This window comes from Alexandromys fortis, unplaced genomic scaffold (genome assembly GCF_014885135.2).
Source record: "Alexandromys fortis isolate MF-2015 unplaced genomic scaffold, M_Fortis_MF-2015_v1.1 scaffold_263, whole genome shotgun sequence".
Lineage (NCBI taxonomy): Eukaryota > Metazoa > Chordata > Mammalia > Rodentia > Cricetidae > Alexandromys > Alexandromys fortis.
The window spans coordinates 469,978-611,041 of NW_026068165.1; the positions used below are offsets into that span (position 1 = coordinate 469,978).

At 46.8% G+C, this 141,064-nt stretch overlaps 7 protein-coding genes and 2 non-coding genes across 20 annotated transcripts in view; 5 read left to right on the top strand and 4 right to left on the bottom strand.

The window, feature by feature from the left end:
- Positions 1–27,585: 27,585 nt before the first annotated feature.
- On the top strand, positions 27,586–30,235 carry Tmt1b (thiol methyltransferase 1B). The gene is made up of 2 exons (XM_050128093.1): positions 27,586–28,154; positions 29,593–30,235. The coding sequence occupies exons 1-2, from the start codon at positions 27,657–27,659 to the stop codon at positions 29,827–29,829; spliced, it is 735 nt and encodes a 244-aa protein (XP_049984050.1). The 5' UTR covers positions 27,586–27,656; the 3' UTR covers positions 29,830–30,235.
- On the bottom strand, positions 29,989–50,573 carry Itga7 (integrin subunit alpha 7). Of its 4 annotated transcripts, XM_050128092.1 has the most exons (26): positions 50,174–50,573; positions 45,597–45,724; positions 45,418–45,497; positions 43,753–44,008; positions 43,142–43,273; positions 42,765–42,884; positions 41,745–41,952; positions 41,445–41,638; positions 41,130–41,218; positions 40,889–41,016; positions 40,667–40,762; positions 40,453–40,514; positions 40,189–40,358; positions 39,119–39,259; positions 38,475–38,590; positions 37,866–38,058; positions 37,080–37,160; positions 36,911–36,990; positions 36,738–36,812; positions 36,503–36,605; positions 35,860–36,036; positions 35,590–35,721; positions 33,292–33,405; positions 32,975–33,073; positions 32,755–32,880; positions 29,989–30,925 (listed from the first exon to the last, which is right to left on the bottom strand). In XM_050128092.1, the coding sequence occupies exons 1-26, from the start codon at positions 50,377–50,379 to the stop codon at positions 30,704–30,706; spliced, it is 3,528 nt and encodes a 1,175-aa protein (XP_049984049.1). In that variant the 5' UTR covers positions 50,380–50,573; the 3' UTR covers positions 29,989–30,703. The 4 variants fall into 4 exon arrangements, with proteins under 4 accessions (XP_049984049.1, XP_049984047.1, XP_049984046.1 ...); XM_050128090.1 differs by lacking the exon at positions 43,142–43,273; XM_050128089.1 differs by lacking the exon at positions 42,765–42,884 and having other exon boundaries at positions 50,174–50,571.
- On the bottom strand, positions 39,753–39,854 carry LOC126492088 (U6 spliceosomal RNA). Its single transcript, XR_007589512.1, has one exon. It is a non-coding gene; the product is annotated as a U6 spliceosomal RNA (small nuclear RNA).
- A 9,773-nt stretch (positions 50,574–60,346) lies between the features above and the next one.
- On the top strand, positions 60,347–64,259 carry Bloc1s1 (biogenesis of lysosomal organelles complex 1 subunit 1). The gene is made up of 4 exons (XM_050128164.1): positions 60,347–60,638; positions 61,285–61,357; positions 63,455–63,587; positions 64,037–64,259. The coding sequence occupies exons 1-4, from the start codon at positions 60,362–60,364 to the stop codon at positions 64,145–64,147; spliced, it is 594 nt and encodes a 197-aa protein (XP_049984121.1). The 5' UTR covers positions 60,347–60,361; the 3' UTR covers positions 64,148–64,259.
- Positions 64,260–64,855: 596 nt separating this feature from the next.
- Rdh5 (retinol dehydrogenase 5) lies at positions 64,856–70,834 on the top strand. Of its 6 annotated transcripts, none has more exons than XM_050128158.1 (6): positions 64,858–64,989; positions 65,072–65,219; positions 65,486–65,825; positions 65,965–66,223; positions 69,824–69,987; positions 70,171–70,834. In XM_050128158.1, the coding sequence occupies exons 2-6, from the start codon at positions 65,085–65,087 to the stop codon at positions 70,398–70,400; spliced, it is 1,128 nt and encodes a 375-aa protein (XP_049984115.1). In that variant the 5' UTR covers positions 64,858–64,989; positions 65,072–65,084; the 3' UTR covers positions 70,401–70,834. The 6 variants fall into 6 exon arrangements, with proteins under 6 accessions (XP_049984117.1, XP_049984118.1, XP_049984115.1 ...); XM_050128159.1 differs by having other exon boundaries at positions 64,859–64,989; positions 70,177–70,834; XM_050128160.1 differs by lacking the exon at positions 65,072–65,219 and having other exon boundaries at positions 64,856–64,989.
- Positions 70,835–71,791: 957 nt separating this feature from the next.
- On the bottom strand, positions 71,792–75,212 carry Cd63 (CD63 molecule). 2 transcript variants are annotated; one of them, XM_050128179.1, is made up of 8 exons: positions 74,677–74,823; positions 74,056–74,132; positions 72,931–73,119; positions 72,727–72,801; positions 72,542–72,637; positions 72,303–72,443; positions 72,047–72,130; positions 71,792–71,936 (listed from the first exon to the last, which is right to left on the bottom strand). In XM_050128179.1, exons 2-8 carry the CDS (start codon positions 74,119–74,121, stop codon positions 71,871–71,873), a joined length of 717 nt encoding a protein of 238 aa, XP_049984136.1. In that variant the 5' UTR covers positions 74,122–74,132; positions 74,677–74,823; the 3' UTR covers positions 71,792–71,870. The 2 variants fall into 2 exon arrangements, 1 of the variants encoding a protein (XP_049984136.1); XR_007589505.1 differs by lacking the exons at positions 71,792–71,936; positions 72,047–72,130 and having other exon boundaries at positions 74,677–75,212.
- A 13,438-nt stretch (positions 75,213–88,650) lies between these two features.
- Positions 88,651–99,430, top strand: Gdf11 (growth differentiation factor 11). The gene is made up of 3 exons (XM_050128199.1): positions 88,651–89,163; positions 93,843–94,240; positions 94,866–99,430. Exons 1-3 carry the CDS (start codon positions 88,719–88,721, stop codon positions 95,244–95,246), a joined length of 1,224 nt encoding a protein of 407 aa, XP_049984156.1. The 5' UTR covers positions 88,651–88,718; the 3' UTR covers positions 95,247–99,430.
- Positions 99,431–103,254: 3,824 nt separating this feature from the next.
- Sarnp (SAP domain containing ribonucleoprotein) overlaps positions 103,255–141,064 on the bottom strand; it is a 55,326-nt gene continuing 17,516 nt past the window's right edge. The window contains exons 5-11 of one of the 3 annotated variants that reach the window (XM_050128191.1): positions 135,710–135,761; positions 133,643–133,716; positions 133,150–133,178; positions 129,419–129,444; positions 124,436–124,504; positions 105,896–105,985; positions 103,255–103,528 (exon numbers count right to left, since the gene is read on the bottom strand). In XM_050128191.1, the coding sequence (XP_049984148.1) occupies positions 103,487–103,528; positions 105,896–105,985; positions 124,436–124,504; positions 129,419–129,444; positions 133,150–133,178; positions 133,643–133,716; positions 135,710–135,761 (382 nt within the window). In that variant the 3' untranslated portion in view covers positions 103,255–103,486. Of the gene's footprint in view, positions 103,529–105,895; positions 105,986–124,435; positions 124,505–128,829; positions 128,939–129,418; positions 129,445–133,149; positions 133,179–133,642; positions 133,717–135,709; positions 135,762–141,064 lie in introns of those variants that run through there. The other 2 variants (XR_007589506.1, XM_050128192.1) reach the window with 2 other exon arrangements.
- LOC126492092 (U7 small nuclear RNA) lies at positions 119,159–119,215 on the top strand. The gene has a single exon (XR_007589514.1). It is a non-coding gene; the product is annotated as a U7 small nuclear RNA (small nuclear RNA).

A 141,064-nucleotide genomic window follows, 5' to 3' on the forward strand; every position in this document is an offset into this window, starting at 1 on the left:
CAAGTAATGGAATATGTTCTCTTGGGTGGAGTCTTGGATATCAAGTAAGAACTAAAGAAATCTTGGGGGCTTGGAGAGACAGCTCAGTGGTTAAGAGCATTGGCTGCTCTTTCAGAGGACTGGGTTTGATTCCCCAGCACCCACATGGCAGCTCACAGCTGTCTGTAACTTCAGTCCCAGGGGATCTGATGCCCTCGTCTGGCTTCTGAGTGCTCCAGGCACACATGTGTTGCATACATGAAAGCAAAGCACCCATACAAAATAAAACAACAAAATTGTTTAAACTAAGGAAATCTGAATAAAATGCAGACGTTAGTTAGTCATTATGCATTAGTTCATTAATAGTGATAAAATGCCATATTAATTTCAAGTGTTATTAATAAACAAAGGGTTTAGTACATGGGAATTCTAGATGCTATTGGCAACTAACTTCTTTTAATTAAAAACTATTCTAAATTGAAATGTTACTCTTTGAAAGGTTTCTGGGGGGATAGAGGCGCTGTGAGGAATGACAGGGAGGATTCGGAAGGAAGCTCAGCATTTGCTTTGCAAGCTGCATTCAGATCCTCGGTGTCCATATAAACAGGAAAGAGAAAAGAAAAAAGACACAGTGATCTACCCACAATTCCAGCACTGAGGACGGAGAGATAGGTCAATTCCAGGAGCCTGCCGGCCAATCAGTAGAGCAAAATCACCTGCCCCAGGTTCATCGAGAGAACCTGTTTCAAAAAAAAAAAAAAAATTAAAGACAACTGAGAAAAACATCCAGTGCTGACTTCTGAAATCCAAATGCTTGTGTGAAGATACACACGCACACACACACACACACACACACACACACGCGCGCGCGCACGCACACACACGTGCACACACACGCACACGCACACACACACACACTTTGTTAAGGAATTTTATGTTTGAGTTTTTCTCTTTAGGAGAGAACATTTGGGGAGTATTTTGTTTTTTGCTAGAGGTAGCCCAGGCTGGGCTCTAACTCATGATTCTCCTGCCTAAGCGTCTGGAATGCTGACATTATAGTCAAGTCACAAGGCTTAAAAGTTTGTTTGCTGACATGAGAAGAAGCTTGGAATACATTGCTAAAAGAAAAAAAAAACATTAAGTTTTCAATACAAAAGTTCTTCTGGTAGAGGGATACAGACATACCAGAGTATTAACAAGAATGAGTGGGTGAATTTGAATGATTACGTAGGTTTTTGTTGGTCTTTTGTGACTCGGGGATTATGAGCACTGGCTGCTGCTCCAGAGGTCCTGAGTTCAATTCCCAGCAACCGCATGGTGGCTCACAACCATCTGTAATGAGATTCGATGCCCTCTTCTGTAGATGTACATGCAGATAGAGTTCTCATATACATAAAATACATAAACAAATAATTACATATATATGATGCATTGCGCATACAATAGTGAAAACAGTACATAAAATATTAGCACAAAAAGAGGTTTGCACAGCTCTGCAGTCCTGGTCAAGGTGTGATCCCTCCGTCATTATTGCCACAGCTCCAGCCCCTCTCACAAGGTGGCCTATGAAGTGTCAGAGTCAGAGCTGCTCTAAAATTCTGGGAGCCAATCCCCTCCCCCCCCCCCCCCCCCCCCCCCCCCCCCCCCCCCCCCCCCCCCCCCCCCCCCCCGCCCAACACTGGGCCTCCGCTTTTTCCATCTTTCATCTGACGATCCCTGGAAAATGACAGTTTGTGGGGAACGGTTGTTTTAATGATCTGATAGCCTGAAGGAGGAACACAAGTCTCTTCTTCAAACACCTTCGCTCCAGCTAGAACAACGGCACTACAACCAGTTAGGCAGCAACCGCTGATGTCCCCAAGGCAGAGACCCTGAGCACGGAAGAGTGAAGGACAAGGTATGAGGAAGCCCAGGACAAGGCCCTGGGTGCTTGGGAATGCTTGCTCACTCAGAGAATCGGCACTATCACCTCGAGGGTGACGTTTCCACACACATACCCTGTAGGTGGCTGACGCAGCCTCGGAGATATGCACCTGCGGAGGGGCAGGCAGGAGTCATGGAGAGGGAACTGAAGAGCAACAGAAGGAACCAGCAGCTATTAGTCAACACCACAGAAGTTGGGAATGAGTGTGGTGTCAGCCACAGCTCAACCCCGTGCAGCGGGGCTGTGTCTAAGATGCTGGTGAACCTAAGGTTGGTGCCTAGAAACTCCTGGTGCCACTTTGGAGAAAACAGAGTGCACACAGAATCATGGCTTGGGTGTTCCTTATCTTTTCCATGGCAGGAGCAGGGTGGATTTTAAGGCAGCCCCATGGCATATCTAGGAACATCTATGAGCATCCTGTGCCTCTGCCTTGTAGCTGAGTTGGTCCCTTAGAGAAGTTCTGTAGAATTCAGACTCATTGTTTATAGAATTCAGTTCCAGTATTTAAAGTTTTCTGTGGGTCAGCCCTAGCCAGAAACTTGCCTTAGTATCAACACCAAAGACCTTCTTTATTGCCTCATATACTCTACAAATGTGACCAAGATTTAGTTCAAGGTCAGTTTTAGAACAAATCACCCTACCTAAACTAGCTAATTTTTTTTATTTTATGTACATTGGTGTTTTGCCTGCATGTATATCTGTGTGAGGGAGTCAGATCTTGGAGCTATAGGCAGTTGTTAGCTGCCATGTGGGTGCCAGGAAGTGAATCCAGGTCTTCCCGAAGAGCAGTCAATGCTCTTAACCACTGAGCCGTCTCTCCAGGCCCTCAAGTAGCTATTTTGCATCTGTCTTAAGACAACTTTATGAGTAAGCTGCTTCAATTTACAAAGCTCGTTTAAGATTCCATTCTCTCGCCGGGCAGTGGTGGCGCACGCCTTTAATCCCAGCACTCGGGAGGCAGAGGCAGGCGGGTCTCTGTGAGTTCGAGGCCAGCCTGGTCTAGAAGAGCTAGTTCCAGGACAGGCTCCAAAGCCACAGAGAAACCCTGTCTTGAAAAAAACAAACAAAAAAAAAGATTCCATTCTCTCGTTATTCTAGAGCAATGGTTCTCAATCTTCCTAGTGCAGTGACCCTTTAATATGGTTCCTCGTGTTGTGGTGACCCCCAACCATAAAATTATTTCGTTGCTACATCATAACTGTCATTTTTCCACTGTTATAAAATGGAATGCAAATACTTATGGAGACAGGTTTGTGAGAGGGGTCGCGACTCAAAGGTTGAGAAGTGCTGTTCTAGAGGAGTGTATGTATGTATGTATGCATGCATGTAGGTCTATATTTTCCTTTACGGGGTTTATATATTGCCATTGAGGCATCTATAAAATTTAAAGCAGGCTTCATTTCATTGGCGTACTAAGGAAAATTGATTTAAAGGTTTTTCACGTCTACAGCTTGCTTTGCAGTTATTTTATATGCATTCGCATTGTCCAATGAGAGACCATTTAGTGACGGGCCGTGACCCTTTGGAAAGGAAGCAGATCAGAGACTTTAGCAGATCAGGGAAGGGTAGGCTGCTAAGGGTCTCGAGGAGCTCGGAGACTATATACTGACTACGGAGGCGTGACTGCGCATCTGTCAAGCTTATACTTAACAGCACCGCTTTTACGGCACGTAATCTCATACTTCAGTAAACATGATTCAAAAACTGAAACTGTCCTTAAGATGGCCTCAAGAGTCTAACATTGTGCTATCGTGCTGGACTTTTCCTGAGAGATCGTAAAACACACACACACCTGGAAAAGCCTTTGGCCCTGGGTCCCGTCTTGCCTTGCCTGAGCTGAGATTTGTTTGTTTGTTTGTTTGTTTGTTTTTTAAAAAGTGGTGAGTGAGGCCCTCACACGCAACCAGAGAGAGCTCCTGAGAGAACTCAGGCCAAGCACCAGCCTTTCTACCCCCCCACGCCAGCTCAGGTCATAGTTTCTCCTAACAAGCCTCCACCCAGATGCAACTGAATGATTAGCGAATACTTTCTCCCTAAAGCTGTTAAGTTTTAATTAATCCCCTGAGGTCACCCTCAGTTTCCTGTCTCTTTCGGGCCCCAGGGACTCCACAGCTGTAATTACCTGCTATAAATGAGGGCTTCTGCACACAGCACAGCAGTAATTACCGCCCCCGGTAACTTCATAATTATTTTTGTCCCTCGGCACTTAAGAAAAGAGAAAAACTTGCTGTTCAGCAATGAACATAGCATTTGAGTCATATCCGGCTTTGTCCTCCCGTCCGCCCTGGCGTGTTGGGCCTCGAAGGTGTTTCTTGCTGCCTTGTTTCGGTGACAGGAAAGCTAAGAGCCAAATGACTACAAAGTCACGTGGCCGATATAGACGGAACCAAGACTCGAAATCTCAGCTCCCAGTCAGCCTCTTCTCTTCCTGACTAGATCTAGGCCCACGTTTGCTGCCTGTCCTCTGGAGCACCCAGATCCTTCCAGCACCGGGAGAGGCTGTCCTACACAGTCCTAGACACCTCACTCACTCTCTCATCCCTGCCTTGCAGCCAGCAGTCAGGCTCCCGGAGCTGGAGAGAAGGCGGCCTGTGGAGAGGTTATTGATCCCAGGCATGGTCCTCAGTGCCCCGGCTCATCACCCAGAGCTCCGCCAGACTCCTCCCACCTCCATCCTGCAGCTATGATTCCTATGTGCAACACAAGTAGCTTATGAGACCACATAAATGCAGCACTATAACAAAGATTTAAGGCGGGGGACAAAAGAGAAAGAAAATTACTTTTTAAGAGCGGTGATATAAAATGGAGTCAGCAGAAAGCTAAAAAACGCCCAAAGACCTATGCCCTTTGTATGGGCGGGCCCCCAAGTCTGTCTCAAAATTGTTTAATAGCCAACTCCAAAAGGGCAGTCTAGTCCATTGCAGAGTTAACAGTTCCAGGCAAGAGAGAGAACAGCGAACGACTGTCCTTGAAACTAAGGACAGACTGAAATTTCTCCCAAGGACAGTCCTAGAAAGACGGTGTGGTTCAGCCTTGACCGTGAGCTTTCTGGGCCCTCGGCAGAGCGGATGTCACCGCACTGAAGGTCCTCGCTGGCTGTGGGAGGCACCAGATGCACCCTATGCTCCCTGAAGGCACGATTTCTTAACCCTAGCACCATTAACGTTTAGAGACAGGCATTTTAGAACGTTTGTCCTTTCTCCACTAGATGTCAGTAGCAACCTTCCCACCAATCGTGATACCAAGCTGGAGATGCTGTGAGTGCCTCCTGAGGAGACCCAGAATAAAAACTGCTGCCCCTCTTCCTTTCTTCCTTTCTCTCTTTCTTTCTTTCTTCTTTCTTTCTGGAGAGAGGCGACAGAAGAACTCTTACTTTTATTTTTATTGTTTTCTTTACTGTTTTATTGAAGCCTAAGGCCATAAAGTCCACTCCTTTAGCATATTCAACTCGGTGGCTTTTAGATGATGATTCACAGGGTGATATGACCATCACCACTAACCAACTTGGGGACTTTTTCATGACGCCAAAAGGAAATTGTGTAACCATAGCAGCCTTCCCCTTTCCTCTCCCTCTTACCTCGGCTGGCAACCACTAACACTGGTATCTCTCTATAGATTTATATATTCTGGAAACGTTACATAAAAGAATCATTATGATTTGGGGTGTGAGGCTGGAGAGATGACTCTGCAGGCAAGAGCAGTGACCGATCTTCCAGGGGACCTGGGTTCAACTCCCAGCACCCACATGACCATTCATAACCCCAATTCCAGAGACCCCAGTGCCCTGCTCTGGCCCCCACAGCCATCAGTCATGCAAGTGGTGCTGACATACATGCAGGAAAAATATTCATATACATGAAATAATTATTCTTAAATTTTAAAATTTTTACATTTTATTCACTTTTAATGAAGATACAAATACATCGCTTTGTCCTTCCCTTTTCTCCCTCCCAACCCCTCCCATGCCCCCCCTCAAATTGATAGTCTCTTTCTCTTTATTAGTGTTAAATATATATACACATATATGTATATATGTATGCACAATTTTATAACTACAACCTGCTGAGTCCGTTTTTCGAGGCGCTAATTCTCCCTCTCAAACAGTCACTAGTTGCCTTCAGTTCTTTGAGTCGGGGTGGCGCCTCATAAAATCTGCGTTCCGGGTTAACACGTCCACTGATACCACCACTGCGTATGTCTTGTTCACGTAGCCACCATAGACTTCCTGGTATTCCGGCATGATCATCTTTCTGTTCCCCTTCCACAATGTCACCGTGTGTCCTGTACCACAGGCGCAGCAACTATGATGTAGATGTATCTTTCGGGCCTGAAGTCGCCACAGTCTGGTGATCTCTGCACGGGATCCGTTGTGGGGGTTTGTGGCAGTCTCCGTTTGCCGTAGAGAGGTTTTTGATGAAGGGTGGTAACTCATCGAAAGGATACATCCTTTTACTGTGGGTGTAAGAATGAGATTTAGGGTGCAGAAAGGAATTGCGTCGGTCTAGTCAAGCGGCAGTGGTAAATCCTTTTCATGGTCTCGCTTGCTGGGAAAACTGGCTAGGTTGCTAGTACCGCGCATGAGGCTAGGTTGCTAGTACCGTGCATGAGGCTAGGTTGCTAATACCGTGCATGAGGCTAGGTTGCTAGTACCGTGCATGAGGCTAGGTTGCTAGTACCGCGCAAGGCTAGGTTGCTAGTACCGCGCATGATTTCCCTCCTCCGGAGCAGGCCTGAAGCCCAGTGAGAAGCAACATATGAGTGCCCCTTACTGCATCTTCGGGAATGTCTTGCTACGCCAGTCACTGCTGTGGTTCATAGGTGTTGCAGCTGGGTAGCACCATTAATTGCTTCCCTCCCTTGGCAGATCACGTAGTATTTTCCGGTACCATGGAGTTCGTGAAACCACAGGAAGCAGGCTTTCAGGTCAGATCCTGTACGTTATGCGGTTTACTCTTTTTATATAACTTTATTTCTCTATTTAAAGACTTTATTATTTTTAGGCTATTTATTTCTTTCTGTGACTGCCTATACCCATTTTCTTTTCTTTTTTTTTAATATAATTTTTTATTGAAAAAAAATTTTTCCGCCTCCTCCCCGTCTCCCTTTTCCCCCCTCCTCCCTCTCCTCTCCCCCTCCCCCCCCTCCTCTCCCCCTCCCTCTCCAGTCTGAGGGGCAGTCAGGGTTCCCTGCCCTGTGGAAAGTCCAAAGTCCTCCCCGCTCCATCCTGGTCTAGGAAGGTGGACATCCAAACTGGCTAGGCTCCCACAAAGCCAGAACATGAAGTAGGATCAAAACCCAGTGGCATTGTCCTTGGCTTCTCAGCAGCCCTCATTGTCCGCCATATTCAGAGAGTCCGGTTTTATCCCATGCTTTTTCAGTCGCAGTCCAGCTGGCCTTGGTGAGCTCACAATAGATCAGCCCCACTGTCTCCGTGGGTGGGTGCACCCCTCGTGGTCCTGACTTCTTTGCTCATATTTTCCCTCCTTCTGCTCCTCCTTGGGACATTGGGAGCTCAGTCCGGTGCTCCAGTGTGGGTCTCTGTCTCTATCTCCATCCATCTCCAGATGAAGGTTCTATGGTGATATGCAAGATATTCATCAGTATGGCTATAGGATAGGGTCATTTCAGGTTCTCTGTCCTCAGCTGCCCCAGGAACTAACTGGGGACATCGCCCTGGGCACCTGGGAGCACCAAATCTCTTGCCAACCCTAAGATGGCTCCCTTAATTAAGATGTGTGCTTCCCTGCTCCCCTATCCAACCTTCCTTTATCCCAAACATCCCGTTTCCCAAGTTCCCCCCAACCTCCCCTTCTCACTTTTCTCTCCCCATCTCCCCTTACCCCTTCCCACGCCACCACCAAGATCCCATTTTTTGCCCGGCAATCTTGTCTACTTCCCATAATCAGGAGGATAGCTATATGTTTTTCTTTGGGATCACCTTCTTCTTTAGCTTCTTTAGGAGATCAAATTATAAACTCACTGACCTTTATTTATCTCTAGAAACCAATTATGAGTGGGTACATCCCATGTTCATCTTTTTGGGTCTGGGTTACCTCACTCAGGATAGTGTTTTCTATTTCCATCCATTTGCATGCAAAATTCGAGAAGTCATTGTTTTTTACCGCTGAGTAGTATTCTAATGTGTATAAATTCCACCCATTTTCTTTTCTTAAGCCTACGCCACTGATAAACACACCTGGAACCTGTTTAGAGCTATTTTTTTCCGTCTGGATCTGTCTTTTACTGTGTAACTCTAGTCTTTTGGGACCCTGTGAGCAAACTTTAAACTGCTAAACTACAGCTGGCTCCTCCGTGTTGTGAACTGGCTCCTCCCACTTCTCGGGTTGTGAAAGCCAAACCTAAACCACCCACCTCCCAGGCCTGTCGGAGGTGTTTGACCTGGAACTTCATTCAACCCCCCAGCTCTGGAATGCCAGTGCCCTGCGCTGTGACAGGCGTCTTTACTTAGTTTTTTGTTTCTATTTAGCGTGGAAAAGGCTGTTTTTAAATGCTCTGCTGTAAGGCAGTTTCTTAGAGGGGCCGTATCCCTTTTCTTTTTTTTTTTTTTTTTTCAGCTTTCTCTGGGGCCCCTAGAGATATTCAAGGAGTCCAACATTGGGCTCCAAAATGTAGTTTTTGGGTTTTTATTATTATTATTCTTTACTCTTTGATCTTTGGGGGTCAGCTACCCAGCTCCCAAAGAAACACATAGAGACTTACGATTTCTTATGAATGCCTAGCCTTAGCTTGGCTTGTTTCTAGTCAGCTTTTTTTAAATTAAATTATCCTGTCAATCTTTTGCCTTTGGGCTTTTACCTTTTTATATACCAAATAATATTCCACTATATGAATACATTATACTTATTTATGTGTTCATTGGTTCATGGGTATTTGAATTGATTATACATGTATTATAAACAATTACTGTGAACTTCCATGTAAAAGTTTTTGTGCGAACCAATGTTTTCAAATTTCTTGGATGCATGCCTAGGAATAAAATTGTCGAGTCATGCAGTAACTCTAGGCTGTGTCTGAAGAAACCGTCAGACCGTTTCCAGAATGGCTGTGCCAGCTTACAGTCCCACCCACGGCGAATTAGCTTCCAGAGTCTGCGTCCTCATAATAGCTGTCATTCTCTTTAATCATCTTACCTCTCATCTCGGCGCAGTTCTTATCTTCATCCCCAATGTGGATGATGTTGGTCAGCTTCTGTGTGCCTAAGGCTATTTTTGCATCTTCCCTGGAGAAACATCCGCACAATCCTCTCCTCGGTTTTGTTTTTTTAACTTATTTTTATTCTTTTTTAGTCTGGGTGCATAGTGACGGGGTACATGCAAGTGAATACAAGGAGGCCAGAGGTGACAACCCCGGAGCTGATGTCACAGGCAGTCGCGGGAAAGGGGGCTGGGAACCAGCCTGGGAGTTTACTACAAGAGTGGTGGACATTCCTAACCACGAGCAGCTTTTCCAGGGCCCTTCCCCCATGTCTTAATTATTCCTCATTGTATTACTAACTTGTAGCACAACACTGTATTCTGGACACTGATCTCTTCTAAGTTGTAACTTTCAAACACATTCTCCTCCATGGACTGTCTTTTCACTTCATGGAGAATGTCATTAGCAATGTGGAAGTTGCCAGGCAGTGGTGGCGCCTTTAATCCCAGCACTCGGGAGGCAGAGGCAGGAGGATCTCTGTGAGTTTGAGGCCAGCCTGGTCTACAAAGCGAGTTCCAGGACAGCCAGGGCTACACAGCGAAATCCAGTCCCAGAAAGAGAGAGAGAGAGAGAGAGAGAGAGAGAGAGAGAGAGAGAGAGAGAGAGAGAAATTTTTAGTTCTGAAAAAGCTTGATACAGAGATGTTTACAACCATGAACTTTTCCCTGACTCATGATTATTTAGGAATACACCACTTCCCTTCTACACATTGTGAGGGTCTCAACTAGGGATTCTATCGCTTCAGTGAAACACCATGACCAAAAAGCAATTTGGAAGCAATGGGAGTTTTTGTTTTGTTTTTCTTTGTTGTTTGTTTGCTTGTTTTTGTTGGGTTTTGGTTTGGGGGTCTTTTTGCTTATACTTCTACATCACAGTTCATCATCAAAGGAAGTCAGGACAGGAACTCACCCAGGACAGAATCCTAGGCAAAGGATCTGATGCACAGGCCATGGAGGGATTGCTGCTTACTGGCTTACTCCCCATGGCTTGATTAGTCCGCTTTCACATAGAACCCAGGACCACCAGCCCAGAGACGACACCACCCACCATGGGCTGGACCGTCTGCCATCAATCACTAAGTACTTCTGTCTTAGTCCGTGTTCTCTCACTGGGAAGAGACATCATGGTCGTGGCAACTTGTAGCTTGAATTCCAATTGTTCTTAATAATAAAAACCTAGATCAGATGTTAGGGGTGAAAACTGAAAGACAAGAGAAGCAGAGCAGCCAGCTACTAGTTCTTACCCCTACAAAATCCTCAGACCGAATGGGGTATCCTGTCTCTACAAGTCTTCAGACTGAGCGTCTCTCCAGGAAACTTCTCAGACTGAATCCTGAGCCCCTGTCTCCTCCCGCCTTATATTCCTCTCTCCACCCAGCCATACCAATTCCCGTCTCCACCTCCCGAGTGCTGGAAATAAAGGTGTGTGCCACCACTGCTTGAAACTTTTAGGCTGATTCCATCTCATGGAGCCCAGGGTGGCCTAGAACTCACAGAGATCCATCTGCCTCTTTCTCCTGAGTGCTGGGATTAAAGGTGTGCGCCACCACCGCCTGACCTCCATGGCTAACTAAAGTGGTTAGGTCCGCACTCCACTCTTCAGGAAAGCTTTATTTGTTAAAGCACAAACAAAATATCCCGCAGCAACTCTTGGGCATAGACCCAAAGGATGTACATTCATACCGCAAGGACATTTGCTCAACTGTGTTCATAGCAGCGTTATTTGTTATAGTCAGAACCTGGAAACACCTAGATCTCCCTCAACTGATGAACGTATAAAGAAAATGTACATTTACAGAATGGAGTACTACTCAGCAGTAAAAAAAAAATGATATCTTGAAATTTGCATGCAAATGGGTGGAACTAGGAAAAAAAAAAACTTCGGGGCTGGAGAGATAGCCCAGAGGTTAAGAGCATTGCCTACTCTTCCAAAAGTACTGAGTTCAATTACCAGCAACCACATGGTGGCTCACAACCATCATTCTGGCCAGCAGGCATACACACAGACAGAATATTGTATACATAATAAATAAATATTTTAAAATAAATAAATATTAAATAAATAAATACTTCCTGAGTGAGGTAATCCAGACTCAGAAAGACAAACATGGTTATGTACTCACTCATAAGTGGATATTAAATGTGAAGCAAAGGATAACCAGTCCATGATTCCAGAGAAGCTAGGTAACAAGGAGAATCCTAAGAGAAACATACATGGCCCCCCTGGAAAGAGGAAACAGAGAAGATCTCCTGAGAAAATTAGGTGTGGGGGAGGGAGAGAAAGGAGGGTGGAAGGGGATGGAGAGAGGTGTAGGGGAAGGAGGAGGCGACGTGGAGTAGGGGGTTGCTCAAGCAGAAGAAAGGACAGAGAGGGAGAGAAAGGAAAGAGATATCTTGATTGAGGGAGCCATTACGGGGCTAGCAAGAAACCTGGCACTAGGGAAATTCCTAGGAATCCTCAAGGATGACCCCAGCTAAGCCCCGAAGCAACTGGCCTTCCCCTGCAATCAGATTGATGACTACCTTAATTGTCATCACAGAACCTTCATCCAACAACTGATGGAAGCAGATACAGAGGATCCACAGTTAAACACCAGGCTGAGCTACCCGAGAGTCCAAGAGAGGGAGGAGTGATAATATGAGCAAAGAGGTCAAGACCATGATGGGAAAACCCACAGAAACAGCTGACCTGAGCTAGTGAGAGCTCACTGACTCTGGACTGATAGTGAGGGAATCTGCATAGGCTCAAACAAGGACCACTGAATGTGGGGGACAGCTGTGATGCTGTGGGGCCACTGGCAGTGGGACCAGGATTTATCCCTGCTGCTTGGACTGGTACCATGAAGCACATTCTCTTTGAAGGGATACCTTGCTCAGCCTAGATATTGCAGGGAGAGCCTTGGTCTTGCCTAGAAGTGAAGTGTCAGACTCTGTCGACCACCCATGGAAGAAAGCCTTACTCTTTCTGAGGAGTGGATGTGGTGAGTGGAGGGAAGGGTGGGGCAGGAGGAGGGGAGGGAGTGGGAATGGGATAGCTATGTAAAATGAGAAAAGATTGAATTAAAAAATTATCAATAAAAAAGAAGAAAACTTTAAATGATAAGAGGTAGAGGGCTTAGTCTATTCTGAAAGAAAAAATAAAGATTAAAGCTTAAATAAAGAAAACAATAAACACAGAAAATCAACAAAACAAAAAGTGCTTCTTCAAAAGATCAGCAATCTTGTAGCTAAACTGATCAAAAATAAATAAATAAATAAGAACGAGGAAGAGTCGGATTACTAAAATCAAGTAAGATTTACTAACCTTATAACAATGAGAATAATATCTTCCAAATGGCTCTGCCATCTGGTTTTCTGCAGGGAAGCATACTTTTCCCACGCCTCCTGTAGCATCTACGCTATTCTGTTTCTTTGTATCCCTTTAAATTTCTCATTGGAAACTGGGCGTGTTAAATAGTGTACCTTACAGTTCTAGAAACCAGGTTTCATCGCCGCTCTTTGTTTTTGTGGCGGCGGCGGCGGCGGCGGCTGTTGTCTGTGTCTTCCCTCGGCCGATTCGGAAGTCTCTATGACCATGTATGACCACGAAAGTTTCTGGCTGACTTCGCAGTCACAAAAGAAACCAGAGACTTCCTGGGCTCAGGTGCCCCACCCTTCGCTGAGGTTGCCTTCCCTACACCAGCAGGCTGGACCTCTAACCTGGAATTCACTTCCTGGTCGAGCAGCGCCTTATGGTGAGCCAAGAGGTGAGAGATTCTCAACTGTGCACGGATGCTGCCACAAGATCCGGGGACTGAGTAAGAGCTGCTAAAAAGGCCCCTCTGGACATCCCTAGAATTTCATCATAAAGTCTGGCCAGTCCGTCGTCTGCTTCAGTGAGTAGCACCACCGAGGAAATGGAACTTTAAAATTACCACCGACAGCCCTGTGAATGAGGCTGTTCTGGCAGTTTGCAAACAGAGACTTTAGGAGGCGCGAAGCCTGCCGACCGCCGACCGCCTGCAGGAGCTGCTGGTTTTACAGCGGGCCTGAGGTTGCTCAAGGCTGGAAGTGGGAAAGGGTGAAGATGAGACGCCTTCAGCTACTCCTTCCACCACACTGGCTGCTCTCACAAACACTCAGCCATTTCTCTAGGAGACGAGCAGGAGGATCACTTGTGATTGATATATCTTAGGCTCTCTTCTAGGGTTCTGAGAAACTTTTATTTTGACCATTTTTGCTAATGACTCCTGGCTTGACTCCACCATCCAGGAAGTGCTTCCTCCTGCTCTGATGTTTTAATCACATTTTTTTATAGTCCCCTAGGACTTTGGGAGAAAAATAACCCAACACTAGAATGCATATTGGAGCAGCCACTGAAGAAATAGAATGACATCGCCTAAAGAAATTAAAAAGTAAACCGCAAAAGGAGCCATCTAACTTCTGGGTGATAACTGCAGGGAAGGGGATGGTTCCACATAAAGACACTTGCACTCCCCTCTTTTTTTTTTTTTTTTTTTTTTTTTTTTTTTTTTTTTTTTTTTTTGTTTTTCGAGACAGGGTTTCTCTGTGGTTTTGGAGCCTGTCCTGGAACTAGCTCTTGTAGACCAGGCTGGTCTCGAACTCACAAATATCCGCCTGCCTCTCTGCCTCCCAAGTGTTGGGATTAAAGGCGTGCGCCACCACTGCCCGGCTGCACTCCCCTCTTGATGGCGGAACTTTTCGTGGAATGAAAACAATTGTCCAGGGGCTGGAGAGATGGCTCAGAGGTTAAGAGCACTGGCTGCTCTTCTAGAGGTCCTGAGTTCAATTCCCAGCAACCACATGGTGGCTCACAGCCATCTATAATGAGATCTGGTGCCCTCTTCTGGCATGCAAGCAAACATGGAAGGAATGTTGTATACATAATAAATAAATAAATCTTTAAAAAAAGAAAAGAAAAAATGTCCATTAACCAGCCAACGGATAAAGAAACTGCAATACGGATATAAAATATTACAATAAGATGTTACCTACCCCCACTGAACACAGCATGGATAAGATCAGAAGACATCATGCAAGTGAAATATGTCACATAAAGATAAAAATACTAGCTGGGCATGGTGGTGGCACACACCTTTAATCCCAGCACTTGGGAGGTAGAGGTAGACAGATCTCTGTGAGTCTGAGACCAGCCTCGTCTACATGGTGAGTTCCAGGTCAGCCAGAGCTATGTAGAGAGACTCTATCCATGAGGGGTGCACCCACCCACTGAGACAGAGGGACTGATCTATTGGGAGCTCACCAAGGCCAGCTGGACTGGAACTGAAAAAGCATGGGATAAACCCGGACTCTCTGAACAATGAGGACTGATGAGAAGCCAAAGACAATGGCACTGGGGTTTGATCCTACCTCATGTTCTGGCTTTGTGGGAGCCTAGCCAGTGTGGATGCTCACCTTCCTAGACCTAGATGGAGGGAGGAGGACCTTGGACTTTCCACAGTGCAGGGAACCCTGACTGCTCTTCGGACTGGAGAGGGAGGGAGAAAGGAGTGGGGGGAGGGGAGTGGTATGGGAGGAAGGGGAGGGAAATGGGAGGCTGGGAGAAGGCGGAATTTTTTTTATTTTATTTTTCAATAAAAAATAAAAAAAATGCTGCACGGCCTCACTTCTGTGTGGAATCAAAAACTTTTCCCACAGAGTTAGAGAATGAAACTGTGGCTACAAGGACTGGGGAAATGACTCAGTCAGTAAGCTGCCTACTGCTTCAGCTGAAAGCCTGAACGTGGGTCTCCAGCACCCATGCAAAAGCTGGGTGTGTGCACCTGTAACTCGTCACAGGAGAGGGAGAGAACAGGCGAATCCCTGAGATCAATATCCATCCTAACAGTGAGAGAATAACAGGGAAGCGGGTGATGGAGGACAATATCCGGTACCAACCTGTCCTTAGAACAATCATCTGCAGAAACACACACCTGAATCATTCAGGGTCTTGTTTATTTGTTTGTTTGTTGAGACAGGGTCTTCAATGTAGCCCTACCCCACCTAGAGCTTGCTATATAAACCAAGTATGGTAGTTTGAATGTAACTGGCACCCATAATCTTATAGAGAGTGGCACTCTTCGGAGGTGTGGCTTGGTTGGAGGAAAAGTGCCACTGTAGGTGCGGGCTTTGCGGTCTCCTGTGCTCAGGATATCACCCAGTATCCTGACACTGCCACACTCCAGCTCCAGCACCACGTCTGCCTGCACACAGCCATGCACCCCCTCGTAATGATATGGACGGAACCTCTGCAACTGTAAGCAATTCACCCAAATTAAACGTTTTCTCTTTGAGAGTCGCCATGGTCATAATGTCTCTTCCCAGCCATAAAAACCCTAACTAAGACAGAAGTCGGTACACAGGTCTGGAGTATTGCTGTAATAGGCCTGCCCATGAACTTGTTTGGAGGTGTTTGGACTTTGGTTCTTTGGGTTATGAAAGCTGTGGAATGCTTTAAACACTGCTCAATGTGCCATCCTAGTAGAAGCATGGAAGACAGACGTGATAACAGTTGGCTGAACTGTCAGGGACTCACTCGAGAGGTTTCAGAGCAGAAGAATGTTACTATTCTGCCTAAAGATTGTTCTTGTGATATTTTGGTGAAGAAAGTGGCTGCCTTTTGCCCTTGCCTGAAGAGTCTACCTGAGGCTAAAGTAAAGAGTCTTGGATTGATTCCATTAGCAGAAAGAAAAAAATCTCAACCTAGTATGGACTCTGCTGTGTGGATGTTAGTGGTAACTCTAATGACGATGGCTAATGAAAAGGCATGAGCTGAGCAGGGTAAATTGCAAAAGGTAAATTCTGAGGAGAAAAAGAGCATCAGGAAGTGGAGTGCAGCTAAATCCTGTGTTTAGGAGATGAACGATTAAGAAATGGAATACAGGGAGTGGTGACCTCGGTGCAAGATTCCACCCAGCTAAGCTTCCAACTTGTGAGAAGGAACTAAAAAAAATAATCTTAGAGCCAGATGTAGTGGCGCACACCTTTAATCTCAGCACTGGGGAGGCAGAAGCAGGCGGATCTCTGTGAGTCCGAGGCCAGCCTGGTCTACAGAGCAAGTTTTAGGCATTGAAAGACAGAGCTATGGAATTTCCATGCCTAAGGAAAGCTGCTGAGACCAGGCATGTGTCAGGGGTGTCCCTGAATGGAGGCCTAGAGAGGCCATTGCCTGAGGCCGTGAAGGTGAAGTCTGGATTGCCTTGGAGAACTTAAGATGTTGGAGATGCCCGAGTCCTGGGGTACATGCTGAGGAGAGCTGCTAACAGGGAGTGGAACCAGCCCAAGGGGAAGAGGTGTTTTAGTCAACAAAGTAGAACAGAGTTGGAGATGTGGAAAGTGTTTTGACATCGGATATGGAGATGCAGGGTTTGGAGTTTGCCCAGTTGGCTTTCAGTATTGCTTTGGTCCAGTATTTCCTCACTATGCTCCCTGCCCAGGGCAGGGAAGAGCTGTCACCCCCATCAGACCCCAAGCTAAGAAGCCTCCGACTGACCCTGTGTCCCCAGAGCCAGGGTGCCCAGGGAAGGGAGTGCAGCTCTCACATCACAAGGCCAGAGTCAGCTCAGGAGGGAGGGAGGGGGACTCAGAGCCAGAGCCAGGCTAGAATGTAGTTGCTCAGGAACAGAGCGAGGTGAACATCTCTTCTGCTGTTGGTAAACTGTACCTGAGTTTGTCACTCACTGGTTCCAATGCAGCCCAGATCTATCTTGAAAAGAGGAACACAGTTTTCCATTTCAGGACATGCAGAGTCACGAGCCACATTTGCAACTACCACAGCTGATGTCAAGTCCATCTATAAACTGCGTGTCCCACGCAGGTGTTTCAGACTCTGGGGAGACAGAGAACTAAATGTCTTCCTTTTTCATTCTGCAGATATATTTAAAATGAAGAAATGACAGCAAGGAGTCCCTCAGTAATGTTTTACTTTTGATGTTTATTTCCAACCATCCAAAAACAAATATTTTTGTTTAAAAAAAATGTTTTTAAACAGGGTCTCACTATGTAATCCTGGCTGGCCTGGTATTAGCTATGTAAACCAGACTAGCCTCAAACTCACAGAGCTCCACCTGCCTCTTAAATTTTATTTTATGTGTGAATTTCTGTGCGCGCGTATGTGTGTCATGTGTGCACGTGCGTGGGGGTGAATCCCACATGTGTGCAGATGCCCACAGATGCCAGAAAAAAGTGTTGAATCCCATGGGGTTACAGATGGCTGTGGGCCATCCTGTGTGCATGCTGGGAACCAAACTGGAGTCCTCTGCTGAGCCATCTCTCCAGTTACCCAAACAAAATTTGTTTTGTTTGATTTTTGAGATGAGGTCCTCATTCTTTAGCTCTGACTAGCCTAGAACTCTCTATGTAGACGAGGTTGGCCTCTGCAGCCAAAATTTTTAATACAACCAATAAATACATGGTGGTTAATCTTCATTATCAACTTTATTGAATTTAAGATATGTTGAAACACATCTCTAACTTGTCTATGGGAAATGTTCCAGAAAAGTTTAACTAAAGAAGGAAGATTCACCCTGAGTGTGGGTGACATCATCCTATGGGTGGGGGCCCTGACTGAATAAAAAGGAGGAAGAGGACGTTGAACACAGTCTCTGCTTCCTGACTGTGGACACCATGTAACCAACTGCCTTCCCCCTCATATACTGAATCCTTTCTTTCTTAGACCATGAGCCAGAGCCAATCCTTCCTTAAGCTGTTTGTGATGGACATTTTGTCACAATGAGAGAGTAACTATTATGAAATTCCAGGCTAATGTGTCTTTATTAACATTAGCAGAGCTACCTGAGGCCCTTCGTGAGCACAGGCCCTGGAGTCCTTTCTGTCTCTCCTGTTAAGATGACCTCTCCTCCCTTCCTCACTGGGGAGCTCTTTGCTCCCCCATAAGGAGGAAACAGAATTCAGGTAAATTAGCCTCATTCTTTCCTGCCAGGATAGTTTCAGACCAACGGTTCAAGGCTGGATCCTCCTAGCACACTTGTGGGGAGTGGGGAAGTGGGTCCTTACTCTCCCACAACCCTGTCTGTGTGGTGCCCCCTATTGGAGTCCTGCTTCCAATTCCAGGCCTGGAACAAGTCTTCCTCTTACACTACTCCTTTCTTGTCTGGCCCACGGAACGATTACAAAGTACTTTAAAATGAGACCAGAAGTTATTATGCTCTTTGGGGCTGAAGAGATGGCTCAGAGGTTCAGAGCACTGGCTTCTCTTCCAGAGGTCCTGAGTTCAAGTCCCAATAATCACATGGTGGCTCACAACCATTCGTGATGAGATCTGGGTTCCTCTTCTGGCCTTCATGATGGCCTTCATGCATACATGCATAAATCGTAAAACACACACAGTTGCAGCCTTCCACACATAACTCATTCCCTGCTTCACACCAGCAAAGGAACCCTGGCACATCTGGGTGTTTCAAAAGAAGGGAGTTCCACATAGACCTTTTCTTTCTCTCAATCCATGTTCAAGTTCCAGATTTCGACCAAGTCATACCAGAACTTTCTCTGTCTGGATTTCATCAGATCCTAACGGGGGCGGAGCTACCTCCAGTTCCACATTTGACACAGATAGACGTTGTGTGTTGCGGCCAATCCACCTAAGAAGCAAACATACTACATCATAGCATGGATTAATTTTTCATCCAGGTCAATAACAGTTTTATATTAAGAAGGCATGGATCATCCCCTTTTCTGTTTTTGTTTCTCAAGACAGAGTTTCTCTGTGTAGCCTTGGCTATCCTTAATCTTACTTTGAGATCAAGCTGGCCTCACCTGCCTCTGCCTGGAATTACAGGCATGAGCCACCACAGCCCAGTTCTAGAAATCCTGTATCATTGTTAATGTTAAAGAATATCCTAATCCTTGCAGGATACTAACTCTAATGTCATTGCATTGAGGACTCTTTGATCTCTCAGGGGCTTCCAGGCCATAAGTGCAAACTCGCAAACTCCAATCTATTCTCTCTCGAAAAAAAAAAAATGGGTTATAGCATATTTTAACACACATGCATCATATCTGGTGACTTCAATTATTTTTGTGGGGAATAACAAAACATCATCCTAAAACACGAAAGATCAGCAGGCAAGAGTCACACACTGAGCACACAGGTCTCTAACAGGAGAAGCAAGAAGAGTATGAGAGCCATGATCTCTTCACTCTCTTCCCCGTGCTCCCTGGGAGGAAACTTACAAGCTAATGCAGTGCGGTTTAGCATCCACCCTTTTGAAATATGCAAGTATTGCCTTGGATTACAAGAATGATATTTGCTCTAGCTGTTTGCAGACCCTGCCTGACCTTTACCCTGGTCCTAAACCTTGCCCCATTCCTGGTTCTCACTGATCCCTCTGACCCTCCAAGTTGAGAGCCCAGCCCCAGTCCCTGCCCAAGTCCACATTTGCCTTATGAGATTTCTGGCCTGACCTTCGCTCACTGACCGGGCCTCTCCTACCATTCTGTCTAGGAGGTCCAGCTTCTGCAGATCCTAGCCTGCCTAATCTCGGCTAGATTTAACTTGAACCCCAAAGCAAAGGAGAGTGTGAGGCACTGAGGGGCAGTAACAGGAGACATGGGCAGAGGTCATTACCTGCATGGCTCTATGAGCAGCATCAAGGAACTCAGGTATGTGTTAAAGACAGTGGAAGTTCGCTAGACAGTGACCAGAAGAAAGGGTGGAAGTGAAGAAGTCAGTCACGAGGCAATGCCAGCCAAGAGAGGGTCATGGTCCGGCTGTGGGGCCCAGGGCAGCCTGACCACACATAATGTCTGGCCACACATGGGGCCCAGGCTTCCATAGCAGGCAGCACCAGGTTCCAGAAAAAGCCATCAGCTGACACCACGCAGGGACAGCCAGCACTGAAGAGGAGTACCTGACATCCCAAACATTAGATAAGATCACCAGATGTCCCTGAGTCCAGGACTCACCTAGCCCCCTTTTGCCAAAACCCCTTGACAGATGCTACCCAATCAGGGTACTGGACTCCAGAAATCCCCTCACCCCAACCTCTACTGTGATATAAAAAAAAAAAAACCTCAACTGGGGGGCTTGGCACTTTCTGCTCTCAATTGCTGTGTTGGACAGACAGAGAGTCCAAGCTCAAGCTTGAATAAAGGCTTTTACATACAAGACTCAGTCTCCAAGTTGGTTTTTGGGGGGGGACTCCATGATTTGGTCATAACACTGGTAAGGTCATGCCAGCAGAGATAAAAGAAGTGTGTGACATTACCAAATCAGGAAAGAGAGCGGATAGGGCTTAGGGGCCACTAACACATGTGGACCTGGAGGGAAAGGAAAATGTAAGTCCTGTCACCACTTTCTGAGTGTTGGGCCATAATTGTGTGCCATACTATACACAATTTAAGCAGGACTGGGGTTGAAACACAGGGTGTTGCACATTCTAACTTAGCAAACACCACAACTGAGCTACCTCCTCAGACCAATACTGCATGTGAGTTTTATTTAATTTATCTTATTTTATTTAATTACACATCTTTAAGAATACAAACCAGGACACACGCCACCATCCCCTACTGCATCTGTGGTCCCTGGATCCTTGGCCCTGACTGACCCTGGAGGAGCCAGAGCCCTCTCAGTGTCCACTAGAGGCGTGGACCTGCCTGCACCTGGATGAAGAGTGACCCCCTAAGCCACAGGCCCTACCTTCACCCACTGGAAAGAGATGGGCAGACAGCAGTGTAAGATCACAATCAACAACATAAAGAGCAATATGGCAGCACCAGAATCCAGTGGCCCTACAACAGGAGAACCTAAACATCCTAATCCAGAAGCAGCAGAAGAAAATGACATTAAATATTACTTTCTGAAGATGATAGAGACCCTTAGAGAGGAAATGAAAATTTTCCTTAAAGAAATGGAGGAAAAGACAAACAAAAAAAATGGAAGAAATCAACAAATCTCTTAAAGAAAGCCAAGAAAAAGCAATCAAACAGATGATAGAAATATTTCAACACTTGAAAACTGAAATAGAGACAATAAAGAAAACACAAACAAAGGGAATTCTGGAAACAGAAAATATGGGAATACGATCAGGTACCACAAATACAAGTAAAAACAGCAGAATATAAGAGATGGAAGAGAGATTCTCAAGCACTGAAGATACAATAGAGGAAATAGACTCACCAGTCAAAAAAAATTAAATCTAACAAAAGCTTAACACAAAGTATCCAGAAAATATAGGATACCATGAAAAGACCAAACCTAAGAATAATAGGGATAGAAGAAGGAGACATCCAATTCAAAGCACAGAAAATATATTCAACAAAATCAAGAAGAAAACTTTCCCAACCTAAAAAAAGATACCCCTATGAAGGTACAAAAAGTTTACAGAGGGGGCTGGAGAGATGGCTCAGAGGTTAAGAGCATTTCCTGCTCTTCTAAAGGTCCTGAGTTCAATTCCCGGCAACCACATGGTGGCTCACAACCATCTGTAAAAGGGTCTGGTGCCCTCTTCTGGCCTGCAGTCATACACACAGACAGAATATTGTATACATAATAAATAAATATTTTAAAAATAAAAAAAAATAGGGGGCTGGAGAGATGGCTCAGTGGTTAAGAGCATTGCCTGCTCTTCCAAAGGTCCTGAGTTCAATTCCCGGCAACCACATGGTGGCTCACAACCATCTGTGACAGGGTCTGGTGCCCTCTTCTGGCCTGCAGTCATACACACAGACAGAATATTGTATACATAATAAATAAATAAATATTTTAAAAAAATAAAAAATAAAAAAATAAATAAAAAGTTTACAGAATACCAAATAGACTGGACAAAAAAAAACTCTTTGCCATATAAAAATCAAAATGCAAAACATATAGAATAAAGAAAGAATGCTAAGAGCTACAAAGGAAAAAAACAAGTAACATATAAAGGCAAACTTACCAGAATTACATCTGACTTCTCAATGGAAACAATGAAAGCCAGAAGGTCATGGTCAAGCATTATCCAGACATTAAGAGACCACGGATGCCAGCCCAGAATACTAAACCCAACAAAACTTTCAATCACCATAGAAGGACAAAAAAGGATATTCCATGAGAGAACCAGATTTAGCCAATACCTAACCCACAAATCCAGACCTACACAAAGTACTAGAAGGAAAACTCCAACCCAAGGAAGTTAGCACAAAAACACAGACAATAGATGATTTCACAGCAGCAAATCCCAAAGAAGGGAAAAACACACTGCCAACAATGAAAATTAAAATAACAGGAACTAACAGTCGCTGGTCACCAATATCCCTTAATATCAATGATCTCAACTCACTTATAAAAGAGGCAAACAGATTGGAGATGAAAACAGAATCTATCCTTCTACTGCATACAAGAAACACATCTCAACCTCAAAGACAGACATCACCTCGGAGTAAAGAGTTGGGAAAAGATTTTCCAATCAAATGAGCCTAGAAACAAACTGATATAAGTATCCTAATATCTAACAAAATAGATTTCAACCTAAAATCAGCCAAAGGACATGAAAAAGGACACTTCATATTAGTCAGAGGAAAAAATCCATTAAGAGCAAATCTCAATACTGAACATTTATGCTCCAAATACAAGGGCGTCCTCATACGTAAAAGAAACACTACTAAAGCTTAAATCACACATTAAACCATACACACTAATAGTGGGAGACTTCAACCCTCCACTCTCATCACTGGACAGATTTGCCAGACAGAAACGTAACAGAGAAATAAGGAACTAACAGATGTTATGACTCAAATGTACTTAACAGACCTCTATAGAACATTCCATCCGAACATAGAAGAATATACCTTCTTCTCAGTACCTTATGGGACATTCTCAAAAATTGACCACATACTAGGTAACAAAGCAAACCTAAACAGATACAAACAATGGAATAATCCCATGTATCTTATCGGATCACCATGGCTTAAAATTAGAATTCAACAGCAACACTAATTTCAGAAAGCCTACACACACATAGAAACCAAACAATGCTCACCTGAATCGCCACAAAGAAATTAAAGACTCCTAGAATTCAATGAAAATGCCCACATAACATACCCAAATTTATGGAACACAATAAAAAAGCAGTGTTAAGAGGAAAGTTCATAGCACTAAATGCCTTCATAAAGAAGCTGGAAAAATTCCACACTAACGAGGTAACAGAACACCTGAAAGCTCTAGAGCAAAAAGAAGCAAACTCACCCAGGAGGACTAGATGGCAGGAAATAATCAAATTGAGAGCTGAAATTAACAAAATAAAAACAATAAAACCATACAAAGAATCAATGAGACAAAAAAATTGGTTCATTGAAAAAATCAACAAACTAGACAAAGCTTTATCCAAACTAACAAAAAGGCAGAGAGAAAATATACAAACTAACAATCAGAAATGAAAAAGGGGACATAACAACAGACAGGGAGGAAATCCAGAGAATCATCAGGTCCTAGTTCAAAAGCCTATACTCCGAAAATTGGAAAATTTAAAGGAAATGGATAATTTTCTGTATAAATATCACTTACCAAAATCAAGACCAGATAAACAAATTAAATAGACCTAAAACTGCTAAAGAAATAGAAACAGTCATCAAAAGTCTCCCAACCAAAAAAAGCCCAGGACCAGATGGTTTCAGCACAAAATTCTACAAGATTTTCAAAGAACTAATACCAATACTCCTCAAATTGTTCCACACAATAGAAACAGAAGGAACATTGCCAAACTCTTTGTATAAGGTTACAATTACCCTGATACCCAAACCACACAAAGACACTATTAAGAAGAGAATTACAGACCAAATCTCATTCATGAACATTGATGCAAAAACACTCAATAAAATACTGGCAAACTGAACCCAAGAACACATCAGAAAAATCATCCACCATAATCAAGTCAGCTTCATCCCAGGGATGCAGGGATAGTTCAACATATGAAAATCTGTCAACATAATCCACCATATAAGCAAAGTGAAAAATAAAAACCACATGATCATCTCATCAGATGTTGAAAAGGCATTTGACAAAATTCAACATCCCTTCATGATAAAGGTCTTGGAGAGATCAGGGTTACAAGGAACATACCTAAACATAATAAAGGCAATATACAGCAAGTCAACAGCCAACATCAAACTAAATGGAGAGAAACTCAAAGAGATTCCACTGAAATCAGGAACAGGAAAAGGTTATCCACTCTCTCTGTATCTTCTCAATATAGTCCTTGAGGTCCTAGCTAGAGCAATAAGACAACAAAAGGAAATCAAGGGAATACAAATCTAAAAAGAAGAAGTCAGACTCTCACTTTCTGCTCATGATATGATAGCTTACATAAGTGACCCCAAAAATTCTACAAAGGAACTTCTACAACTTATAACACCTTCATTAATGTAACAAGATAAAAGATTAACTCAAAAAAAATCACTAGCCCTCCTTTACACAGATGATAAATGGGCTGAGATAGAAATCAGAGAAACATCACCCTTTACAATAGCCACGAATAGCATAAAATATCTAACCAAACAAGTGGAATACCTATGTGACCAGAAATTTAAATCTTTGAAGAAAGAAAGAAATTGAAAAAGACACACACAAAAAAGAAAAATCTCCCATGCTCTTGGGTAGGTATAATTTACATAGTAAAAATGGCAATCTTACCAAAAGCAATCTACAGATTCAATGAAATGCCCACCAAAATCCCAGCAAAATTCTTCACATACCTCAAAAGAAAAATACTCAATTTCATATGGAAAAGCAAAAAAACTCAGGATAGCCAAAAACAATTCTGTACAATAAAAGAACTTCTGGAGGCATCACAATCCCTGACTTCAAACTCTACTACAGAGATATAGTACTGAAAACATCCTGGTATTGGCATAAAAACCTGGTTTCTTCAGTTCTAGGAATGGCGCCTCCCACATGCCAAGTAAGGCCTCTACCCACTGAGCCCCACCCACTCACCTCCAATATTTATATGAACATATTTTAAACCGCTTTCTTTGGGACTGAGGGAATAACTCAGTGGTGGGGCACTTGCCTAACAACCCCCACCAAGTCCAACAGAACATCAACAACAGAAGATAAGGAAAGAAATTGGCCATGGTGCGTTTGCTGTGCAGCCCTTGAGACTGTCCATGAGGAGTAAGGGAAGCTGCAGGAAAAAGGGAAAAGAAGTCAGCACTTTAACAACCCGGGGTTTGTACTAAGATGCCTTGGTCTGAAAGTCCAGCCTCTGAGACTCTGCCGCTTCGCTGTCAGTCCTGACCCGGTCCTGAAGCCCTGCTGGATTGAATCGTCCAGGTTTCCAAGGACTCTTAGGGCAGCCTCCTGCTTCTGAGCCTTCCCTCCATAGACCACACAAATACAAGTGTAACGGCGTAAGCGAATGCAGACAGATTGTCAAAATATAGACAGCTTTAATGGAGGAATAGACTTACAGAACCACGGTTCCCGCGGAGACCAGGAAAGCAGAAGAGAGCGCTGGGAGCACGCTCACCAATTTTATAGGAGAACTTTAGCCTGAGGCGAACACGCCCCCTAAGGGGTGGGACTTATCCCTACATACAAGAGCAGAGCAAAGCACTGGCAGGTGTTCCAGGTTCTCCAGCTCCTTCTCTCTCCTTGTTTGATTCATGACAAGTTGAGGCCCATAAAGAAAAGACCATTTCCAACAGATCTCAGAACTCACAAGCAAACCAGGGCTATGCCTCAGGTCTCCAGGCTCTTCTGCACCTGCCTGCCTTCCTTCATTCCTTCCTTCCTGCCTTCCTTCCTTTCTTCCTTCCTTTCTTGTCTCCTCTTTTTCTTCTATTTCTGGGTCTTGAAGCCTTGAATTTGAAAGCTGTAGTCAGTGTAGTCAGTTCAAAAGAGTGTTTTCTTAGGGCCAGTGAAATGGTTCAACTTGTGAAAAGGCCTTCTGGGTATGTCTAAGGACCTAAGTTTGATTTCCAAAGCCCATGTAAAGGTTCAAGGAAAAAAACTCAGTCCACAGAGTTGTCCTCTGACTTCCACATCCTCCCAGTGGTACATATGCCCACTCACACACATACACACAGACGCGTGCACATACACACACATACACACATATACACACACATACACATGCACATACACACACGCACATACGTACACACGTACACCCACATACATACACATGCACACATACATGCATATACACACACATACATACACACTCATAACATTAAAAAAAAAATCAGAGTCTATTGAGATGAATCAGCAGGTAAAGGCATTTGCTGACAATCCCTGGGACTCAAATACTGAAAAGAGAAAACTCCTTCAAACTGTTATCTGACCTCCACAACTGCACCATAGCACACACACAGTCAAAAGCATACAGACATATATACATACATATGTGCATGCATACATGCAAGAATATATATATATACATTTTTAAATATAATATGTAAAGTTTATTTAAGTGTCCTCTTCCAGGACCAGGCCTCGAGCACAGCAGACTGGCCCTCTACTGCCGAGCCATGGTTCCAATCCCAGAGCCTTTCTTCTGACAAGTAACCTCCCTCCTTCTCATGACCAAACAGGTCTCACCGTGTACACTGTGTACATTCTGAAGAAAAAGGCTTCCACAATGCAAAGTTTACAGCTCTGCTCCAGGCGGAAGGCTGCCCCCAAAGGGTTACAGTTCTACTCCTGCTGGGGTGGGGAGGATGTTTCTTCCCCCAAGGGTTACAGCCCTGAAGGGAAAGGTATCCTGGCAGTCAGGAGCCAAGGAGCACCGCAGTCACACAAGAGATGTGTTGAGAGGGAAGAGTCCAGGAGGGTGGCTGCCTCTGCTCAAGCGAGAAGCAGCAGAGGATTGGGCAGAAGATGGGGTTTATACAGAGTTTCTTGGGGGCAGAGCTTTCCAGGGTGGAACTTTCCAGAGTGGGAATTGGTGGGATGTCAAGTCTTGAGGTTGGGGTGAGCCCAGGGAATGATGAAATTTCACATTCAGGGATTGGTAGGTTTTCAAATCCAGAGCTTGGCTGGGGCCAGCCTTGTTAGCAGGGCCTGGCAGTTGGAAGTCCTCCGGGGAGGGGCCTGGCCACTCACTCAAGTACCTAAAGCGGCTTACGCAAATGTTTCTTGGCCACCATACAGGGCAAAGTCATGCTGCTGAGTATAAAATCCCAGGGGGTGTGGGAGAATTTCTGGTTTGCACAACCCGGCCAGACCTGAAAAGAGTAAGTTGACTCTGCCCGCAACCTTGGATCTTTGTGAGGCTGTGATCTGAAACTTGTCCCCCCAACCCCTTCCTACTCTCCTCTGAGGTAAGATAACATACTCAACCACATCTGTCTGTTCATAACACAATAACACAGGCACTGCCATGATCCTTCACCCACATAAAATTTTGAAGAGCCTGTGAGGCTGTGTGACCCATGCTACTGGAGGAATTTCATACACAGGCTCCACCCAGTAAAGAGAATTACCAGGCAGGAGACAAGGAGCAAAGTCCTGTCACAGGAGGAGGGGAGATTTATATCTACCAGACCGGGCAGTGGCAAACACCAGTGTCCCGGGACACACACCACCTAGAGCTGCTATCATGGACGTCCTGGTCCCATTTCTGCAGCTACTGGTGCTGATCCTGACACTTCCCCTGCACCTGCTGGCTCTGCTGGGCTACTGGCAGCCTCTATGCAAAACCTATTTCCCCTACTTGATGGCCAAGTTAACAGAAAATGCCAACAAAAAAATGGAAGGTGAGAAACGGAAACTCTTTAGCCCGATAAAAGATCTGAAGGAGACCAACGGGAAGGTGACCCTGCTGGAGCTGGGCTGTGGCACTGGCGCCAACTTCCAGTTCTACCCACCTGACTGCAAGGTCACCTGTGTGGACCCGAACCCCAACTTTGAGAAGTTCCTGACGAAGAGCATGGCTGAGAACAGGCACCTCCAGTACGAGCGCTTCATCGTGGCCTATGGAGAGGACATGAAACAGCTCGCTGATAGCTCCATGGATGTGGTGGTCTGCACCCTGGTGCTGTGTTCTGTAAAGAGCCCCAAAAAAGTCCTCCGGGAAATCCAGAGAGTCCTGAAGCCGGTGAGCAAAGGGAGAAGGGTATGGGCCCAGGGCAGGTGAGCATGGCATTGGCAACTCCAGAGTTCAGGACCCTGGATGAGGAAGTTGATGTAACCTACCCTCTGGCAACCAAAAAAAAAAAAAAAAAAAAACCGCCATCAGAACGTCATGGTCCATGGTCGATAACATCAGGCATCTTCTTGTGGATAGGAGATCTGTGGGGGTGCAATGGATGCTCCAGAAACACAGGGGGTGCTGTTCAGTACAGTGGTGAGGAGAGCTGGCATGACGTGAGGGCAGTGAGGTCTCAATTGGTATCTGGAGACTTACGGTGTAGAGGAGGTGGGGGAATCAAAGTGTTCTAGTGGAGAAAGTGGGGGGACAAAGACTTTAAGTGGAAATGTTAGGGGGCAGCAGAGTCTCTGAGAGTTTGAGCTGGGTGTGAAAGAAAGGAATTTGGGATCATTTCCAAAGTTTCTGGCTTGCACAACTGAAGGGAAAGCGGATGAAATAAGTAGTCACTAGGCGGCATGGAAAGCTCTGTTCTGAACGTGTTGGGTCTCGGGATTTGCTGAGACATCCATGCAAAGAAGCCTACACAGGTCATTAGAAGTTCAGGTCTGGAAGTCAGGACAAGATGTGGCCTGGAGAAAGAGCTATGGACAGTATGACCGTCTAGTGGGAATTCAGTATGGGAATGAGCGACTCCTCTGGGAAGAGGACACTGGGGGAGAGCTTGAAGGAGCCCTGCTGAAGTCAGAACCCTGGGGTGTCTCGGAGTCTCCGCAGCGGCTGGTCTCTAGCTGGCAGCTATGTCTAACCCACAGGCCCTGGTTAACTATGAAAGTGGCCCAACCCAAGACTGTAAACTTATTTAAAATACAATGAGACTTTTTCTTTTACTATTTTTAAGGATTTAGTTATTAATTATGTATACAGCATTCTACTTGCATGTGTCCCTGCAGGCCAGAAGAGGGCACCAGATCTCATTACAGATGGTTGTGAGCCACCATGTGGTTGCTGGGAAATGAAATCAGAACCTCTGGAAGAAGAGTCAGTGCTCTTAACCTCTGAGCCATCTCTCCAGCCCTACAATGAGACTTTCTGGGTGACTTTTTATAACTTAATCACAAAGTTCTTGAGTATGAACACGGTAGACAACAGGTGTCATGTCACAATACCGGAAGCTTACACATATGAAAGAACCCTCAATTGTACAAGTCACTTTAGTGAGTCTATAAAGATCTCTTACCAGTCATGGCCGCCCAGTTACCAGAAGCTCCGTTCGTGTCCTGTGAGGAGGGCGGGAGCTAGACATACAATGTCAGGAGCAGTTTGCCCCCCACCAAGTCTCAGGCCAGAAGCTCTTACTCCAGAGAGATGGGTCTGAAGGAAGGAAGGGGGCATGGGGACCAACAGTACGAGATGGACTGGATAAGTGACCTTCACCTCCTCCCAGGGAGGACTACTCTTCTTCTGGGAGCATGTCGCCGAGCCTCGGGGAAGCTGGGCCTTGCTGTGGCAGCAGGTTTTTGAGCCTACCTGGAAACACATCGGGGATGGTTGCCACCTCACCAGAGAGACCTGGAAGGACCTTGAGCAGGCACGGTTCTCCAATATCGAAATGGAATGGCAGGCCCCTCCCTTCTGGTGGTTACCTGTGGGGCCCCACATCATGGGAAAGGCTGTGAAATAACCCTCTGCTCCCTCCCTGCCTGTAGTCAGAAGCCACCCCAGTCAAAGAACGAGAAAACCTCCTGCCGCTGCTGCCAGGGTGACCCTTAGCCTCAGTCCCGCTTGCAGTGAGGCACTTTCTCCAGAGGCACCAAACTATACAGTGCCAAATTTTGCCCAGCCACCTTCTAGGACCTCTACTCTCCCTTTCCCTTAGCCACGTGGTAAAGTTCTCACTGCCGTCCTTCCGACACTACACCCATGTGCCCCTCGGAACTGGTCGCATGTCGATGCGTGTGTTCCCCGCCAGGCCACCTCAACCTCCCTCCCTATCACCCACTTTGTGCCGAGCTTCAGCAGGGCAGAGGGAAGCCAAACCCTCAAGATAAGAGAAAAGCACTCAATAAAGCAACCAGAGGTTTGTTTTTTTTTATTGTCAAATTTCTTTTAATAAATAGAGAAAAACCACTAGGCTGGTACAGCACACTAAGGTCAGAGGACAGGGGGGATTAGGGATGGAAGAGCCCCTGAGACAGCAACAAGAGACAGCGACATGCTCTCCTCCCTGATCCTCTGTCTAAGGCACTTTGGGGAAGACATGCTATCCAGGGTGGATGAGAGAAGGAGACCGGGACCCCTACTCCCCATCCTGCATTCCCATCCTTCCAGGCACGCCCACAGCCCACCCCTGATACGCCCCGCCCCCTCGTCTCACAGCATTCTAAGGGGAAGTTGGAGGGTGGTTCTCACGGTGGGAGAGGTCTGTGCCCCAGAGGAAGTAGAATCTGCCGTATCTCGATGTGACGCCAACAACCCACCCCACTATTTCCATCCCAAGAAGCCCATCTTGGGAAAGGGTGAAAGGGATTCAAAGGCCAGGCCTGGAATAAGGGAAGTTAAGCAGAGGCGGGCACCGGAGTTCCATCAGGAGCTACATCGGCATCCAAGATGGGGCGGGCGTCAGAACCCTCCCACTGGGAGCCACCCCAGTTACTCCTCTGGATGGTGCCTGTCTTCTCCTCCTTGAACTGCTGTCGGTCTTCCCGAAGGATCTTCACTGCGTGGTACTGGGGCACAGTGGCCTCCTCCGGGTGCTTTACGCGCTTGAAGAATCCCAGCTGTAAGGACGGCAGGACAGACCATGAGAAGAAGCCTGCAGGGCTGAGAGCCCTTAGAGCCCCTCACTGCCTCCGCCAGAAAAAAGTGAGGTAGGCTGGCCAAATTCCAGCACAGTGGCAAGTATGCTACCCTCAGTACCAGGGTCCAAGGTTCTCGTTCACAGCCAAAGGAAGACCAGAAGGAAGCCCAAGGTGTAAAACCAAGGAAATACCCTTCGTCCCTGAAAGAGAGGCTTAAAACTGAACACCAGGGCCTTCCATGCTTTCCCCTCCCACCCAGGTTTCTTAAAAACCCTCAGTAATGTCTCCTAGAACACAAGATCCAAGGGATAAAATAGCATTCCAGACCACCCCAAAAACCCTGAATGATGATTCATAGCCATACACCTGTGTGCTTGCGCACTGAATTGCATCCCCTTAGGCCAGGGCCCTTGCATCCATGAATACAGTAGCTTAACCCCTCACCTACCAAGATAGTGCTGGGCCCCTTGCACACTGAAATTCAGAACAGCCAAGACTCCTGCATGCTCATACGATACAGGATCTCCTTGTGCAATTACCTCTGCACATTCGCTCCCACAGAAAAGACATGCATGGAACTCCACGTGCCCACATGCCGGCACTCCCGGCCTACTCGCTCCCTGTGCATGCTGGGCTGTGTGCTCACACTGAAAACTTCACCTTTGCATCGCTCCTTACCTCAAATATTCAGACCCTTGTCTCCCTTGTACACACCCCTCTCTTTACTGAGCCCCTCCCGATGCCGGATCTGTACTTAGACATACACACACACACACATAGATACACACACGTGTTCATACACACATGCACACACAGCAGTTACCCCACAGTCCCTGGACCCCCAACTTCCATGGCCGAGGGCTGCACGGCCAGATGGGCTCGGTGATAGCTGGTTGGAAGTGATGAGCTCGGATTGTTGCGATGGAAGAAGCCACACTGGGATGTTGAGGGAGAAGGGGAAAGAGGCAGACGATGGGAAGGCTGAGGAGGGAGGGGGGACTTCGTATCTGCCTGTCTCCCTTCTATGGGAGTAGTGCATGGGACAGGCATCCCGATCAGAAGGCATCAGTCGTCCCTAAGACCAGGCAAGTTCTCAACAGCATTGATGGCACTCCAGAGCTGGCCCGCTGATGACACACCCTTGCCCAACAGCAGCGGACAGGGCAGCTACAGAGCCTAAGGATGTGCTCGGTTCTGCACAAGTCCCCTATGTGGCATGTGGCTCAGGGATGGGCCCTGAGCATGAGAGCCCCTGAACTAACATGTGCATGTGTGTGCTTTTATGTTGAGCCAGTGTTATGTTACAGCTCTGTCAGAACAAGAACGGTCCCATACGAGGCAGCTCCCATTGAGCTCCAAGCAGTTCCCTGGAGCCAGTGCTCCACGCTGTAGGCCCCCGTCACAGCTTCCTTCCCAACCTTTGCTGCCACACTGTGGCTAAATCGGACCACACTTTCCTACTCCTGAGGCTCTATCCACCATGGTTCTTCCAGAAGCCTCACATGACACTGCCCCATCTCCCCACATCCCTCTCCTGCCACAGGGGATCACCCCCAAAGCCTTCCTTCTTCTGAGTTCCCACCATCTCAACTCGACACTTCTGCCCCGTCCTTAACTACAAGGCTCCCGCACTCCCACTGGATTACACAAGCCTTGAGGACCAGGTCTGCACGGGAGCCAACTCCGAAACATCCTGAGCAGACGGAGTTCTCGCGGTAGGAGCTGCTGGATGAACCTGTGTGAGTGAGTGGCCAGCCACCTTCCTCTAATCCCAGTTCCCACTGGCTCCATCCCTCCCCGGGCCTCACCTTCCACAACAGCAGCACAAGCAGGGCCAGCACCAGCAGCCCGGCCAGCACTGCCAAGAGGATAACCCACCAAGGGACTCCTTCTGCGACCACAGCCACAGGGTCCAAGTACACCATCACGGGGATCTGAGAAACACGGAGTCAACAGGTCAAAAGCTGGAGAGAGTGGGAAGCAGAAGTCCCCCATTGACCCCGTCCTCCAGCCTGGCAGGCAGCTCACCACTGTGGACGCATCTCTGAGCAACAAGTTCTTGATAGAGGACTTCACTGTGATGTTGGCTCGGACGATGACTTCCAGGGACTTCACGGCTATGTACTCCTAAGGGATAGGGAAGGAAGGAGACTTCTAAATGCCCATGCTCTTCCCGATCCTCTCCAGCCACTGACACCACAGATGAAATGGTGCCTACGCAGAGGGGGTTTCTGCCTGGCTTGGCTTTAGAAAGTGCTGCATTAGGACGGGGAAGAGACAGACGTAAACTCCAGGGGACGGGGTTTGCAGAAGCCGTCCAGCCTGGAACCCGGTGATGCCCTCACCTCCAGAAAGGTGCTGTTCCAGAGACGGCCCCAGACGTGTAGCACGGCCGCACGATCAAAACTGTAGAGTGGGCAGCTAAACACCACACACTTGGCCGTGCCCTGGGCACAGTCCTATGGAGAAGGATAGGAAGACACTGAGCCAACAGGCCCATGGGTAGCCATCTTTCCCGTGCTCCTCAATGGACCTCAAATTCCTCTCCTCCAGGAAGTCTGCCTAGGCTAACCCTCTGGCCCAAAATAGCTGCCTACCTCAAACCTGGGCCTTGAAACACATCGGAAGGGGTCTTCCACTCCCAACCAAAAGGCAAAGTGACTTCCTGAGTTGATATCCACTCAGCTTATTGTCTCAATAATCAAGCACCCAGAACCTACCAGGCACTTAGCTCAGTTAAGCTCCAAATCTCCTGCAAGGTACTTTCTTTTTGAGACAGAGTCTCACTGTGCAGCCCAAGTTAGCCTCAACTTTATCTTTCCATCTGGGCCTCTAAGTGCTGAGGCTGCTCTGGTGTGGCCCACTGTGCCTGGCGTCAGTGTTTTTCAAAAGAAGAAGCTGAGTCTTGAGGAAGGTCACCAGCCTACTTCAGGTCACAGAGCTAGCAAATGTGTCCAGTGGTATCAGACATGTTGGCACACACCTTTAATCCCAGCACTCAGGAGGCCGAGGCAGGCAGATCTCTGTGAGTTCAAGGCCAGCCTGGTCTACAAAGTGAGTTCAGGAACAGCCAGAACTACACAGAGAAACCCTGTCTTAAAAAAAAAAAAAAAAACATTTTAAAACATCTGAGATATTACACAGGTGAAACAAGCCAGGTACAGGTGAAAAAATACCACATGGTCACCCAGATGTGACCTCTGAAAGAAGACATGTACATGTGGCTTTCACACCTACATGCAGGCAAAACACGCATGCACATGAAAATTTAAAATAATAAAATCATTTTTAAAAAAAATAAAGCCAGGAAAAAAAGTAAATAATAAATAAGTGCAGGCACGGGGGCATACGCCTATAATTCCGGCATCTGAGAAGAAATAAAAGGATTTCAGTTTGGAGGGACGCCCAGGCTGCATAGCACAGCAGCCCTTCCCCTCTCAAAAGAATGAAGAGCTGGGCCACAGTTCAGCAGCAGAGTGTTTGCCTGGCATAGAAAGGTCCTAGTTTGGTCTCCAACCCTGCTGGGAGGGAACACCCTGTGTTTTATAGAATGATGCGCTGCTTGATTCTGAAATACAAATAAGCACAATTAATAAATAACTAGACATGGTGAGACATACTTCTAATCCTAGCACTGTGAAGGCTGAGGTAGGATTGCCATGAGTTCAAGACCGTTTCTAGACTGGGCATGGTGGCGCATGCCTTTAACCCCAGCACTTGGGAGGCAGAGGCAGGCGGGTCTCTGTGAGTTCAAGGCCAGCCTGGTCTACATAGCAAGTTCTGGGTCAACCAGAGAGACCCTGTCTCCAAATATAAAGAAAAAGGAAAAAAAAATCTGTTTCTAAACAAAGAAATATTAAATAAAGAAACTATTTCAAGGTTCTTGTTAAACAGGGAGTCTCTTGGAGCTGTCAATCCTGTGGGGGAGGCGGGACTAGATGACTACCACAGCAGCAGTGAGTTCCAGATGCAGCACAGCTGCCTGCGTTCTTTAGCCTCGGGTTAGGTATCAAAGGGGCATGGGGAGGTATCAGCCCAGAAAAAGGAGGAGACTCGACAGAGTTCACCATCCGCTTATGGCGACTGGCCAAGGACCTCCGTATTTATCATGCCCCACGCCTAGGCTTAGCTCAAGCCCCAGTGTCCCTAAGTGACATCTGTACCACACTCTCACTGTCTGCACCAACCTAGGAGGAACACAGAGCACTCAACAAATCCAGCTAAATACCAAAACTATGTGGGAGAGTGAGAAGCCAAGCTGTGCAAAGGGGATAGACAGAAAGCTTAGCCAATCTTCTGTATATACTATAATCTTAATTATGAGAACACGAAACACTAAGCCTAGAGGCTCATGCCTGTAATCCCAGCCCTTAGAAACTGGAGGCAAGAGGACGAGTTCACCTCAGCTCCTTACAAAACGCAGTGTTTTCAATACATGAGCAGGGTGGCTACTTCGCTGCCTAGCTGGCCCTGGAGTGCACACCGGGAGTTGCAGGGTCTGAGGTGTCAGGAGCTTCCTCACGGGTACTGTCTCCCTCCAGCTGTCCCTGGTGTCTGAGCGCCACACGCCTCGCCAAGTGACTCCGTGGATGCCCAGCTCCCTGACCCTCACTGTGGCCATGCCGTAGCCGTGTTGCCCTCACCAGGGTGATGTTTCTCTTTCTCTCGGCAGAGGATACTGGCCACCAGGATGTGCTGGGCTCCAGCTTCTCTGGAGGCTCCTCTGGCCTCAGCGGTTCCAGCTCTCGCCGCCTCCTATCCCTGCTGTCCACATCCTAGAAGGCGCAGTGAGAGTTCCTTCAAATACTGCAACCCCCAAGATGGCATCTCCGCTGCAACACCCACACATACCCCAACCCCGCTGTGCGACATCCCTCCCACGCTCCACCCGGCCTGCCCCGCCTAAACCTCACCAGGCGGAGGATGTTGGGTCTTGGAGAGCAGATCCCTTTCTTCCCAGGCCCCTGTCCTCCTTCCAGCTCCACCCGCATGGGGTACAGCAGCCACTTCCCGTTGGCAATCTCGTGGGGCCACATAATGTTGAGGAAGGCCGAACCCAGAGTGTTGAGCGACTGTCCTTGATTGGAGACCTGTGGGCCCAAAGCAGTGGGACGAAATGAAACTCGGATTCTGAGTGGTCCCTACATCACAGGGAGAGAGGCAAGGCTGATGTGGAGGACCCTCGGGAGGCAGAGCAGAGCCGCACAATCTAGACCAGACTGGGCGTTGTTCTCTGCTCATTCTCCAGGAAAAGCTGGCCAAGTGTGAGGGGATCTAGGACGAGCCAGGACAAAGTATTGATGAAAGTTATAGATTCTCCCAAGAACCCATTCCAGCGAAAGCCACAGCAGAGCCGTTCCTCTGAGTTCCCAACACCTCTCAGATCTGCCAGAGAGACGGCCTGTCCAGATGACTCCCTGAAATCCCAGCACCAACGTGTGCTTAGAGCCATGTCTGCCCGACCCCAGGGCCACCACGCTGCCATGTGGGGAAGAGCCCAAAACATTAAGAAATCTCTAAAGCCTCTTCTCTGGGACTGCATGACAGGATGCTTACCGTGACCTCATACTTGACCTTGCTGCCCACATCCCTCTCAGATCGCATGGCGCTCTCTCCCTTCACCTCGCCAGAGAAGAAGAGTTGCTGGGGAGTGGCCACCCTGGTTGTGGGGAGATGAGAAGAGGAGCTGAGGAGGTCTGGGGTGCGGCAAATGGAGCCAAGAGGGTAAGGTCGGGTAAGGCCAAGCCCAAGCTCTGGGGGTGGCAGAGGGACCCACGCAAGCAATACCTACCCTGAAATGGACAGCGGCAACTCAATGAAGACTTGAGCTCGAACAAAGGCTGGGTGCAGCTCCTGCTCACTGATCCTGGCATACAAACATGGGGACATGTGAGCCGCTGGCACAGGAACCTCCACGGGGCACTTGAAGCCTTTCTAAGTCACCCGACCTGTTCCCAGTCTTACGTGGCCAATAGCAACTCCACCTCCAGCTCCGTGGTCTCAATAGTGATTCCAGAGGTGCTAAGGATGAGGTAGAAAGTGACCTGCCAAGTGTGGAACGGCAGGTGAGTCAGACGGGAGCTGGGTCTTAAGAATGGGCCACTCAGACAGAGAAAAGGCTAGACATGCCAACCTGGGCACCTCTCTTCATAGGGTTCCCCAGTTCACACTCGACATGAGAGGCATTCTCATTAGACAGGCAGAGCGGCTTCTCCTGGATCAGGGAGGAAAGGATAGGTCAGTATGGGTTCCCGAAGCCCTCAAGATCTCATCTCTTGTGAATACACAACGGAGTTTTACTCAGTCATAAAGAAGAAGAAAACTACGTCATATGCAGGAAAACAGATGAACCTGAAGTCCCCACATTAAGCAAAACAAGCCCGACTCAGAAAGACAAACATCTCGCTTTCTCTCATGTAAGAAATCTAGCTGGATGGTGCACACCTTTAATACCAGCACTCAGGAGGCAGAGACAGGCGGATCTCTGTGAGTTCAAGGCCAACCTGGTCTACATAGTGAGTGCCAGGACAACCAAAACTGTTACACAGAGTAATCCTGTCTCGAAAAAAAAATAAAGAGATGTGTCATGAAAGTGGAAGGGGGAGCTGGGCGGTGGTGATGAATGGTGCACACCTTTAATCCCAGCATGCCATCATAACGATAGATAACAGACTAAACCTCTGAGCTGTAAGCCAGCCTGATTAAGTGTTTCCTTTACAAGAGTTACCGTGGCCATGGTGTCTCGCCACAGCAATGGAAACCCTGACTATGACAGCAAGGGAGAATATTGGGAGTGACTTTGATGAGCTAAATACAGTGACATGCAGGTTTGAAAACATCATAAGACCTATAACTACTTTTTTAAAAAGTCACAAAAAGAAAATAAAAATTAAAGGAACACACTAGGCCAGATTCTTACCACAGAATCCAGGGCTCGAACGCCTGAGTAGCGTAAGGAGGCCGGTAGGGTGACCAGGAGCTGGGCTTCATGGGCGTCATCCCCATCTGCCTGAGGCTGGGCCGGGTCCGAGGGCAGGTTGGTGACCGTCAGTTCCAGGCCTATGAACGGCTGCCCACTCAGCGCAAACAGGGCCGTTGTCCCATCCACAGCCCTGGAAGATGGAACCCAACTCACCGTAGGATCCGAGCCTCCTACCCCCTGTCTACTTCCAGCCCCCAAACAAGTGCTCACTGCCTCTCCTCTCACTCCAGGTCCCCAACACCACACACCAGCCAGCTGAGTCAGGGGACCTCCATTCTTATGCTAACTCCACCACTTTCTGACCTGGTCTAAACAGCAACCCAGAGAGGTCGCTCTCATTCACAATGTGGAGCCACAGAGGGGTCACAATGTGATGACTGACGTGTCCATAAAATACAGACTAGGAGCATTGTTCTCTGGTCAGGACCCTGCCCCTCGCTCGGTCCTCTGAATCAGAGCCCTGTCTGACCCCTCTGAAGAAGCTTCCTCCATTGGCTGAGGCCTAGCCCTCTCCTCCCCGACACGTGTACTCTGCACCCATCTCACATGGGCAGAGGTTGGAACTCGGTGTCGCTGATCCGGGAACAGAACCGGGCCTGCACCAGCTGCAGGTTGCTCTGACAGATCTTATCGTCACCACAGCCTTGCTTCAGGAAGTGGATCTGAGGAGAGTGTTCAGGAGAAGATCACGTCTAAGGTGGAAATCAAATGTGTCACCAAGGCATTCGGCGCATTCGTGAAACATGGGATGAGAGGACTCCAGGCTGGTCCATAAACAGACCACAGTGCCCCGCCCAGACTGCACAGACTGTGAAAAGCCGTGACAGGTACCACTGGGCTACCATGTGAACCACGCAGTGAGCTGCACGCTGTCCATTCCAGCCGAATGGGGGCAAGGAGATTTAAGAGGCTTGATGTCCATCTCAGAAGACACCAGGCCTGGATCACCCCAGAACCATGAGCAACTACAGGGAGTGAGGGAGCAGGAGCACTGTCCTCTTAGAGTACGAAGGAACACATGGTCATCTGAGCCATTTCCCCTTTGAGGTATTACTGTGCCTACATATAAGGCTTGTACTGGGGCTACGTGTGCGGAAGAGCTTTTTCTGCAAGCTGCAAGCAGGTGTCACCGTGGAGGCACCAGGACCATTGCCCTCCCAGCTCCTTCCCCCCCCCCCCCCCGTGCTCACCTCTGTCCTTTGGGTGCTAGGCTGGTGAGCATTGAGGATGGGAGCCACAGGGGGGAGCCCCTGGTCAGGAGCTTGCTGAGGGCTGTTGAGATTATATTCCAGGGTCACCACAATGGCCCGAAGCTTGTCTTTGACATTTTCCTGAAAGGGAAGTATTGTTACTCACTGGAACCACCCCCAGTCCCAGCCCTGATCAAGGCCCTTACCAGTACACTGAAGACTCTCAAGCTTAGAAAGAAATTGAGTGAGATGGACATACAAGCGGGCAAGCAGTGAGGATGAGAGAGAACATAGCAGAAAAGGCTTTCCCGTCGAGCGAGGAGCAGACACCACCTCTGTGAACTTCCAGACTTCACAGATGTGTGAAGACAGCAAGGAGTACTAGCTGGATGTGGTGGGTCATACCCACAACCCTAGCACCCAAAAAGGTTAAGGAAGTGGGATCTCACAATTAGACCAGCCTGGCCTATATAAAAAGTTCCAGGCCAGCCTGAGCTACATACAGACACTCCATCTCATTTAAAAAAAAAAAAAAAATCAGGCAGAGAGGCAAAAGTGTGTAGAAATGAGCTGAAACCGGGGACTGCTCAGTGCCTAGATCTTTTAATAAATAAATAAATAAATAAATAAATAAATAAATAAGGAATTCTTCACAAATTTATGTGTCATCTTTAAACAGAAGCCATGCTAGCCTTCTCTGTCATTCCAAATTTAGTATATATGCTGCCAAGTACAAAGGCTTTTCTTATTTTTTTTAATTGTGTGTGTGTGTGTGTGTGTGGTGTCTGTATGTAAGTATAAATAAACACATGAATCCAAAGAATCCACAGAGTGCCAGGTCTCCTGGAGCTGGAGTTGCAGGGCACTACTGGACACCCAAGGTGGGCACTGGGACCCAAACCTGGATCACCTATAAGAGCAATACAATCTCTTGACTGCTGAGCATCTTTCTAGTCCCTTGGGGCCCAGAGCTCACAACAAAGTGTGACCACAGTGGCCCGAAGCTTGTCTTTCTAGAGAAGAGGAGACATGTAATACAATGTCACTTGGAGACCAGATGGCGGTGTCACCTGCAGCTGGAACACAGTGTCCCCACACACTCGGTCTTGTTGGTGCTTCAACCACACAGTGCCCGAGGACTGGTGCTTCAGGTCATCCGGGCCTCTGCTCAGGAAAGTCACTCGTGGAACCTGGCCCCGGAGCCTCCGGTCCGTGTCCCCATCTAAGGTGTAATCCAGGGCTGTGGCGTGGAGGGAGAAGAGGGAACCCAGTGAGCTGAGGACCCTGTTCCTGGGGTGCCATCAGAGAGAGCGGTGAGTGAGGATTCCACTTACCCACAGTAGGGTTGTAGCTACTGGGCACAGCAACGTAGCTGAAACAGATCCTTATGTCCACGCTGTGGGGCAAGGGGAAGCTCTTGAGCAAACAAGACCCCAAACCCTACTTCTGCAAGTAGAAAAACCCAGACCCAAGCTAGGGAAGAGGGGCAGGGGAAGGGAAGCCAGCACTGGCCTCCTCCTTGGCACAGTCCCTCTGGCCGCGCCTCACCAGACTGAGAGTCCATCAGCACAGTTGGGTTGTTCTAGGTCGATGGCTCTCGGAGCAATGAAGATCTCTTGGGAGACATGAAGAACGGGTCTAGCCCTATGTGTGGAGAGTTCATTGGGTAGGGAAGACAAGAATGTGGGGTTAGGAACACTCTGCAGGACGAGGCGTGGGACTGGAAAGAGGCCAGACCCACAGGGAGGCTCTGAGAGGCTGGAGGCTCACCTGAACAGCGCGGCAGTATCAGCCAGGGAGCCCACGAGCAGGTCCGGGTAGTAGTTTTCATCCACATCCAGGCCCCCAGACAGGGAGTAACCAAAGCTCTTGATGCCCACAGCTTCGCCCTCCAGCACCTGGAGAGCAGGGGTCACCCCATCCTTGAGCCCCACTTTCCCCAGTCCTCCCTACCCTGCCCTCTGCAGTCCTTACTCCACCCGGAACCATTCCTCCACATCAATCCCTTCACCTGTGAGGGCTTGACAACCACCCCCAGGCTGCTCCCATGGTAGATAAAGACTTTCCCATCTCCATCAAAGGGAGCTCCCACGGCAATATCTGGGGGCATAAGAGAAGCATTGTGAGGCTGCGGAGGACGGTAGACAAGGTCCATACCCAATTCTAATTCATTGAGGAGCTCCACCCATCTTTCTAAATCCTCCTGGCATTCCCTCCAGACATGGCTAGCTCAGCTTGGCTGAGTTATAGAATCCGCTGATTTCGATTCGACTCCCGACTCAGCTCCTCCCCACACTGAGCTTCGCTTTCCCCATCCCAGTCACACCTGGGAAGCCATCTTGGTTGAGGTCCCCCAAGACAGCCAAGCTGATTCCAAACATGGAGTCGGGGGAGCCACAGATCCGCAGAGGGGAGACATGTGCCCAGTGGCCACCCTGGTTCAGGTACACATACACGGCACCTCCCAGCTCTTCTTGGCGCTCAAAGAAGTAAGGGGCCCCCACAATCAGGTCCGGCCAGCTGTAGAAGAGGGAGACAGCATGGGGCCCTCTAGACCAATGGAGTCGGGACAAAGTGTAGAAGCCACTCCTGGACCCCGGGACACACTCCTCTAGTCCCCTCTCACCCGTCGTTGTTGAGATCAGCCACAGCCAGAGAATAGCCAAAGCCAGAGGTCAGCTGCTCCCCAGACAGCACGACCTCAGGTATCAGCCGGCTGGCGCTATCCTTGCGTAGAATGACCACAGCCCCCTTGTGGTTGGCGCGGGGAGCCCCTGCCACAAAACTCAGCTCTTCCTCACGCAAGAGACCCTTCCCAGAGTCGACGGAGAAACCTAGGTGAGGAAATCCCTTACTATGAGTGATTCTCCGAGAGTCGGAAGCTAGGGAATTCCCCTGGCGCCACGAGGGAGTGGCTCCCCAGTCACTACCACTATGTCTGCGCTATTCCTCCGCCGCCGCCAGGGCCTAGAAACCCTTACAGCCCTCCTGGTCAGAGACACAGGACGTGATAGGGAGGTGTCATCGAGCAGAGAGAAGGGCAGTAACAGAGAAGCTTGGTGACTTGGTAAGAGGGACTGGCACCGCAATGGGAGTTGGACCAGAGCCTCCACCATTCATGCCCAACCTGGGGAACTGGAGAAGAGGATTCCCTCCCATTCTGCACACCCAGGAGGTCCACTGGCATCCCAGGCACCTTCTTTACCCCCCCCCCAAATCCTGCAGAGGAGGAAGTCTTTACAGATATGGGAGGAAGACAAGGGAACAAAGCAGAGCTTGCTTCACCCAAATGTTTCCTGGACCTCATTCCATCCTGGATGATGATGTGACCCACAAGGCTGGAGCTCCTCCAATCATAAGCCCACATGCACCCCCAAAGGAAGTTCCCCAGAGCTCAAGATTGTCCTTCCAACCAGGGTAACCCTTGCCCTCTGGCTCCACCTGCGTCTTCCTCCATGAAGACCCTTGCTTGGCTCACAGCCCTCAGGCCTGCCCATGTACCTAATTCTCCTCTGCAGTTTGGGCCCAATAGGTATTTCCCTGGGCATATGTTAGGAGAGGACAAGGAAGGAAAGAATACTCCCTAGGAGGGAAGCAGGAAAGCCAGGGCCAAACCCCAGGACCCAGGACGCAGGAGCTTACAAACCTAAATAGCTATTCAAGGTCAAATCTCCGGCTGGTCCTGTGAGCCGGTCAGCAGGATCCAAAGTTTTATACACCAGCTGGTCAGGGTCTGAGCTATCAATGTTGGTCACAAAAAGCAACCCTGTGGGGGGGCAGGTCGGGAAGAGACACCAGGGAAAGGCCAGCAAGAGAAGGGGGCACAGAGTGAGGAGACAGAGACAGGTAGAAAGGCCAGAAGGAGGTGAAAGGGGACGAAGAGGAGGAAGAAAGTGAGAGAAACCAAGTAGCCAGAGGCAAAACAACAGAAAGACAGAGACAGGAGGATGGGAGTGTGGAGAAAGAGGAAAAGAGAAAGGAGCAGAGGGTTAGAGTGGTTCTGGACCAGGGAGGGGTCCCTACCAAAGTAGCTGTTGGCAGGGACCGGAATGAGGCTGGGGTCTTGGTCCTTCTCGCCCCCTGCCTCGTAGGGCCCGTCGTCCAGGTCTGCCAGGTCGGTCGAGCCCTGGGCACAGAGCTCCACCCTGGCGGTGCCTGCAAGGACAGTCCTGTTAGTATCAAGGCAGGAGAGAGGCTCACCCCTCAGACCAGACACCATTGGATGGGCACACAGGGAAGCCCCGCCCCTCCTCTTCAGCCCCACCTCCACCAACTCCGGAGCCCAAGCTTCTAGGGTCCCCCAGAACATGGCATCACACTCACCGAGTGGCAGCTCAGCCAGTGGCAGCGTGCAGAGACAGGAATGGCAGTGATGAGGTGCGGGCTGCTGTGTTGGAGCATGCAGGCCCCGGCCCCGCCGTGCATGTGGGAACTCATGCCAACATGTAGATAAACATGAGCATGCGATGGAGAGTAGGTACCCCATTTATTTATGTGCTAGCAAGATGGGAGTGGAAGGCATGGCAGTGCCCCGGGTCAATACGCCAATGAACTCGTCTGCTGCCAGCAATCCCATCTCTGAGGTAAGAGGGGGCCTCGGGCCCCTCCTTCATCCTCCCCAATGAATGACTCACCCTTCCAGTTATAGGTTCCTGGAGCCCCAAAGACGAGGTAGTGGCTGTCGGGGGAGAAGGTGGCAGCTGTGCCCTGCTGGCAGAACCCAAACTGTTCATGGCCCTGGGGGCGCCCCTCACAGAACTTCCATTCCCCACCGTCTAGCTCATCACGGATGGCCAGGTCCTGGCTTAGCACAAAGCAGCGGCCAATCACATCCCGAGTCTCCAGGATCTGATCCACTCTCTGTCGAGACTCATAGCGGTGTGCACAGGTCTGTGAGAGAACAGGAGATCAGGTCATTCCCCTGCGTTTACCAGGGACCTACAAGCGGCTCGCATGCATGTAGACTTTTGGCAGACACACACACACACACACACATGCCCGTGCACACACAGACAACCCTGAGTCGGCATCACTTGAACACCATCACCTAGCCAGTGTGAGGTCCTTTTTCCGGTACCTCATCTGTGGCCACTTAAAGAAAAATAGCTTTATCCTACCTTCTACCTGGGTACTCACAGACACATAACAGCACATAGACCACGGGCTTCCCTGATTGTGTAACAATCTCGAAACATGCTGTTGTGTGTGTGTTCATGCAGATGTGTGCAGGGGAACATACACGCAACATCAGTGTGCATACACATGTGTCAGGTGCATGTGAAACTTAGAAGACAACCTTGTGTGCCATTCTTCAAGAGCTATTCGCTTTGTTTTTTTAGACAGGGTCTCTCCCTGGGATCAGGACCCTTCCAATTGGGCTAGACTGGCTGACCAGTAGGTCCCAGGGATCCTCCTGTCTCCGCTCCCTAATGCAAGGGTGAGAAGCACAACCTCCAAATGTTGCTTTACCAATGTTGGTTCTCAGAATCCAGCAACATTGCTTTGTTGTTGTTGATTCTCAGAATCTGACTCAGATGTGCATGCTTACAAAGCTACTGAGTCATCTGTCCCTAGACCTTCGTAACTGTCATCATCTCACAAAAGAAGACATCCTAATATCTGTCCTGAGTATTCCCTCTTCCCAAAAGCATGGCTCGATGCGCCATGCTGGCAGCGGTCCTTTCTCTTACTCTTCCTTCCGACTTACAGACTAGAAACTAGACCACTTAGTGAGCACTGGGGACATTCAGCCTTATGGCGACTCCTGTGTACGTCAGTGAGAGACCCAGACGAGAAAAAGAGTTGTCATAACTAAAAGGCATGATGCCACACGACTTAAGTCAGCACTCAGGAGGCAGAGGCAGGAGGATCTCTTTGAGTCCCAGGACAGCCAGGTCTACATAGTGAGATTCTGTCTTAACAAAGCAAGCATTTCCAGAACTATTTGGCAGCGCCGAGGTCTCCACTGTCTTCATGTGTCCTCTTTCAGAGGTTAGCATAATGTCCGAAACTAAGCAATGTTCGCAGTAGGAATCTGACAAGAGCTTGATGAAGAGGTGGGTGTTTTAAAACGGATAAGGAAAGGGACTGTCTCTTATAATTTCATGTATCAACCAATGGTTCTAGGAATCACCCGGTGTCTAGTTTGTGTTCTGTAGGTGTGCCTCTATGCACGCACGCACGCACACACACACACACACACACACACACATGTGCTCGCGCACACGCACACACACACACACACACACACACACAAACACCGTCAGAGCCTCTGCATTGTCACAGGAAGCAGTACTCACGACAATCTTGCCCCCGGGTCCCTGACTCCGAACACTGACTCCCAGCCACTGGTTCTCCTTGCTTTCCTTTTGCACATCAGCTGAAGCAAGACACTGGGTTTCAGGGGAAGGAACAAGGGACCAAGTCCTGCCCTCCCCTCTTCACGCGCTGCTCCCACTCCACCGTGCCAAGGCCACACCTCCTCTGTCGATGTCCACTCTGTAGCAGTTCCTCTCGTCTAGGCTCAGGGGACAAGCAAAGAGGCCTCCAGTGCGATTTGCTTGCTGCCCAGGAAAAGCCAGGGCCTGGGGAGCACCCACCAGCAGCCTGCGGGGTGGGACAAGGGCTAGATTCAGAGGCCAGGGTACTCCAGCCACTCCAGAGCTTCCCTAACCCCAACTCCTCAATGCCAAGCAGAGTGTCTAGGTACTAAAGAGAAAAAATAAAAGCCATTTTTTTCTTAAATTCTGGCAAGGGTATGTTAAAGACCTGGGCACACAGTCATGTTACATCTGTGCTCCCTCTCTGCATAAAGGACCAACAGAAAGAATGGATATACACATGTCAACACACATGCCAGCCAGAGCAGCCTGCCAGCATCGCCAGCTTAAGAGAACTGCCCGTCCCTAGCACCTGTTCCCGACAAGCTTCTCCACCCCCTGCTTGGCCCCAGCCTCAGACACTACCCTCCTCCCTAACCCTGGTCCAGTTGAAAGCCTGCCAGAGATAGCAAGAATGCCCGGAGCAAGAGCGCCAGGCACACAGACTGGTACCGCAGTGGCTCAGGGACATTCAAGAAGCCAGGCAAGAGGCTAGAAATAGGCCTGTTTCCCCTTCACCATGTGCCCAGCAGAGACCCTACCCACTGGGTAGCTCTGCAAGCCCCAAACTCAGTCATTCCCATTAGCAGGAAAATGGGGAAATGTTTCTGGTGGCCGCTAACACCACCCCAACTCCTTCCCACGTCCAGAATCCCCTTCCCTGTGCTACCTTCGCCTCCCACATCCACAAATTTCTCTTTTCCTCTCCCTCCACCCCTACCCTTCTCTCTCACTATCCCCTCAGCCTCTTTCTTAGTTAAAACTTTCTTGGCAGAACAATTTTCCATGATTACAGCCAAAGCGTCTTCCCCAGAGGGGGACTGTGCTGGGAATGGAGGCTGTCTGGGTCCCTCAGGACTGGGCCCCGAAGCCAGGAGTGATTGGGAAGTGAGGTGCGGTAACTGATACCCAGATGGCAACCGAGACCTTCTCTTCAGGAAAGGCTCAAGAGTAGTAGGCAGCAGGACAAGTCCCAAGTCCTCTCTCCCACACTCTTCCCATCCTGGGGGCAAATCCCGCAACTGTCGGACACTATTACAGACAGGCATCTGTGGGGCACTGAGCCAAACCTTGTAGGGTGGGGGAGAGGTTCCCACAGCTCCTGTTGTCCCTTAACTTAGCAGCTGTCACCTCGTGTCAGAGCCAGTGTCAAGCGGGGTCGGGGAAGCACGCAGCTGGACAGATAGCCCAGCCGTCAATATTACTTGCTGTTCTTGCTGAGGGCCTGGGTTCTGTACCCAGTACCCACACCAGGTGGTTCACAGCTGCCTCTAAGTCCCATTCCCAAGGATCCAGTGACCTCTACGGGCACCCATCCTCACGTGGTACACATAAATTTATATGGGCACAGGGAACACACACAAACACATAAATAAAAAAATTAAAAATAAATCTTTGAAGAGGTAGGAAGGATAGCCTGACAGTCAAGAGCACTTGTTGCTCCTGCAGAGGACCTGGGTTTTGTTCTCAGCACCCACAAGGTAGCTCACAATCATACCTAATCCAGCTCCAGAGAATCTGGCATCCTCTTCCGGCCTTCAGAAACACCAGCCATGCAAGCAGTGCATACACACAGGCAAATATATATATATATATATATATATATATATATATATGTATATGTATATGTATATATATATACACATATGTGTGTACATATACATATGTGTGTGTACATATACATATGTGTGTGTGCATATATATACATATATATATAAAACCAAAAAATCTCTTAAAATGGGGGAAGCGGGAAGAAAGAGGACATATATTCTCATTCATTTCACCACTGTTTGCTGACACCCCGTTATACACCAAGCCCTGGGTCAGGCAGTGATTGGTAAGACAATGTAGCACCTACTATAGGCCAGGCCCCGGGCTGGACAGAGGTTGAAGGAATTAACCTTTACCACTCCCCACTTGGATTCCTAGAAGAGCCACAGGCATCATCCCACTTGATCTCACAGTCCTGTAAGATAAGGATTCTTATCTTACAGGTGAGCAAATGCATTCAAATACTTGGCGCAGCCTGCCCACCCCTAGATCCTCATCTGTCTAATTGCCGGGTCAGTGCACAGGCCTGGCCTGTTTTCAGAAGGTTGAGACCACTCCAGCAGGGGAAGAGGAGGGGGAAATGACACCCTAGGAACTCTAGGTGATGGTGCCCAGGGAAAACAAACTCCAACTTTCGCGGGTCTGCAGTGTGCCAGCTGCAAACACAGCGGGTGTCATCTGTTACAGTCTTTGGGCTCGCCCCAAAGGAAGTGTCGGGACTCATTACTGGGTGCACAGCTGTGGTGGACGCACAGAGACACCCAGGGCCTCCCACTGCTTAGTGTGCAACTGCACAGTCAAAGAAGTATAAGTGTGAGTGTTCAGTGTTCACACCTGCCCTGGAGGTCGAGGGCCGGAAGGAGGGAAAAATGGACCAATGCTAAGTGCCCAGTCCCACTCCTGGAAGTAAGAACCCAGCCAGTTCCTCCTGGAATAAGAGCGTCCATCACCCCACTCCAGCCACACTCTCCTCTCAAACTTCATCCCAGAAATCCAACCGCCCCAGGCCTTCAGACAGAACAGTAGCCAGGGCTCCAGCTACTGCGAGGGTGGGGGCGGTGCTGGCTGCTGGGTACAAAGTGAGCCTGGGGGCCCAATAAGTAGAACACTACTAGAGCATCCTACCAGAGCTTCGGCCCTGGCCTGCCCCTCCCTGGCCCAGAGCAGTCTGAGTGGCCCCAAGCCTCTCTGGATCCGGGCGGCTGTGATGTTGCTGCTCTCAGGCTCTCTGAATCCAGCACAAGAGCTCTATCTAGCACAACGAACACTTCCAAACACTCACCTCAGGTCTTGTGCTAGTCTAAATAGTCTGCGTATATTAAGAACTTTTAATCTCCCCCCCCATAACCCCATGGGATAGTGATGCTGCTGCCTCTGCTTCTCAGTTGATGGGAATAAATGAAGCAATAAAAACAAAGCAAAGCAAGGTTAGGCCTCAGAGTCTCATCTCTAGGCTAGACTGAAAACAAGGTCTAAAGAGGGACTGAGCAAGGCCGCAGCTTCTCCATGCCCCTAGTCAGAGGAATGCCCCCTGCTGGAGCGAAATGGAGCCAGATGGTCAGGCCCCTCTGGGAATACCCCCAACTTGGCTCTAGAGACAGAATCAGGGGCCACCTTCAGACAAGGGGAAAATGACAAGAGACCAAGCTATTAAAAATAACCGAGAATTTGCCTGGAAATAACTCAGAGAGTTCGGCATGTCCTAAAAAGGCCTCCGGGCCTGGAACTCTAGCAGATGGCAGAAGGAAGGAGGGAGGGAGGGAAGGAAGGGGAGAGGGATGGGTAACGGTAAGGCTTGTTGATGGCTTGAGACATCGGTTGGTTCCTATCTTTCCCAAAGGTTTAAAGAGCACAGCCTTCTCCCAGGTGACAGGAATAATGGAAGGGGAAAGATTAAGGCTCCCCCCCCCACCTCCAGTGGGTGTGGAGAAATAAAGTGTTGTCCCTGCCTTCTGCCCCCAGACCAATAGTAAGGGGAGAAGACAGTCCCTGGGGACAGCATTGATCCCGGTAATGGACACTAAATGTGGCTTATACATTGGCTATGAGGGCGGGGGAATGCCCCTTGGCAGGAGGGGGTGGAAAGCTTTCTCCTGTTCTTGCCGCTTTTCCTGTGTGGTAAGAACCAAGGGTATGGAAACGCAATCAGCTGCAAATGTATCTGTCTACCAGGAGTCCTGAAAAGATGACAACTGTCCTCTTCATTACACTCCTGCTTGTCTTTTCCCACTACTGAGGAGATTTCTGGAGCTGGACATTCCCTGAGGAGGACAAGAAGCAACTTGGCATCTTTACTGGATCTTGCTGCTGCTGCTGCTGCTGTTTCTCGCAGCAGTGGTGACAGCTGCCACCATCCCTTGCTACTACTCGGAGTCTCTGTTTTCCTGCCGCTGTTTCTGACCAAACCATCACTGCAGATTGCCAGGCCCCCTCAGTCTTCCTATAGCCTCCCTGCTGTGTTGAGCCGCATCAGTCCTGGCCTCCCAGGGCCCAGCAGCCCTCACTCCATCTCAGGGAGATGCTCTGGCAGTACCTAGTTGTTGTCTCCTCTTTTCCTCCCACAGCACCCTCATCCTCTCTGTCCTGCCCGTTCCTTTCGCCCTATGCAGCTCGCTGCTCTGAGGAAGAAGAGGAGCCAGAGATGCAGGACTGGAGCAAGGATGCACCCTGAAGGGAAAGGCAGAGGAAAGGGAGTCTCTGGCAAGACCATTGCTCTCCAATACATCCCCAAGGCAAGATCCTGGGTCTGGGGATCTGGACAAGACCAGGCAAGCTTTCAGGTTAGAGTGTGAGACACCTGTGGGCAGAGCACTATTGAAAGTCTGAGAGACAGGTAGATTGGGAGTTGGGAGAAGGGTAGCCCAAGGCTTGAGCCTGGGGACTCTGGGCTGGTATGGTGACTCACCAGCTCCGGGGTTGGGGTTGTAATTGTCGGTGCAGGGCTACCGAGAAGCCGAAAAGGCTGCCAGGTTCGCCTTCCTTGCGCAGGGCGTTCATTACATCCAGATTGAAGGCGACTGTCCGTGGTAAGAGCAGTCCGGCGAACAAGGAACTAAGAAGGTAACAAATCCCAGGGGGCCGGAGGGAATCGCAGCTCGGAATCCTGCCCATGGAACCAACCCTGCAAGCGCTCCCTGATAGTGCGAAGAAATCGTCGCGCGCCTAGAGCCCCCGTTTCTCCCCAGGAGCGTTTCTGGTTTCCGAAATCTATTTGGTCTTTCAGAAGTCTTCCAATCACCTCGGCACCCCTCTTGAGACCTCCGCTCCGCTGCCCCAGGACCTGCTAACTACAACTACTGCAGTGGGAGCGCCGGCGTGCGCTCCGGCTCCGCCTCCTCTCCAGGATGCCGCCCAGGCCCCGCCCATGCCCCGCCCCCTGCCTCTGCAGCCGAAGCAGAACCCGCGCACCACCCGGGATGCCCAGAACTTCAGCTCCGGTGGAAACTGGTCTACCACCCACCGTACCCTTGCACAGTGTACTCCTCCCTTTCCTCACCCTTCCCCCCCCCCCCAAAAAAAAGTGGAGGTTGAGGTGAGGCGTGCTGAGAGAAGCGCAGCAGGCGAGAAGGCTGAAAAGAAAGAAGGGTCATAGAGAACTGGGAGGAGACTGAAGGATGGACTACCTGAGAAGACAGTTGCGCTGATTAAAAACAAAGGAAGGGGGTCGCCATGATTCTCCCGCGCCAGACAGACGCAGGTTAAGATCCTCCCTGGAGACACATCTGCTCCTGGCAGCACCAATCTACTTCAAGAGGAAGATGGGCATCGAAGAGGATCCTTATGGAGTTTGATAGACATTTGGGCAAGAAACTGCTCTTGCCTGGACTGTTGCATAAAACTGGACACAGAGAACCCGCAGAGAGAGGACTGCTGAACTTGCCTAAAGGTGGGATGATCTTTCGGGGTTCCTGATTCATGAAAGAGTCTGCAAGACATTCTGCAGGACACAGCAGAAAATGACTGAACTGTCTTTGGAATTTCCTGCTTGATGAAAATGTCTGCTGGAAACTATGGGCCTGTAGGCCAAAGATGGATGCCCCAACGGTACAAAAGAACTTTGGGTGACTGTCCAGGCAGCAAGATGTCTCTGTCGTTTATTTCTTATTTGCTTAGGTAATATTATATCCTTCTGGAGTCTTTGATGGAGTTGAAGAATGAATAGATAGTTATAGTTTTCCTTAGTTATGATAAGAGATAAAATAGATATAAATATTGTAACTGTAATTCTTACTTGATAACTGTTTTGTTATATGTAATTTTACTATGTTAAAGTTAAAGCCTTTCTTTTTTTGTTTAAACAGAAAAAGGGGAAATGATGGAGGTGGGTCTTGTATCTTATCTGTTGATTTCATTGGTTAATAATAAAGAAACTGCCTCGGCCCTCATAGGACAGAAAATTAGGTAGGCGGAGTAGACAGAGGAGAATGCTGGGAAAAAGAAGCTGAGTGAGTGAGTCGCCATGATGCTCCCACTCCAGACAGACGCAGGTTAAGATCCTCTCTGGTAAGCCAGCTCATGGGCTACACAGAATATTAGAAATGGGTTAGAACAATATGTAAGAGCTAGCCAATAAGAAGCTGGAACTAGCCGGGCCAGGCAGTGTTTGAAAGAAAAAAAAAAAACAAAGGAAGGGAAAGCAGAGGGTCCCTGTGCCTCGATCCGGCATGGTCCTTTACAGACTCCCCAGACTAGCAAAGCACGCCTCTTAGGCTCTAGGAATCAAACCGCTCCCTGTGCCCCAGAGCCCACAAACAGCTAGTCACGACGTCGGCGTTCTAGGGACCAGAGAGAAGCAAAGGCTCAGGGAGAAAGATACTCAGCAGGTGTGGAGACTGGAACGAATGGAAAGAAAGAAAAAAAAAAGAAAGGGGCGCAAGAGGAAGCTCAAAGTCTGCGGGGAAGGAAGAAAAAACGAGTAAAATAAGAAATGCAGATTCAACTGTGGCGAGGGAAGAGGGGGTCAAAAGGGAATAAAGATGAAGGACAAAGGCATAGAAAGGAAGTGTCCTACCAGATCTTTCCAGGGACTGGGCATTTCCCGCATAATGATAAGGGATGGCAACCTGGGCAGGGTGGGGCACGTCTATGAATCCCAGCATTCCGCAGGCAGAGGCAGGCAGATCCCTGTCTCTTCGGGGCCAGCTTGGTCTACACGGAGCGTTCCAGGCAGAGCTACAGAGTGACACCCTGTCTCAAAACAAAGAGGGGAAATGGAAGGCAGGCTTTGTGGCCCACACCTGTAAGTATAGGATAGACCCAAGCATAGGATAGACCCAAGGAAGCCAGCCTGGTCTACATAGCCAGGGCTGCAAAGTGAGATGGTGTGTCAATAAATAAATCAAAAGGGGGTACGGGGTTTTGGGCTGGTTCAGGCAGGAGTTGGGCATCAGAAAAGAGATCTCCACAAAAGACCCTGTCTCAAAAACAAGAGTAGTTCTTCACAGAGACCCAAAGGCCTACCCAGCTTCCTTTCCCTTCCCCCACTCTGGGATAGACACAAAGGGAGGGGACTTTTTTCCCATCTCTCTGCTATTTATAACTCTAATCAAGAAATAGTGCCAGGGACTAGATGGGAAATAATTTGGCAAAATGGTAGCCTCACAGCCTTCCACTTCGGCCCCTGGTTTCTCTTTCTTACTAGGCATTGGTCTTGTGTATGGCACTCTGATGCTTACTTTGAAGGCCTATTTTTATCACCCCACCCCTTCTTGGGTACGTCACTCTTGAGACCTTTCTCAAGACCATTTCTCGTTGTCACTATTGTCTCTGCCCTTCGAATACCTCATATTCTTGCGAGCTCTCTTCTTCCCTTTCCCCTGTCCTCACATCTCTCTCCTGTGTTCAGGGTTGTACTTCTTCAGCAAAGAAAATGGAAATATGGGCTTTTTTTTTTTTTTTTTTGGTTTTTCGAGACAGGGTTTCTCTGTAGCTTTGGTGCCTGTCCTGGAACTTGCTCTGTAGACCAGGCTGGTCTCGAACTCCCAGAGATCCACCTGTCTCTGCCTCACAAGTGCTGGGATTAAAGGCGTGCGCCACCATCGCCCGGCGAAATGTGGGCTCTCGCTCTGACCACAGGACAGTGTTTGTTGCCAGGTGAGTTAAATGCAGATGCTAGTTTGGGCATTTTCTTTATGCTCTGCAGGGCTGCAGCACCCCTCTAAACAGCTGCTATGAACAGACACATACGCAAGGCTGGCTCTACCAGGGTTCTCCCTTCAGTGTCCCCCGGCATTTCCTCTCCAGTGTGTTGTGTCTCAGAGCCCCCGTCAGCAGAAAAGAGATGCTATGAACACAGAGAGGAACAAAACTGGAACGGAACCCAGTGTTGATGACTCCTCCCCAGGCCTCTGACTCAGGTCAAAGCCTCGTTAGAGCCCCAGCTGCCTTCCTTTCTGCACCTGCAGCTTTGCTTGCCTCTGGTCTGCACTCCCCTGCGCTCCACCAGCTTCCCATAAATCGGAGGCCGAAATCAGATGCCAAGAATCTGCTTCTGACCTCCTCTGCCCAAATATTTGAGAAGTCACCTCACCCGCCACAGGAGGAAGAAGCAGAAAATAAGAGAGATTGGTCACCCAAAATTAGCCTGGCTATAAATAGTGGGGTAAGGGAGGGAAAGAACACACAAGACTACTGGACCAGCTTAGTAATGAAGACAAATATATTTCCCCAGGGGTAATCCTGAGCAGAGTGTTGCGGTGCTGAGCTGCACCGTAGGTGAACAGACATAAAGAAACTGGAGAAACCCAGAGAGCGAGGGGAGGTCGACACTAAACATCCTGCCAGAAAATGTCTTGTCTTTGAGTCGAGAGTTTAGAAATTAAGCCAGGCGGTGGTGGCGCACACCTTTAGTCCCAACACTTGGGAGGCAGAGGCAGGAGGATCTCTGGGAGTTCGAGGCCAGCCTGGTCTACAAGAGCTAGTTCCAGGACAGGCTCTAAAGCTACAGCAAAACCCTGTCTCAAAAAAAAAGTTTAGAAATTAGTAAAATTAATAAGCAATGTTCAAAGCTGAACATGGTACTGCACTCCTTCAATCCAAGCCCTCATAGGCAAGATCTTTAGTGTGTGGCCAGCCTAAAATCCAGCTGAGCTCAGGGCAGGGGCACAGCTCGGTGGAGGAACCCCTGCCTAGCATACATGATTATGATTCCCAACACTGCATACACAAAAATACTGCATTATAACATTGATATAACATCCTCAAAATGACAAGACTATGCAGCTAAAGATCACACGAGTATCTGCCAGGGTATGAAGACTGGGGGGGGGGGGGAGAGTCCAAGTATTAAGGGGCAGCTCAGGGCAACTCCTTCACAGTTGTAGGCTCTGTACTGTGGTGGGGGTAAAATTGCACAGTCCTCGAGCACAAATGAATACATACATGCATGATGAGTTTGGGGTTTTTTAAAGACTTATTTAAAAATCAATAAGGCTTGCGGATTGTTAATGGCATTGTACCGATGTCAGCTTCAGGGTTTTGATGTCATAGTGCAATTGCATGTTCAGGAAACTGAGCAGAAGGTTCTCAGGCCTTTGCACACTACTTTTGCAATTTTCTGTCAGTCTAAAATTCTTTCCAGAAATATTTTAGTTGAGAAATGTCCATACCCAACAAAGACAGTGACCTTTTCTCCCGTCCCTTCCTGATGCCCTAAATACCTTCTTCACTTGTATATGGAACCCCTATTTGCCAGCTCCCCAATACATACTTTTCCCAGCTGTTGTCTCTAATGTATAAGCAAGCACTTGTAGAGGATACACTCCACGGTTCACTTCACCCTCCACCCCCTCTGGCAACAGAGGCTTGGAGTGTGTGTCAAGGGTCAGGCTTTCTCTCCCCAAGACACACAGCTTGAGGACTTTCTCACTCACCCCACCCACCTCTCAAGCACTGGAAGCCTTTGCAGGCCTCTGCATTCTGCCCTGTAGCCAAAGCTCATGCGGGGAGTGGCTGGGAAAGAAAGAATCTAAATGTGAAGTCCGGAGGGAGATGGCTTGACCACTCTGCTTCTTGAGGACCCAAAAGGAACTCTTGTATGTTGGAAAGAGGACCAAGGGGTCACTTCCCACAGGGAGCCATTTAAACCATCTTAGGGCCCTTTTCTTTGAGCCCTGGCTTTAGACCAACATTTGGAATTTGGCCACACTGCCAAGAGCCCCCTCTCTTGAAGCCCAGCCAAACTTCCTAGTATGTGAAGCCTTCTCCACTCCCTCCATGTCCACCCTCAGTCCTCGCCCAACCCCTAACAACTCAGCAGTTCCCAGCACTAAGGTTTGGCCTGGACATTTAATTTGGAGTTTGTTCAATAAAGCTAACTCTAAGAGAGACCTCAAAGAAACAAGGGAACAGTGAGAAAACGGGAACATGAAGCCGCACGCATTCATTCCAAGGGAAAAGAAGCCGGGTGCAAAATCACACAGAGAAGTGAGCGGGATGCGATTTCAAATTCTTTTTTTTTTAACTTTGTTTACTTGGGGGATTTGGGGTTTTGTTTGGTTGGTCGCTGTGGGTTTCCATGTGTTTGCTTTGTTTAGCCAGAACTGGTGAACCTGGGTTCAGCAAAAGACCCTGCCTCAATAAACTAAGTGAAGAACCATTGAGGAAGGCACTCAGGGTCAACTTCCAGGCTCCACACACACACACACACACACACACACACACACACACACACACACACACACACGTGTGCCTCACACACACTCAAACCCAAGCAAAACAAATAAACATACACAAAAGCATGCTACAGAGAGAGGGGAGGGGAGGAGGAGTGTAGGAGGAGGGATAGGGAAAGGGAAAGGGAAGGGGGAGGGGGAAATTTTTAATAGAGGAGCCATCCTCTGGAGACTTGTGTCCCACTTTTGCCAAAGTCAGCTAAAGCTAATGAGCTTCAACTACAGCGGAAACCAGAGTCACACAGTAAATAAGGGAAACCAGACTAAAGATAACCCTGTAGAGATCAGTTAGAGTTCCCAGATATAGGCACCCCGTGTCCACTTCCCAGCTCTCAGGCAGAGGAACAGCCGGTGTGTGGGAAAGAAGGACAGAGACTGGTGTCTGTGGCCCTGGCAGTCTCTAGTGTGAAAAAAACGTCAGGATGTTGTGCCAAGATAGGTCAGGGGAATACAAGATGACGCTAATCTTTTCTCTGAGTCACTCCTGAAATTCCCAGTACCAACCCCTCTCATTAGCCCACCTTCTATGTCTCTCTTAATTATGTCTCTCTTTTCTGGTACCCAGCCAACCCTAACCCTTCTCTCTCAAGCCCCAAAGCTTTGGGAGTGAAGCACCAGGCATCTTCCATCCTGCCTCTTTTTTGCTTGCTCACTGCTGTTAGAAGCAGGGACCAGAGCGGGAGGGGGGAGGAGCCTGGGCCATGCCGCCCTGTGATGCTCTCACCCTTTCCCATCAACGGGTATATAGAACAGAGCCTCTTCCCAAACGCTCCTCCCCTTCCAGGATTCCCTTTAGTTCACACCCAGCAAGCTCCCCTGAAAAGAGTGTAGGGTCTCCCCTTTCTGAGGTCTCTCCCATGGTTTATGCAATGCAGTCTTGGGCTTTAGAATCAGCCTGAATGTGCATCCTAACTCTGCCTATTCGGATCCGTCTGCGTAATAGAGATGACAGCAATATTACTCAGCGCTGTCCTAGGAATCAAATGAACACACAAAGCGCTTGGCCTATTATGAATGCCCGGAAAGTGTTTATAATAGACACAGATACATAGATATTATCCAACATTTTATTTAGCTCTTGTGTGTAGTGCTAGGGATTAAACTCAGAGTCTTAAACATGCTATGCGAGCACTCCACCACTGAGCTACACCCAATCCAGTCCCTACTTAAAAAGTTTATTGTGGCTACTTGGAGAAGTGGCTTAGCAGTTAAAACCTCTTGCTACTGTCTTAGTCAGGGTGTCTAGTGCTGCGACCAAACACCATCACCAAAGAGCAAGTTGGGGAGGAAAGGGTTTATTTGGCTTACACTTCAACATTGCTGTTCATCACTGAAAGACTTCAGGACAGGAACTCACATGAGGCAGGATCCCAGAAGCTGATGCAGAGGCCATGGAGAGGAACTACTTACTGGCTTGTTTCCCCTGGCTTGCTCAGCCCACCTTCTTATAGAACCCAGGACCAGCAGCCCAGGGATGGCACCATCCACCATGGGCTGGGCCTTCTCCCAATGACCACTAATTGAGAAAATGCCTTACAGTTGGATCTCAAGGAGGCTCCTTCCTCTGATGACTCTAGCTGTGTCAAGTTGACACACAAAACCACCCAGTACACTACTCTTCCAGAGGACCTGAGTTCAGCGCACACCACCCCAACAGGTGACTTATAACCGCCTTGAATTCTAGCTCCAGAGGATCAGGTGCCCTCTTCTGGCACTGTGGGTAATCATCATCATCATCATCATCATCATCATCGAAAGTTCCTAATGTTATTTTGACAGTTAATGAAATTCTGCTTAACTCTGTCATTTAACAATTTCATGTTTCTCCCCCACTCATTTTTGATGGTTCTACACCTTCCAGGATATAGGATACCATTCTTCAGATTGTTGAATGATGGCCAGCAGGCTCTGAATTCCATCCTTAGGACCCATATGTTAAAAGAGAGAACTAAGCCAGGCAGTGGTGTTGCACACCTTTAGTGCCAGCACTCGGGAGGCAGAGGCAGGCAGATCTCTGAGTCTGAAGACAGCCTGGTCTACAGAGCAAGTCCCAGGACAGCCAGAGCTACACAGAGAAAACCCTGTCTCAAAAAGACAAAAGAGAGAGAGAGAGAGAGAGAGAGAGAGAGAGAGAGAGAGAGAGAGAGAGAGAGAGAAAAGAAGGAAGGAAGGAAGGAAGGAAGGAAGGAAGGAAGGAAGGAAGGAAGGAAGGAAGGAAGGAAGGAACTTCAAGAATATTCTGATTTGCTCTGCATCCATTTGTCCTCCCTCTGCTAGTAAATGCAAGCAATCAACTTCACCTGTGCCATAGGTCAGAAAATGAGTAAATGACAAAGCCATAAACAGGACATGTTTACATAAACATGGATTGTTCCCATGTTTCTCAACTTTGGGTGCATTTTGGAATCACCTGAATCGTACATATGTGTGTGGGCGTGGGTGGGTGGGTGTGTATCCTGGAGTCTACCCTTCAGAGAAGGGTAATAAATTTAAAATTTTGGGGTCAAGAGTTGGGTTTGGTTTAGGTTTTTGTTTTGTTTTTCGAAACAGGGTTTCTCTGTATAGCTCTAGCTCTCCTGAAACTCACTCTGTAGACCAGGCTGGCCTCCAACCCGCAGAGATCCACCTGCCTCTGCCTCCAGAGTGCTGGGATTAGAGGTGTGTGCCACCATGCACTGCTGGGATTTTTTTGTTTGGTTTGGTTGGTTTTCGTTTTTTTTTTTTTTTTAGCCCAAGGTGATCTAGAACTCTCTGTTCTTCCACCTCAGCCTCCTGACAGGTTTACATCTACTAAATATTAATCTAATCACCTTATTTCAGTAACAATAAAACATTATTGAATTGGGGGAGGGGGAAAGGGGAGGCGGAGGTGGGGAAGAGACAGAAATCTTTAATAAATTAAAAAAAAGATAAAAAAAAATAAAGTAGCATTTTCCTTAGAAAAAAAAAGAGAAAAAAAATCTCAGGTTTTTTTTTCCACAAGAGTTCAATATTGTTATAAACACAGCAAAAAAGGCAGTTCACATTGCATATTTGTAAATCAGATTTCTCAGGCAGTCCTCATTGAATTTGAAAAACAAATCTTTCTGTGGGTACTTTATAGTTTCTAGAATAAATTACTGTTATCAGAGAACAGCGAGCTTTCCCTCCGTTGCAAATGTGCTTGCTTACAAGCTGTTAATACCCAAGAAAGAGAGGCTCCACAAATAAAGACTTTATCCGACTTATTTGGAGACAAAAAAAAAATTATTGAGTGGGTAAGCAAATTGACCAAAGTTTTCCCAGCATGTCTCCACTTTTTTTTCTTTTTCTTTTTTTTTTTTTTTGTAGTTGGTTTGTTTGTTTGCTTTTCTTTGAGACAGGATCTCTCTATGTAATCCTGACGGCCCTGGAGTTTGCTATACGTGTAAACCAGGCTGTCTTTGAATCTAGGGATCCCCAGCTTCTACCTCCGGAGTACTAGGATCAAAGCCTCCTGCCACCTCCATGAAGTATGTCTGTACACTATTTGTTTTTTGGGGGGGGGGGGGGGGGGGGGATGTTTTTGTTTTTCGAGACAGTATTTCTCTGTAGCTTTGGAGCCTGTCCTGGAACTAGCTCTTGCAGACCAGGCTGGCCTCGAACTCACAGAGATCTGCCTGCCTCTGCCTCCCAAGTGCTGGGATTAAAGGCGTGCACCACGACCACTCGGCATGTCTGCACACTTGTAATGCACCCCACAGCCCCAGTTGCTTGTGGGTCTGAATCAGAAGGTTCCTGAATTTCGGGCCATCCTGAAAAGCACAGGGAGACAACACAGACAGAAAGACAGACAGGTAAGCAGGCAAGCAGAGAGGCAGAGCAAGGGACAGAGACAGACTGTAACAACAGCAATAAATTGATGATGTTTATAATTTTTCTTGCTGGAATTAATCCTGGAAGCATTCCTCCTTCGTCAGAGAGGCCCTGTATAATTTACCTTGCACTTTGGCTGCAGCACTTAAGACTTCTGCCACGGCTAAAAAGGGTTCGCATTCCCTGACCACAAAAGGACAGGGATGGACTTGCACGCTCACCACTCACAGCCCTCAGCCTTAGCAAAGCTCCATAGAAGGCCGCTAGAGGTGCCTTAAAATGCTTCACTACCGTGATCACCCAGAGCTGAGGGAACCTTGGGTGGAGTGGCGAGATGACAAGAGGGCTGGGAAGGAAGAGAACGCCGAGAGGCCCTGGGAACGCACTGAGAACCGGCCAGCGCTGCCAGGAAGGAAAGTGAGGGAAAGAAAAGAATTTCAATGAGTTTGGAGAGCTTCTGCTACCCCAATAACAGAACTGGGACGGGCAGCATGAGGCCTCCAACCCTCTCGGGGCCTGACGGCCAGGGCACGTGAAAACCGACGCTTCAGATTGACCAAACGGGAAAGCGCTTCCAACTCTGAAAAATGAGCCCCATTAAAGATCAGCTCACCCACCAGCCAACCCTCCACTTCCCTCCTTTAGAGACACACTACCAATTACCCAAAGCCAAACGCGGAGGGCGGCTCCGGCGTCACGTGACGCCGCGGCCACGTGACCCCGCCCTGGCGAGCCGAGGCGCGACCCAGCTCCCGCAGCCCGAGGGAGGGGCCCGTTGTGCCCAAACCCAGCCAGATACGACCATGCTGTCCCGCCTGCTCAAAGAACATCAAGCCAAGCAGAATGAACGCAAGGAGCTGCAGGGTGAGCGCAGTCCCTTCGGCCCTCCCGGCCGCGGCCTGGCTTCTGCCGGAAGCCTGGGGTCCGGGCAACCTCCCAAATTAAGGGGAGGGCGCCGGCTAGCGGGCGACCCGAGTGCAGGGCAGGGAACTGGGGCACTTCTGCAAACTCCGTTCCCTTGCCAACCCGCTCGGGTCCCTTCGGCAACTCCCCGATCCCGCCGAGGCGACGTCTGGGCCCCGCCCCTGGCTCTTGACACGCGGTGCCCATTGGCCCAGGCAGCCTCTCACCGGAAGTGGGAGGGAGTTGGGGCCGCCCAGTGGCTGGGTTCCACCCGGTTTGCCACCACAGCTAAGGCTGTGAAGCGCGGATCGTAAGGCCCAGACTGGGAATCCTGGAGTTGCCAATCCATTGCCCAAAGTAATGGAGAAAGGGTGTCTGGGAAGAGGCCTGGGGGTGCTTGAGGGAGCCCCTAACCCCTCGCAGGGTGCCAGTTTCCTCACCTCTAAAATAAAGGGGTTTGATTACATGTTTGTGAGGTTCTTTTGTAAAGGTCTGACGTTAGTTGACCAGAATAGTAAGTTTCCAGAATAGTAAGAAGTGCGTAGGGAACCCCTCGGCACCACCTCTTAAATACGAAGTCTGCTCCAATCCTTTTCCCCTTCCCCAGAGAAGAGGAGGCGAGAGGCCATCACTGCCGCGACCTGCCTGACCGAAGCTTTGGTGGATCACCTCAATGTGGGGTATGAACCTCGTCCCTCAGCTCGTTTCCTCCATCCACCCTGGTTAGACAGAGTCCTCCTAAAGGATCCAGGTGCCCCAGTTACTCCCCTGACCTCCCTCCCTCCCCCTAATGTAACTTCACGGAGACCAGAGTCAGCTTTGACCCCTAAGCAGCTGCAGTGGTCAGGAAAGTTGCCAGAATTCACCCTCCCCATACCAACCTCCCTGGCACAGCTTGTTGCCACCTGGCGAACTCGATTCACCCTTTTAAATCCAGCTGTCACTTGGGTGGGAGGGAAGGACAACCTGGCTCACCACATCCCGCTTTCCTTCCTTCCCTCCTACTCTCTGGCAAGCCTGGGAAACAACTGGCAGGAACAAGAGGGCCCAGATGGTAGAACTGAGGAAGAGCCTATGCCAAGAGCTATGGTCTCTTCCCTTCCTTCTGGGTCTCCAGGGACTCTACCCCCAGCCTCATCCCCGAATGACAATGATAGCCAAAGACTTGAAAAGACTTCCTGGAGCTGCATGACTCAGAGGAGCACAGAGATGGTGCCTTGATAGTTGGCCTACGGGAAGAAAAGAGGCTCACACTATGCCTTCCACTCAGGGCAAGCAGAACGGCTCGGTTGTAAATCCAGAGACTGAGTCACCCAAAGGAGACGTGCAGGGCTTGGGGTCATCTCCATTACTCATCTGAGAGAGTAGGTGGGAAATGGCTGTGGTTGGGGCCTCTGGTCTCCTTGGTCTCCCGACAGCTGTCCTCTCTCAATGCTCCCCCTTTGGCACCTTTGCTACCATTTGTGAGGCTGTTAGATGCCACCCCCCACCCCGCATTCAAGCTTCGAGGGCAGCTAAGCCAAATCCAGATTAGAAGGGGTTTTGTGTTGCTACCCACAGCTCCTGTTCTCCAGAAAACGAAACAAAGGCTTGGTCTGTCTCAGCCCTTGTCAGGTGCCCTGACGGCTTTCCCGGACCCCCACACACACATTCCAGTGGGTGGCGGCACCGGATGTGGAGTCTCCTTTCTGACCTAGAGCATTGGGATCGGGAATGGAAAGGTCAACTGCTAGTAAGAGAGGGAACGGCAGTTACATAAAAAAAGAAGCAAAAAAAAATCAGAGCACCAACCCCTTGGTAGTCATGGCAACCACAGCCAGAACCTTGATTGACCAGAAAAGAAGTGTTGCCCAGGGTGTAAGGACAGGAGTATGTCGTGTGTGTGTGTGTGTGTGTGTGTGTGTGTGTGTGTTCACTTGTCTGTGTGGGTGGGAGAGTTAGATGTGACGGTAAGTGCCCATACACCTGTAATCCCAGCACTTGGACAGTAGAGGCAGGAGGATTGGTTCAAGGCCAGCTTCATCCCCATAGCAAATTTGAGGTCCTCCTGGGCCACATAAGACCCCCGTCTCAGGGCTGGAGAGATGGCTCAGCGGTTAAGAGCATTGCCTGCTCTTCCAAAGGTCCTGAGTTCAATTCCCAGCAACCACATGATGGCTCACAACCATCTGAAATGAGGTCTGGTGCCCTCTTCTGGCCTGCAGGCATACACACAGACAGAACATTGTATACATAATAAATAAATAAATATTAAAAAAAAAAGACCCCGTCTCAAAGGGACTGGTGTGAGAAGGCCAAGAAAATCTCTTGGGATAGGCTTATTTGACCCAGGGTTCCTAAGGAGGGGGCTTACTCTCCCATCTCATCCCAGATTCAGGGAGGGACCTGGTTTCTTTCCCAGCTTCTCGCTGAGAACACGGGCCTTCAAATCACTGCCAGATGTGTCCCTGCTGCTAAATTTTCCCACGCCCCCTTTTCCCTTCCAGCTTCTTCCTCGGGGATATCCCCCAAGTTAACCCTCCCTGCCCCATCTCAGCTACAGAAACTCCTTGAGAGGATAGGAACGGTATGTTTCTCCCAGCTCCCAGATTGGCTTTCTTGGGAACACTAGAGTTGTAAGGAGCCTGCTTCGTTAGGGTCATACCCAGAAAAGGCCAGAATCCCAAGGCTTCCCCAGCCCTACCTCCTGGCTGATCCTCCCAGCACAGTCATAGACCCTGAAGACCACCCCCTATGAACTGGAGGAGCTGACATCCTCCTCCTCCTCCAATCCTTAGTGTGGCCCAGGCCTACATGAACCAGAGAAAGCTGGACCATGAGGTGAAGACCCTACAGGTCCAGGCCGCCCAGTTTGCCAAGCAGACAGGCCAGTGGATTGGAATGGTGGAGAACTTCAACCAGGCACTTAAGGTGGGCCACACTCAACACTTACTTCGTTGCCTTTATTTGAGCCCCCATTGGCTAGCTTCAGTCACATAACTGTCTCAGACCTAGGGTTAATGAGGAAGTGGGGGTGGTCCCAGATATTCCTTCTGGTGTCAGAAAAGTCAGAAAGAAAGAAGGCAGGATTTGGGGATGTGGCTCAGTGACATATTGTTTAGGGCCCTGGGCTCTACAGGAAACCCTCAGTATGGTACATAGTCCAGTCATACAAGGTACTCTGGAGCCTGAGGCAGGAGGATAGCTTGAGCCCAGAGTGGAAGCCAACCGGAGTCATGTTGCAGTAATCCGCCTCAAAGAAAGGCAGACAGACAGACAGACAGACAGACAGACAGACAGAAAAGGAGTTGGTGTATCTGAATGAGCGACCTCCGCCTGGGAGGCATAATCTATCCTCCAATCTCCTCTCCCCTTCCCAGGAAATTGGGGATGTGGAGAACTGGGCGCGGAGCATCGAGCTGGACATGCGCACCATTGCCACCGCACTGGAATACGTCTACAAAGGGCAGCTGCAGTCTGCGCCGTCCTAGCCTCTCGCCTTTCCCCCATCCTAGCCTCTCTCTTCTCCCCAAACCCTCTTCTTACCCTCCCTAACGGGAGGGAGACTGGTAGGCCACAAATAAAACACAAGGTTCCATTCTGTGTGGTGTGTTTGACGGAGTCACTGCTCCTGCATGGTAGTGGGGTTTCCAGGTCGTTTCCCTATGGACCAGTGCCTTTTTGTGGAGGGTGACAATATTCCTCTTACTGCACCTACTCTTCCTTGAGCCTGGTGCAGGTGCCTTCTGGCTGAGCCGGAAGTTTCCTCATGCCTGCCCAGAGGAGGCCTCTGCTCAAAACTTTCTGCTTCCAGACTGGAGTTTCCTGCAGGGAATTAAGGCAGGGAGCAGACCTAGTCCTCAGCTCTGGCTCTCCGCCCCACATGCTCACATGCTCTTCCAGGCTGCCGCTAAGCAGTGTCATGAGTCTGGGCCAGATGGGAGATTAATTCCTGGGGGCACTTTAGGGCTGAGAAGGAAAAAAAAAATAACAGGTCTAGGGCCACCCACAGAGAGGGGCAGCTTGGTAGTTCCTGGCCAGTCAAGAGGCCAGGCTGAGAAAGACAGCCTAAGGGGGGCCTGGGCAGAGCTGCCCTCTGCCAAAATCTAGCTTCAGCCAGGCAGGCTTCAGCCTCTTAGCTCCTCCTCCTCATCGCTGCCCTCACCACCCCCCAAACACGGAGACACTTAACACCCCTGCTCCGCAGCAAGAGTCCACCCCTCCAGACTTTGGCCTTAGCTGTAGGGAGTGTGGGAGCTGGGAAGGCTGGGAGCAAAGTCTGGACGGAAAAAGCTTCACACGTTGTATGCCTGCCTGCCTGCTTTGCCCAGAGGTGAGTGGAGCGGTGGGAACTTGCTAGGGACGGCAGGTGTTGGTCGCTCAGGCTTCCAGCTTCACGCGCTCTCCTCACACAGCAACCCTCCCGCAATGCTGAGATGGCCCTGGTGGGTGTCGCAGTGCAGTTTGCTAAATGAGAAAACAGGTTCCAAGACAGTGGAGCTGTCCAGCTTCGCTGTGAGGCCACCAGGGCTGAAATGCAGAGCTCTCGACTCCAGAAGTAAGGCAAGGATGCACCCAGAGGGTCTTGGTGTTCCTGGATTAGTGGAAGGTACAGTGGTACCCCAGGTCCCTCTGCTCCCACACAACACGTTTGTACACAGGGCCAGCTCAGGTTGATTTCATTAGCTACAAACGTCAGCTTGTTTACTAGTGTGTGCCCACATCTGTTTGGCACAATAAGCCATAACCTGCCAATTTCCAGCGTAGTAGACGGTAGGGGCCAGGGCTGAAGGGGCAGAGGGAATGACAAGCTTTCCCGCCCAGTCTAGGCTGCCATCTGCAGGGCACCGCATCTAACCATGTGGCTGCCTCTGCTCCTGGGTGCCTTGCTGTGGGCAGTGCTGTGGTTGCTCAGAGACCGGCAGAGACTGCCTGCCAGCGATGCTTTCATCTTCATCACTGGCTGTGACTCGGGCTTTGGGCGCCTTCTGGCACTGCAACTTGACCAGAAAGGCTTCCAAGTCCTGGCCAGCTGCCTGACCCCCTCTGGGGCAGAAGACCTACAGCAGATGGCCTCCTCCCGCCTCCACACAACACTGCTGGACGTCACCGATCCCCAGAACGTCCAGCAGGTTGCCAAGTGGGTAAAGACACAAGTTGGAGAGACTGGTGAGTAGTGGAGCCCCTGGAACCTGGTCTCTACAGTAATCCCAGGAGTCACTGGGGCTGTGGGGAGGAATGGGGTTCAAATCCTCCCAGGAAGGAAACCTTCCCAGAACCCCAGCCTGTGTCTGTCATTTCCCTACAGGGCTTTTTGGTCTGGTGAATAACGCTGGCGTGGCTGGTATCATCGGGCCCACACCATGGCTGACAAGGGATGATTTCCAGCGCGTGCTGGATGTGAACACACTGGGTCCCATCGGGGTCACCCTTGCCCTGCTGCCTCTGCTACAGCAGGCCCGGGGCCGGGTGGTCAACATCACCAGCGTCCTAGGTCGTCTAGCAGCCAATGGCGGGGGCTACTGTGTTTCCAAGTTTGGCCTGGAGGCCTTCTCAGACAGCCTGAGGTGAGGGTGCACAGCTCCAGCCCAGCCTGGAGAGGGACGGGGATCTTACTAACGGGTACACTTGATGCTGGCGCAGGCCAGAACAGGAAGAGGAGACAGGGTTATAGAGAGCTGAAACCCCAGGCTTTATCACCTACGGGCTATGTCCTTAAATAGCTTACACTTGTGTGTGTTAATTGAGACAAGTCTCACTGTGCCATCCTGATTGAGCTGGGACTCACAGAAATCAGCCTGCCTCTGCCCCTCTGCCTCCTAGTGCTGTATGCTGAGCTCAAAGGTGTGTGAGCACACCACACCAAGCAGGGACTTAAAGGTGTGTGAGCACACCACACCAAGCAGGGACTTAAAGGTGTGTGAGCACACCACACCAAGCAGGGACTTTTGGTTTTTTTTTTTTTTTCCTGCAGTTTTTCAAGACAGGGTTTGTCTGTACAGCCCTGGTTGTCCTGGAACTCGCTTTGTAGACCAGGCTGGCCCCAAACTCACCAAGATCCGCCTGCCTCTGCCTCCCAAGTGCTGGAATTAAAGGCATGCACCACCACTGCCCGACCTACTTGTTTTTTGAGTCAGGGTTGCACTCTGTACTCCAGGCTGGCCCCAAATTCTTAGCAATCCTCCTACTCAGCCTTTTGAGCACTGGCATTACAGATGTGAGCCGCCACACACCTAACGAGGTTACTTCTTTATGTTTGGTTTTTTTTCTTCCAAATCTGTTAAGTCAGAGTGAGACTTGCCTCATGGGGGTTCAGAGCAAAGTGGGGTATGTACAAGAACCCATCAGTGCCTTAGATGTTGGAAAACCTTTTGTCATTTATTTTTAAATGGCATTTACTTACACACACACACACACATACATATGCACACACAGAAAACAGACACACTTATGTATTTATTGTGTGTACACATGTACACATGAATGTACAGGTGCCATGGCGTGCATTTCAAAGTAAAGCCACGGGAATCTGTTCTCTCTGAGGTGGCGAGGCAGGAGCCCTTCCTCCTTGATGAGACATCCCGCCAGCCCTCACGTCACTATTTTTGTTGTTTGTTTTGTTTTGTTTTTTGAGACAGGGCTTCTCTGTGTACCTCTGGTTCCTGTCCTGGAACTCGCTCTGCAGACCAGGCTGGCCTCAAACTCACAGAGATCCTCCTGCCTCTGCCTCCTGGGTGCTAGGATTAAAGGTGCCACCGTCACCTGGCTCCTCATATCACTATTAACAGAAAAACTCGGATTTTTTCTTTCCATCCTCTCTCCCATTCTGTATGAATAACTATTGTTGTGGGCTAGGTAGGAGTGTTGAGACACACCCCTAGGCCAGGTCTGCCCTTCAGTTTTGAGACAGGGTCTACTATAGACCAGGAGGTTCTTCTTTTTTTTTATTTAAATGTGTATTAGTGTTTGACCTGCATGTATGTCTTATATGAAGGTGTCAGATCCCCTGGAACTGGAGTTGCAGACAGTGGTAAGCTGCCATGTGGTTGCTGGGACTTGAACCTGGGTCCTCTGGAAGAACAGCTAATGCTCTTAACCGCTGAGCCAGTTCTCCTGTCCTTTTTCCTTTTATTCTTGAGATAGGGTATCACTTTGTAGCCTAGACTGGCCTCACTCTGCAGGTGCTGGGCTCACAGACACAGCCTTCAGTTCGGGCCTCCCATAACATCTGAACAACAATGTTCAAAGTCGATGGGACCGTAAGGAGCAAAGACGACCATGGGAGCAGGAGAGTCTGAGTCAGGAAGGCTGCCTTCGTCACCGTTCCCAACAGATAATTTCATTGCTCTGTCCCCTGGCCTGTTCTTCCAGTCAGCATCACTTGAGTCTCAGCCCAGGCCAGAACAGGGCGGCAGGATGCAGCCCTACCTAAACTATCAAGTCACCTGCCAGCTAATACCAGTCTAGAGTCCTCACACCCAGTACTCAGGACTCACTCTTACAAGGCTCTAGATCAAGAACTGACAGCCTGCAGTTATCAACCACATGGGCTCAGCTGCCTTCAGGCTAATAATGGTTTTATATATTTAAATAGTTACATCGCAAATGGTTATATAAGTACATTAATTTTGCCAGATATTGTGGCATATACCTTTTAATCCCAGCACTCAGGGCAGAGGCAAGAGTATCCCTGAGTTTGAGACCAACCTGGTCTACATAATGAGTTCCGGTCCAGCCAGGGCTACATGGTAAAACCCTGTAACAAAATAAATAAAAACACCAATTTTGTCTGGCCTGTAGTATGTCAAAATTTACTATCAAGAAAAAGTAAGGGATGGGGGGATGGGGTGGGGAGAGGCTCCCCAGTTATGATCGCTGGGTGATCATGAGGACCCATACCCACGTAACATGATGCCCTCTCCTGACCTTCATGCATATGTGCATATACACTCACACGTGCACATACATTCACACGTGCACACACTCACACATGTGCACACATGCACACATTTACGTGAATCTTTTTGAAGACAGGAACAGAAGGATCCTGAATTCAGAGTTAATCTGGACTACATTAGCAGCCTGAGGCTTTAGGCTTGATCCCAGGCACCTACCACCACCAAAGAAAAGGAAATACAGCTTGCTAACCATTAATCTAGTTAACAGGAGAAAATACATAATAGAGGTATGCTTCGTGAGACCCACCCATAATTGCAAGACTAGGGAAGCTGAGGCAGGGGACTGAGGCCAGCCTGGGCCACAAAACAATCCCCCCTGCCCCCGCAGAGTGATACAGGCCTGTAATCCTAGCAATTTCCAGGCCAACTTCTACTATGTAGCAAACTCAAGCTACATGAAAACCAATCTCAAAAAAATTTTTTTTTCTTTCAAGCCAGCCAAATGGCTGAGTGCTTCCTTACAAGCCGAACATCCTGAGTGTAGTGGACATCCATGGTAGAAGAAACCAAGCTGTCCTGTGACATCCAGACATGGACAGTGGCATACACACATACACAAAAAGACTAGCCTAGACTACACAGTGAGACCCTGTCTCATAAAATAAATTTTAAAAAATGAGAAATATCCAGCTCACACCTGTAATCCCAATCCATGGAAGGCAGAGACAGAAGTTACCAGTTCAATGCTAGCCTGGGCTACTGTGAGACTCTGTCTCAAAACACAAAAACAAGGGGTCAGGGAGATGACTCGGAAGATAAGAGGGATTAAAATCTGCTCTTGCAGAGGACCACACTGGTCCCCAGCACCTACATGGTGGGTGGTTCACAGCAGCCTGGAACTCCCCCAGCACCCACAAGGTGGCTCACGACAGCCTGTAACTCCAGCTGCAAGGGACCTGACACCTGACCAGTGAAGGCTCGTACATACCCATGAACTCATGCAACGCACATAAATATTCAACAAGCTTTAGAAAGAGACTATAAGGAAAAAGTGAAAGATACCAGCCCTGGGCTGGGTGGTGAGGAGCAGTTTCTGGTCCACCATACACAGGCCCGAGGTTTATCCTCAGTGCCAAGGAGAAAAACAAGAAGCTCCCCATGCTCCCCATCCCAGGCCCACCAGCAACAGCCTTTCCCATCAGGATGTGCGTCCCTACACTGTCACACCTCAGACCCCTCACTCGTGGGACCCCTCTGCCCACCCTCCAGGCGGGACGTGGCTCCATTTGGAGTACAAGTCTCCATCGTGGAACCTGGCTTCTTCCGAACCCCTGTGACCAGCCTGGAGAGTCTGGAAAACACGCTGAAGGCTTGCTGGGCCCGGCTACCTCCGGCGACACGGGCCCACTATGGGGAAACCTTCCTCACTTCTTGTGAGTAGCTGGGCCCATATTGAGTGCACGGTGGGAAAGAGGGCCAGGAAGGTCAGGCCTCGTAGGGAGGGTATCGCTTCCCAAACTGGGCAGCCAGCCCAGGTGATCTATAAGACAGCCTAAGAGGGATGGCGGGGAGGGAAGGAGTGAGTACACGCACACTAACCATGGGCATCTTCCAAGATACAGATCTCCAAGTGCAGCGCCGCGTCATGAACCTGATCTGTGACCCAGACCTGGCGAAGGTGACCAGCTGCCTGGAGCATGCCCTGACTGCTCGTCACCCCCGAACCCGCTACAGCCCGGGCTGGGATGCCAAGCTGCTCTGGCTGCCCATCTCCTACCTTCCGGCCAGCCTGGTGGACGCTGTGCTCACCCGGGTCCTTCCCCAGCCTGCCCAGTCAATCTCCTAATTCCAACTTTCCAGCAAAGGGCTGACTGTGAAGGGCAAAACATGTCAGGAGCCATTTTCCCAAAAAGTATAGTAGGGACCATTGTCCTGGGGATGTTTGCGGAGAGCCCCACACCCCAACTGTATTGAGAACTGTTTGTTGGTAGAGCTCACCCCACACCCAACTATCTTGAGAGCTATCTGTTATCGGAACCCACCCCACATTCCAATTATCTAGGGAATTGTTTGTGGTTGGAATCACAAAAGGAAAGGTTCCGCTTGCATAGAGAACACTAGGTGTGTCTACTTGCGACCAAGTGTAGACTAGTGACCATTGCTGCCCCGGCAAGATCCCTTCCTGCCCTTGCCATGCCCCTGCCCCCATCCCAAGCCAAATTCCTCATTCAAGGGCTATATAAGCCACAACCATTTCACTAATAAAGTGAGGCTTTGACAAGAGAATTTTGCTTGGCCTCGTTCCTCTTTCCCGCCCATGTCTTTTTCAGATCGTGCGTCTTCGGGACCCTGGAATAACTGACCCGCTGGGCAGGTTTACAAAAACATGTATTTCTGTCTCCATTCTGGTGCTTCCTGGTTCCTGGCACAAAGTTGGCTCTCAACAAATATGTATTGTTTTAAAAGGAAAAGTAGGTGGACAGAAGTGAAGGTACTCGTGGGAGCCTGGCAAGATTTAGTGTCTAAAATCCCTCAGCTGCCTAAGGCTGGCACTCTTTCTGCCTGCAAAACTTCCGTTGTCCACTGGAGGGGTTTAAGGAACTACCTTCCACTTAGGCTTTTTGGAGTTGCACTTGGAGAGATGGCCACAAGAGGGCACTTTTGTCCGATTTTTCTGCGTGGAGTAGTGAGCATTCATTTGCACCTGGCAGGGCATTATCTAATGTTTGCTGGATTGGGTGGCTTCCATGGAAGAAGGAAATACTTAAATTCCCCTATTATCTAATGCAAGAATCAAGACACTGGCTGCATAGGTCTCAAGCAACTTAACCATTCAAAAAAGGAGCCAGGCCTCCTCAAGAACTGAGGAGGAGTCTGCTGGCCCTCAAAGCATCAGAAGGCCAAGAGTTGTCCAAAATAGACATGGGCCAGGCTTTACCATGTAGGCCCTGTGTGGAAAAATCCCTTGGTCTTATGCAGGATATGGCCTCGTAAATGCTCTAGGAACACTGAAGACCCAGCAGACAACACAAAACAGGGCTCAGAGAGGGGACACTGGCACCTCCTCCTCTGGTCCCCACTTTTCCCACGGCCAAACCAGCCAACACTAACAAAAGACTCCTTTCCCAAGACCCCCCTAAATATGCCTGCCTATTCCCTGGACCGGGACTGGAAGAAGGAAAAGGAAGGGGCCATCCTTCATTCTAAGATAAACTGAGAACATCTCCTTTTCAGATCTGAAAAAAATAATCCATTTAATTGAAAAACCTGGAGAATCCACTCTCTTAGATGAAAAGACAGAAGAGATCAGACCCCCCTACATTACTTCATAGCCACTTCGGATACTTTTCACCAGACAGCAGGAGAAGATGATTCCCAGGACCTACAGGAAAGATGGAGATGAGGGTGGGGAGGAGGCAGGGCCAGCGTCCCCAAACCCATCCAAGGGCCACTCTGCCCAGGCCCCCCAGATGCCCTGCACGCGTTCCTCACCTCCACAAAAGCAATACCCAGGGCTGCCGCAGCCACCAGCAATATATTCTTCCTCAGGTCAGCCCCCATGCTCTGGACGCAGCCCTGAGGGAAAAGCGAGCATGAATACCAAGAGAAAGAGACGTCCTACCTCCCTGCTATTCCAGCTCCCAGCCCTCTCCTCCCTGGAGCTCAGCCCCAGCCCTGATCCCGTTAGCCTCTCTCCTGCCTCCTGAAACATTTCCCAAGTTTCCCGGGTCTAATGTCTTTTCCCTACCTGAGTATGGATGGTGGGTAATTTGAAGTCGGTCCCACAGCCCACAGTGACGTTGACGCAGCAGGAATCGGGGACTCGGTCCTTGGCCATCCCAGGGACAGTCTCCCAGTCTGTGTAGTTATTAGCCCCACAGCAGTTAAACTAGGAGAATGAGGAAGGGAGGGAGGAAAGCTGCTCAATCAAGCCAGAGACGAGAACCTTCCATCCCCACAGTCCCTCTTCCCGGCCTTCCCACTCACTCGCTGCTGCCACCCGTCCAGAACCGACGCTGTTCTGTTGTCTTTCAGGTAATTCTGCATCTGCTTCTGGAAGCTCTTACTGACCTCTGACTCCACCTACAAGTAGGAAAGCATGTTGGGAGAGAGAATTCAGGCCCTGGAGTCCCAGGGTGACCCGAGCCAGGGCTCCCCTGTTCCCTGCTTACCTTGTCTCTGAACACGTAGCCAGCAATGGCCACAGCCACCTCCACAAGCACGATGAGAGACAGGAAGACGGCAAACTGCAGAAGCACAGGGCAGGCGTCGGGTTTGACCCAGCCAATTCCTGGTGCTCCTCACCCACCCGCCCACCTCACCACAAAAATGCCCTCCGGCCGTCACAGGAGTCACGCTGTCCCCCCATCACTCACTGTAATCATAAGACAGGAGTTCTCCTTGCAGGCCCCACAGCAGCCCACAAAGGCCACCAGGAAGAGGAAGGCGCCCACTGCAATGATGACCACAGGCAACAGGGAGGCTGGCGTGGTCTCCTGGCTGATGGTCTGATTCAAGAAAACCTGAGCTGCTACACCAACTGCAATCAATCCCACGGCACAGGCCTGGGGGGGGAAGGTGGGTTTGGTCAGATCCTCGCCCTCACACCTGATCTCCACCCAGAAAACAGATTTTTGTTTGTTTGTTTTTGTTTTGTTTTAGAAACAGGGTTTCTTTGTGTAACAGTTCTGTTATGCCCTGGAACTCTGTAGACCTTGTTCGCCTCGAAATCAGAGATCCACCTGCCTCTGCGTCCTGGTGGCTGGGATTAAAGGCGTGCACCACCATAGCCTGTCCCAGAAAGCAGATTGTTAACACCTCCAGGGAGCCCTGACTGTAAAGAAGGCAGTCTGCCCATCTGTGCCCCACAGGCTGGGAAGTTGTTCAAGGCACTCGGGGAGGGGGGGGGATCAGGTGTCACGCCTTCCTGTAAAAGGCTCTTCACACGGAGGACTCTCAGGTAGACTCTCTCCAGAACTGCCCCCTCACTCCAGTGACTAAGGTCCTAGGGCCAGCTAGGCCAGGGAGAAAGGGGGGGGGGGCCGGGGGTAAGAGTGGCCCCACTCTGGACAAACACTAGCTTCTCAAGCCAGGAGCAAAAGAAAGTGGGCTGAGCCTTTCCTTCCCCCCACCTCCATGAGAGGGTAGAGAAGAGAGATGAATACACAGGGTGGGGATTGGGGTAGCCCCGTGGCGATACCATCAGACCGTTGGCAGGTTGCCCCACTACCCCATATCACAAATGGTTGGGTCACCAGACAGGAAGGGCCAGGAGGGGGTTGAGCGGGGGTGCTGCCCATCTAGGGTGGCCATTCTCTGTCCAAACTCTCCTCCGAGGTGCCGGAAAGCCAGCGGGAAAGGGGTGCGTTCTGCCCTGGGCCGTTTCTTCGGGCTTTCCTTCCACATCTGGCCTCCAGCTGCCTCCATTCCTGGGTCCCTCACCCCTCCTGGCTCCCGCGCCAAGCCTCCCCGCACCCCGTCCCTCTGCCCCCACTACTCACGCAGAAGGCCAGCAGAAGAACGTAGAGCAAGAACTTGACACACTTCATTCCTCCTTCCACCGCCATGGCTGCTGGGCCTGGGGCCGCGGAAAGCACAGGGATCGGATCAGGCCGAGGGGGCACCGGCTCGGCAGCTCCCCGCCGGCCCTCGCAGCCTTCCCTGCGCGGCCCCCACCACGGCCCTTCCCACCCGGAAACCCGCGCTCAGATCCACGTCTCCCTGTCCCTCCGCGCGGCGGCCGCACAGGGGTGGGGGGCGCGCAGCGAGCGGGACCTCGGGATCCCAGGAGGCACGGAGGGCGCGGCCGGGCACCGTGCAGACCTCGACCCCGGCGGCCGCAGCGCAGCACCGCAGCCGGTCCTTCCTGCGCAGGATCCGGACTGCGACCCCCGCCGGCCGCCGCCCAGCGCCGAAGCCTGCGCTCGGCAGGCCGCGACCCCGGAGCCGCCAGGGCCTCCCCTCCCCGGGGGGCGGCGCGCCAGGCGCCCCGCGGGCGTCGCCAACTTCGAGGCAAAGTTGCTCGAGGGCCCGGGCGAGCAGCCGGCTGCTATCGGGCGTCTGGGCGCGCGTCCCCCCGGGGCGTCCCCGGGGGCCCTCGGCACCCGCGGCCCCGGCCTCACCTGCGCTCCCCGACGTCGCACGATGCTCTCCGGCCGCGGGTCAGCCGCCGTCTCCCCGCCTGCGCCCCCCGCTCGCGCCCCGCCTGCCGCGCGGCCCCGCCCCGGCTCCAGCCAGCCCCCTCCCCCGCGGGGTGGCCGCCAGCCTCCCTCGTGACGCGGGAACAGCTGCGGCCTGAGTCACCGGGGCTGGCGGGCGAGGGGGAGGCGAGCCCCCCGCCCGGGCAGGGCCACGTGGCCCCTACCGGGAAAGCCCGAGCCGGGCGCCGGACCCCAGGCTTCCCGGGGCCCCCAGAGGACGGAGGGACCGCCCAGAGTTGCCCAGAGGCAGAGACGAGGCCAAGTGTCAAAATGGCCTTCGGCCGACTACCACCCCCACCGAGAGTGTCACGAGAGCCACGCACCTCCCGGTTGGAGCCCCTGCCCCCGCCCCCATCCCCGAGCCCGAGCCCGTGGAGAGCAGTGCTTTGGGTGGGGCGAGAGTAAACCCTTCCAGAAAAGCCCCTGGCTTCCCGTCCCAGCATTCTAGGCTAGGGTGTTCTGATCCCAACTTCTCCATTTTCTGGGACTCCTGGGCTGAGGAAACCGGAGGAAGCCCTTGTCTTGAGCCGGTCCACAAGTCAATTACAACACGTCAGAGCCTGGGCCCTCCTTCTGGGAAAAGATTAATAAAGTCTGCGCTCCCTAGCTCCTGAGTCAGCCAGTGGTTGAAGGAGACGTGAGAAAGGGCACCAAGGCTAGCTTCCCCCTCTTGTTCCTCTTCTCATCAGAAAATGGGAAAGCTTTAATCACGCCCTTATCCCAGCACTCGGGAGGCAGAGGCAGGCAGATCTCTGTGAGTTCGAGGCCAGCCTGGTCTACAAGAGCTAGTTCCAGGACAGGAACCAAAAGCTACGGAGAAACCCCGTCTCGGAAAATCCAAAAAAGAAAAAAAAAGAAAAGAAAAACCCTGTCTCGGAAAAACAACAACAACAACCACAAAACAGGCTCTAAAGCTACTGAGAAACCTTATCTTGAAAAACAAAGAAGGGAGGGAGGGAGAAAGGGAGGAAGGGAGGGAGGGGGAAGGGAAAGAAGGTTAAGGAAGGAAGGGAGAAAGAAAGAATTAGAACTTTGGTGCCACATTGGGCACCAAAATGTAGTTTTTTGGTTTTTTTAATTCTTTATATTTTGCACTTTGGAGACCCACAACTCAACTCCCAAATAAATATACAACAATTCATTATTCTTTCTTATGAATGCCTGGCCTTGGCTTGACTTTCTAACTCGTGTGTGTTTCTAGCTCGTGTGTGTGTGTGTGTGTGTATCTCACTAAATTGTTCAGGATGATTTTGAATTTCTTAAATTATTCCATCTCTTTTTTTTTTTTTTTTTTTTTTTGGATTTTCGAGACAGGGTTTCTCCATAGGTTTTTTGTTCCTGTCCTGGCACTAGCTCTTGTAGACCAGGCTGGCCTCGAACTCACAGAGATCCGCCTGCCTCTGCCTCCCAAGTGCTGGGATTAAAGGTGTGCGCCATTCCTGCCCGGCTTCCATCTATCTTTTGTTTTTGGACTTTTATCTTTATCTTGTATACCTTTCTTTTCTTCTTACTCCAAGGCTTGCTGTGTAGCTGGGTGGCTGGCCCCTGGAGTGCTCCCTGCTCCCTGTTCCCGCTCCTCAATCTTCCATCTTCCCCGATTTCCCCTATTCATTCTCTTTCCTTGCCAGCTCCACCTAACTTTCCCCTGCCTTGCTATTGGTCATTCAGCTCTTTATTAAATCAGTCAGGTGTTTTAGGCAGGCAAAGTAACACAGCTTCACAGAGTGAAACAAATACAATCGTAAAAGAGTACAACACATCTTTCCACAGCATAAACAAATGTAACACACCTTAAAATAAGGCGTCCTTTCCTGACCTCACATCGCGCCATACATAGACATACGCTGCGCATACAGAGAAAGGTAACATGCATGAAAAAAGACAGACCTGGAGGTCTTGCAAAGACAGGCATCATGTGTTTTCTTTTAGGTGGAGTCTGTATTTTTAAGAGGAGATGGTAGTAAATGCAGGATTATTGTTAGGGATGTGGAAGGGAAAAGAAAACAGAGGATGACTAAGAGGGAATAACGGGGGGGGGGGGGCAGAGAGATGGTTTGGTGTCTAAGAGCACAGACTGCGCTTCCAGAGGACCCAGGTTCGATTCCCAGCACCCACATGGCAGCTCACAACTGTCTGTAACTCCAGGAGCTCCCACCCTCACATAGACATATATATATACAGGCAAAAACATCAATAAATTTAAGAATAAAAGAGAGGGAATAGCAGGGGTAAACAGTCCTGTATGGGAATGTCATAAAGCCAGGCAGGAGTAGTGGACCCGCACTTGGCAGGCAGAGATAGACGGATCTCTGAGAGTTCGAGGCCAGCCTTGCCTACAGAGTGAGTTCCAAGACAGCCAGAACTACACAGAGAAACCCCGTCTCAAAAAAAAAAAGAGAAAGAAGTGTCATATTGAAGCCCCCAACAATGCTGCCTCATACAGCACAGAGCGAGCCCTGGAGAGCTGACTGGGCTGGTGAGGGATGAAGAAAGTACAGGCACATGGACAGAGAAGCCGGCACCGGGTGGAGCATGTGTGTTTTCTGAAGGAGAAGCACTCCACACATTTACTGTGTTTACTGAACAGTGACATGAGAAGGGGTGGGAGCCTTCTGTAGGGAGCGGCCTGGGGCTGTAAACAACAGGTGGGAGGAAGCTTCTGTCTGATGCTTTCTGTGAACTCAGTCAGCATCCACACAGGAACCCGAGGAGAAGCTTTGCGGATTCCTCTGGGTCTGTGGCACTGGAGTCTTTAATACAGCCATGCTCACATCCCTCGGGACTTCATCTGCCCTGACACATTGACTCAGGGCTCACTTCACTTCCCACACAATGTAAACCCACTGGAAAGGAAAATGCAAAGATAAGGCTGGGCTGGGCTGGCTGGGCCGAGAAGCAGTGGCCAGAGTTACGTCCTCCCAGAAGAGTACACCAAGCACATTAGAGACCTGGCTCTCCCTCATCACCGCAGGATATGGAGGAGAAGTCAAGATGCCTTAGAAAAGAGTATTCATGGGTTTTCTTATTGCGCTTCTACCAGAAGCCAGGCCTGTACTGGGCAGAGGGCAGCAAGGACAGAAAGAGAGTTGGTCTGTCCTCTGCCATGTTCTTTTTTTTTGGGGGGGGGGGGAGGATTTTCAAGACAGGGTTTCTCTGTAGCTTTTGATTCCTGTCCTGGAACTAGCTCTTGTAGACCAGGCTGGCCTCGAACTCACAGAGATCTGCCTGCCTCTGCCTCGAGTGCTGGGATTAAAGGCGTGCGCCACCACTGCCCAGCTCCTCTGCCATGTTCTATGCACACTGCAGGAGGGCAGAAACTCCTGGTGAGCCACAAGAGCTCTAGGGGGAGAGTGGACCCCAAGGTGAGTAGGACTCTCCAAGGTAACCTTGCTGCATAAAAGGGAGACTCTCAGCGTTGGGGATGGGGAGTGAGAATTAGCCAGCAGCAGCTCCTCAGGCTTGGAGTTGGGGGCTCTCAGTGGTGACCACGTGTTTGTCATGTTCAAGGCCCTGGGTTCCATCTCTAGCAATGCAAAAAAAAAATTAAAATAAAATTTTCTAGCTTTGATAGTGATATGATAACGCAGGAAAATTCGTCTAACTCTTTGAAGGTGCATGCTAAAATATGGAAGGAAGGGTGCCACATCACGCCTGAACTGTGCTTGGAATACTGAGAGACAATAAAGGAAGCTGAAAGATGAAGAGTAACAGGATGGTGAGTTCTATTACTAGTTATCACTAGTTCCCTCACCCAAGGCCATCTTGGGTATGTCCCAAAGGAAAACACAATGGGACGGAGGGTAAAGGGAAGCCCTTGAGAAGGTAGCATGAGCCTAGAGATTGGGCTTACGACACTGGGGTGACAGCCACCATCCACAGGGCAGCAGTCAGGAAAGGAGACCTCACCTAACTTAAGAAGCTCCAGACTGGTATCCAGGTGGCCACATCCTACCAGAGGTTGGATGTGAAGCTCGGGAGACAAGGGACAGTCTAGAGACAAAAGCCAATGCGTCCAAGCCACTCCAGAATCTCCTGAGTGCAGCAGCTCAGAGACAGCCTGGATAACATATCAAGAACTATTTCCTAAAGATTAGTTCATCTACAAAGGGGTGGGCAAGAAGGAAAAAAGAGAGCTTAAAAAACACACGGGTGTGGACGGGGAGATAGCTTACTCAATAAAGTGCTTGCTGATCCTCCCCACACGCCTCCACACCTGTGCACACACCTCCACACCCATTCAACACCTCAACACCCATGCAATACCTCCACACCCGTGCAACACCTCCACACCCGTGCACACACCTCCACATCCATTCAACACCTCCACACCCATTCAACACCTCCACACCCATGCACACACTCCACACCTGTGCAACACCTCCACACCCATGCAACACCTCCACACCCATGCAACACCTCCACACCCATGCAACACCTCCACACCCATGCACACACTCCACACCTGTGCAACACCTCCACACCCGTGCAACACCTCCACACCCACATCTTCACACCCGTGCAACACCTCCATACCCGTGCACACATCTTCACACCCGTGCAACACCTCCACACCCGTGCAACACCTCCACACCCGTGCACACACCTCCACACCCGTGCAACACCTCCACACCCATGCACACACCTCCACACCCGTGCATGCACCTCCACACCCGTGCATGCACCTCCACACCCGTGCACACGTGTCCACACCTGTGCACGCACCTCCACACCCATGCACACACCTCCACACCCGTGCATGCACCTCCACACCCATGCACACACACAGAGGAAACAGAAACAGGTCGAAGTGGCCAGTAAAAGGACTAAAAGGGAGAGCTTGAGTCTCTTCACTATGCCAAACTTCGTGCTAAGAGCCTTCCCCAGCTCACTAAGAATTAATCATCACAACAGCCCTTTAGGTCAATATTGTCTTTCCTGTCTTTTTTTTTTGTTGTTTGTTTTTGTTTTTGTTTTTCGAGACAGGGTTTCTCTGTGGCTTTGGAGCCTGTCCTGGAACTAGCTCTGTAGACCAGGCTGGTCTCGAACTCACAGAGATCCGCCTGCCTCTGCCTCCCGAGTGCTGGGATTAAAGGCGTGCGCCACCATCGCCCGGCTGTCTTTCCTGTCTTACAGTTATTTATAGTGTGTGTGTGTGTGTGTGTGTGTGTGTGTGTGTGTGTGTGTGTGGAGGTCAGAGGACGACTTCCAGGAGTCAATTCTCTCCTTCCACTGCGTGGTCTTCCGGCTCTTTTCTGTCTTAGAGACAAGGAAACTGGCGTGACCACATGGACTAACATTCCCAGAGTCAGTTAGGACAGTCTTCGAACTTTTTGTTTGCTTTTTTGTTTCATTTATTTATTTATTTATTTATTTATTCCTTTCTTTTTTCTTTTTCTTTCCTTTTCTTTCTTTCTTCCTTCCTTCCTTTCTTTCTTTTTTAAAGACAGGGTCTCCGGCTGTCCTGGAACTCAGTATGTAGACCATACTGGCCTCGAATTCACAGAGATCCACCCTGCCTCTTGAGTGCAGGGACTAAAGGTGATTGCCACACACACCACCTGTCTTGGAATTTGAACCCAGATCACAAAAGAGAGAATGGGAGCATCGCCCAGGAAAGGAGACGACACCCAGGCAGAACGCTCCAGCCTGTCCCGCCGTAGATGCACCCCACAAAGGTGAGAGCTGTGGAGCTCTAAAGCCTGTGCGTCCCCCCCTCTCACGGGAGACTTTTAAAAGACAACAAGAGAGGAGAGAGAGCAGGAGGAAGCTCACAGACCCGCGGGAGCCACACAGTGCGGGGAGAGAGGTCAACTTAGGTGAGCAGCAAGAGGTGGCCATTAGGCGGTGCAGTGTCCTGAACTGCCTCCGGGACACTTCTGGGACCCAGGAGCAAGAGGACTGGGCACAGATGGATGAGCAGGGGAGATCGGCATGAAGATGAGGAGAATCACCTACCACCACCCGGGGGGATGCCACGGGAAGGGCTCGTGCAAACTGCAGCAAAAACACAGCTGGGGAAAGAGGAGAAAGCTAGGAAGACCCAGAGATGAGCCTGTATGGAACTGGGTGGGGGCGGGGGAGAACCCGGTAGTCATCCTAGCCTCTTCGGGGTCAATGTGATAACACTGTGGGGTGCTGGGTACGAGGGAAGAGGAAGTGTGTTTACGGATGTTCAGTAAAGGAAGATGAAAACTCTGGAGAGATGGCTCGGCGGTTAAGCTCACTGGCTGCCCTTACAGTGAGCCCACGTTTGCTTCCCAGCACCTAGAGAGAAGCTCACAATCGTCTATAACCCCAGTCCCAGAGGATCCGATACCTCTTCTCAACTCCCCGGGCTCTATACACACAGCACAAACACACACACTCAGGCACACAGAATCACAGGCCATTCCCCGCACAGCTCTCCAGTCCGACACAGAACCGCTCTTGCGCCAGTGCCGAGTGCATCCCTGAGGGGAGCATACCCCACAGAGGGTCCGCCGCTCTGCTCTGTGGGTTGGTTAGTCTGGGGACATGGAGGGGGCTATGGTGGCCGACTGTGCCTGTTCCCACTGTTTCACAGGCACAGATGGCTGTGTTACCCAAGAGGACACATTGCCCAATCCCCTGTGTCCTCACTGTGAGCTAGTCGCTCAGAATCAACCTGCTGGTAAAAGTAGGGGTGTCATGCCTGTCCCCAGCAGGATACTCCCCGAGTTGGACGCCCCGACACCCTGTTCTGTCAACTCCAGTCTAGCGGAAGGAGAGCAACTCACCCTCTCAGCTCCCGAGGCAGTTCTGAGGCTCACAGAAGGAATGCAGAGGGCTGACTTTCTTCCCTAAGACAGTGAGGCTAGGGCTCCAGTTCAGTCCAGCAGGAAAGAAAGTGCTTATCTTGCATGCTTGAGGCCCAAGGTTCAATCTCCAGCACTAATGAGAAGAAGCTAAGGGGCAGGGATGTGGCTTGGCTGGTAGAGTGCTTGCCAGTCATGCGTGAAGGCCTAAGTTCAACCCACAGCCCTGCACAAACTAGACACGGTGGCACAAGGCTGTAATCCTGGAATTCAGGAGATGGAGGCAAGGGGACAAGAATTTAGAGGTCCTCCTCATCTACAAGGAGACTCTGTGATCAGTCTGGGCAACTTGAGGCTCTGCCTCAAAAAGAAAATAAAGGTTTTGTCATATTATTATTATTATTATTATTGGGTTTTGTTTGTTTATTTGTTTGTTTTGAGACAGGGTCTCACTCTGTAGCTCAGGCTGTCCTGAAACTCACTATGTAGACCAGGCTGGCCTCCAACTCATAGAAGTCTGACTGCCCCTGCCTTCCAAGTGCTAGGATTTAAAGACATGTACCACTGTACCTGGCATATTATCTTTGGACTTATGGGAATTAAAATAACTTCGCCTACCTGCCAGGTGGTGGTGCCCAGCACCCCAGGAGTCTAAGGCAGGCAGATCTCTGTGATTTCGAGGTCAGTCTGGTCTACAAAGGTAGTTCCAGGGCAGTCAAGGCTACACAGAGAAACCCTGTCTCAAAAAGCCAAAGTAATGATGATAATAACAACAATAATAATATTAAAAGATAACTTAGCTTTGATGGACTAGAGAGGTAACTCAGTGGTCAAGAGACCTTATGGCTCTCCCAGAGGACTTGTGTTCAGCCCCCAGCACACATATCGGGGATCTGACACCTTTTTCTGACTTCTGTGGGCATCTTCATGTTTCTCCTGAGACAGGGCAGAGGTGAGCATGAAATAAATACTGAGACAGAAGCAAAGCTAGGACTTTGCTGGTTACCTCATGAGTCGAATCCTTGGGACTGAAAGCGAAAAAACCCTAGGCAGGGGCCGAGGAAAAACTCATTCACTCGCTCATTCCAAGTATTAAAAACTAAGTTATAGCTGGTCGGTGGTGGCGCACGCCTTTAATCCCAGCACTCAGGAGGCACCAGAGTTCAGTTCCTAGCACCCACATGGTTGCTTAGGACTGTAACTCTAGCTCTAAGGGATCTGGCGCCCTCTTCTGGCCTCCCTGGCACAAGGCACACATGCAGCACACATACATTCAGGAAAGATACTTATACACACAAAATGCAAACAAATCTTTTAAAAAGGGGGGGGGGCTGGAGAGATGGCTCAGCGGTTAAGAGCACTGGCTGCTCTTCCAGAGGTCCTGAGTTCAATTCCCAGCAACCACATGGTGGCTCACAACCGTCTATGAGACCTGGTGCCCTCTTCTGGTGGGCAGGCATACATGCAGACAGAACATTGTATACATAATAAAGAAATAATTTTTAAAAATCTTTAAAAAAAAAAGAAAAACTAAAGATGATTACAGCCTGCTGACACGGATAAAACTACAGCGTGGTGATGTCTATAATGTCAAGAGGCCCGGGATCCTGGGAGCTGCCCAGCACAGTGCTGTGGGTGCAGGAGAGTAGCAAGGTACCTAAGATAGGCTAGGGGTGGTGGGTGGCACATTCCAGGGGACAGAGGTAAAGAGATCTCTGTGTGCAAGGCCAGCCTTATCTACCTAGAGAGTTCCAGGACAGCCAGGGCTACCTAATGAGAGCCTGTTTCAAAAACAAACCAACCTAAGGTGTTTGCCAAAAAACCGAGGGCTTCGTAAAGGGCCCACTGGGTGCTGCTCTCGACCCAGTCACGAATCTTACATGGGGGCAGTACTGCAACAAGCCGGCCAACAACGAAGAGAAGTATCCGGATTAGAATGGGTAAAGAATGCTAGAAATGTCCAGGCCGATTCTCTGATCCTCCTCACACCCTCAATACACACACACACACACACACACACACACACACACACACACGCCATCCTCTTCTGGGCAACCACTTTTGATCTTTGCACCCATGGACTCTCTTGACTTCCCTCTGAGATAGGATTTCCTTGGAATTCTCCTCCTGCCACCCTCTCGCCAGCTTCCCTCATCTGACAGCTCAGGTCGCGCTGCTTTGTCGGTGCCTGATGCCTGTCTCAGCCCATCAGCCAGCTTTTCCACGTCCCCGGAAGTGTAAACATTGAGAACAGAATCCCTCCTTTTCTTAGACCGGGAACATGGCGCCCCCTGCTGGAATGTCCCTTCTGGCCCCTAGGATTTCAAGGCCCCGAAGAGGGAACCACCACGAAAGAAAGACACAGGAAAATAGATAGATAGATAGATAGATAGATAGATAGATAGATAGATAGATAGATAGATAGATAGATAGATAGATAGATAGATAGATAGATAAATGGTGGGGAGGCCTGGAAAAACCAAGAGTGAAAAGCAAAGGGCAGAATTGGAAGGCTGACATTCCCTAAGGTTAGAGAAGATTGGTTGGAATTCGGAGACGGTTCTTCTCTGAGGGGCTGGAGGCAAAGGAAACCATGACACCTAGTGATTCTTACACTCTCCAAAGTGTGCTATGCCTCCCGGCCACTGCTACAGCCCCTAGCACAAACTCTTTGGATCCCTTCTCCCAGCCCCCAGCTTCTCTTAGAGAAACTAAAGTTAGCGGGGCTGCCAAGAGACGCAGGCAAGATAAGTACAGGGTTTGGGGAACATGATATGGAAAGGGGCAATAATTACACAGTAAGGTCCTCTTGGGGACTGCAGGGTTGTGGCCAGCGGCTTTGGAAGGGTCCACTCCTATAGCAAACTACCCCAGCCACAAAGAGCCTCCCTGCATCCCCAGAGGCACATACTAGAAGGGAAAGAGAGTCGACAGTTAGGGACGCCCTCTCCCCTGAACTACAATTCAATCATCCCATCCCTCCTCACCCACCCCCAAAAACGCCAAGGAATAAAGTCGTTAACCCCGAAGGTGAGGCCTTGGGAGCAAAAAGTGAGAGGAGATTGGAGCAGGGAACCCCGTCTATCACCGTGACCTGGCCCTGCCTAACCTCAGAAGCTAAACAGGGTAGGACCTTGGGGAAATTCTCTGCGAGGTGGGATGGCTGGGAAACAGAACGGTCCCCGCCTTCGTGGCAGCACCTTCGAGCACAGGCTCGGCCTCCAACACTGGCCACTGGCGACAGAATCCTTGTTTTTAAGGTTGTTAGCAGACCGCATACCCTAGAAAGCACTTCGGTCCCTCTGCCAGGTCCTGCCCCTTGGTTCAGCGAAGCTGCGGTCCCTTATTCTCACCACCAGCTCACAGTCTTCAAACTTCAACACCAGCCTCATATGAACTAGTCAGAAACTTGAAGGAGGCGAACCTGAAGGACGCCAGGATTGGGCTAGGAGAGCCTGTAGTAGGAAGGCAGTTACCAGGGAGACCAGGACAGTGGGCTGGGACCCGAGCCAGGGTTGGCACTTACCGGGATAAGCAAAGGGTGGTTGGTTGGTTGGTTGGTTGGCTGGTTGGTTGGTTGGTTGGTTGGTAAAAAGATAGACTGGGCTGACCTTGACTTGTAGCGAGCGTCCCGCCTCAGCCTCTAGACTGTTCTAGTCGGGCATGCGCTTTTACCCGAGCAAGCCAAAGTCTTAATGTTCCTCTCTCTTCTAACTCCTTTCCAATACAGCAGCCAGCGCCCCTCCTTGTGACTGGGTCTGGGGGCAGCTGGAGTGCTGAAGCTCCGAAAAGAAACCTTAGAAGAATCATCCTAAGGAACCAGGCCTGAGAGAAGTCAAGGAAAGAGGTGAATCTAGGAAGCGTTGAAGAACGGACACGGCTTACGGTATTTCAAAACTTCGACTGACGGTGCTGTTCACCGGTCCAGCGGTTGCCTACCTGGGTTCGGGATTGGGGAACGTACTTTGGGACTTCAAATCCAAAGGGCAAAATATCAAAAAAACAAAAACAAACAAAAAACCCACACTGGATTGTCATTTCATATTATTCCACCAGAGGGCAGCATTGTCCACTTAATGAATGACCTGCAGTCTAGCGCCGGAGCGGAAATCTGCCTGGTTTCTGCCTCCCGGGTTATTTGGCCACAACAGCCCCTTGTGGACACAAATACACAGTTTTCTTCACACGCCACCACCCCCTGCCCAGCTCTCACCAGGTTCCCTCACTAAGGTTCATTCAACCTTTTAGTCAAAGCAGTGAAAAGGGCCCTGCTCTGTTGGGTGTCACCCAGCGAGGGTTACAAGCAGAGGAAGGGATGATGACCAACTCTATTAGAATGGTGTGTCAGACCTTCAATCCTCATAGTGTTTCATAACAGTTGTGGTAGTGTTATTCCCATCTTACAAAGAACTCTAAGATTGGAAAGATTAAAAAAAAAAAGAACTTTAAGGTGTAAAGGGGTTTAATAACTTGGGCTGGCAAGATGGCTCAGCAGGTAAAGGAGTTTGTCACCAAGCCTGAAGAACTGACTTAGATCCCAGGGACCCACATGGTGGAAAGAGAGAACTCACTCTAGAAAGTTATTGTGACTCTTGTTGCTCCTGTGTGCGCTCGAATCACACACACACACGCGCGCGCGCACACACACACACACACACATATTCAAGTTCACACAGCCAGAAAGGGAGGTTGTGTAGATACAGGCAGCCTAGCTCTAGTAGAAGCTGTTTGAAGGAAAAGCCTGCTGACCGATTTCTCAAAAATTCTCGTCCGTACTGAGACCTAAGAAAAGATTAAATCTGGCCAAGAGATTTGGTCCCTGTGTGCTAGGGACCAAGCCTTGACAGGCTAAGTGCTCACACACCACGCTGAGCTCCTGAGTTCCAGCTGAGAAGTTGTTCTGTGGAGACAGCTCACATGATAGGACTGGAACGCTACACCCGGCTGTGTAGCGGAGGTGTCTCAGGTTCTCCAGACTGGAGCAATAGCTGGTATCGCGTACCTAATGTCTGCTGCTTGGAGAAAGGGGCTGAATCTTAGCATCTCACTTGTCTTTGCCTCTTCCACTAGATGCGCCTTTGATGGGGAAGTGAGAGGTGTGTTCGCTAAAGAAACAGAAAGAGGTGACACCATTTCTGCTGTCAAGGTGTTTGCGGGGTGGTTTTTTTTTGTTGTTGTTGTTGTTGTTGTTGGCTTTTTTTTTCAGACACGGTGTCTCACTATGTTGCCTTGGCTGTCCTGGAACTCACTCTGTAGACCAGGCTGACCTCGAACTCACAGAGATCTGCCTGTCTCTGCCTCCCAAGTGCTAGGATTAAAGGCATGGGGGTCACCATGCCCAGTTTATGATATTTTATTGGGTTTTGATTCTGGAAAGGAAACCAAAAGCTTTCTTCTTGGCCTACAAATCCCAATAGTGAATTTTATACTTTTTATATTTATTTAAGTTTTTTGTGATGGGCCTTCCTACCAGAGTTTATACTTTTTTTTTTATTAGTGAACCATATGTGACATGGCAGAGGAGCAAGCCCCAAGCCCCAAACACTTTCAGTTTGCCAAGGGATCTCCAGAGACACAGGGCAAGGCTTGTCTAAGCAAAGGGCTCTCTGAGGGCTGAGGCAGGAGGATAGCTGAGTTTGAGGACAGCCTGGGATACATTTGAGATGCTGTCTCAAAGAAGAAAACGAGGATAGGGAGTGAGAGGAGTTTAGGGGAGAGGGAGAGAAAGAGAAACTGAGGTCTGGGGAAAGGTACCCAGCACTAGTGACCACCTTGAAACCCTTTTATCACTTGGCATTCTTCCTTCTTCTGTCCTGCTGTCTGGTTATGCTTGGGGTCACACCTGAAGACTAAGGCCGGTCCCTTGCAGCTCGCTGGCTCCACTAACGCATCTGCGTATAGACCTCTGTCCCACCCTGATGCCTTAAACTTCAAGCTCTTTTTCATACATGTAAAACAAAGGCATGACCGGGAATGCAGGGGTCCAGATTCCAAGCACCACTTTCAAGTCCTGTCTCATCTCTTTCCCCCATGGCTCCCACCCGTTCCAGCCCGGTCACTCCCTTTGTTCCATTAAAACCCCACTTTCACGCTCACGGCTCTCCCCGTTAGTTTTCTTCCTATCTCAGGACTTGCCATCACCTCCCCAACTTCTCCGTTTGTCCCTGACCTTTTCCTCTCCTAATTTCCTCGATCGGGATCGCTGTGATAAGTCAGCCTGATGTTTCACTTTATGGCTCCCCTAACCATCCTGGGCTACCTCAAGTAGCTGAGGCTGTTCCTACCTCCACCTCCTCCCCTTGGTGTCTCTCTCTTCGCTCCCACCACGACGGACTTGTCTCTCTTCCTCTTTCTCTCTGCACCTGCCTCAGCGAGGGCTCCCCTCAAGCTATCTCCCGGTCTCTACTTCTCCCCCACGGTAGTGAATCTCTGTCAGTTCCCTTGCCCACCTCTCCTGCCCTGTCCTGCTTGAGTTTGTAGAATTCGGTTAGGCAACCGCCCCGGTCCACCTTTGTCTCCGACTCTCTCTACTCTAACTGTCCCACTAGTTTCCCTGATGGTTTTCCGTCTTTGCTCTGGCTCTCTAAGTCTCTCCCCTCTGTGACTTCTTTTCTCTTTTGTCTCTCCCTCTTCCTTTCCTATCTGGGTCTCTTTGGATCTGCCTCTTCCCCCACCCCCAACCCCTACTCATCGCTCCGTCTGTCCCCGGTCTCTCTGACTCGGTCCCTCCCGGCCTCCCCCCTCCCCCTCATCTCTCGCTCGGTCTCTTCATCTTTCTCTGGGCCCGTGCTCGCTCGCTCTCTCTCTCTCTCTCTCTCTCTCTCTCTCTCTCTCTCTCTCTCTCTCTCTCTCACATATCAGGACTTTTCCTTGGCTCTCTCCGGCTCCCTCTCTCGCCTCGGATGACAGCGCTACCTCTTTTGTTGGCTCCGCAGCCAATCGCGGCCGCTGACGACACGGGGGCCGGGGCTATAAAGGGCCCGGCCCGGGCTTGGGCCCCCCCAGCCGCCCGCCCCGGCCGCCCGCCCGCCCCGCCCGTGCGCCCGCCGCCCCCGGCCCCCGGCCCCCCCTCGGCCGGGCAGCCCCCAATCCCGCGCCGCCCGGACCCCCTCCTCCTCCCTCTTCCCTCCGCCCCCTCCCCGCGGGACTCCGGCGTCCCCGCCCCCCAGTCCTCCTCCCCTCCCCTGCAGCATGGTGCTCGCGGCCCCGCTGCTGCTGGGCTTCCTGCTCCTCGCCCTGGAGCTGCGGCCCCGGGGGGAGGCGGCCGAGGGCCCCGCGGCGGCGGCGGCGGCAGCGGCGGCGGCGGCGGCGGCCGGGGTCGGGGGGGAGCGCTCGAGCCGGCCGGCCCCGTCCGCTGCTCCGGAGCCGGACGGCTGCCCCGTCTGCGTGTGGCGGCAGCACAGCCGCGAGCTGCGCCTGGAGAGCATCAAGTCGCAGATCCTGAGCAAACTGCGGCTCAAGGAGGCGCCCAACATCAGCCGGGAGGTGGTGAAGCAGCTGCTGCCTAAGGCTCCGCCGCTGCAGCAGATCCTGGATCTGCACGACTTTCAAGGCGACGCGCTGCAACCCGAGGACTTCTTGGAAGAGGACGAGTACCACGCTACCACGGAGACGGTCATAAGCATGGCCCAGGAGAGTAAGTGGGCTACGGGGTGCGCGCGGTGCGGTCCGATCTCGGGAAGGACCCGGAAGCCCTTTCTGCAAAAACTTGACGGATTGGGGAGCCGGGCCACTCCACACAACTTTTTCGAACAGTGAAGATGGGCAGCGGAGTTGAGTGCACGCCCCGCTGGGGGTGGGGGGTGGGGGAGTTGGCCAAACCGGGCAGGTTGTGAGATATTGCTTCCCACCCTTGTGCGGAAAAAAGAGTCAAGTTGAAGTTGTCCCAGAAACTGGCACCCAACAGTGATTCTCCTTGAAGCGCTAGGTGGATAGATTCCGTGACCAGTGCAGTCCCAGCTGGGCCGCAGTGCCATTTTCCTGTTGCTCTGGCACCGGCACCGGCACCGGCACCAGCTCCCTGCCTGGTGCTCTGTAAGGCGCCCACCAGGCTGCGGAGAACTGAGGTTCCTCTAACCCCCACAGGCATAGGACCCAAACCTGGTGTCTCTCTGATTGACATCTTTTCTTTCTGCACCTGATCTCGCGCTGGGTAGCCCCTAGGAGCTTGAAGAGCTGTTCCTTCCTGGTACAGAAAGAGTTCGAACAACTCCACTCCACTGCGCTTGCGACTTAACGAGTATCGTTTGGTTACTCTCACCTTAGTATTCTGTCCCTTATTCCCCGTCCTACCCACAGCTGGAGCCAGAGAAGACCCTGGGAGAAAGAACTAGATGAGGGGGATGGGAGAACCCAGGCATCCGAGCCTCTGGCCAAACGGAGGATGAACACTCTAATAGACATGGGCTGCTTTGAAATTTTATGGCCTGGAAAATCCAGGCCAATACTACCGCCTCCACAGCCTGCTCTCCCTAGGGTCAGGTGACTCCCTGTTCCCCTCCCCCACCGATTGTCGTCCCCCCCCCCAACTTCAGGGAACCAGGCTTTCTCTATTCCCTAGTGGTTTGGCAAGCCCCCCTCCTTTGGTTTTATGGCTCTGAACAGAAGGGGTGGGGGAGACTGGTTTATTGGCAGATGGGTCATAAAAAGCTGGGGGCTGCGGGAAATCCTAGTGGTCCACCCCCATGGTAGAGGTACCCAGGTGTACATCTGGACGGTTGAGTGCCTGGCATTGCCACCCAGTTTCTGCAGAATTCAACTCCAACTTGGTCAGGCTTGTAAAGAAAACTCAAAGAACCAGGAAATTTGTGTGTTTGTGTGTGTGTGTGTGTGTGTGTGTGTGTGTGTGTGTGTGAGAGAGAGAGAGAGAGAGAGAGAGAGAGAGAGAGAGAGAGAGAAGAGGGCATGGAGATCTGATTTGGGTTCTCAGTCTCCCATGTTCTTAATGCTTCTACTTTTGGAAACCAGTCTGAGATTGAATAGGGCAGGGATGGGGAAAGGATTCTACCTAGAAAACAGTTGTAGAGAAATTATGAATGATCTAAAATTTTCCTATTCTGGTCTGTGTGATGTAAAGTGTGTGTTTCCAGGGTGAGTGGCCTAGCTGTGGGCTTCCTGTTGCCCTTCACTCCCTTAACCAAAAGGCTTGAGCCCAGAATTAACTCTGGTAGGGGAGAGCAGCAGCAAGTGAAGGGACTCAATACCTAAACTGGGCAGTAGAGGTTAGCCTGGGGGCGGGAGTGCACCAGCAGATGAGGCTGGGGTCTCACCCTAACTTCCATTTTAATGCCACTCCAGGACTTTAGGTAATCCAGGAACTGGGTTTCAAACCAGGTATTGTACTTCCCCTTTAAGAGTGTTGCTGCGACCTTAAGAGAGGGAGGGGGAGTAGAGGGGAGGGGAGGGAGAGAGAGAGGGGAAAAGGAAAAAGAGACTTTTATAGTCTAATCCCCAGGGACCCGCTTTAATAAGAGACTTGTGCTCTGCTAATCGGGGGAGGTGTTTGTCAGCAGAGATGGCCTCTGCTCCCCTCCCCCTCCTCCCCTCCCCCAGCCAACCCCGGACCCCAGCCCCCACCTTTCCGAGGCGGTTCTGCCTGCCCTAGTTCCCTCTACCCTCTCACTCTCCCACCCCAGTCTTCATCCCCGGGAACCCAGCCCCCTGCTCTTCTGGGAGCCAAGCCCAGCCCCTCAGTTTGTCTCTCCTGAGCTCGCTCAGAGGCCCCTGCCCTCTCGCCCAACCTCCTGCCCCTGGGCCATCCAGCCTGAGTTGAGAGAGAGAGTGAGTGGTGGGGTGGAGGCTGTTAGCAGAGAGGGGGCTGGGCTTTTGCTGAAAATAGTGCAATGACCTCTCTCCCCCATCAGCACCGCCTACTAAACCTGACCTGCTGCCTGCCACCAACCAAATCAATCCAACACAGATGTGGCCCCTTCCCCTCCCCACCAGAGCTGGGCCTAAATGGGTGTTGGGGACTCTCAAGTCCTTTCCCTCTGTAGCTTTACCTGCTTCTTTGTTCCTTCTGCACCTTATCATCTCTACCCCTTGAGGTTTGACTCTCTCCTACCTTTGCCCTCTTAACCCCTGCCACTCCAGTCGAGCCCACCCAGTATTCTCCATCTCCCAAACATGTCCTCTCTTTACTGCAGCCCTCTAGCCTGCCTTCAGTCTCTTCATTCTTACTATCTCCAACCTCTCCCTTCCCTACAGCTTGTCTCTTAGAAACATTGACTGTCTGCATGTGCACAGCACATATGTGGAGAGCTAGAGGAACCAGACTTGAGAGGGAAATCGCATCACCCTGTCCCAGCTTTAAGCGGGCTGCTTAGTTTATGAAGTGAACATCTATGGAGGAGCTATTATTATTTGTCACATTCTTTATTTAATGCACAGAATTGTCTGTATCGCACTGGGGAGTATGGTGGGTAAGGTTAGATACGGGGCGGCAAGCCAGGCAATGGTTAAACTGACTTTGGTTGCTGCCAGGGAAGAGTCTAAGAACCTCACATTCAGCATATGGCATTATGGCAGGCGCAGGAACTACAGTGATGGCAAAACAGGCTCAAGACAAGTATAGACCCTCAGAGGAATAAGTCTCTGATGGCAAGAAACAGATAATTCTACCTGGACCTGGTGGTGCCTGCATGGAATCCCAGCTACTCAGGAGACTGAGTCAGGAATTTCTGAAGTTCAAAGTATAGAGCTCAAAGCCAGCCTGGGCAACTCTGTCTCAAAATAGAGACAGGGAATGTAGCCTAGTGGTGGAGTGCTTGCCTGCAGGTGTGAGGCCCTAGGTTTGTTCCCCAGTAACACATATACATGCACACACAAATCTCCATACTGCAAGTAGATGGGATATACATTTGGATGCTTGTCACTCTGACTGCCCTCCAAACCTCTGAACCTTCACTCCTCATCCCTACTCTACTTGACGGGAGCAGATACTGGAAGAACAAAGGGGAAAGACGCTGCAGAAGGACATGGGGTGTCGTGTTCTAAGTATTTAGTCATTAAGTACTTTCTCCCTCACCACATTTGGAGAATCCTCTTACTGGGGTGATGGGGAGCTAACCCGAGACAACAGATGTTACGTTCTCCATGACTGTACAGGTGGTAATTCTTGGGTGTGACAGGTAAGGGCCTAGACAGCACCAAACTTACATGGCCCTGGAAAACCCTCACTGCATTCTTCCTATCTACAGTGAGAATGGGTATGCCTGGCCAAAGGACACATAACTTAGGGCATCTCTAACACACTTAGGTGGTTAGGGAGAGCTGGGCATCACGGTACATACTGTAATCTCTAACACACTTAGGTGGTTAGGGAGAGCTCAGCATCATAGTGCATACTGTAATCTCAGCACTTGGGAAGATGAGATTGGAGGACTGCTGTGAGCTGAGGCTAGTGAGTTCCAGAACAGCCATGGATACATGGCAAAACTGCCTCAAAACAACAAAGACTGAAAGAGTTTAAGGAAAACTGAGGAGGGAGCTGGAACAGAAGCAAAGGGATGAATTGAGAACCATCAGTGAGAAGTTGGGACAAGGAGCCTTCGTAAAGACTTAGAGGCACTGGACTGAGTAACCAGAGGGAGCTCAAGGGTAGAAAGATGACTGCTTATAGTTGCCTTGGTGTGTTAAGTATTATTTCTGGTGCTCTGAACGAGCAGGACACTCCACAGTTTCCTCCCTCCAGCAGCTGAGATGAGGAAGCAGCAGTGGAGAGAGGAATGCCTGGTAGTTCTATTCTGGAAGGTGTGCTACTGCAAATAGGGAGCCTAGATCTGATTTCTGGTTTACTTTATAAATTTAGCCCACACTCCATCTCTCTGAACGCTGGGTTATTTCCTCTGATTCCTCTTTTTGCTTTTTTTGGGGGGTGAAGGGGGCTGCCAGGTTCCACCTGCTGACGAGACAAACCAGGGCAAGGTAACTTGTAGACAGCGGTAGCTTCTATGAAGAACAGTAAAGACTCAGAAAGAGCTAGAGACTAACTGAGAAGCACAGAGGCCAAGAAGCCTTCAGATGGAGGGAGACTAAGCAAGCAAGCACCTTAGCGGGTCATTTGGTAGATAGATCCTCTGTGTTAGGAGAAATGGTAGAGAGGGTGGGTATAGATTGGTAGGGCCTAACAAATTTATTATCCTATAGATGAGACAATTTTAGGCACCAGAGACATACTAGCTAACAAGATAGGAACAGGAGAAGGGTAAAGAAGAATGGAAGACAGGCTGAGAAGAATCTGCTAAAGCCACCACAGCTGCTAAACCCCTCCACAAACACTCTTTGCTGATGCTGTACCCCCTTCTCTCTTATCAGCGGACCCTGCAGTGCAGACAGATGGCAGCCCTCTCTGTTGCCATTTCCACTTCAGCCCCAAGGTGATGTTCACAAAGGTACTGAAGGCCCAGCTGTGGGTGTACCTTCGGCCTGTGCCCCGCCCAGCCACAGTCTACCTGCAGATCTTGCGACTGAAACCCCTAACTGGGGAAGGGACCGCAGGGGGAGGGGGTGGAGGCCGGCGTCACATCCGTATCCGTTCACTAAAGATTGAGCTCCATTCACGGTCCGGCCACTGGCAGAGCATCGACTTCAAGCAAGTGCTACACAGCTGGTTTCGCCAGCCACAGAGCAACTGGGGCATCGAGATCAACGCCTTTGATCCCAGTGGCACAGACCTGGCTGTCACTTCCCTTGGGCCAGGAGCTGAGGGGCTGGTGAGCAGGGGGCCTGAAGTGGTGGTGGATATGTGTAACCTGTCCCCAGGAGATGGGGGTTAGAAAAAGTAGATCAGGAATGTGGGGGTTGGGGCCAGAAACTAATTCCAGAGGAGGTGGAGGTGGGGTGGCAAACTATCACTTTTCGGGGATTTAAGCCAGGTAACAGCTGAAAACTGAAACTGGATTTGGGGTGAGGGTGTCAGTTAGTGGGAGACCCGTGGGAACACAAAACTGACCCTTGTCTGGGTGTGGTGTTGTCTAATCCTGTCACCAGGGAGGCCAGACAGGAGGATCAGGAGTTCTAGACCATTTTCTGCTACATAGAAAATTTGAGGTCAGCCTGAGCTATGTAAGATTCCACCTTGAATCAAAACTAAAGAACCTGGCCATTGATGATGAGGATCTGATGAGGTCACACTGCCAGGAAAGGAAGAATTAAGGAACATGAGCAGAAGAGATAGCTAGATGGCAAGAGAATTGGGTAGGTCTGTCGGTGGGAACAATGAACAAGTCAAGATGTCAGTGGTTTTTGATCTGATGCCCCTGTTGAGATGCAGGTAGGAAAATAAGAGAAACTGTTCAGGGCTATGTCACATCTCTTTCCCCTCTCCCTGACCCTCAGCATCCTTTCATGGAGCTTCGAGTCCTAGAGAACACAAAAAGGTCCCGGCGGAACCTAGGCCTGGACTGCGATGAACACTCGAGTGAGTCCCGCTGCTGCCGATACCCTCTCACGGTGGACTTTGAGGCTTTTGGCTGGGACTGGATCATCGCACCTAAACGCTACAAGGCCAACTACTGCTCCGGCCAGTGCGAGTACATGTTCATGCAAAAATATCCACACACCCACTTGGTGCAACAGGCCAATCCAAGAGGCTCCGCTGGGCCCTGCTGCACCCCTACCAAGATGTCCCCAATCAACATGCTCTACTTCAATGACAAGCAGCAGATTATCTACGGCAAGATCCCTGGCATGGTGGTGGATCGCTGTGGCTGCTCCTAAGGTGTGGGCTACAGTGGATGCCTCCCTCATAGACCCTCCCCCAAGACCCCAGCCCTGGTCCCCATTCCCCCAAGCCCTAGAGTGCCCTCCACCTCTTCCCATGAACATCACACCTTGTTCCCTGACCAAGCAGTGTGCAATACAACAGAGGGAGGCAGGTGGGGATGGAAGGTGAGGGGCTGGGGGAAAGGAAGGGCAGTCAGAGTGGACTGTACCTGAGATTTGCAGGTGAGAAGGCTTGGCAAGAAGACGAGATGTAGAGACAGAGGAGCAAACAGAGCAACACTGAGAAGGCAAAGGAATAGAGGCTAAAGACAGACAAGGAGAAAGAGACTGAAATGGGAGTAAAATGAAAGCCCTGCCCCAAGCCTCCTTTCTTCTACCAGCAAGGTGAGGCTTGATATAGATTGGGGAGTTCCCCTGACAACTCAGTAGGAGTAAATCAGAAGTCCATTCTTAGCTTCTTCCCTCTCTCCTTCCAACAGTAGCCAGAAGTGAAATAAGGATGGGGCAAAGGAAGGACCTGGGAATTTTTTTATTTATTTATTTATTATGACTTTTTTTTTTTTTTTGGTATTTGGCTTTACTGGAATAGGAGGGACCCTGCCCACTGTGCCCCATTGGTCCCTTACTCCCCAAACCCTGCTCTCCCCAACACCAACCTCCTTAAGCACTTGTATTAAGCCTCCAGGGTTGGGAATGGGAGTAAAGGGCAAGAGGGTGGACACATGGAAGCTTTGAACCCATAATCACCCTAACCAACCTTCTTGAGCCAAACGGGTTGAGCTGAGTGGTCATGGAAACAGAAAAAGTTCAGACTTAAGAGCTGGGGGGAGGGGAACCTCAACACCCAGATCTATGAGAGCTACTAAACTACCCCTCAGGCCTACCTTAGTTGTGGTACTATTAGCCAGAGGGCACAGCCTGCTTATCCCCCAATCCCCCTCAGCCAAGAGACCAAAGAGCCTGTGGAATGTCCCTGCTCTCAGCCTCTATCTTCAGGTCAATAAAAATTAGAGATCCCAGAGTCCCCCCAGGTCTGGGAAGGGTTAAGGGTCAAAAAAATAGTAACGAGGCTGAAGGTTATAGGGCATCTGAATCCAAATCACTACTCTAGGCTAGGGAGTACAGCCAGCAGACCAAGTGGATGGGATTCTGAAGGGGACATTTTAGTCCCCAACCCCAAAGCTCAGGGTGGAAGAAGGGAGAACAAGGGAGAAGAGTGTCTATAACTTTATCTTTTATTTTTGGAATATAGCAGTACCTGACAGCAGGGGTGGGGCAGTACAGGCATGTGACAAGGCCAGATACAGCAGAGGATGGGAGGATGGAGAAGCCTTGGTTTGGAAGGCTTAGGAGGCAGGCAAGCGATTAGCTGCCACTTCAAGTCACTACCTGGGCCCATTCATTCCTCCCACAATCCGACCCACCCTCCTCTGGACTCACTGTGCCTCAGTTTCTTCCCCTTGATGGAATGAGAAACAGCAGCACCCGCCACAGCCAAGAGATGAATTCTGAGCACTTACCACGGGCACTTTATGGACATAAAATACCTCTCGCTGTGGGACTAGATAACCAGGGCACCACAATGGTGGTGACGAGACGTGAGGCTCAAAGGAGTCAGGCTTCAGAGCACAAGGACCCTCTGCCTCCCAGCTGGACAATGCCTGAAGCCAAGGAGTTGAAATCTCCACACCCTAACCATACCTCACCTGTGGCCTCTTGGCTCCAGACAAGATCTTGAGAGGATGGGGGAAGAGGGGAAGATTACAGCAACATGATCATGAGTAGAGCCAGACATGACGTAGAAAAGTACTGAACCGAGGTCTGTGCTTCCTGAGATCATGCTTCTCTCACTTGGGCCAGACCATAGGAAGGACAAAGGTGTGTGACTATCCTTGGTACCTAACTCCTATCTCACAGAGAAAAGGAGATGTCTCCTACAAGGAATGGACAAGGCTGTCAAGCCTTTCAACTCACTTCCCATGTAGTAGCTGTTAGTCCCAAGCCTCTCTCTGGTCCTGTTCTTCATCTCTTTTTCTACCCCATCTTAAAGAACAAGATGCATTTGACCATCACCACCAACCACACTTCTTGGTGGAGGAGAGCAATAGAAGGCAGCGAGAAGATTCTTTCCTCCAAGGTCAAATGTCTGTTGATCTTGGGAAAGGTAAGGGTCGGATCATTAGGTTATCAGGTAAACTTCTCTATTATAGTTTAGAGAGCTGGGGCATTAAACTTCAACTACTGCCTCTTTATCACCACCAACTAAATACCTTTCCAGGGGGAAAAGGTTCTCTTATGAATACAAACCTGAGTTAAGCCTCAGTTTCCTGGTCTTTTCTATCCCCTAAGAGGCTTGAGGACATGGCCTAGCAATTCAGCGGGAGCTGGCACTTCCCACACCTTACCTGTGTGGACTAGCCAGTGCTCCTCTGAAAGTGTCATTATTAGTGTAATTCTTAACTTTGTGTATCTGTTACATCATGTGTGTGATTGCCTTTGTTTGTTAAGGGTGTTTGAGGAGTATGGGCTGACAGAGGCACTGGAATGCCAGGAAAGGACTTCTTCACTGACATCAAGGTTTAGGAAGGAACCATTGCAAAAGGCCATCAGGCAGTTTTCAAGTTATGTGACAGAGGGCAAAGATGGCCATAGGGTGCTCTGAGTTTTGGAATGGTCACATGACACAATCCAGCACTTGAACCTGAAAAAAGAAAAATAAAAGCAGTCAAAGAGTTTAGAATTCAGTGGTGAGCTCTTCTCCCTAACTGAGCGTCACGTTTGCACCCGCGAGACTAAGAACAACGGACTCATGAGTTCACTGAGGGCACTGGGAAAGGGAGATGACTTAAGAGTTCTTCAGCCGGGCGATGGTGGCACACGCCTTTAATCCCAGCACTCCGGAGGCAGAGGCAGGCGGATCTCTGTGAGTTCGAGACCAGCCTGGTCTACAGAGCTAGTTCTAGGACAGGCTCCAAAGCCACAGAGAAACCCTGTCTGGGGGGGGGGGGGGAAAGAGTTCTTCAGAGAGCTGGACATAAAATAGTCCCAAAGATCACAAAACACCTACTTGCACAGAATGAAAAGTCTAGGTTCTAAAATAGTCTGACAGAGTCCTCCAATCCTGGCTGCCTTAAGAGTATTCCCAAAATCAAGCTGGCAGCTCCCCACCATAGTTCTGTGTTCCAAACATTGAATCCACTATAAAAACTCCCACGTGCCCACAGCATAATTCCTAAGACATTAATCTTGCTTGAGTCACAGATCCAATGTGCCACCTGGCTTTCCTGCCAATGAGCTAGACTATGGGGGGGGGGTCTCTTGGTCTCACATATATGTGCCCCCTAAAGGAGCCAGACTGCATTTATATACACGAAGGCCCAGATCACGCCACTCACCACCCAACCCCCATTCTCTAGCTGGAACCTGCTTGTCCAGGTGTGTGTGTGGGGGGGGGGGGGGAGATGTCCCCATTTATCCTAGATCTCAATTTTACTTTGGTAGACTTCAGGGCTAATACTATATAAACTCCATCAGGAATGTGTGCTGAGCACACGATAACATCACTGAATTCTCACTGCAGCCCTCAGAATAGTTTGGAAACAGTCACAGAGCAATTAAGTAACTTGCCAAATCAGGATCCAGAAGTAGTAAGGTAGAACAAGGAATCAAAGCCGGGTAGTTAACACGCAATAACAAGTTTTAATCTATTTAATCTGTTGTTAAATTAAGGTGGAAAACTGAATTCAGGGACAACAGAAGTGAGAAAGCTGAGAAACACCTTGGGTCCAAAGGGCTGGATGAGTGTGGAACTTTTTCCAGTGTCTTTCAGCTTACGGATGGGAATGTGCATGGAGTTCCTGCCCAGCACCACACAAAACCAGGCATGCTGGCACAAGCATGTAATCCAAGCCCTTGGGAGGGAGAAGCAGAAAGATCCTGAAATTCAAGGCCACCCTCAGCTTGCTTCATAGCTCATTTGAAGTCACCCTGGGCTATAAGATATAAGAGACTTTGCCTCAAGAAGGGAGGTTAGATTTTGGAGGCATTATAAGTGCCCCTGTCGGAGGCCTTGTACAAGAGAGCAGTTAAGAAAAACTTATCCGTGAGTCTGGGACCAGCCTGGTCTAAAGAGCTAAGTCTAGGATAGCGAAGACTACACAAAGAAACCCTGTCTAACCCTGCCCCCTAGAAAGAAAGAAAGAAAGAAAGAAAGAAAGAAAGAAAGAAAGAAGGGAGGGAGGGAGGGAGGGAGGGAGGGAGGGAGGGAGGGAGGAAGGAGAAAGAAAGAAAGAAAGAAAGAAAGAAAGAAAGAAAGAAAGAAAAAGAAAAAGAAAAGAAAGAAAAGAAAGAAAAGAAAGGAAGGAGAAAAGAAGAAAAGAAAAACTTATCCTAGCTGGAATGGTCCCAGCACTCAGGAGGTAGAGGCAGGTAGATCTCTGAGTTCCTGGCCAGTCTGGTCTACAGAGTGAATTTCAGGACAGGACAGTCAAGGCTACACAAACCCTGTCTCAAAAAAAAAAAAAAAAAAAAAAAAGCCATCCTATGTCAACTATCTGATTTTCCTCCGTTTCTCATGTCAACTAACAAGTCTCAAAGACTAAGAAATTCTGCTTTCATACCTTCCTTCTTCCTAAAGTCTTCACCCCAAAGCTTCCAGCCTTTTTGCTTTCAGCCATTCTCAGGGCGGACAGAACCATAAAAAGGTACAGCGTCACAGCTAAGGGCTCCAGTCCTTACTGTGGCTATAGCACTGACCAAATCCCTTAAGAACTCCAGGGGAATGTTGATGCTGCACCAACTGGGGGATGAAGAGCAGTGCTTGGGCCCCAATCCTAGAGGACTGTCTAGTCAAACAGACGGACTTAGGCTCTAATGAGTAAAAACATAGGCATTGTGATCTATTCATGCTCACTGTGCAGAATGACTAAAAGGACACAACAGGATGCTCAGGCTCAGAAGTTAAGAGAATCCTCTGGCCAATGTATGAACAGCTGGAGAAATGGAACAAAAAGGGTTAATTAAAAGGAAAAAACACCACTACACATTTGGGAAGCACCATAAAAGATTTGGGAAAAGCCAAGAACAGTGGTGCACACCTTTAATTGAGGTGGATGGACCTCTGTGAGTTTGAGGCAGGTCAGGGGTACAAAATCAGACTCTGGGTTTTGGTTTAAGATTTGGGTAAAGCAAACTAAGTAAAGACAATGATTATACCTTAAAAGAAGAGGACCTGGGATTAGTAAGTAAATGCCTGCTGCTCAAGTATAAAGACCCTGAGTTTGGACTCCTAGTTCTCACATTAAAAAAAAAAAAAAAAAAAAACCAGGTCTAGTAGTATTGTCTGTAACTACAGAACTGGAGGTTAGAGACAGGTGGATCATTGGAAATTATTGGCCAGCCAGTGTAGCTAAATCAATGAGCTACAGATTCAGTAAGGGGTCCTGTCTCAATAAATTAATGGTGATCAATCGAGGAAGAAACCTGATTGGACTACTAGCTTCAACAGGCACACATATATACGTCACATGCACATAAAAGTACAACCATAAAAGAATCTTAGCCAGGCATGGTAGAAATCCCACCACTACAAATAATCCTAGCACTCAGGAGGCTGAAGCTGAAGAATGCTGTGAATTTAGAACCAGCCTGGGCTACAAAGTGAGATACTACCTCAAAAATGAGGGGTAGGAGAGATCAGAGAGAATCTGAGGCTAAATTGAGTGTGTCTCTGCAAGGTTATGGAGGATAAACAGATTAAGATCAGAGCCGGGCTGTGGTGGTGCACACCTCTGATCCCAGAGCATAAAGGGTAGCAAATCTCTGAGTTCAAGGCCGGCCTGGTCTACAGAGCGAGTTCCAGGGCAGTCAGGTCAACACAGAGAAACTCTATATCGGAAAATAAATAAACAAACAAACACACCAAAAAACAAGCAAGCAAACAAAAACAAAAGCAAAAACACAGATACCAGGAGTGACTTTAATAGCAACATTGAGGATACAGGGGCAGGTATATTTCTGTGAATTAGAGGCCAGCCTTGTCCATGTAGGGACTTACAGGATAGCCAGAGCTACCTCACAGAGACAATCTATCCCAAAAATAAATAAATAAAGCTGGGCGGTGGTGGTGCACACCTTTAATAGCAGCACTCAGGAGGCAGAGGCAGGCAGGTCTCTTGAGTTTGGTCTACAGAACAGGTTCCAGAACAGCTAGGGCTGTTACACAGAGAAACCCTGTCTTCAAAATAAAAAAACAATAACCAACCCCCCCCCCAAATTAAAAGACCCATATTGCTACATTATATTATTTACATCAACTTTATTTCTTCAATATTTATTTATTTATAATCATTCTGAGATATAAATCCTAATGAACCTATACTCTTAATACAAAACAGCAATTTTCTGGTTTTCAGATGAAGATACTGTGGAGAGGAAAAAATTAACTGGAGATTACAGTCTTGTGTAAAAAAGGGGGTGGGGCCGGCAGAAGAGAATGATGGGAAGAGAACCTCATCCAATTACATCATTTGGCTGAGGAGGTGACAAATTATACTAAATGGGTAACCTTGGCTCTGTTCACCATGGTGCCACTGAAGTTTTCCTCAAGTGTCTAAACTTAGGTTCCCACCTTTCTTAGGAGGCAGACTGATGCAGGAGCCAGCTGGCCTTCAATCTGCAGTGCTCCATGGCACAAGACTGTAATGTTAGCAGGGTGAACTCTCAATTAATCACAAAACCAGCCGGGTTTTGGTGGAAATGAGGACGAGGATTTACATCACAGCAACATAAGGTTTAATTATGTCAGCAAAGTTTTCAAGTAAGGTAACTTTCATGATCTTCCCAAAGAAATCTCCAAAACCAAGCATTTATTGATCTGGAAATATAGAGACTGATATGAGAAACCCATGCAGGTGTGGTGGTGTCTGATTGTAATCACAGTTCTAAGGCTAACTCAAGGCCTCCTGGTCGACACAGCGGGTCTCAGGCCAGGAAGGAAAAAAAAGGATGTAGGGAGGGGACTTCTATTAACTTATCAAAAAGGCTAAGTAGCAGGTTTCAGATCTACATATAACTTAGAGAAACAAGCAGTCTGCTTAGACAACCAAATGATTTCCAGAAAGGAAAGGAAATTTTAGTGATATCTAAGGCATCACTGCTGTGGCTGCAATAGCATTCTGCAACAGAAGAGGACAAACTAACCCAGAAGCCCCACTACAAAGTGCAGGCATGGCTGGGACCACTGTAAAGTGCTTACCCAGCAGATACAAGGCCAAGTTTGATCCCCAGTACTGAGATAGGGGAGCAAAGGAAAACCAGGCATCTTGTTCTGCATATGGCCCAATGACCTAGGTAACAATACATAATATCTCTGACACAGTCATGCTTTGGATTTCTATTCTCCTACCCAAGGACTGGCCAGCCCATTTGCCTTCTTGAGCTCCCATACACTGACTTCTGCTCTAACCAGAGAGTACCATGTCAGACCATTTGGATCCTACTTTATTCAGCCAAGCTTAACTTAAAGCAGAAGACTATCAGTCACTCTTTACATTCCCTAAAATCTCCCGCACTTCCTCCATATCATCTCAAGGGGTTATGTCAACCTCTACTTATTTATTTATTTGCTCTTTCAAGACAGAGTTTCTCTATGTAGCCCTCTAGGTAGCTCTATGTTCTGGAGCTCACTTTGTAGACCAGGCTGGCCTTGAATTCCGAGATCCACCTGCTTATGCCTCCTGAGTGCTGGGATTAGAAACAGGTGCCACCAACACCTGGCTATTTCAAGCTTTGGGGGACTTGGCCTCATCATGAAAAATAAATAAAAGCATATCTCTGAGTATGAAGAAAAGAAAGAAGCTTAAAAGGTAGGCTCCATCTTCTTATCTTCTTTCCTAGGGGATAAAGGCATTGCAGTTAATTCCCCCTAATATTTGCCACTGACATGCCCTGTGTGGTCTAATCTGGCTCTAGGAATTTAAAGGAGCACCTAATAAAACACGTGTTCTTTTCTTTCTCTTTTTATTAATAACCAAAATAATTAAAAACAAAAATATAACAACCTTAATGCAGAGTAGCAGTTAAATCAAACTGCTGCTGGAATTTAAGGATGTACCTATCTAAGGCACACACTTCCTCACTGTGAGGCACATGACTGTGTGTAGGGTGTGTGTATAAAAACCAACAAGAGTTGGAGACATGGAAACCACTATGGGGCAGAAAGCATGGACTTTTCATTATGCAATCCCAAAACGCTCTGCTCTTTTCCTTTTCTTGGCCTGAAATGAAAAAGCAAGAAAAAAATTAGATTGCAAGACAACAGCAAGATTAAGCTTCTGTCAGCTTTAACCCAAACCCACAATAACTGTCAAAAGGCCCAAGAAGAGATAACCACTGACTTCAAGCCAGAGACTTTATTCCTGAATCCCTCCAGCTATCCAGTCAGAAATAGGGAGGTTTTGTGAAAAAGAAAGGTGAGAAATGAAGACAAAACACACCCATACACATAACATAAAAACAAAGGTTGAACAAACAAAATATAACATAAAAATAAAGGTTAAATAAATAGGGTGTGAGGTGGGAAAACAACCAAGGGAAAATGGAGAAGGAAAGAGTGGCAGAAAATGCAAGATTTCAGTGGACAACGGTGAGCAATACTATCCACGGAGCAGCTACAATGAGGCAGTAACTATGTCTTAGGCCTCTAGCTCACAGAGAAGTTGACTCTTCAATGCAGAAAGAGAAAGTTGGAGAAGGAAGGGTGTTTGCAAGAAAGTCCTTCTTATGGATCTCCCTCCCCCCAAATTTGGTTTTTCAAGAACTGGTCTTGAACTCAAGAGATCCTCCTGCCTCTGCCTTCTTAGTGCTAGGATTAAAGATGCGCACAACCATTACCAGTAGCCTCAAACACGTGTTCCTCTTGCCTCGGCCACCAAATCCTACCAGCATGCTCCACTACAACCGGTTTGCTTTTTTTTTTTTTTAATGGAGTCTTTCCCCTCATGTCTGAATATTCTTTAGCAGATTTCATCTTGTAAAGTGGTACTGTGATGCCTCTAAGCATAACCTAACATAACATAACTGGTAGCCTAGTTACTTTCAGGTATCTACTTAACTACCAGTGTCATATGGGGACTACAATGGGGCTCAGAAGTTATGTATATTATGCAACTCTTAAAGAAGGCAGTACAGGGAAGAGGGCACAAAATGAGCCGTGAGTGACATAGAAAAAGTTCTGTGTTCTTTATGTTCATTTCAACTATGCCCCAGAACACAGGGAAGTTTTCTGTAGTTAACTCACACTGCAGGTTTGATACAGCTTTTTTAAAAGCAGAATACACTACAAGCCCATTACACTTGAACTAATGACATAATTCCTTTAAATGAGACAAAACTCCCCTGGCCCATGTAAACTGCAAGTGCCTCAGAACTACTACTCCCTTACAGACAGACAATGACTTCCAACCTAAGCCACTGTTCCTACCACCCTCTTTAACCTGGAGAAGCCAATGTACCTACTCAGTGAAATACCTGACTTATTGACAGCTTCCACGTAAGAAATAATTGTAAGCAGAACTGAAGCAAGCTCATTTCATTATATCAATAAACTTAATATAGTTTTATTTCAGTAGAGCAAAGTCTACAGATTCCTTTAGTTCTTTTTCCCTAGTAAAGAGCAAAAATTGATTTAACTATAATTTTTTTTAGATTTCTTTTACGTGCATGACTGTTTTGCCTACATACATTTATGTGCACCAAGTACATGCTGGGGATCAGGTCCTCTGCAAGAGCAACAAGTGGTCTTAACTGCTAAGCCATCTCTCCAGCTCCTGATTTATACTTTTCATGACATATATACTTCTTTATAAAGAAACTTTAAGGAATAGTAAGATTGTCCAGTTGGTAAAATGCTTATTGTACAAATAACCATGAGGACTGTGCCTGTAAAGCTATCACTGGATAGGGGAAGATAGGTAGATTCCTGGAGCTCACTGACCAGGCAGCCTAACCCATTAGTGACATCCAGGTTCAGTGTGAGAGGCCGTCTCAAAAAACAGAGAGGAGACAGGCAGTGGTGGCGCACGCCTTTAATCCTAGTACTCTGGAGGCAGAGACAGATGGATCTCTGTGAGTTTGAGGTCAGCCTGGTCTACAAATAGTCCCAAGACAGGCGCCAAAGCTACAGAGAAACCCTGTCTCCAAAAATGAAAACAAACACACAAACAAAAACATAAAGGAAAGGTGGGTGTTAGTGGTGCACACCTTTAATCCCAAGGAGGCAGAGACAGGCAGATCTCTGTGATTTTGAGACCTGCCTGGTCTAGAGAGAAAGTTCCAGGACAGCCAGGATGACACAGAGAAATTCCCCCCCCACACACACACACACGAGTCCTAGAAGGACGAAGAAACAAGTGGAAGTGTCAGTCAAGCAAGCCTGACAACTGACAAGTCTCCAGAATGCCCACAAGCCAGCCCACCTGAATAAGCTCACAATCACAGAAACGAAACTCCCAGAGTTGTCCTCTGACCCCCACACAGAAAGCCTTGACACGGGAGGGAATGTGTGTGCACGTGCACACACAATTTTGGTGGGGATTTGTCTAATTGTATTACTAGCTATATGAAGCATTCTAAATTTAGTTCACCTCTGTATCCTCTGTGGTTCCAGTTCCAGCTGAACTTGTCACAATCCCAAATCTCTCCTTCCTTTTTTTCAGCTTCTCATCATCCTCAGACTGTCAAAGGATAAAGGCAACAGTTGAAACAAGTTATTCTCTATTTACAAAGTTTATAGGAATAAAACTAATTTATTAGTTACAACATGCAAGCCAACCTTCTATATCAAGAACCAAGGATCACACAAATAAAATAAACACCCTCCTACTGTGATTTAGCTGCACGTTGGCCCCAAGGATTCATGTACGTTTGGGGAATACCTAGTGTGACAACAGTGGGAAGTGAGGAGACCTCTTCTAGGCTGTGAGCAGTATTTGTTCAGAAAGGATTAAGACAGGTCTTGCGGAAGCCTGAGTGGATTCTTGCGAAAACAAATCACTCTAACAAATCAGGTCTACAGAGTGAGCTTCAGGACAGCCAGGGCTACACAGAGAAACCATGTCCCGAATGAAAATAAATAAAATAAATGAATAAAAAAATTTCAGTTCTACACTAAGAGAGCACCCAAGCAAGCGCAACACACACAATACACTACAGCTGACACAGCCACCACTGGAAGCACAAACAAACCTGAAGGCCATTTACCTTACAAATCCTACTACAAAATGCATGCTTATCTGGGATATGGTGAGCCAGCATTTTTTGTGTATTTTAATTATTATTATATTATTATTATGTGTATATGATGGAGGGCACCTGAGGTTAGAGGTTACCCCTGTAAAGTCATTTCTCTTCCATTTTTTAATTAATATTTATTGAGCTCTACATTTTTCTCCGCTCCCCTTCCCCCTGCAGCCCTCCCCCAAGGTCTCCATGCTCCCAATATACTCAGGAGATCTTGTCTTTTTCTTTTTTCTTTCTTTTTTTTTTTTTTTTTTATTTTTTCGAGACAGGGATTCTCTGTGGCTTTGGAGCCTGTCCTGGAACTAGCTCTGTAGACCAGGCTGGCCTTGAACTCACAGAGATCCCCCTGCCTCTGCCTCCCTAGTGCTGGGATTAAAGGAGTGTGCCACCATCGCCCAGCGATCTTGTATTTTTCTACTTTCTACTTCTCATGTAGATTAGATCTATGTAAGTCTCTCTTAGTATCTTCACTGTTGTCTAAGTTCTCTGGGACTGTGGTTTGTAGAATGGCTTTCTTTGCTTTATGTTTAAAAACCACCTATGAGTGAGTACATGTGATAACTGTTTTTCTGTGTCTGGGTTACGTCACTCAAAATAATGTTTTCTAGCTCCATCCATTTTCCTGCAAAATTCAAGCTGTCATTTTTTTCTGCTGTGTAGTACTCCATTGTGTGAATGTGCCACATTTTTCTTATCCATTCTTTGGTAAAGGGACATTTAGGTTGTTTCCAGGTTCTGGCTATGACAAACAAAGCTGCAATGAACATAGTTGAGCACATGTCCTTGTGGCACGATTGAGCATCCTTTATATATACCCCAAAATGGTATTACTGGGTCTTGAGGAAGGTTGTTTCCTAATTTTCTGAGAAACCATCACACTGACATCCAAAGGGGTTCTAAGTGCTTGCATTCCCACCAGCAATGCAGAAGTGTTCCCTTTTCTCCACAACCTTTCTCTTCCATTTTTTTCATGGGTTCTGGGAGTGGAACTCAGATCATGAGGTTTGTACACCAAGTGAATTTACCCACTGAACCCTCTCTCCAGTTTCATGGGATTTTTGAGAAGGTCTTATGTAGCCTAAGCTGGCCTTAAACTCCCTAAATTCCTTAGGATGACCTTCTCCCATGTGCTTCTATTACAGATATGTGCCACCATGCCTTAAGAGGGGTCAGGGGGCAGTCTAGTTCCTTGTTTCAATTCCAATGGAGAGTCTGAATTCACCTTTTGAGCTGAAAGGTGAGGGAAGAATGAGCCAAGAAAAGGTCCTGATTAATTACCACTGACTCCAGACGAGCTTCTCTTTTATTCAGACCAGGGGACTTAGAGGTTTAGGTAAAGCCTCTGTTCCAAATATATATTCCTCAGTCCAACAAACACCTTGCCAGCCTTTCCCTCCTCAACCCAGTACCCTCAGCTCCTTTCTAGAAACTCTTCCTGTTTGGAAATATATTTTTAAGGTGTGTTGTTTTTGTTTATGCTATATTTGTTTAACTCTGTGAAGCTGTGATTTTTTTGGCTGTCTAAAACACCTGGTGGTCTAATAAAGCACTGAACAGCCAACAGCAAGCCAGGAGCAAGGACAGGCGGAGCTGGCAGGCAGAGAGTATAAACAGAAGAAAAGAGAGAAGAGGAGAGGAGGACCTTAGGGTTCAACTAGTCATGGAGTAAGACTGAAAGCAAGATATACAGAAATAAAGGTAAAAATCCAGAGACAAAAGATAGACTGGATAATTTAAGAAAAGCTGGCAAGAAACAAGCCAAGCTAAGGCTGGACACTCATAAAACTAAGCCACCATGCGTGATTTATTTGGGAGCGGCATGGTGAGCACCTCAAAAGACAACCAAGCAAAACATCACACACTTCCTTCTTGCCCTTCAGGGAAAAGAATGAACAGTGCCAGCTAATCAACACAGTTCTTATGCTCTCCCAACGCGACCCTCCAGCACTGACACTGTCTCATAGAAACAAACATACAATGTCACACCATCCTGACTGACAGATTTTGATTCGTTGGTTAGGAAGACCCATTGGAGGGAAATTACCACAATCAAAAATCATCTCTCTCCCCCCCCCCCATTTACCAGCCCAATATTCCCCAAGGCCATGCTCAAGTACAGAAATGGGCTCATGCACCCAAGGAGCAGAGATCTAGTGTAGTTTGTCCTTGTCAACCTTTGCCTTCACCATGATTCCCTCAACCTTTCAACACCAAACACACTTTTTCTCCTCATGAATACTCCTGTTCAAGAAAAGAAATATTTCTAACTAAAATGCTTTATTTCCCTCCAGCAAATGTAAATTCAAAACATGTAACTTATATCTAGGACTAAATATTAGAGACTTTGTCCCAAATACAAGCAAAACAAACAAAAATCTCATTTATAAAGTAAGAATTGACACCCATATAAGAACAAAAAAGAACAGGGAGTGGCAAGATAACTCAGCAGGTAAAGACCCTTACTTGTCAAGCCTGATGCCGCAAGTTTATCTCTGGTGCCCACTTAGTAGAGGGAGAAGAATAACACACACAAGAGAAATAAACATTGGGGGCTGGAGAGATGGCTCAGTGGTTAAGAGCTTTGCCTGCTCTTCCAAAGGTCCTGAGTTCAATTCCCAGCAACCACATGGTGGCTCACAACCATCTGTAATGGGGTCTGGTGCCCTCTTCTGGCCTGCAGGCATACACACAGACAAAATATTGTATACATAATAAATAAATATTTAAAAAATAGAATGCTCTAAGATAAAAGTCACACAAACAAAAAAGTGTTTACCATATAGGAACTATCATATAAGGTAAATAAAGGTGGTATTATAATGATTATTGTTATTGCTGTTTTGTTTTAATCGGGTAATCCAGGCTACCCTTGAACCCTTGAATTGTCTCACCTCAGCTTCCCATGTTCTGGGATTACAGACATATACCATACAGAATTCAGGTGTGAGTGGGGGGGGGTATGCGAGCTTGTATGTGTGCAGGTACATGTGTGTGTGTAGACCTAAGGTTAATGTGGGTGTCATTAATCATTCTTCACCTAATATATTTAAGCAGGGTCTCTGATAATTGTCAAACTCAGATCATGTTTGGGATAACTGGCTTGCTTGGGGAATTTGCTGCCTCTGCCTCCCATATGCTGATATTACAGGATGGCTACCACTGTTTTTAAATGGGTTCTAGGCATCTGAATTCGGGACCTCAAACCTGAACAGCTAGTGCTTTCTTTATCCAGTGAGTCATCTCCCTACCCTCAGGTATTTTTATTAGCACATTCCTTCTGGTACCTTGAAGTCTGAGACTACCAACAATTTTTGAAGCTCACTATGCTAGTCATTCTTCACACAAGTCAGGATCACAACAGGGGGGCACGAATCAGTTACCAAGGAAACTCCAGACAGTTGAACAGGTGATCAGATGTAGAGTTAAAATTTTATGGGTGAGCCAAGCATGGTGGCGCACGCCTTTAATCCCAGCACTCAGGAGGCAGAGGCAGGCGGATCTGTGAGTTCAAGGCCAGCCTGGTCTACAGAGTGAGTTCCAGGATAGCCAAGGCTGCTACATGGAGAAATCCTGTCTGGAAAAACCACACACACAAATGAGGTGTGGCAGAATACTTAGGACAGCGTATAGTCTTGTCCACTGAGCACCATTAACTTACCATTCTTACTAGGTCTCTGAAAATCTGGCTACCATATTCTGGACTGTCTTTAATCAACTATAATGACTAACAACTGGAATAACAAATACATACAAAAGTGAAGATTCGTACTGAGCAGAGATTCTAATTCTAGACCCTGAAGAAATGCTTTCATGGACTTCTGTGAAATTACTTTGCTATTGACAGGATTTTTCTATGTAGCACAGGACAACCATGAACTCAATAGCCTCTTGTTTCAATATTCAGTGCTGGGATTATATATTCCATATTAGGCACAAATCAACAATTTCAATGGCACCACAATCATAAAATTAGTTCATTCACTTGTCATTCAAATTATCAATAAGAACCCCTTTAGGTCAAACATCACTTGAGGCCCTGGGAATCCAAATACAAATAAAATAAAGATCTTATAAAATTAACCTCATGATGCTGATAAGTTTACCTCAGAGTTACTGTAAAGATGTGTGTTATTCTTCTACATTACTAAATTATCTATCATATCAGGCTGCTGGGAGGGGGACATCAATTTTTCTTTCTAATCCCAGTTTAAAATGTGCTTTTCATAAGCAACCTGTCAGTAAACTTTATACAATGTGAACAGCAATGCAACTATACTTCTCTCTACTGCTACAAAATCTAGAGCCAAGAGTGTCCTTTATCTTTGAGAAGTGATTTTGAAAATATTACTAGAAAAGAGGGGCCCAGATCAAGTCCAGTGTTCAACAGCTTGTAATCCCAGTTACTGAGCAGTTAAGAGAATTATGATTTTTAAAGCCAATCTGTTATAAAATCCAGTCTCAAAACAAAATTTTTATTTATTTTTTTCATACAGTATAAGCTTTATTATATAAATTTGATGTCACTTTATCTTTTGTTAGTTTACATCAGTCTAAATTTTATAATACTAAAAAAACCAAACCATTTCAATACAGGTATAATGTGGAAAATACATATTTGTGGCTTTACACAATCTAAATTAATCCATACTATTCAGTTCTCCAAAATAGAAATGCACTAGAATATACCAGCTGGATGCCTTCATATAACTTAATATATAAGAAAATACCCTTTAGACTGGACAGTTTTACAGCAGAGGTAAAATGGAGAGAAAGATTTTGCTTTAACATAATCTTGGGTATGATTAAGGAAACACAAAAAGTAAATGCAATTTCTACTTCCAATTAAATTATCATTTTTTTCTCCTCCAATGGGTCTTTCTCTTGGCAAGAAGCAAGTGCAAGGAAGTTCATTTGTAATTTGTTCACTTGTCTGTCTTGTGTCTCTGCATTCTGCCCAGATGGGACTTTGAGGTTTTCTGAAGTACAAGCACCTTCAGGTTCTGGAAAGAGCTGGGAATGCTGTTCAGTGATAAGAACACTTGCCTAGCCTCTTCAGGGCCTTGGGCTTATTAATGTTATTAATCCATGGTACTGAAGAAAGGAGAGGAAGGAAGAAAGAAAAAAAAGGAGCCAGAAGTACTGAAATGGAAGAGAGAAATAGAAAGTCCAGAGTGATCCAAATCAGTATCAGAGGCAAATGCTTAGAAAGTAAAATGATACAGTTATAGCGCTGCTGCTAGCTCTTAAGAAAAGAATTGACTTCACCCAAGTCTGGGATAGCCCAGCAGTTAAGAGGCAGAGGTAGGCAAGATCTGTGTGTTCAAGACCAGCCTGGTCTACAGAGTGAGTTCCAGGACAGCCAGGGCTACCCAGTGAGACTCTGCCTCAACAACAACAACAACAACAAAAAGAATTTACTCCACCCTATGTAATATTAATGTTTAAAATATCGCAACTATTCTAAGGGAGCAAAAAGGAGGTCCTAGGTTATAACTACATATTTTGTCTCAAGAGCTTGTGTGGCAACCATTTTCACTGCAGCCAGAAATTAAGAACACAGTTGAAAATTACCTACAGCAATTGGCAACTAAAAACAGAGTTTTAAAAAAGTGATTTTCTTTTTTTTCCCCAGCAGAATGCCAACATTAATATCTCCAAAAATGAGTTCAAACTTTTGTTGGTTTCCAAACTCAACTTTTATCTTCAAGATTCAAACTGAAAAGAACATTTTACAAAACTTACTAATTTTATCTTGAACACACAAGTACTGCTCACAGACTTTGCCAAAAACACAGTGAGTGTCCTGTGAGCAGTAACTTCAAGCACTCAAAACAGTCACCACCTTCAATCTGAGCAGCACCACTCTTGCTCCTACAAAGAGACCACAAGAAAGAGGACCTGAAGTGTAGTCAGGCACATTTAAAAGTTTTGAACTCAGAAATTCCCAAGAAGACAGAAGTAGTCACTGAACTCAAATAAGAAAAATCCTCATTTTTATTTTAAGAGACCAAAGCTGGGTACCCTTTCACTGGTGAGTGCAACAAAATTATTCATCCATCAGTCCTCCTAGGCCAATCTGGAGACCTAGTCACAACACTTTTACAAGGAGAAGCCCAAGGCACTACAACTAATTTTCCCTCAGAAAATCTTTCCTCTGGAGTGATTAAAGAAGTTTGACATGAGCCAAGACAGTTGTCTTCTTGGTCCTCTACACATACAGTATAAGTTGAATATGTTAATGAGCTACTACTGCGCTCTAACCCCAGGCCCAAACTAGTTATAGATTGCAAAAATAACAAGTAGCTGGTGATTTCTGTAAATGAATTATAATATGCATTAAGATGTCAGCAGTTCTCAGGCTAATATGATTTTCTAAGTGAATTTAAGGTTGTAAAGCAAAAGGGCCTTTGGATCACTTTCCTGAATCTACCACATTATGACTGACAAGAAGATGAAGAGAAGAGTCTAGGGAACGATGGGAAATTAATGTCGACGTGGCCTTGAATTCCCAGAGGTAAGTAAACCTTATGAAACATCCCATGGTAAGTGGGCTTCCAATTTCATACTTGCAGGTTGAATACAACACTGATGGTTTCTCTCAGAAACACTTCAATGCTTGAATACACAGCTGTCACCCCCCTGCTTCAGTTCCTAAAACCCATCTGACCTTGGTTTTTTTTTTTTTTTCTGAGCCTTTACACCAGTCAGGGCAGAGAACAAAAAGGGGTTCCCAAAACTAATGTGCACACCTAGGCAAATTAATGGTGAAACACACTGCACTAGCAGAAAGCATGCCACCTTAGCACACCCATGGTAAAGAGGTCTAGTAACATTCCTTAAACAATACACAATAAAGTTACCTTTCCTGCACTCTGCAGTCTCTGCAACATCAGAATCTTTTCTAGGGCCAACAGAATGTGAGAACTGTGAAGCCAAATAGAATCAGAGAGCACCAAGGACCCATGTTTTCTATCTCTAGCATTTTTAAGCAAAAGTCATCATAGCTCATCACCAAATACTCTTCACACAGCCCTATCACTTTTTCTGGAATCCCCACCCCCTACCATAAACACACTCTCTGGAGGAGGTCGTCTCAGCCTTGCTCTAGCTGATTATAGGACAAAGAGAAGCAGGTGGAGGAAATGAAGGCTTCACACTTGAGACCCCAGGAAACCAATTTCTATTAAAAGTTCCCACCTCCTTTCCTTAGAAGCCAGGAAGCGATTGCTTTTAAGGATAAGCGATGCAGAGCTTGGTCAAAATGTCAAGAAGTCAATAAAGGAAAGGGAAACTTTTAAGAGAGAGTGAATGTTTTCATAGCCAAATTATTCAGAGAATAACTGCAAAAATGGATATACCCAAGCACTCAGAAGTGTTGAAAGAAGGTCTTTTTACTTGGACTACTTAAAAAAAAAAACAAAACACATATTCTTGCTGTCATATCAACATAATCTAAAAAGAACAGGTTTAAAGAGCTGTATTGTTATTATTTACTAATGTTGTATATATGCACACATACGTGTGTGATGTGCTTATATTGTTATTTATTAATACTGTATGTATGCACACTTGTGAATGTGAGGTGCCTACATTGTTATTATTTCTAACATTGTATATATGCACACATGTGTGTGATGTGCATGTAAGAGGTATTCTTTGATATTATTTACTACTATTGTATATATGTACACACGCATGTGTGAGGTACCTGTATTGCTATTATGTACTAATAGTGTATGTATACACACACGTGTGTAGTGCCTACGTTGTTATTATTTACTAATACTATATATACGCACATACATACTTTTGTGTGTGATGTGCCTAGAACACTTCATGGCATGCACTTAAAGGTCAGAGAACAATTTTTGAGAATCAGTTTTCTCTTTCAACTACAGACTTGGGACTGAATTCAGGCTGCCACGCTTGCACAGCCGGCACTCTCATCTACTGAGCCATCTTGCTGAACTAGGAGCTATATTCACCTTTGTTTCTTGAGACAGGGACTTACTGTGTAAACCTGGCTCTCCGGAACTTGCTTTGTAGAGTAGGCTGGCCTTACACTCATGGCTATTCACTAGCTTCTCCCTGGGTTGAAAAGCATGAACTACCATGTCTTGTCAGGAATTGTTTCTTAAAAAGATCCTGGTGTTTACTTAGGCACAGCCATACTTAGAAATAACTTCAATTATATCTAACAAAGTACTGATAAAATTTCAAAAACATCTCTTCAAATCCAAATAAGGCTGTCACTTGACTCTATTTTCCCCACAAATACTACAAATAAAGATCTCAGCTTCAGAGAGTTTTGTAAAAGTCAAGAGAAAGAGCTGAGAGGCTAGAGAGATGACTCAGTGGTTAACAGCACTGGATGCTCCTCCAGATGACCCAGGTTCAACTGCCAGCATCGCATGATACAACCATTTCTAACTCCAGTTCTAGGGAATCTAATACCCTCTTTGGTCTGCAAGAGCACTAGAGACACACAAAGACATACATGCAGGCAAAATACCCATACACATACAACAACAAATTTTTAAAAAAGAAAATCTAGGAAAGAATCATAGATACCTATTACATTCCTAGAATTCAAACAGAGAAGCAGTGGGAATCTTTCACAAGCATAACTCAACAACTCAACAAACAAAAACATATCAAAGGCTTGAATATGGAATCAGAGCATCCTGAGCAAAATAGCAAACTATAGCTCTAAAAATTAATCAATGAATTATTTTTTAAAAGGCAACAAGATCAGGACACACTTGTGCAGGGCCAAGAGTAGGATAATTAGATTCAACCATGAAAAGGTCCTTTTAAACTAACAGAGAAACGGAGTGTCAATAAAGTAGGAGAAATGGATTTCTCTGAAGACACATACTATTCTAGAACACTAACGAGGCCAATCCTCTTAGGCCTCTCAAAACACTATTTATTTTCAACTGCTCTTCTACACAATGGCACGACAGTGAGAATTCTATAACTCCTTTTGTTATATCCTAGCTAATTCTGGACCAAAATAGTCTCTAAAGTCCACACTAAGCATTTCAAACAATTTCAATATGTTTCTGTGAAATAAATATAAGAAACTAAAAATAAATAGGTATAAATAAAAGATACATCTCCACTGCTAGGGATTTGAAAATTCAAGATTTTATAAACCCCAAACGCTGAACACTGCAAAGATATTTCTATTTCTGTCCTAAGAATCTGCTCTGGAAAGGTTAAGACCTGAATAAAATACCAATTAGAAATGAACAAAATAAAACACCACACAAAAAACCCGGGAAAACTAGCATCTGGATGGGGCAGCAGGCAGAAACAGCAGATTAGCTGGAGGTTGACCTCAAGTAATGGCAAGTTCAAAGACAGCCTGAGCTATAAGAAATCTTGCTTCAAAAAACACAACACAGCCGGGCGGTGATCGATCTCTTTGAGTTAGAGACCAGCCTGGTCTACAAGGGCTGGTTCCAGGACAGGCTCCANACACACACAACAAAAAAGTCACAGAATGGGCTGGAGAGATGGCTCAGTGGTTAAGAGCATTGCCTGCTCTTCCAAAGGTCCTGAGTTCAATTCCCAGCAACCCACATGGTGGCTCACAACCATCTGTAGTGAGGTCTGGTGCCCTCTTCTGGCCTGCAGACATAACACACAGACAGACTATTGTATACATAATAAATAAATATTTAAAAAAAATGCAGGATCATTAAAAAAAAAAGTCACAGAATATGGAGGTGAGGAAGGAAATTAGCATGTTCTAATTTTGACAGGAACACCTCAGACTATATAACTCTAATGGCCAGAGTCTCAATATGACACTGCTCAGAGACATTTTCATCTTCCACTCATCAACTTGTTTGTCTGGGTTTTTTTTTTTTTTTGAGACAGGGTCTCACTGTAGTCCTGACTGACCTAGAGCTTATAAGTTTCATCTCCCTCTAGAGAAGGTCTGTCTGTCTCTCTCTCTCTCTCAAAAAGAACACCACCAATGCTTCTCAAACTACTCCGTAAAACAGAAAAAGTACATTACCAAATTCCTTTTCCTAATGAACATTCTCATCAAGAGACTTATAAACAGAATTTTAAAACTAATGGAAAGATTATTGACTATGATCAAGTTGCCTTTATTTCAGAGATTCAGAGGTGGTTCAATATACTTAAATCAGTAAATGTTTTATCTTACATAAATGGGCTAGGCATGGTGACCCAGGCCTTTAATCCCAGCACTTGAGGCAGAAGCTGGAGGATCTGTGTGAGTTCAAGGGCAGTCTTGAACTACATAACAAGCTCCAGACCAGTAAATAAGACCCACCCCATCCCCCAAAAAAACAGACTCAAGGATAGAAATCCTATGGTCTTCTTGACAGACATGGAAAGACTCTTGACAAAATCCAATATCCCTTCATGTTTAACATCTGCAAAATTTGTCTAAAGATGGCTCAGTCGCTGAAGAGCAACCGTGACTCTTGCAGAGGGTCTTGGTTCACAACAGTCTGGAACTCCCAGTTCTGGGATCCGACATATTTTCTCTCTCTCTCTCTCTCTCTCTCTCTCTCTCTCTCTCTCTCTCTCTCTCTCTCTCTCTCTTTATAATTATTTTTATTGAGCTATGTATTTACCTCCACTCCCCTCCCTTTCCAACCTCCCCTTCTGCCCTCTCCCATGATCCCTACACTCCCAATTTACTCAGGAGATCTTGTCTTTTTCTACTTCCCATGTAGATTAGATCCAGGTATGTCTTTCTTAGGGTCCTCATTGTTGTCTAGGTTCTCTGGGTTCCTCAGTGGGCACTGCATACATGTAGTACACATATATACATGCAGGAAAAACACAGATAAAATAAGCAAATATTTAATAAGTTTGAGGAATCTAGGAACAGAAGAGAAGAACTGTACCTCAACATAATAAAGGCTGACAAACCTACATTCAACTAAGGAATGCTGAGAAAGAGAAATAGTCTTCCCAGAGCAGAGCACCCCAATTGATTACCTAATACCAAATAGCCCTAAAAATACACACATATGTGACATTATACACACTGAACATGTTGCGTTTATATATTCAGAAACATCATGCAAGTTTAAAAGCTAAAAAGACCATGAATTTAAGAAAGAACAAAGGGAAGACACATGGGTGGGGTAGAAAAGGAATTATAATCTCAAAAATTATAATAAAAAATTCAGTAGCCTTCCTATAAAATAATGACGTACAAAAAAAAGAAGAAAGAAAGAAAGAAAGAAAGAAAGAAAGAAAGAAAGAAAGAAAGAAAGAAAGAAAGAAAGGAAGGAAAGCACAGAAACAATGAAAACTTTAGGCCATCCTACCAAAAGCAATATATATAGTCAAGTAATTCCAGCAAACATTCCTGTAACACACTTCACAGAAACAACAAAAAAGTTAAAATTCATAGGAAGCAAAAAGGACCCCAGATAGGCAACGCAGCCCTAGACAAACGTACCCTACCTACAGGTATTCTCATGCTGACTTCAAGTTACATCACACTCACAGTAATGACAAAAACAGGTACTAGCCCAAAACCAGACTCACACATCAATGACTGGAAAAGAGGATCAAGATACAAGGCCAGGCAACTACAGCCACTTCCCTTTTTCCCTTTTGACAAAGGTACTTAAAACACACACTAAAGACAGCATTTAGCGAATGACATTGGAACAAAAATCAACTTCAAATAGATCCACAGGTGTCAATGAAAGAGACAGGACACTGCTTGAGGAAAAAGAAGAGCACACTTCACGATATAAACACAGAGAAGGACTTTCTGAGCAGGACTTCACTCACTCGGGAATAATTAACAAATGGGATCTCTTGAAATTAAAAAGCTTCTGTGCAGCAAAGGAAACTGCCAATTAAATGAAGAATGTGCCTACAGATGGGAAATTTTTGCCAGCAATTAATCCAACAAAACATCAGTATCTACAGTATACAAAGAACTAAAAAGCTAAACATAAAGGAAATAAACCAATCAAAAAATAGGCTAGTAGTGATGGCTGAGCAGTAAAGAGCACACACTACTTCAGAGGGTCAGGTACTTCCCAGCACCCACATCATGTGACTCAAACTGCCTGTAACTCTAGTTTCAGGGATACCTAAGGCTCTGGCTTCCACCAACCCCTATACTCACGCATGCACACACATACACAGAATTAGAACAGTTACTGCTCTTGCAGAGGACCCAGGTTCAGTTCCCAGCACCCACACTAGGCTTCTCTTTACTTACTATAACTCTAACTCCAGAGGATCTAATGCTCTTTTCTGGCTTCTGTGGGCACCACAGTGCCTTTTGAGAGGTAGGGAGCAAGGTAGTGCTCTATGTATTCCTAGCTGTCCTGAAACTTTCTATGTAGATAGGCTGGCCTTGAACCTAGAGAGAACCATCAGCCTCATGCATCCCAAGTGCTGGGATTAAAGACATGTGTCACCAGTTCTGGCTGCATATGATATCTACAAATGAAAAGTTAATATTTTAAAAACTTTAAAAAGTGTTCAAAATCATTAGCTATCAGGAAAATACAAATTAAATCTGCTTTGAGAGTCCATCTCATCCCAATTAGAATGGCCATCATCAAGAAAACAAAACGTAGTTTTCTTAAAAGCTCTTTTAGAATTTGTCCAGCAGATTTTCTGACTTTTGTCAGAAATCCCACTGGTCACCCACCCCATTCCCCACCCCTACCAAAAGAAAACAAAAGAGCTAGGACTGGTGTAGTGGCACACACTTTTAATCCCAGCAATTAGGGAGGCAGAGGCAAGTATATCTCTGTGAGCTAGATGACAGCCTGGTCTACAACAGTAAGTTCCAGGACAGTCAAAGAACACAGTGAGACATTATCTTGAAAACAACAAACAAAAAAGTCAAGAGGCAACAAACGTTGTGGAGGATCTGAAGAAAAGAAAAACCCTTATCTCCTGCAAACTGGGATAGCTATTAGAGAAGTCAGTGAGGAAGTTTAGAGCATCACATGACCCAGCTAAACTACTCCTGGGCATATCCCTAAAGTGGTCCATCGCCTACTACAAAGATGCTTTTCCATCCATGTTCAGGGTCGCACTGCTGATAATGACGAGGAGTGGAGTCACCATAGATGTCCACCAACGGATGAATGGATAATGAAAATGTGGTTCACACAACGGAATTTTATTCAGCTATAAAGAAATTAAAATTTACAAAACTACCCCTAGTTTTCACAGTACCACTATGTAGAGCACAGGGGGATGGGACGTAAAATTCTTTAACACATTTAGCTAGCAGTGAACCCTGCATGCTTGAATACCAACGAGACATGCCTACCAATGAAATGATGGTATGACCATTGTGATGGGTGACCAACTATCTTCTGATTGATTTTCAGATCTGCTCCTACATGTGGGAATTCATACCTTGTATTTTAACCCTGGTCAAAAGCACATGGCAAGGGAGAACACAATCCCTAGGTAGGAAATCTGCTGCAGGACAATGATCTTTTATCCTATCACTTGTATTATTTTTAATAAAATGCTGATTGGCCAGTAGTGCGGCAGAAAATAGACGCGGGGGTGACCAGGCAGGAAGTAGAGGCAGGGCAACAAGAATTCTGGGAAGAGGAAAGTTTCAGTCTGACGTTGTTACCCAGAGGAGAGGAAGCCAGACACAGAGCAAGCAAGATGTGACTGCCTCACCGAAAAAGGCACCAAGCCACGTGGCTAACACAGACAAGTATTATGGGCTAATATAAGTTATAAGAGTTAATAAAAAGCCTGAGCTAATAGGCCAATCAGTTTATAATTAATGTAGACCTCTGTGTATTTCTTACGATTGTGGGACTGGGTAGGACAGAAAGTATGGTCAACAGAAACCTATAATTTGTCGATTTGCAAAATAGACACATTGTCAAACTAGCTTCTAAATATTTATATTTATACCCATAGTTTACTGTTGCTCTCAACCTTGTAAAAAAAAAGCTTTTTTTTTTTTTGCAGTATTTAGCAGTTATGCATACACTCATAACTGGTTAATGTGCTGAGAATGCTCAGTCCTAAATGGGACATGCATATCAACCTCTCATGTAAGGCTCAAATAATATCAAAAAAATATGACTCAGAAATTAAGAGCACCTGTTGCTTTTGCAGAGTGTTGGAAGCAGAGCATGAAGGTCCTTGTGCCCACAAATCTCCAGAGAAACCAAGAACATGAAGCAACACCGGATGTCTCTCCAGTGGGAAAGACGTAAGACACATGTTCTTCCAATGAGAAAGACAGGAACTGGAAGTGATTAATAACTTGGTGATCTACATTATCTGTTGACCTAGGCAGTATCAAGCTCCCACAGTCAGGACCTAATACCTAATAGTCTAAATGGCCCTAACATTATCTGTATAGCCAGAGGCTCCCACAACCAGGACCTGAGGTAGTTAACAGCCCAAACGATCTCTACACTATCTGCTTGACCAAGACCAGGTCAGACCCTTCCTTAGGCCCTTCGGCCAGTCTAGGCTGCCTATCTCTAGACCCCATCTTCACTGAAGAAATTACATGTACTCTGAGTTGAGTTTTGATGTAATTACGCTTCCATTTCCCACTGGAAACTTTACAGCAGGAAACTTTTTTTCCAAATTATGCTGAGTTTAAATTTGTTGGGAACAACTCACCTGGGATCAGACTCCAAGTCTTGATCCAGGTTGATGAAGCCAATCTCAACAGTTTTCATTCTCACCCCTTTGCTGTTTACTTCCCTGCCTGTTGTGACTATCTACAGGGTCGTCCTCAGCAGAGGACCCAAGTTTGACTTCCAACACTTATATGGTAACTCAAAATCACCCATAATTTCCATTCTGTAAATCTGACACCATCTCCTTTAAGTTCAAAGCCAGCCAGGTCTACGTATCAAGCTCTCAGCCAATGAGGTCTACATAATGAAACTTTGCTTTAAAAAAAAAAAAAAATCAGGGAGTGGGGGACAAAAAAACTATCAGGTAAACAACTTCTTTTTAATGGTGCCCATGTATGTAAACTCCTCTTTATCAATGCTTCCAGATAATATTATTTGGATTAGCTTCTTGAGTGTTAGTTAGTATCTTAAACTTTCCTAAGCTTCCACATAGATCAGAAAAATTTCATATCAAAAAACCCCTAACAGAGTTGTAGCTGTAGTTCCACAGTAGAGTGCTTGTTGCTTGAGTCTCTACATTCAATGCCAATACTGCCCACTCATCCCATAAAATTAAACTACACAAACACACACACAAAACAAACAAAACCCCAGTTAACACAAACTATATAGCCCCACACCTCAAATCAAGCACCCCCCCAATTTCCTCTTAAACAAATTTTTAAATAACTTTTACATTGGTGTGTGTGTGTAATACTTTAACTAATATCCACCTCAAACATGGCTAAGTTAAAAGTGTGTGTCTATCCAGGACAGTCAGCTGGTGCTACACAGAGAAACTCTGTCTTGAAAAACAAAAACAAAACAAAAAACTATGTATCTATAAGCCAGATGGTAGTGGTGCATACCTTTAATCCTAGCACTTGGGAGGCAGAGGCAGGTGGATCTCTTGAGTTCAAAGCCAACCTGGTCTATAGAATAAGTTCCTGGACAGCCAGGGCTACACAGAGAAAAACTACGTCAAAACACAAAAACAACAACATTAAACAAGCAAAAAAAAAAAGAGTAAAGAAAAGAAAGAGGTGTGTAGTGTCTAAGGTTAAGGCAGAGTGGGAACAGAAGAACCACTGAAGCAAAGAAACCACTTAGTTAAAATTAAGATTATCTTTTCAAGAACCATGGGCAGAAAACAATCCAGTCTGCACTGGAAGCCCAACAGGAAGAAGGAAAGGCTGGGAAGTGAGAGGGAGGAGGTGAAGTCTGAAGACAGCAGTCAGAGAGCGCCCCTCCACTAAGCACACTTTAAGCAGCACTTTGCTCTCCCTCAGAGTTTTTTCCACTGGGCCAGTGGAAAGAATACGTTGTTTTATTTTTTGCCTTAAATGGGTAGAAGAGATTAGGAAAAATGGATATAGGACTCTACACTGCCTCTCTGATTTTGGAGACAGCAAATTATGTAGCACAGGCTGGTGAACATGAGCTCCTTATCCTCCTGCCTCATATCTTCAGAAATGCTGGGGTCACAGGATGAGACAACACAAACTCAGTGGAATTGACTCTTTAGAATCTCAACATATTTCAGAGACAATCTCAAAACTAACAGTCTATTACATTTATCATTTTAAAGGAACCCACCACTAACCAATAAAAAATACACACACACACACACACACACACACACACACACAAATCATATACATACACATATAAAGCTCATAAAAATAATCGATGAAAATACACAGGAATATCCAAACCTAGAGTAGAATTGTAGAGTCCAGCTGTAGAATGCTTGACAAGCATGCACAAGGCCCTGGATCTGATCAATACTAGCCCCACTACCATCCACCAATGAGAATAAAAACTAGGAACCCACCACTAACCAATAAAAAATACACACACACACAAATCATATACATACACATATAAAGCTCATAAAAATAATCGATGAAAATACATAGGAATATCCAAACCTAGAGTAGAGTTGTAGAGTCCAGCTGTAGAATGCTTGACAAGCATGCACAAGGCCCTGGATCTGATCAATACTAGCCCCACTACCATCCACCAATGAGAATAAAAACTAACCAGACTGTGGTAGTGCACACCCATAATCTCAGCAGGGAGGCAGGGGCAGGCAGATCTCTGTGAGTTCAAGGCCAGCCTGGTCTACAGAGCTAGTTCAAGGACAGGTTCCAAAGCTGCAGAGAAAAAACAAACAAACAAACAAACAAAACAAAAAAGCCCAAGAGATTAAAAACTTGAGAGCAGGAAACTTAGTAGGATAGTTAACCGTGTGTAGAGCTCCAAGTGTGGGAAAGTCTGGCAATAGTCCAGAAGGAAAAAGAAAAACAAACTAAAATTAGTAAGGCACCTGCAACCCCAGTACTCTTGGGGCATGGAGATTGGAAGATTACCAAGCCTTCCTGACTGCCAACATGAAAAATATGAGCTCCAGGTTCAAGAGATTCATAAACAGAGGAAACCTGATGGCATTCTCTAGCTTCTGCACATGCGCACACAGGTGTAAGCATCTGCACATATAACATGCACATACCCAGGGAGGTCAGAACAGAGTATTAAATCCTCTGGTGCTAGAGCACAGATGGTTCTGAGACAGTTGATGTGGGTGCAAGGAATAATGCGCTCTTAACAGCAGAGCTAGCTTTCCAGCCCTAAAAGTTGTTTGTTTTTGTTTAATTCATTTTTTTTTCTGGGTTGAGCTAGCCTGCTACCATTTAAACTAAGGAAAGTGATCCCAGTCTCACAAAACTAAAATTAAAAGAACAAGTATAGTAAGGAAAAAGGTGAATCTTTATCATTTTTTTGAACCTACCTATAAAAATTCCAAAGACAAGTATACCTTGGAGAAGTGGTCACCCCAAAATGATATCAACTTAAAAAACAGTATCAGTTAGCAGATGAGCAGGAAAAAAAAAAAATGAAATACCTTACTTTTGCTCTATATTAATCCCACATTTTATTCTAGGTACCTGTTTTCTCTTATCAGAATAGTTAAACCATGTTTTAACATTAGTACAGACCACAGGCTGTGTCTTAGTAGTCTGGATATAAGTTATGAAACAATGTTCAGGACAAAATTATTTTGTCAACAGTTCATACGATATAATCTATAGTGAGACGGTGATACTCAAGGGACTTATAGAAATGAGGTGCTAAAGAGGCGGCTTCACAAAGTAACTTTATGAAAGTCATTTCCAATATGTACAGCTTCCCAGGTTGTTCTAATGTTTTAGAAACAGCAGTTACAGGAACATATGTTACCTTTCTAGAGATGGAAGAGACATTCAAACCAAATCTCTGTGCTCTTTCCTTTAGTTTATCCAGGTTAACCTACAAAAATAGAGATACATTAAAAAAAAAAAAAAAAAAAAGGAGAAGGCAGAAACTATGGTCCAAGACTGAGTTCAAATAGGGCTACTGACATCAAACATACCCTATATGCCAAACTCAGGAACCACGTGACATCTACTCATCCCAGTGATAACTAAAAAGCCCTCCTGAAAGGAGGTGAAAGTGAAGGATTCCACTCTAACACTTTATTCATCAGTGGTGGCAAGGACATAAGAGGACTCAAGACCAAAGTAGGTCAAACACTGCTTGAAAAAACTACCATACAGCCAGGCAGTGGTGGCGCAGGCCTTTAGTCCCAGCTTGGCCTAGAAGAGCTAATTCCAGGACAGGCTCTAAAACTACACCAAAGCCCTGTCTCAGGGGGAAAAAAAAAAAAAACAACAAAAAACCAAAAAACTATCATATATATATAAAGTATCCAAAAACAAGACCACCACTAACAATCCAAATTCATGAATTCCTACAACACAAACCCCCAAAATAATTTAATTGGTTTTTAGTTTTTTTTGAGAAAGCCTCTCTCACTATGAACCCCAAGAAAGCCTTTAACTCACTATATAGCCCAGCATGACTTTAAACTTGCAACAGTCCTCCTGCCTCAGCTTTCTGAATGCTGAGATTATAAGCATATACTATCACATGCTAAATTGATTCCTAATTGAATCTTCAAACAAAGACACACTGTGGGAGCTCCGTTAGCCAATAGCTCAGCAGTCCCCAGCTTGCGACCCATAAGCTGCAGCTTGGCATATTACACAGGCGCAAATGCTTCAGCCTGCGATCCCCAAGCGCAACTGACAAAAGACTTTGGGTTTTCTCTTTATCCTGGGCCCAACTCTCAAAATCATTTGATCACCTTAATAATTGCTCTTAATTTGTTAAACGAAGCACATTTTTCAATACCTAAGTAAGCACAGTGCTGCTAGCATCTCTCAACCATGCGGTTGCAACTGCGACACCTGATGGCCGGTAACAATTACACCTACTCCAACTCATTATAATTGCCTTACAACAGGTAAGATTTAAAAAAACTACAATAATGACTGATAACATAACTATCCAGAACTTCAATAATTATTTTGCTTATACTACAGATGGTATTCTACAAGGCTTATGTGATTTTCTTTCTACATCCATTTATTTGATTCTAGAAATTAGTTTTTTTCATATTATCTCATTAAAAATGGTTTGGTAATAGAGCCAAAAATGAAGCATGAGGCACTTTTAAAAATAACACAGTCTTGGGCTGGAGAGATGGCTCAGTGGTTAAGAGCATTGCCTGCTCTTCCAAAGGTCCTGAGTTCAATTCCCAGCAACCACATGGTGGCTCACAACCATCTGTAGTGAGGTCTGGTGCCCTCTTCTGGCCTGCAGACATACACACAGACAGAACATTGTATACATAATAAATATTTAAAAAAAAAAACAGTCTTTATAGACTAATAATGGACACCTAGACAAGAAGATCAATACTACGGAGAGGAATAGCAATAATTTGACAAAATCATCAATAACAATTTGTGCTGTTAAATTTAACAATCAAAATCTGTTAAAAAGTTATAATAGAGAGGCTGGAGACATGGCTCAATGGTTAAGAGCACTGGCTGCTCTTCCAGAGGTTCTGAGTTCAATTCCCAGCAACCATATGGTGGCTCACAGCCATCCATGAGATATGGTGTCCTCTTCTGACATGCAGGCAAAATACTGTATACATAATAAATAAATAAATCTTTAAAAAAAAGTTATGATTGATTAATGGATAAGGTATCTCTCCAGGAAGGTAATATGCACACTATCAAAACAATGTCTAAGGATAAGACATTTTCTTTACTGGACAAGTTTCATACCTTAAAATCCTAAATGAGGACATTAGAACATAACACTGGACTAGAAGACAACATCCCCTCTCCCAACAAAATTTGTCCTCACAGTTAGGGATACCATTTAGGGATTGATTATTACTCATATAGGGTTGGGGTGGAAATTATGTAGGCCCAGAGATCTCAAAAACAAGAAGAAAAAAGAAAAAACTGAATGGGATAATGGGTAGATAGTGTCAACTTACACTATAATAATAATAATAATAGTGAGTAATAGAGTAAATACTTGTGAGCTATTCTTTATGGACAATTTACACTGATATAGATTTTTGTATATTGATATGAGTTCAAATTATATTTGTTATATTGAATATGTTCCTATTTGTTTATAATATTTGTACATCTATATAGTTTTTTGTCAGATTGCATGCATGCATGTTTCTGTTTAAGACATTTTGCATATCGATACAATTTTAAGATATATTTATCATATTGCATTATATATCTCTACCTCTGATCAAGATATTTACATATTAATTACATTTTGAGGTCATTGTCCTCCTTTACTGCAGTTGTTTAAAGATTGCTTAATATTATGATATGAAATCTTAATATTTTAGTTATATAGGTATTAAGTATTATAGGTCAATAATCAGTCATGTTTGTTATACTTTTAGACTAATTAGGTTCTTTACATAAATAGAAACTGTATTCTGCATAGACAGGTAACCTTCAACCACTTCAAAGATCTGTAGAACATGACATTTAAATAATTTAGGATTCTGTTGAAGTGAGACACAATTGCTCCTGGCAAAAACCATCTATCCCCGAGAGAGTGTTGAGCATCAAAGACACTCTACTTGGAGTTTGTTTTCTTCTTGGCACAACTGGCCTTTGGGCAAGGAACTGCCCATGCCTTGACCACTAACAAAGCGCACAATGTCCAGACTGGACAAGTAGGATACAAGAAAAAAAGACTGCTAAACCTTGCCAAGACAGGGTAAGACGGTCCTAAAATTATTCCTGCCTCTAAAAATTGTCTGTCAGTTACTCTTGGCCTTAGCCAAAGATGGTTGCTTCAACATTGCAAATGAGACTTGAGTGAGTGCTCAGCCAGACAGTTGTCTCTGTCATCTACTGTACATTTTGGAAACTGCTTGACTGAACTTCCTACTCGAGTAATATTATTTCCCTTCTCAGGCCTTCGATGGGGTTTAAAGATTAGATAGTCGTAGAGTTACCGTCCTCTTATGATTTAGCCAAGCCATTTCCAATACAAGACTTAGACTCCTTAGGATAAAATGTTTATTAAAAGATTAAGATATGTTCCTTGCTTAATATTGTTTATGCTGGTTGTAATTCTAACTTTATACTTGATATCTGTTCCTAGTGTACATAGTTTTGTATTGGGTTTAGAACTCTCTTATTTAAACAAAAGGAGGTGCTGTGGGAGCTCCTTCAGCCAATAGCCTTTAAGATACCAGCTCATGTGGGCATGGTCTCTTATACTATAAATGGAGCTGTAAAACGTGTGCTCACTCTCTCACTTCTGGCTGCCAGATTAGATTCCTGTTCCCCTTTAGTGCAAAGGTCTGTGATATAGGACTGTGATCTGTTGAGTCCACCCCTAAATAAATAACCCTCTATTATATGTAATTCTAAACTAGTGTGGGACTATTTTGTAACTTCCATCATCAAAGACAAATTTCTCAACTGTAGAAGACAAATGATGCAACTCAACTCCCTTTATTTTCTTGGAAGCCTTGGTATGATAATTTAGAACACGTTAACTAATAATAACAGTAATAAATTATTTCAATTCAGTTATAATACTAAATGGAGCAAGATTTCAAAGTTGAATATATTTTACCACAACATGTTTCTATTTTTAAAACATGCTAACTAGTCACAATGGTCCAAAAAAAACCACTCTAATTCTCCACTTTTACTCTCATATATGTATAATAAATATATATACATTCTTCATTTTTTACTCTCATACATATGCATTATATATACATATATATCTATATACACACAAATACATCTGTGTGTTTATTGGATTAAAGGCATATACCACCACGCCTGGCTTCTTTTAAACTTATAGGCAATATTATGAGACAAAAGGCTGGGGCTAAATGTAGCTCAGTTGGTGGAATGTCGGCTTAGCACGCATCCTGGGTGTGACCCCTAGTACCAAATGGAGTGGGGCAGACAAGAGTGAGGAATGCATGTAATCCCAGCATTCTGGAGAGGCAAGAGAATCAGAAGTTCAAAGCCATCCTTAGCTGAAAATAAGACCCAGGTTAGCCCAGGAATCAGGAGACCCTGCTTCAAAAAATTAGATTAATTGATTTATTTTAAAAAGAACAATATCTATAGATAGAATTTATTAAGTTGCTTCCACAGATTCTTTGTAATTACTAAGAATCATCAGGTGCAGATGAGATGGCACAGCAGGTGAAGGGTGTTTGCCACACAAACCTGTAGTCTGTCCCCAGAGCCTAAGTGAAGGCAGGAGAGAACCGGCTCCACGAGGCTGTCCTCTGATTACCACACACGCACTGTGGCACGACACTCTCCAAAAACAAATCTTTAAAAAAAAAAGGTTTCTTTTAAAAGCCAGGCATGATGAAGCACACCTTTAATCCCAATACTTGGGAGGTAGAGTCAGTAGATTTCTGAGTTTCAAGTCCAGTTTGGTCTACAGAGTGAGTCCCAGGACAGTCAGGGCTACACAGAGAAACCCTGCCTCAAAAAACCATAAACAAACAAACAAATTAATTAATTAATGTTTTTAGAAAAATTATATTACCATAAGTTGTAAGGCCTAAAACTTTGGAGCCATAAAACAAGGTGATGGTTGGTAGGAAAAAAGGTTATCTGTAGGTACTTGAAGATGTGGCAACTTTTCTACTTTCCCCAGACTTCAAACACTTAAAATTCAAGGCATACTATACTGAAAAATGTTACCAAACTCATGACAGTCTTCTCTAATTTGACAAAGAACTTCTATCCTTAAAACTACACAGAATTAAAATTGGCTTGTAAGAAAGTTAAGAAGATTTCATACCATAGGTTTGGTGTCAGATGACAGACCTAAGGGAAAAAAATTTAAACAAAATTATTAAATATTGCTAAAACTCATAAAATTAAATCCTCAAATCAAGAGCATAAACAATACACAGGATAAATACTTTAGGCATATATAAGACCTTGTCTCGAAAAATTAATTGATTCAAAAAAGAACAATACCTACAAACATAATTTATAAGTTACTTTGACAAATTCTATTGTGTTTTTGAGAATCTGACATGGGGGTTGGTGAAATGGCTCAACAGGTAAAGGTGCTTGCTCCACAAACCTGGCTGTTTATCCCCAGAGTCCAAGTAAAGGTGGAAGTAGAGAACTAACTCCATGTAGGTTATTTTTTAGACAGAGGTTCAAAAAACTGAAAAGCATACATCCACACACAAAAAAAAAAAACCAAATATTCAGAAGCATCATTAATAATATCAAGCAATTAGTGAAAACAATAAGAAACTATCAACTTAAAACTGATTAAATAAAATGGGGCATGTCCATATAGTGGAATATATTATAAGCAATGAAATGAACAGAAAATACTTTAAAATCAACCTTGGAAACATGTTAGACTGAGAATGATGTTCAGTGGCAAAGCACTATTTATACACACAAGATAAAATATTCAGGCCCCACAGTGGTGGCTCACACCTTTAATCCCAGCATTTGGGAGGCAGAGGCAGGCGGATCTCTGGGTTTGAGGCCACTTCAGTCTATAGAGACAGTTCAGGACAGCCAGGGATACACAGAGAAATCTTATCTTGAAAACTTTTCAAAAAGAAAAGCAAAAATCAGATATACAGAGTTGGCCCAGGGGTGCAGATATATAATTTTAGCATTTGGGAGGCTAAAGGGGAAAGATCATAATTCTGAGACCAGCCTAAGTAAGTTACACAGTAACCCCAAGGCTACCCTAGGGTACAAAGTGAAATTGTCTAAAAACAATAAAAAAGCCAGACTGTGGTGGTGAACGCCTTTAATCTTAGCACTCAGGAGGCAAAAGCAAGTGGATCTCTGTGAGTTTGAGGCCAGCCTGGTGTACAGAGTGAGTTCCAGGACAGCCAGGGCTGTCACACAAAGAAACTCTGTCTTGAAAAACCAAAAAACAAGACAAAACAAAAAAGTATTATACTAAGCGAAAAAGTTAATTACAAAGATCACATATCATACATGCTTCCACTTGTGTGAAGGTAAATTTATAAATGAAAATAAACATTAGCAGTTGATTAAGCACTGAGGTAGAAAAAGGAATAAGAATAACTGATAATATTTCAAATTTCCTTTTGTGGGTAGTAAATATCAGACTCACTGTAATACTGCACAGACCTCTGAATAAACTAAAAAACTCAATGAATTACATCCTGGATAGATGGTGATTTAAACGAGAAAAGTTACCCAAAAACTTGGCATTTGAACAACTGGTCCCCAGGTGGTAGTGGTGTTTAATGAGTTCAGAAGTGTGGCCTTATTGAAAAGTATCCCTGGGGTGGGTTTTGAGGGGAAAAAAAAAAGCCTAGCCTATTTGTAGTTCACTCTCTGTGCCTGCTGTCACGCCTCTGCTCTACCATCATGGACTCCTATCCTCTGGAACCATAAGCCAAAATAAATTCTATTCTTCAAGCTGCCTTTCATCATGATAATTTACTGCATCAACAGGAAAGAAATTAATATGGTATTTATGAAGCAGTGGATGACTTTAAACCCCAAATTCTCATTCATCCACTTTTCCACCCTCAAGAACTGGTATTACAGGTAGGTACCACTATACCCAGAGATAATTATTTGTTACAAACTACATCAGGGCCCTAGACCTTAGCACAACTGGTTCTATGATGGAAGTACCATTCAGGCTATAAAACTCACCACACAGACCACATCACCCACCAAAACTAAAAAAAGGTCTAATCCATCAAATTCCATAGTGTCTAAATGCACTAACCTTACTTTTTGGCTTCTGTAGTTCTACTCATGGCTAACTGTTCTTATTAACAAAAACACGGTTTCTATACATAAAAGCTCACCCTGGGAAAGGCTTGAGGCTATACCAGGATCCTGAATACCAAGTGTAGTTGCCGGCCAGCTAATAAAGACTTTTTCTTTCTTTCTTAAATTTACTCACTTTTTAAATTTTATGTGCACTGGTGTTTTGCCTGGTGTCTGTATGAGGGTATATGGTCCCCTGGAACCTGACATGGTGCTAGGAATTGAACCTGAATTCTCTGGAAGGGCAGTCAGTGCTATTAACCACTGAGCCATCTCTCCAGCCCAATAAGGACTTTCTGTTGGCTTAACCCCATGTCTGAGCTGTCTTTTCTGCAGGCTACCCCACAACAAAACTTTTCAAAATTTATTTTAACTAACCTTTATCTCATAAGAGGTCCTCTAATTCCCACTGTAGATATTCAGATATATACGAACTATTAAATGTCTTATTCAAAAAATAGTATTTCCTTTTACATTTTCTAAGTTCTTCTAAGAGTTATTCTGTAGTTTGTTTGTTTTTCGAGATAGGGTTTCTCTGTGTATCCTTGGCTGTCATGGAACTTGCTCTGTAGACCAGGTTGGCCTAAATTTACAGAGATTTGCCTGCCTCTCCCTCTCCAGTACTGGGATTAGAGGTGTCCACCACCACTGCCTGGCTTATTTTGTAGTTCTAATATGTCAGAATGTAAAAATAACACTGCAAATGTTACTTATATATTACTTTATTGACCAGGTTTCCTTTTCAAATTAATTTTAGCTTTCTTGGTGAAAAGTTTTTTTTTACATTGCTTTGTTTTCATGGTATTTTGAGACAGGGTCTCTCTACATAGTGCTGGCTATTCTGGAACTCAGAGATTCGCCTGCTTCTGCCTCCCAAGTCCTGGGTTTAAAGTGGTCTACTGCACCCAGCTTAAGACAGTTTTCTAGTACATAGCTAAGGCTGGATTTCAACTAGCATTCTCTTGCATCAGTTCCAGTGCTAGGATTGGAGGACTACCCTGCTACACCCTATCTTAAAGTATTATATTTTGTATGTATGTGGGAGGCCAGAGGACAGTCTCTGGCATGGGTCTTCAGGCTCTGTTCACTTTGTTTTGTTTTATTGAGACAGGTCTCTCAATTAGGCAGGTTGGATGACCAGAAGGTCCCAAGTGTCCCCCTGCCTCTGCTTGCTCAGCCCTAGGATTTTAAGTACACACCACCATATCCTATTTTTTAACATCTGAGTTCTAGGGCTCAAACTCTCCTCAAGCACTTTACCCCCTAAGCTACTTCCTCAGCCCCTAACATACCATTTTAACATTCTATATAGTCTACTATTTTTCCAATTATTAATCAATATATATGATGCCAATATAAGCCTCACAGCTAAGTCTATCAAAGATTACTTCTTTCTTAAGTTCTTCAAAGTAAAACTGTGACGTTAAATATAGTCTTCTTCACTTCAGTACTTTAGGTTAGCTCAGAGGTCTGAAAAAGTACACAATAATTTTAGGCTAATAAGACACAAAAGTAAACAAGGTACTAGAAATTCCTCAGATCTTCTAAGAAAGGAAAACAAATAGTAAGATCTCCTTGCTCATAATTTCAGAACCTTCTCTAATACTCCTGAGCTCTTAAGGATGTAAATGCTGTAACTCTTAAGGGCTTCTAGACCTAACAAATTTAATTTGGAGGAAAGAAATCTATTGTCAGAAAAGAAAGTAAACTTTCTCAGAAGAACCTCTGCATTCTCACCTTTTGTTGGAACAGAAGAAATTCCAAACCTGTAGGAAGAAAAGACAAGCTAAATTTTAGGAAGCTGTTCACACTCTTAGTAGTCTATGTCCGTGTCAAGGGTACATGACACTTCTTCCTTGTGATCTCAAACTTTGCAATCATTAGCTAATTCTAACAACCCCATGAAAGAGGGTCAGTTTACTCTCCTTCTCACCAACAGTCCAAGAGTACACTAAAAGAAGTCCTCAGACTCAGAAGCAGCTGTCAGTTCCTGACATTTACCTATTATAAAAACCCTAACCGGTGATGACAAAACCTAATGCACAGCTCCTATATTCAAATCAGGAGAAATGTTCTGACTATGGCCCAAACTGTGTTTAGTAATTTTCATGAGAACACTGTTCCACTTAAACCAACAATTATATTTAGAAACAAAGATCTGGCCTTTACAACATCTGATCTGATGTTTACAACATCTCTAGCTTGTGTCCAAAGGGCTAGAAACACTCACCTAGCTGCCCGCGCAGCCTTCTTACTCTCCAAGCTTACAGGTACATTGAATCGTTCAGCCCTCTTCTGCATTCTCTATGTGATAATAAATGAAAATGAAGAGAAACTGTAAAATGTTGGTTAGGGTCATTTCTTAAGGTCTAACTGAAAACATGACTACATCAGTAGTATTCTTAGGTTTATCACAACTATTTTAGAAAGCAAACACACACACACACATATACACAAACTATTATTACATTCACATTCTCAAAAACAAAAAGAAGAATAATTCCACACAAACCCCAAAACACAAAAGTTATATTTGGTTGCCCTGTGAAAAAGATCAAAAGAACATCTAGGTCCCAGTACAGATTAAAAAAACCACTACTTCACTGAATTATAAAATAATTGAATAAATTTCTACTTTGTGTAGGGCAGTGATGATGCATGTCTTTAATCTCAGCACTTGGGAGGCAGAGGCAACTGGATCTTTGAGTTCAAGGCCAGCCTGGTCTACAGGGTAAGTTCCAGGTCAGCTAGGGCTACACAGAGAAACATTATCTCAAAAAACCAAAACAAACAAAAAACCTCTACTTTGGAAATACAAAGCTGAACACAAGATTTCAAATGAAACCTGTTCTTATACATCTTGAAATAAGAATCCAAAGAAATTTCACTCTCACCAGCTACCAATTTACAGGGAACATCTACCACTGCTACTTTTCCTCTCAAACTCAATCCCATGCCTGTAACGTTCCTATGAAGACCACACTGGTATGTGTAACAGATGACAGTTTTAACTGCTCACTATGCCAGCCCAAATATCTTCCCAAGTGGGTAGAGAAAAAAATATTAGTCAATTTTTTTTACATGTATTTATTTTTAATTTTGCGTGCATGCATGGACATATGCATCTATGCTACAACATACGGAGCTCAGCTCCTCTTCTAACGTGTGGTTCCAGGGGATCAAACTCCAGGTTGTCAAGCTTTAGCCCCAAGCACCTTTACTTACAGAGCCAACTTAGCAGCCCTAAAAGAAAACTATTAAATGATGCAGACAGAAGAAAGGGTACCTAGAAACCCAGCATCTGGGAGGCTGAATGATCTGGGATTCCCCTCTGTATGTTGTGAATACCATTGGTTAATAAAGAAACTGCCTTGGCCTGTTGATAGGGCAGAACTTAGGTAGGTGGAGAAAATGAAACTGAATGCTGAGAGGAAGGAGGCAGAGTCAGGGAGAAACCATGGAGCTGCCTCCAGAGACAGACACGCTGAAACTTTGCTGGTAGGCCACAAACTCATGGTGACGCACAGATTAATGGAGATGGGTTAAATTAAGATGCAATAGTTAGCATATAAGAAGCTAGAGCTAATGGGCCAAGCAGTGATTTAAATAATATGCTTTCTGGGTGATTATTTCAGGGCTGAGCAGCTGGGAACTAGCAACCTATTACAATAGCTGAAGTAGAAGGATTATGTTGGGGGCCAGCCTAGGCTACAGAGTAAGATGTTTCAAAAACACAGAAAGAATCGAAATGGGGACTCAGTAGATAAAAAAGCATGCTGTGCAAGTCTAATAACCTGAGCTAGAACGCCCCAGACCCACAGAGCCATGGACAAAGCCAAATGTACTAGTACACATGTGTAACCAAGCATTCCTGTTGCAAGATGGTGGAGATCTGCTGGAAGCTCATGGGTCAGTTAGCCCTGGAAGATAGTTCAGTGGGTAAAGTTGTTTGCTGCCAAGCTGCATGTCAAAGTTTGGTCTCTGGAACCCACAATGCTAGAAGAAGAGAACCAATTCCCCCAACTTATTCTCTGACCTACACATGCATACACACACACACACACACACACACACACACACACCACAGATAGATAAATAAAAGGCAATTTTTAAAAATGTTTTAAGAGACATAGAGAGACTGGTACTGCAACAAAGTAGAAGGCAAGAACTGACTCTGGAGAATTGTCTCCTTACCTCCCCATGTGTACCACGGCATTCATGCATCCACATCCCCACCAGCACCCCAATAAATATTTTAAAAAAGAATGAGACAGGGATCACTACTAAGAATACTTACTTCAGTCTGAGGTATTCCAGATGTAATTTTTACCACCTTCTTTTCTGAGGCCCTGCAAAAGATTTTTAAAAACCTGAAAATTGCTATTTTAAACCAAAGCCTTAGAACTGGGTAAGAATTCACCTGAGTCATGTCCTCTGCCCCGTATGTGTCTACCACCCCTTAATATAAAGAAACATCAAATTCATAAAAACTCTGGTTCCTTGAACTCTCATCTACTGCGAGGAAAAAATTAAAATAAAACTAAGCTACTTAACTGAAGTGTAAGAATGTAATCAAGCCAAGAAGTCAGGGATCATTCCATTTGCTTTTAGGAGCTTCACAGCCACTTCTGAACTAAGAATTCTCTCTCCAACCTTCAATTAAACAGAAGCTCTCAACTTTTCCCCAGAATATTTAACCAGTGATGTACAAACCTTGATTTCCTTCTTTTGTAAGTCCCTACTACTCCCGTGGGATTTTAGCCCCAGCTAAAACACTCAAAGCAGAACAAATAAAAATGCCACAGGAAGTGGGAAGAAAAAAGGCTAAGGAGATGGGGTGTTGAGTTAGGAAAACATGGTGAGTTACTGGTCAAAAGGTTTAAGAGAAAACAAAAGAAGGGGACCACAGGGGCAGGAGACAAAGTTCGGAAGTCCTCAGGATAAATGGAAGGGCATTAACTCCCCAACAAACAACTCCCATAAAACCGTGGGTCATAACCAGTCTCATTAAAGTCCCTTATTTAGAGACATGGGCAGCTTTTGTTACAATATCCCAAACACTTTTCCCATTTGATGTCCTGAAAGGTAGTAATGGTTTAACGACATTTTCAGAGGAAGCAATTCTGGAACAGGAGCTGACTATGCCCTCCATCCTTTTGTTGGAGGTCCTCAGACCAACAGGCAAGCGACAGATGCCCCCTACTGACCATAACTAAGTCCTACAATACTTAGCTACCTTAACTGGAGTTGGGGGCGGGCTTAAAACTAGAAATAAAACTGTATTCACATATAACTTCAGACCAAAGATGATATAAAGAGGTTTCCTTTTGGATATACAAGGGATTCAAATCAGCCCAGAAATATTCAGACTGTTTAAGAAATTTCGCCAACCATCTTCTCGTTGCTGTTGTCTGAGACACGACTTCTCCCATGAGACCAAAGCTATCTTCAACCTCTCATTACATATGTACACCTCACACTCCCCTACTTTTCTCCTAAGATAGTCTCATCTTGTAACCCTGGCTGGCCAGTAATTTCCTGTAGAGACCTGGCTGGCCTTGACCTGCTCCCCCTGCTTCATGAGTGCTGGAATTAAAAGCATGGCCATAGCCAGACAAGGTGGCATTTGCAGACAAGTCTACATTTGAGAGGCAGAGGCAAGAGAATCTCTGAGAGTTCAAGGCCAGATTGGTTTATATATCAAATTCCAGGGCAATCAGGTCTACATAGAGAGACCCTGTCTCAAAAAAACAAACAAAAAAAGGCAAGGGCAACTAGACCCATCAAAACTGTTCTTTTAATGACGTGCAAGTAAAAAATTTCTGTGACATTTTTCCTGATTAAGACAAGGAGCAAAAGCCAAGTATGGTGGCAGACACCTTTTAAATCCCAAGGCTTGGGAGGCAGGAGAAGACAGGTCAACCTCAGGAAAATGACTGCCACATTCTCATCTAGTTTGTTCTTTATTGTTTTTGAGACAGCGTCTCAAGTAACCAAGAAATCACAGGCCTCCACTTCTCTCATTTTGGGATTATAAACACCCAACATTGCATCTAGTTTTACAAGGGGCTGGGGACTAAACCCAGGGCTCTGTACATACTAGACAAACACTCTAACATCTAAATTACAATCTCAGGCTCCATGTACACATCTTGAAAAACAATCATTACAGTAGAGCTAAAAGGAGAAAGGGAACCCTCATATTATAAACCAATTCCTTTGGCCACAACTAAACTCAGGCAATAAATACACATATTCTCATAGGATTCATAGGATATTTCCATTCTTCACTGACTTATTTCTCTATCTAGTCACATACAAAAAGCATTCCCCTCAGGAGTTAGTCAGGGTTCTCGAGAGTTACAGAACTTAAGGGATGAAAATTTCTCTCTCATACAAATATATGTATTTATTTTATAATATTAATAACATTATCATTGTACGCACATACAAGGAGTTTATTGGAATGACTTACAGGCTGTAGTCCAGCTAATCCAACAGTGGCTAGCTCTGAACACAAAGTCCAAGAATCTAGTAGTTGCTCAGTCCCACTAGGCTGGGTGTCTCAGCTGGTCTTCTGTATATGCTGGAATTCTGAAGTAGGCTCCAATGCCAGTAAAGGAATGGATGTGCTGGCAAGGCGAGGACAAGCAGGCAAGAACAAATGAACCCTTCTTCCAAGGTTCCAGAGGTGTGGCCAAGATTAAAGGTGTGCCTTCCCACCTCAAGATCTGTATTAAAAGGTGTGTCTCTTCCAACCTCAAGATCTAGATCACAAGTGTGCCTTGCATTTCTGGATTATAGTTCATTCCAGATATAGTCAAGTTGACAACCAAGAATAGCTATCACAATCCACCCCTTGTCAACTTGACACACAATCGTTCTCCTTAAGTCAAGTCATGGTCATGATTAATTTCCCAAATGAAAACAACCAGGTCAAAATAACACCTAAACATATCTATCCCATGTACAATCACAAATGCATTATAAATTTAGGATAAGTGGCAATGTCCCTTGAGAGACATTCTTTTAGTATCTCAAACTTAAAAGCACAAGTATCTGTACAAATGCATTCTTAACAAAACACAACAGAAGCATTCGTGTTCATTATAATCCTCATTTCTGTGGCTGGTCACACGGCCTCCATTCTGTATTTCCTCCACCTCTCTGCAACTACTTCAGCAGGTCTTGACTCTTCTCCTGTAGGAGTGACCCACACCTTCATTCTTGATAGGTCTGTGCCCTTTGTCATTCTGCCCAGATTAGGCTGTTTTGTAACTTCCCTTTAACTTTAACCAAGGGGCATGGTAGGAACAAAAGATGCCCTAAAGTACCGCTCATACTCCAAACATAATTCTTACCTCCATTATGGAGAGGAAATCCAATTTCCCCATAATAATCTAACACTGTTATTCCTTTCTTTGAATTTAGGGAACAGAAAGTAAAAGCATTCCTAGTGGGTCACTAGGGGTATAGTGAGTGGAAATGTTCCCTTTTCCATCCCTTGACTCCTTGACCCATGGTTCTTGGCTACAGGAGAAACCACTCCATATGCTGAGCATTGTTTCAAAGCATATACTGCCTGCAGAAGAGCCCTGCCCCAGCCCTTCATGCTGCTGCTACCTAATGGTGCTGTAACTACGTCTCAAAAGGCATTCCATCTTTCTCTCAGGCCAGCTGCTTCAGGATGGTGAGGAACATGATGGATTCCAATGGATTCCATGATCATGGGCCCACTGTGGCACTTCTTTGGTGTGAACTGAGTTCCCTGGACAGAAGCAATGCTGTATTGGATACCATGTCAGTGGATAAAGCATTCTTTAAGTTCATAGATGGTGGTTTTGCCTTCATTACGTGCAAGAAAAGCAAATCCATAACCAAAATAAGTATCTACTCCAGTAAGGACAAAGCATTGTCCCTTCTACATAGGAAGTGGTCCAATGCAGTCAACCTGCAACGAGGTCACTAGCTGGCCTCCCCAGGAAATGGTGCTGTATCTGAGGCAAAGTGTTGGTCTCTGCTGCTGGCAGATCTGGAAATCAGCAGCAGCTGCAGTCAGGACAGCCTTGGTGAATGGAAATCCATGTTGTTGAGCCCATGCATAGACCCCATCTCTGCCACCATGAACACTTTGTTCATGGGCCCACTGGGCAATAAAGGAATGGCTGAGGAAAGAGGCTGACTGTCCACAGAATGGGTCATCCTATCTATGTGATTACTGAACTCCTCCTCAGCTGAAGTCACCTTTTAATGAGCATTCACACAGGACACAAGTGTCTTCACATCCTTTGCCCATTTGGAGAGATCTAGCCATACTTCTTCCCCAGATGTTTTCCTCACCAATTTTCAAATCATGCTCTTTCCAAGTCCCTGGCCATTCAGCCAGTCCATTGGCTAGAGTGAACAATCACACATCCGGCCATTTCTCCTTCCAATTTCTAATACCATGTATATTGCCCAAAGTTCTGTCAATGTAAACATTTCCTTTTGCCAGTATCTTTCAGGGTTGTCCCACAAAGGAGTTGTAATGCTGCAGCTGTCCACCTCTGGGTGGGGCCTGCATAATGTACAAAACCATCAGTAAGCCCAGCCCTAGTCTTCTCTTCCTTAGTCAACTGATCACAGGCTACATACACCCCATGAGGCTACAGGTGCAGGCTTGGCAGAAAGTCTGCCTTTATGCTGCCATGCTTCCTGCCATGATGATAACGAACTAAACCTCCAAACATAAGCAAGCCACAATTAAATGTTTTCTTTTATAAGAGTTACTGTGGTCATGGCGTCTCTTCACAGTAATAGAACATTGACTAAGATAGTAATTAATAGCTTTACAAATAGTTGACAAAAATCTATCAAAATAATAAGTACACATTCTGTGTAACACAGTAAATCTTCCAGTACAAATTTATCTTCTGGATGTGACTTACATAATTATAAGAATAGTTAGATAAGGACATATTGCTTTTATGAATAATGAAATGTTTATGAACAGGCAACTGACAAAGTACTATTCCTCCAATGAACAGAATAAACATAATATACCAATTGTAGTCACATGTGGTTGCTCACATAGATAATCCTAGCATTTAGGACTTAATGTTCAAAGTAACTCTTGACTAAATAGCCAAGTTCCACACCAGCCTGAGTTATTACATCAGACCCAGAGGAGAAGGGTATAATTACTAGAAAGGATAAAGTTTCAAAGTTAATAGTCATTATATCTGGATGATAAGTACAAGAGGGTCCATTATATTATTCTCTTAACTTCTAAATTATTTACTTGTACTTTCCTATAAGCTTAAAAAAAAACACAACTTACCACTTGCTAGAACAATCAACAACATACGGCTGATTAAAATATATTACAATTATGTCCAACATATAAAATTTAAATTATCAATGTAATATAAAACAATCTCCAGATAGAAAAGAAAAACCAAGAAACTATGTGCACAGCATCTAAACATGCATCCACACATTCATATAGACACACACAGTCTATGTTAAACTATGTGCACAGCACCTAAACATGCATCCACACACTTATACAGACACCCACACACTCCATGTTAAACACATGAGCAAAAGCATGTAAGCATGCATCCACACATTCACATACAGACACCCACACACTCCATTTTAAACAACTCAC

Coding starts and splice junctions, on each gene's coding strand:
- Rdh5 (XM_050128158.1), top strand. CDS start 65,085: ATGCTGAGATGGCCCTGGTGGGTGTCGCAGTGCAGTTTGCTAAATGAG. Junction 65,826..65,964: donor GACACAAGTTGGAGAGACTG/GTGAGTAGTGGA, acceptor ATTTCCCTACAG/GGCTTTTTGGTCTGGTGAAT. Junction 69,988..70,170: donor GGAAACCTTCCTCACTTCTT/GTGAGTAGCTGG, acceptor GCATCTTCCAAG/ATACAGATCTCCAAGTGCAG.
- Bloc1s1 (XM_050128164.1), top strand. CDS start 60,362: ATGAGCCCCATTAAAGATCAGCTCACCCACCAGCCAACCCTCCACTTC. Junction 60,639..61,284: donor TGAACGCAAGGAGCTGCAGG/GTGAGCGCAGTC, acceptor CCCCTTCCCCAG/AGAAGAGGAGGCGAGAGGCC. Junction 61,358..63,454: donor GTGGATCACCTCAATGTGGG/GTATGAACCTCG, acceptor TCCAATCCTTAG/TGTGGCCCAGGCCTACATGA.
- Gdf11 (XM_050128199.1), top strand. CDS start 88,719: ATGGTGCTCGCGGCCCCGCTGCTGCTGGGCTTCCTGCTCCTCGCCCTG. Junction 89,164..93,842: donor CATAAGCATGGCCCAGGAGA/GTAAGTGGGCTA, acceptor CTCTCTTATCAG/CGGACCCTGCAGTGCAGACA. Junction 94,241..94,865: donor GGCCAGGAGCTGAGGGGCTG/GTGAGCAGGGGG, acceptor CCTGACCCTCAG/CATCCTTTCATGGAGCTTCG.
- Cd63 (XM_050128179.1), bottom strand. CDS start 74,121: ATGGCGGTGGAAGGAGGAATGAAGTGTGTCAAGTTCTTGCTCTACGTT. Junction 73,120..74,055: donor TTCTTCTGCTGGCCTTCTGC/GTGAGTAGTGGG, acceptor TTCCCCCCCCAG/GCCTGTGCCGTGGGATTGAT. Junction 72,131..72,302: donor TACCCACCATCCATACTCAG/GTAGGGAAAAGA, acceptor CTTTTCCCTCAG/GGCTGCGTCCAGAGCATGGG.
- Itga7 (XM_050128092.1), bottom strand. CDS start 50,379: ATGGGCAGGATTCCGAGCTGCGATTCCCTCCGGCCCCCTGGGATTTGT. Junction 45,498..45,596: donor AGTGGACATCGACAGAGGAG/GTGTGGCCTTGG, acceptor GTCTTGCTTCAG/CTGATGTGCAAAAGGAAAGC. Junction 33,406..35,589: donor GAAAGAGAAACATCACCCTG/GTGAGGGCAACA, acceptor CCTTCTCCATAG/GACTGTGCCCAGGGCACGGC.
- Tmt1b (XM_050128093.1), top strand. CDS start 27,657: ATGGACGTCCTGGTCCCATTTCTGCAGCTACTGGTGCTGATCCTGACA. Junction 28,155..29,592: donor TCCAGAGAGTCCTGAAGCCG/GTGAGCAAAGGG, acceptor ACCTCCTCCCAG/GGAGGACTACTCTTCTTCTG.